The 144,179-nt window shown below is 43.9% G+C and overlaps 1 protein-coding gene across 3 annotated transcripts; it reads right to left on the bottom strand.

Annotated features, from left to right (window-relative positions):
* Positions 1–57,537: 57,537 nt before the first annotated feature.
* Positions 57,538–135,192, bottom strand: LOC120919292 (interleukin-15-like). 3 transcript variants are annotated; one of them, XM_040331374.1, is made up of 8 exons: positions 134,899–135,190; positions 94,322–94,486; positions 83,632–83,710; positions 82,139–82,168; positions 67,226–67,267; positions 63,891–64,043; positions 60,293–60,408; positions 57,538–57,895 (listed from the first exon to the last, which is right to left on the bottom strand). In XM_040331374.1, exons 2-8 carry the CDS (start codon positions 94,366–94,368, stop codon positions 57,865–57,867), a joined length of 498 nt encoding a protein of 165 aa, XP_040187308.1. In that variant the 5' UTR covers positions 94,369–94,486; positions 134,899–135,190; the 3' UTR covers positions 57,538–57,864. The 3 variants fall into 3 exon arrangements, with proteins under 3 accessions (XP_040187308.1, XP_040187316.1, XP_040187326.1); XM_040331382.1 differs by lacking the exon at positions 134,899–135,190 and adding an exon at positions 113,752–113,932; XM_040331392.1 differs by lacking the exon at positions 67,226–67,267 and having other exon boundaries at positions 134,899–135,192.
* Positions 135,193–144,179: the final 8,987 nt, after the last annotated feature.

Raw genomic sequence — 144,179 nt, 5'->3', positions numbered from 1 at the left:
CCAGCCCCTGTCACCTATCCCAATGTCACCAGTGCTCATAGTAACACCACCATATACCATACCAATGTTATGATAACGCCATAAGGCATAGCAATGCCCTGATTACCACCATTTACCATACCAATGACCTGATCACCTCCATTAACTATACCAGCATCCTGATCACCACCACGTCATACCAGCATCCTGATCACCGTCACGCACCATACCAGCATTCTGATCACGCCCGTACCCCATACCAGCATCCTAGTAACCGACATATGCCAAACCAGCGTTCTGATCACCACCATATGCCATACCAGCATCATGATCACTGCTAAACCATAGTTTATATACTCTTTAACTTTCACACAGACTAAATAATATTCACTGTAATAAGAGAATAAAACATCCACATGAAAGTCTTGCAAGAGGAATCAATGTAGTCAAAGGCAGGCCTAGCAGCTGCTCACATCACACACACACGCATTCTATGAGATGATATGGATATCCCCATTGCCGAATAATAAGTGCATGAAGTCAGATTTCCATAATCATGTCTCTCTATTGATTCCTGTTCCCCTAATGGATATGTATTGTACACACAGATAGTCACTGTAACGTGGGATCTCTAGTCCCTGTCCTTAGTTCCCAGGTTGTGTGTGAGATACAGAAAGTTCCAGATGGCTCTGAAGAAGTTCCATCTGATTGGCGAGCGAAAACACATCATCACGTCCGACCGATGCGAGCATGTGCACCTGAACCAGGAGGTTGCTGTCTGACCTGGGCACAATGGCGGGCTGTTTGAATAGATGAATGCGGCTGATGAATGCCGTGGTCATTTGGAAAACATCACCTGTGACTGCATTGAGCGCTGCTGAGGAATGGTGAGCTGTATCAACATATTAAGATAATATCTACCATACATGTCCCTTCCTTGTATGCAGCAGGGCACATACAGTAATCTTTTTTTTTCAGCCTAACCTATATCCTGCTTACCCACACTGACCCATCCGGAACTTTCTGTATCTCACACACAACCCAGGAACTAAGGACAGGTACTAGAGATCCCACATTACAGTGACTTTTTGCTGTGCACAAGACATGGCCAATATAACGAACGGGAATCAATATCGAGACCTGATTTTGGAAGTCTGACTTCATGCACTTATTACTTGGGATATCCCAAATAGTCTCAATACAGCTTACCATTACTCAGCAGCGCTCAATGCAGTCAGAGGTGATGTTTTCCAAATGACCGCCGTTGTGCCCATATCCAATGGCAACTTCCTGGTTCAGGTGTGCATGCTCACAGCAGCCGGCCTGGAGGATGATGCAAGGGATGTGATGGCGTCACGCTTATGCGTTTCCCTAGCCAATCAGATTAAGCTTCTTCAGAGCTATCAGGAACTTTCTGTATCTCACACACAACCTGGGAACTAAGGACAGGGACTAGAGATTCCACGTTACAGTGATTATTTCTGTGTACAAGTCATGTCAATTATAGTGAACGGGAATCAATAGAGGCCCAATTATGGAAATCTGACTTTGTGAACTTATTACTTGGGATAGTCAATATATCTATTAGCAAAGAAAAGCGATACCGGAGGTGAGTATAACGCTGCACACCCCAGATTAATGTAGAATGAGAAAAGGAAATTTACCCTGTGGGAATTTGTGTTGCAGCAAAAAATAATAATAGTAATGAAAATTGTTTTAATTGAAACAAGGTTTAATTGGTGTTATAGTACGTCTCATAGAGAACATATCTATTGTATTTAAACCAAAAATGATATACAAGTAGTCACAGTAAAAACATGTATACATGAAATAACAGCATATTCATTAGACCGTAAGGGCAAACCAACAAGAACATGGCATAATCTTATAAAAATACAAACATGATGAGCATGATAAATGATAAAACCCCGACGCGTTTCGACCTTGTAGATGGCGGTCATCTTCAGGGGGTAAGGTGGAGATGCTCTAAAACTAAAAATATGTTGTATAGGTGAGGTTGTTAAAGAACAAAAAACTCTCTGCAAAGAGACATCAACCGTATTGACAATAATGAAAATATTTTGAAAATATTTACCCTTAAACGGCTAGGGAAAGAGAAAAAAGCAGCTTTCCCATGTGCTGGGTCTGTGATCTAACCGTGTACCCTGTAGTTGCAGCCAATGCACAGTGAGGTCCACGTGGAGGCAGGCAGAGCTGGGTGGAAAAGGCTCGGCTGGGTTTAAGGACCAAAAAACTCCAGGCCTACGAGAGGCCGCACTGGTAGCCCGCATGTAGAATCGAAGGCGAGGGGGCAGGCCCCCGGAGAAGACCCAAAGGACCGGACTGAAAGCCACAAAGGACTCGAACCAAGAAACGCGCACCCCATGCTGTAAAAATAATATGCAATGGAAAATAGTATGAGAGAAGGGGTTAATTGGAAAGAAGGTATAATATTGAGTGTCGTTAATAATAAAATGTATAGAAAATGCGATCCAAAATATGGAATGTGATATAGAAGTAGTGGCAAGAAATCAAATAAATGAATAAAGATGCCAGTGGGAGGTATGAGTAAAATAAAAGTGCCTGAGTGAGGTAACAATATAAATAAATAGTGTGTTGTGTAAGAAAAGATGAGATGTAAAGTGATGCATGTAGGAATATGACAGTGATGGTGAGTGAAGTAGCAAGAGAAAATGTGAGGTGAATAAGAAGTGCTGACTGAAAATCTACATAGTGTAGTGAAAAAGTGTTGAGTGTGCAAAAACGTATGATGAAGCAAAGTGCAGAAAAGGAAAAACATGTGTATGATCATGTATGAATGATGAAAGAAAAATATGTGAAAGTGAGATAATAAAGAACCTACTAGGCTGTTGGGTAAAGGAGTAGCGAATTGTCTGGGAGAGGTCCCAATGAGGAGAGAAATCCAAAATGAGTGAAGATATAAATCAATGAATGAATCAAAGAAATGCCCAGAACCGAAGGTTCTGAGAAGAAGTAGCAAAATAACAAAGAGTAAACCTATATCCAGGGGAACAGAGCTCCAGTGAAAAAAGCCCTATAGCATGTCGGGCATTACTTACTTTCATCTGGATACCAATTAGGGTCTGTTCGCTGTGGTGGCTATCAGGGATCTGGAAGAAATCACCGTAAGTCCATCTATTAATATGTATGTGTTGCTATAATTGGGCATGCCTGATAGGTAATGAGACCAATGACCCCCAGAGTCCCCATGTGGGCTCCTCCTCCCCCGGAAACAGACCCGCCCCCCGACACGCATCAGCAGAGGAGAAGGCCGCAGAATCGCAGCCCTTGTGCAGCCTCCCCGGCATTTCAGAGGGACAGAGCCCCGACACAGTCGTCACTTCCACCGCCAAGTGGCGTGACGTCACGACGTGCATGACGCTGATCATGCATGCGCGGCAGATAAATGACCCCCGGAAAGATCGCGGGATGCCGCCGGCGGGTGAGAGCTCCCTCAAGCGGCAATTCAAAAGATAGCCGCTGTGGAACATGTAGGGGATACCAGGGTATTACCACCAATAGTCCCCTTCACCCGCCGTGAGGCCCAGAGGAAAAGGGGTCCCCACAAAGCCTCACTATACCGTGGGCCCACGTGCATGGCAACAAATAGAGGGGTCACGGCGGGGACAGAGACAGCACAAAATGGGTAGAAAAAGGTATGAACATAACTGTATTATTGTGTGGTAAACAAAAGATCAATCAAAGAGATGTCACATGACACAGTAGTAGTTAATATTAAAGTAACTAACATGACCATTGCTATGTACTACAACAAAATATGAACACCTTTTTTTTTCTCTTTCCCTAGCCGTTTAAGGGTAAATATTTTCAAAATATTTCCATTATTGTCAATACAGTTAATGTCTCTTTGCTGAGAGTGTTTTTGTTCTTTAACAACCTCACCTTCACAACATATTTAGTTTTAGAGCATCTCCACCTTACCCCCTGAAGATGACCACCCCTACAAGGTCGAAACGTGTCAGAGTTGTATCATTTATCATGCTCATCATGTTTGTATTTTTTTAAGATTATGCCATGTTCTTGTTGGTTTGCCCTTACGGTCTAATAAATATGCTGTTATTTCAAGTATACATGTTTTTACTGTGACTACTTATATAATATAATTTTTGGTTTAAATACAATAGATATGTTCTCTATGAGACGTACTATAACACCAATTAAACCGTGTGTGTGTGTGTGTGTGTATATATGTGTGATGTGAGCAGCTCCTAGGCCTGCCTTTGACTACATTGTCAGTTTTTATTTTTGAAGTGGTGGAGTCTTTTTCACATTGGATTGTTTAATGAATAATAAAGCTGTGAATTTTATACTATAATTGGTTCCTCTTGCAAGACTTTCTTGTGCCTCTTTAATCCTCTTATCACAATTGCTGCCCCAATCTGGAAGATCATACCCAGTAACTAATTGAGGGTGTATCTGTACACACAGATTACGGTGTACATTTATTATTATTATTATTATACAGGATTTATATAGCACCTACAGTTTGCTTAAAGCGGATGTGCCACTAAACAAATATATTAAAAGCCAGCAGCTACAAATACTGCAGCTGCTGACTTTTAATATAAGGACACTTACCTGTCCTGGAGTCCAGCGGTGATCGCAGCAGATGACGAGCCGATCGCTCGTCACCCTGCTGCTCCCCCCTCCATCCACGGTGAGGGAACCAGGAAGTGAAGCGCTCCGGCTTCACTGCCCGGTTCCCTACGTCGCATGCGCGAGTCGCGCTGCGCCCGCCGATTGGCTCCCGCTGTGTGCTGGGAGCCGAGTGTTCCCAGCATACAACGGGGGACGGACGGGAAGCGGAGAAAAAACCCGTCCTTTGCCCGTATCGTAGGGCCGGAAGTGGGTGCAGATACCTGTCTGTAGACAGGTATCTGCACCCCCCTCCCCCCTGAAAGGTGTCAAATGTGACACCGGAGGGGGGAGGGTGCCGATCAGCGGGACTCCACTTTAGAGTGGAGATCCGCTTTAACAAATAAAGGCAGAGATACAGAAAGTTCCAGATGGCTCTGAAGAAGAACAATTACAAGAGGAATCAGAGGACCCTGCTCATTAGAGTTTGCGAAACAATCATTTATGTATATTTTCACCCTTACTTTATGTAAAGTGAATGAGTGCCAAGAGACTGTTTATTCTTTTTGTTTATTCATAAATAATATACTTTTTACAAACAAAAATGTAGCAAAATACATATTTGCCTAATTTTATGATAAGCAATTATTTTTATGCAAAATTTTCTAATAAAAACTACAGTAAGAAAAAAGTGAGTTTTAAAAAAATATATATATATTTTTTGTTTGTATAGCAAAAAAAAAAAAAAAAAAAACCCAGTGGTAATTAAATACCTCCGAAAGAAAGCTCTACCTGTCTCAAAAAATCATAAAAATGTCATATGGGTACAGTCTTGCATGCCAAGTAATTGTCACTCAAGGTGTGACTGCACTGAAAGCTGAAAATTGGACTGGACTAAAAGGAGGTTAAAGCATCCAGATTTGAAGTGGTTAATACCAGCTCCAGCCTTTTGTAGATGGAGTAGGGAAGGGTTAGCGTCTGTTTTTTTTATTAGTTTTGTCTGTCACTGCAAATCTCCCCAAAAGTGATACTAACAAAAATGTTATTAAGTAGAGTTGGTTGGGTTAAGTTTAGGGATGAGCCGAACACCCCCCGGTTTGGTTCGCAGCAGAACATGCGAACAGGCAAAAAATTTGTTCGAACGCGCGAACACCGTTAAAGTCTATGGGACACGAACCTGAAAAATCAAAAGTGATAATTTTAAAGGCTACTGTGCAAGTTATTGTCATAAAAAGTGTTTAGGGACCCGGGGCAGTGATTTTAATAATGCTTAAAGTGAAACAATAAAAGTGAAATATTCCTTTACATTTCGTACCTGGGGGGGGGGGGGTCTATAGTATGCCTGTAAAGAAGTGCATGTTTACCATGCTTAGAAAAGTCTCTGCACAAAATTACATTTTTAAAGGAAAAAAGTAATTTAAAAGTACTCAGGGCTATAATGAATTGCCAGGTCCCAGGAACACAGATAAATGTAATTGAAAAAAAAAACAGCATGGGTTCCCCCCTTAGTCCATTACAAGGCCTTTTTGGGTCCGGTATGAATATTAAGGGGAACCCCCGAACCAAAATAAAAAAAAAGTGCGGGGGTCCCGCCCAAATTCCATATCAGGCCCTTCAGGTCTGGTATGGATATTAAGGGGAACCCTGCACCATTTTTAAAAAAAATAACATGGGGTTCCCCCAAAAATCCATACCAGACTCTTCAGGTCTGGTATGGATTTTAAAGGGAACCCTGCACCAAAATAAAAAAAATGGCGTGGGGTTCACCCCAAAAATCTATACCAGACCCTTATCCTAGCACACAACCTGGCAGGCCGCAGGGGAGAGCCCCCCCCTCCTGAACCATACCAGGCCAAATGCCCTCAACATGTTGATGGGGACAAGGGCCTCATCCCCACAACCCTTGTCCGGTGGTTGTGGGGGTCTGCGGGGGGGGCTTATCAGAATCTGGAAGCCCCCTTTAACAAAGGGCACCCCCAGATGCCAGCCCCCCCCCACTATGTGAATTGATAACAGGGGACAATGTACCCCTACCATTTCACAAACAAAAAAGTGTCAACATTTTAAAAATCACAGGAGACAGTTTGGGACAAGTCCTTTATTAAAAAAAAAGTAAAATAAAAAAAGGTTCCAACGATGTAATCCACTCTCGAGCGATCTGGTAAAAAAAAAAAACCTACGCTAGGAACAATACCGCCTCATAGGAGGTGCCCGGCTGAATGGCGCTCTCTCGGTGTGACAGTTCTTTTATAGCTGAGGGTGGGGCCACCCGTCACATGTGCGCGTGTCCCTGCCACCAGCCCGGGGTTACCCATTGACGTGTACGGGGGACCCGGCCCCCTCTTACGCGTCACAGGAACCCCCCCCCCCGGTACGAAATTTAAAAGGAATATTTCACTTTTATTGTTTCACTTTAAGCATTACTGCCGTTTTAAAAACGTTATTTTGCATTGATACATGTCCCCTGGGGCAGAACCCAGGTCCCCAAACACTTTTTATGACAATAACTTGCATATTAACCATTAAAACTAGCACTTTTGATTTCTCCCATAGACTTAAAAGGGTGTTCGCAGCTTTCCCAAATTGTTCACTGTTCGGCGAATGGGCGAACAGCCAATGTTCGAGTAGAACTCATGTTTGACTCGAACAGATAGCCCATCCCTAGTTTAGTAGACTTATGCCCTGTACACACGATCGGTCAATCCGATGAGAAAGGTCTGATGGATCTTTCCATCAGTAACCGATGAAGCTGACTGATGGTCAGTCGTGCCTACACACCATCAGTTAAAAAACCGATCGTGTCCGAACGCGGTGACGTAAAGCACAACGACGTGCTGAAAAAAACGAAGTCCAATGCTTCCACGCATGCGTCGACTTGATTCTGAGCATGTGTGAATGTTTCAGCAATTGCACAAATGTCACAAATTATATCTGCAAAGTTTGTAAAATTTGTGAAATGTCAGTTTGTATTTGTTGCCTTTCACAGGGGGAATGTAACATTCCCCAACTTTCGATTCTAAGGGAAAAAAAAGCATTAAAAACATTTAACCAATGCAGAAAATAGCCTATCACTATACTGTATGCTAAAAACATTCTACCAGAAGTAACATGCGATTTTCCTGCAGCTGAGCTTTGAAAATGGTATAGGCACCTTTTTTTTGCAGGAACTGCAGACACAGCAGCCCATTCAAATGAATGGGCTGCCGTGCCCTCACAAACACAGGCTGCAAACTTGCTACAGTGTGAGCCTGGCTTTAGTGAAGAATTACTGCACATATTGACAAGCATAATAGCAAGGAGATCATGTAAAGTCCATATCCATAACAGGGCTGGACTGGGACAAAAATTTGGCCCTGGACTTCATCCAGACTGGCCCACTTTGACAGGTCTCTCCCACAGCGGCCGGACAACTCCCGCACCCCCCCCCCCCAGGCCACCCAAGCCCCCTCTCCCCCTTCACTAGCCACTAGCCGTTTTACTTTATTAGAGTAGAATGGCTGGTACTGGTACTCTTATAGGCAGTACCAGTGGGGAAGCTAGACATTATTTCTCCCGGGGCAAAGAATCAGTTTGGTGCCCCCCCCCCTTATGGGACAAGATTAGGCAGAAGTGAGAAACTCCCAGGCCGCTGTCACTGAAGCCGGCCCACTGAGCCATCCATGGCCAGTCCATCCCTGATCCATAAGCTTGCACTGCTAAAGGGGAGCCACACTGCAGCCAAGTTGCACAGCAACCCCAGCATTCTTGAAGAAGTGCCCGGGCTGCAGGCTAAACTCTGTTGGGACTGCGGGTTGGCAGTGGCGTCATTAGAGTTGGTGTCACCTGGTGCGGTAAAACATGGCGTCACCCCATTTCCCCCCCAACAATAAAAAAAATTCTCCCATATAACACTGCCCTGGGGACAGCAGACAGTGGCATATTTGGCAATGATGATTTGATTTGGATTTTGGAACTGACCTGCTGACACACTGTGTTGCTTGCTGGATGGGATCTGAAGGCCGCAAGGAAGATGGCAAGATGCTGTGACCTGCGGACAACAAGGTGAGTTGTTTGCTGGACTGTGGGCTTGGTAGATGGTATCTGATGGCTGCAGTCAGGGAAGACGGCAAGATGCTGCTGTGACCTTCTGCTCACTGGACAGATCTGATGTGGGTGTGGGATCACTGTCCATCTACAAAGCAGCGGCTGGTGCTCACATTTTTTTTCGGGGGGGCGCAAAACAAACTGAAAAAAAAAAAACATCAATTGCAGCCACTGTGACCATCAAACACAGCCACTGTGCTTATCAATTGCCGCCACTGTGCCCATCAAGCTCAGCCACTGTGCCCATCAAGCGCAGCCACTGTGCCCATATATTTCTGCCACTGTGCCATCAAACGCAGCTACTGTACTCATCAATTGCCCTTAAATTGCTGCCATTGTGCCCATCAATTGCTGCCAATGTGCCCATCAATTGCTGCCACTGTGCATCCCCCGCCCGCCCAGCACTTACCTTATCTTGGTGGGGCAGCGGGTCATGGCGGTGTCCTCCAGGCTCCTCGATTTCTTCTCCTGTCCTCTGCTATGATTGAACGCCTGATAGGCATCCAATCACAGTGCCTGTCGTTTCAGCCAATCAGGTGACAGGTAACAGACCCGAGCACCTGATTGGCGGTTCAGTGTTAGGAAAGCAAATGAATATTCGCTTTCCTAACACAAAGCTGAGTGAACTGTTCATGGCACCCGCTGTTCCCCTTTTTGGATGCTTATTAGAGCCTACGGCTCTAATCAGGTGCTTCCAAAAAGTACCCTGCCATTGTAATTTAGGCTCCTGGCACCCGAAAAGGGGCCAGACACCTGAATAGGGGGTGGCAGTGGTGACCATAGATAGAGGGGTGGCAGGAGAGAGGGGGCGGTGCCCGTTCGACCCCTTATGGACACACCTTCACTGTATCTACACCTGGGCTGTGGACACCCCACCCACACCACCCCTCCTTAACAGACCAGCTTGGGGTGGTGGACGCAGCAGTACCCCCCATTCCCCTGGTCCAACTCAGGGTGGGCAGCTCATAGATATATATATAGATATATATATATATATGTGTGTATAGTAGCTGACTGACCCGCCCACCCTGAGTTGGACTGATAACCAGGAATTGGGGGGGTGATGCTGTACAGCTATATTCATTTTATATATATATATATATATATATATATATATATATATATATATATATATATATATATATATATATATATATATATAAATAATATAGCTGTACAGAACCAGCATCTCATCATCAAGCCACCAGCAGTCACACTAACAACCCAGAACGAACAGGGCACCGGAGTTGGACACAAACACTCCTCTTATCCCACCAACTCTGAGTGGCTCAACCTACCCACCCATCAAAACACCTTGGCTTGGGCGTCGGAGGACAGGACACACCACCCATCGCAAACCCGTCCACTCCCCCCCCCCCGACCCGCATGTTACCATACCAGGCCAGCTCGGGGGCAGGTAGACTAGACAGAACACCCGGGCAGCATCTGGAGAGGAGACACAGTGCGAAGCCGCGCTGTCCGGGCGGAGAATAGATAGTGAAACAGGCTCAGGCATTGGCACACTGAAGAGAGGAGGAGGAGGACACAGGCTGCGCTGAAGGTGTGTTACGGGCCAGCTTAAAAAAAAAACTGCTTAAGGGAGCCTGGGCTTTCGTCAGACTGCTGCCTCGGGATGGTCTGGTGTCACTCCTCTATGGTGTCACCCGGGTGCAAACCGCACCCCCCTAACAACGCCTCTGCGGGTTGGACACCCCTGACTCAGGCCACGTACACACGGTCGGTCCAAACTGATGAAAACGGACTGAAGTTCAGTTTCATCGGTCTAAACCGAACGTGTGTACGCCCCATCGGTCTGTTGTCCTTCGGTCCAGAAACAGAGAACTTGCTTTAAAATTGGACCAATGGACGCCTGACCGATAGGTCAAAAACGATGGTTAATACGCAAAAGCATTGGTTCCAAAACCGGCATGCTCAGAATCAAGTCGATGCATGCTTGGAAGCATTGAACTTCATTTTTTTCAGCACGTCGTTGTGTTTTACGTCACCGCGTTGGACTCGATCGGTTTTTGAACTGATGGTGTGTAGGCACATCAGACCATCAGTCAGCTTCATCGGTGAACCGATGAAACTGAACTTCAGTCCGTTTTCATCGGTTTGGACTGATCGTGTGTACAGGGCCTCAAGGTAAACAACAGGGTTCTGTCTCTGCAACATCAATTCAGGGTAGCAGTTCACTTTCCACCGTCAGCTGTGAGCAAAAGAATCTATAAACACAGAGGGGGGGAAACGCCCTCTCTCTGGAATCTCTTTTATATCTGGTAAAATAACAATAATACTAACTAGTTAAATTTGGATTTTTTCCCAAAAAGCATGTCACTCAGCAAATCAGGAAATCAGCATGTTATTGTTCTCTAACTTATAACCTCTTAGCAAATGTGGTTGTCATTCTTGTTATACTTGAAATTTATATACAATGTAAAGGATGGAACAGCCAAATACTATCAGCGCAGTGGATGTGGTGGATGGCAGACGACATTCCATACTGATTGGTAGACATGTGCAATTCGTTCTGTTTCTAATTCGTTTTTTTACGAAAATTCGGAAATTCGTGAATTACGAATTTTCGTATTTACGAATTTTTTATTTACGAATTTTCGGACTTCCGAAAATTTTGAATTTACGAATTTACGAATTTTCGTATTTCCGAAAATTCGAATTTACGAATTTTCGTATTTCTGTTTTTTTTACGAATTTCGGAAATTCGGATTTTCGGAAATTCGGAAATCCGAAATTTTTTCGAATTTTCCAATTTTCGAATTTTTTCAATTTTTCAATTTCCGAATTTTCGAATTTTTCAATTTTTCAATTTTCGAATTTTTCAATCTTCGAATTTTTCAATTTTCGAATTTTTCAATTTTCGAATTTTTCAATTTTCGAATTTTTCAATTTTCGAATTTTTCAATTTCCGAATTTTCGAATTTTTCAATTTTCGAATTTTTCAATTTTTCAATTTTCGAATTTTTCAATTTTCGAATTTTTCAATTTTCGAATTTTTCAATTTTCGAATTTTTCAATTTTCGAATTTTCGAATTTTTCAATTTTCGAATTTTTCAATTTTCGAATTTTTCAATTTTCGAATTTTTCAATTTTCGAATTTTTCAATTTTCGAATTTTCGAATTTTTCAATTTTCGAATTTTTCAATTTTCGAATTTTTCAATTTTCGAATTTTCGAATTTTCGAATTTTCGAATTTTTCAATTTTCGAATTTTTCAATTTTCGAATTTTCGAATTTTCGAATTTTTCAATTTTCGAATTTTTCAATTTTTGAATTTTCGAATTTTTCAATTTTTCAATTTTCGAATTTTTCAATTTTCGAATTTTTCAATTTTCGAATTTTTCAATTTTCGAATTTTCGAATTTTTCAATTTTCGAATTTTTCAGATTTGGAATTTTTCAAATTTCGAATTTTTCAATTTTCGAATTCGGAAATACGAAAATTCGAAATTGGAAAAATTCGAAATTGGAAAAATTCGAAATTGGAAAAATGTAAAATTTGAAAAAATTTTCAATTTTCGAATTTCGCATTTTTCGGAAATACGAAAATTCTAAATTCGGAAATTGAAAAATTCGAAATTTGAAACATTTTTAAATTTTCGAAATTTCGAATTTTCGAAATTCGGAAATACGAAAATTCGAAATTGGAAAAATTCGAAATTGGAAAAATTCGAAATTGGAAAAATTCGAAATTTGAAAAATTTAAAATTTGAATTTTTTTTTCAAATTTCGAATTTTTTCAATTTCGAATTTTTCAAATTTCGAATTTTCGTATTTCCGAATTTCGAAAATTCGAAAATTGAAAAATGTTTCAAATTTAGAATTTTTCAATTTCGAATTTTCGAGATTCGTAAATACGAAAATTCGAAATTTGAATATTGAAAAAAATCGAAGTTCGAAATTCGAAAATTGAAATTTCGAAAATCGAAATTTCGAGAATTGAAATGTCGAAAATTGAAAAATTCGAAAATCGAAATTTCGAAAATTTTAGATTTTTACAAATTTCCAATTTTTCAGAAATTTCGAATTTCGAATTTTTGAAATTTTTCATTTTCGTATTTCCGAATATTTTCGTATTTCCGATTTTTCGTATTTCGAAAATTGAAAAATTTGAAATTGAAAAATTCAAAGATTAGAAATTTCGAAAAATTTGAAATTCGAAATTTCGAAAAATTCGAAATTCGAAATTTCAAAAATTGGAAATTGAAAAATTGAAAAATTCGAAAACTGAAAAATTCGAAATACGAAATTACGAAAATACGAAATTTCGAAAAAAAATTCTCCATTTTCGAATTTTAACAATTAAAATCCAAAAATACAAAATGTCGAAAAATTCGAAATTCGAAATTTCAAAAATTCGAAATTCGAAATTTCGAAAATGGAAAAAATTCGAAATTTGAAAATGGAAAAATTCTAAAATTTCGAAAAATTCAAAAATTCGTAAATTTCAGAATTTCCGAAAATTCTTTTTTTTTTTCGTTTTTTTCGTTTCATTCGTTTTTTCCGTTTTTTTGCTTTTTCGGAAATCCGAAAATTTCCCGAATTTACGAAAAAAGCAAAAAAACTATTTTTTTTTTATTTTTTTTCTAAATTCACGAATTTCCGAAAAAATTAAAAAAACGAATGAAACAAAAACGGAAACATTTTTTTTTCGAATTTCCAGAATTTACGAATTTACGAAAAAATAAAAAAAACGAAAATAACATAAACGAAAAAAACGATTTTTTTGGCAGTGCACATGTCTACCAGTGATTGGTGATAACTAGGGCTGTTACTGATCAACATTTTTCTGTTCGATTAATCATTTTTTTTTTTAATCGATTAATCGACTCATTTTGATTAATTATAACGCACATACAGATCCAACTACTTTTAGCTGATCTCCTTGCAGGCTGATTCCCAGTGCAGCTACCAACAACTGGAAAATGGATAGCAGGATACAAAAAAAACACACAAAGGCAGCGCTCGATGGGAATAGCATTAAAACTTTTATAAGAGAGTGGGTAACCGCTCAAAGAGAACCAGGTAATCTGATTCCTGTGGTCCGAGCCAAGGGTGCAGGCAGTGCAATCAAAATGCAGATTAGGATGAAGGAAAAAAGCTGGGACAGCCGCACTCCAAAAAAAACTCCTCCTTTAATTAAAAATCACAAAATACATGCCACAGCAAAAAACAGCACAACAAAAGAAAAGCTGACGTTTCGCACTATGCCTTAGTGCTTCTTCATAGCTCATGAAGAAGCACTAAGGCATAGTGCGAAACGTCAGCTTTTCTTTTGTTGTGCTGTTTTTTGCTGTGGCATGTATTTTGTGATTTTTAATTAAAGGAGGAGTTTTTTTGAAAGGCGGCTGTCCTAGCTTTTTTCCTTCATCCTAACCTGCATTAAAACTTTTATAGTCTTCAAGTAGGTAACAAAATAAATATTGCACTGGAGATAAAATCGATGTAGCTACATAAACTGTAAAAATGGTGCGAGTAATACCAAACGGTACCAAAAGCAGTCATAAAAACATGTAGCCAAGTATGATACTGGTATAAAAATGTGTACAACGATACCACTGTTGAATCCAGATGAGGAGAGGTTAACATCAGTCCGTCGGCATGTAGATGTCACATGAAGGGAACTATCACAACTCCCAGTGGATGGTTGTAGAATCCCAGGTTGATAGAGGGAAGTGATAGAGGGAAGTGTAACAGCCCTTGCGTGTGGCAGATAGTAAGGTCCCGCCGGCATGTAGATATGAAGGCACAGCAAAGGAGCCCTTCAGATGGACACGGCAAGCCCCGCCGGTGTCCGTGACGTTACTGAATCTCCGACGGAACTCTCTGAAGGCCCAGAAGCCGGCAGAGAGGTGGGTACCAATCAAAATAATTTTAATCGATCAAAAAGATTTTGATCGATCAAAAAAATTAAAGATTAATCGATTAATTAAATGTTAATTTGCACAGCCCTAGTGATAACACACAATTATTATTATTTTTTTCAACAAAATGCCTGTTACGATTTAGTGGGCTGCAGCAACAGCCAATTTTCGTGCAGCCATCGAATTTGAGTAATTGGACATGTTGGAAATTTTTTGAAAGACAAACGATTTTCTAATTAATGATGGGAGAATTGTACGAGAAATGTAATCGAAAAAGTAATGCGCATGTGCAAGAAAAGAAAATTCCAGGAAAGAAAAGAAAAGAAGATTCCCAACTACGAAAGTTATTTTCTGTAGCAACATGAGGCGAAATTGAAGGCTTGGTTGGTCGAATTTTGAAATCAATGGTGACACCATCGGATCACAAAACGCACAAATTTTTTGATTTTCAAAATATATATTTTTTCGAAATTTGACCATGAATGACCAGCCTAAGTAGAATCCTTCCCTATCAATTGAACTGTGTCATCCCCTATCAACATACTATTGATTTCTCATATGTCTTTACATGTGCATGCTGGTAATATGTAATTTATTTGATTGGAGCGCTGCTTTGAGTAAGGAGAACTTTGTCTTTATGGACGAAGGACTTTTTTTTACTTAGGTGTATATTTATGTTTTATTTATGCGGCTACTTTTATGTACATAGACTTACGTCATATACATCATACACATTATATACACTGGCCCAGATTCAAGAAGCACTTGCGCGGGAGCAAGTGTGATTTGCGCCGCGCAAGTACTGATTTGCTCCCAGGCAAATTTGCGGCTGATTCTGTAAACCAGCTAAGCCTGAAATTCTGCCTTTTTCCCGCGCACGCAGCCTCGCTGCTCCGGCGCAATTATTGCGCAATTTTGCGCGGGGTGTAACTTGCGCATTCATGTTATTCCCTCAGCTAATATGCAAATTAGGTACTGCCGATGATTCTGAAACATGCGCGTGTGATGCGCATCTTGCGCTGGAAGCGCGCAAGCTTTTTTCCCCGCGCAAACTTGCTCCTTCTAAAAGCAGGGGCAAGTTAGCAAAAGATGGCCACATGTCAGCTGCAGGAGCGCGCAACTTCAGCAGCACCTAGACAGAAGAGCTGAACAAGCAGAGCACCCACATTTTCGGGACCTCACATCTGTGCACCAACATGCCAGGGGCAGCTATGGTTCTTGATATTCTATTGACTGAGCCGACTCGTAGGAGGGCACGGGAGAGGATTTACAGAGGGCGCTACAACCTTTTTGATATGAGTGATAATGAGGTGTATCGCATGTTTCGCTTCAGCCCTGAAGTCATCCTTGAGTTGGTAACAATCCTGCAGGATGACATCAGCAGCCCGACCCATCGGGGACAGGCAGTGCAGCCACTGGTGAAGGTAGTGGCAACCCTTCATTTTTTGGCAAGTGGCTCATTTCAGCACACAGGTGGAATGGTGGCGGGGATGTCCCAATCCAGCATGAGCAGGTGTGTGCACCAAGTGATCCCTGCAATACTCAGACGCATGGGCACACAATTTATCAAACCAACCACGGCTGACCTGCGGCAGAAGGCAATCAGTGATTTTTATGAAATAGCCAGATTCCCACGCACTGTGGGTGCAATAGATTGTACCCATGTGGCACTACGCCCCCCCCGGCACCTCGAGCATATCTACTGCAACAGGAAGCATTGGCATTCGATAAATGTGCAGGTGATTGTGGATGCACATGGCCTCATATGGCATGTCCGTGCCAAACACCCAGGGTCAAGCCATGACAGTTTTATTTACGACACAGCCCCATCCCAACCGAGTTTGACCAGAACATGTATGGAGACAGCTGGCTGATTGGTGAGTGACATGGGTGTCAGGTATGACTGCCCCCCCCCATGATGCAGACATCACAAGGGGCACATGCACGACTAACATCCTCCTGTCTTTTCCCTTCCAGGTGACGCAGCATATGCCCTGCCCCTCACATGATGACCCCATTTCGTAACCCTCAAACACCAGGAGAGGAAAGATTTAACGAAGCCCATGCACGTACCCGTGCGGTGGTGGAGCGCACATTTGGCATCCTTAAATCTCGATTCAGATGTCTGGATAAATCAGGGGGGACCCTGTTGTATTCACCCAACTTTGTGTGCCAAATCATCGGGGCATGTTGTATTCTCCACAATTTTGCTGAGAGAAGGGGCATGCACATTGAGCTACGCAATGACCTTACCCCCGAACCACGCAACCCCCCCCCCCCAATAAACACTACCGGATCTTCTGAGGGAAGAGCAATCCGGAATGGTCTTGTGGAACGTCTCTATGCACATTAAACACACCCTGATCTTGTCACAAGTATAATGCATGTATGCACACCACTGTAGTCCCTAGCACACACACGACACATGCACCCCAAATTGGATTAGACCCAACAATACCCCATGGTATTAGGGAGCAGCAACGCCGCGTCAAGGCTCCAATTATGTTGCTGTCCATTCATACACCTTTCACATGGCAGAGGGTGACACCCCTTTTCCAGCAGGAGTGCCACCCCCCCCCCCCCATTCACACACCAGTCACACTGTAGTATACACTCCTCACCGTGTGTAGGGACTACAAATAAATATACAAGCTCATATTCTGAGCATATATAATAAAAAAATAGCTCATATTCTGAGCATATAATATTTGTTCAAATTATATTAATTTTTTTATTTCTTCTTTGGGCCAAGGGTGCCCCGGCCCTGGCTCCTCAATCTCCGTGGTGCGGAGGAGGCATGGGGTGGGGACGGAGGGGGGGGGAGGAACATCAACCCCTACTTCCAGACTCCTCGCAGGTGGTGGCTGCATGCCCTCCATGGCGTTGGCCAGGCGGGCGAGGATGGTGTTGGTCTGGGCCAACATCCGCATTTGGCGGGTGGTGGTGTTCCGCTGATGACGGCGGGTAACTCTCCCCTCCTCCCGCACTGCAGCGGTGTTGGCCTGCACAGCAGCGGTGTTGGCCTCCACCGCAGCTGCCATCCTGCTGACCTCAGCGGTTAATAAAGCGGGGGCGTTCTGCTGAGCCACCAAGCAGGTGACTATGGCCTTGGAGTTGCCACTTATTTCATCCAGGCTCTGTGAGACATGTTTGTCCCGGTCTGCATGCAGGGTGAGGGCATGCTGCACAGAGGTGGAGGTGGATGCCATGCTGTCCGCCAGACGTCTTACATCTCCCACCATGGCCCCTATATGGCGGCTCTGCAGGGCCTGCTCCTCCAGCAGACCATGACGGAGGCTGGAGGGTATATGCCTGGTTTTGGACAGAGCCTTCCTGGGAGGAGAGGCTCGGGCACGGACAGAGGGAGAAGGGGAGGGGTCCACAATGGAGGGGCTTGCCCTGGAGGGGGATGACGTGCTGACCGGGGGGGTGGTGGGTTGATCAGGGATGGTGGTATCCTCCTGGAGGGAGCCAGAGTCCTCCTGGATGAGGAAAAAGGAATCCTCCTCCAAAACCACTTCCTCCACCATACTTGTCCCCGGTAGGATCTCCTCCTGTACAAGCATTGCCATAATGTCCATGGGGCCTGACTGGACCCCTGGCTCAGGTATGGATGGTGTGGGTCGCCCCGCAGCCGAAGACGGCCCAGCTTCATCATCCTCATCACCACCTGTGGATGACACCAAAACGAAAAATTTTGCTGGTGCAACACACTGCTCACATGTTCACTTCTACCCCCTCCCATGATGCACAGCAGATATGAAACAAAAATAATTGTTCCATCTTCACTTCTACCCACAAATATGTTCACTTCTACCCCCTCCCATGATGCACAGCAGATATGAAACAAAAATAATAGTTCCATCTTCACTTCTACCCACAAATATGTTCACTTCTACCCCCTCCCATGATGCACAGCAGATATGAAACAAAAATAATAGTTCCATCTTCACTTCTACCCACAAATATGTTCACTTCTACCCCCTCCCATGATGCACAGCAGATATGAAACAAAAATAATAGTTCCATCTTCACTTCTACCCACAAATATGTTCACTTCTACCCCCTCCCATGATGCACAGCAGATATGAAACAAAAATAATAGTTCCATCTTCACTTCTACCCACAAATATGTTCACTTCTACCCCCTCCCATGATGCACAGCAGATATGAAACAAAAAAACTTACCAGTCCCCAAGTTCCCAACAGTGGAGTCGTACCCTGCAAGTCCCTCCACCTGCTCCTGCACTAAACTTTGGGCAATAAGCTCCTACTCCTGATTTAGTGGGATCTTACATCGTGGTCCACCTCCCGTGCCACCGGTATGTTTGCGGATAAGAGCCAGTTTCTCCCAGACCCTGCGCCTCATATCATTTAGTTTTTTCTGGATGTCATCCCAGGAACGCTCTTGATTACCCAGGGCATTGATGTCCAGGGTTATGGCTTCATAGATAGCCCTCCTTTGGGCAACGGTGGTGTTTGGCCGCTGGGCACCATATAGGACTTCTTTATGGCGCTGGAGTGCAGCAATTAGGATGTCCATCTCCGCAGCCACGAAGTTGGCCTTTCTTTTTTTAGTTCCTTTGGGAGGTGCCATCTCTTCAAAATGGGCTGAATTTCCTTGCTCAGGGGGGGTTGGAAAAAGCAGGATGAAATTCAGCAAAGAACCTGCGCAAGTCTGCTCCTATTTATTTGCTCAGTGCAAGCAGCTGAGCAGGATTTGCCCTGAAAGTATGCTAGGCGCAGTTTGACGCATGCGCAGACGGAAGCGCCATAACTGCGCATGCGCGCGCCCGGCGCAAACCTCTGCTGAGCCGAAAAATGCTCATTTACATAGGGGCACACCCACTTTCACTTGCGCGGCCTTGCGCCCTCAGCTTTGCCTTAAACAGGAGCAAATTAACTGAACAAACGATTCCTGAATCAGGTGGCAATTTGGCTAAATTGCCCCAGCGCAGAGAAATTCAGCTGAGCAGCTCATGTGTAAGTAATGGGCAAATCTACCTGAATCTGGGCCACTGTATATGCTTTCTACATATATGTTTTGGGAACTTAATTTTCCTGAGCAGTGCAATTAGGCCTTTTAAGACACTGAAATTATTAATGTTGTTGCTCTACATGGAAAGGAATAATAGAAATTATTTATTTAAACTGTATCATGGTAATAGCAGGAAGTTTTAATTTTACAGCACAATTTTGTTGGACAGTTTATAAAATATAGATAGTGAATATAGTTGTTTTTTCTGCTTAAAATATTTAGTTACCTGTTAAATAACTATGCTATTTCTCCACTTTCTCGTTCCCTCTCTTGAGTCTCTCCTCAACCTCCGGGTTTTGGAGCGCGTTTACTAAAGCTATGTCACGGCCATCAAAGGAACTACATTTACCTTGAGGCTTAGCGGCACCACACATGCGCAGTGTCGCTTTTTCGCCGTGCCACATAACGAGAACGAGCATAGTTCTCGTTTCTCTTTATGGCTTGGATGAGTACGTGCCAGCCATTTAACACGCCCATTCCTTCTTCCCTAGCACGCCCATAGCATAAAGAAACTCCAATTGTGGACCCGCTGAGCACGGACATCCAGGGTTACACCGAAACGTGCCAATATTTCCTCTTTTAATCGATCATAGTTTTTTGCGTCTTCCAGCTCCAAATCGAAATATGCCTTTTGGGCTTCTCCAGATAATAGGGGGGCCACTAATCCAGCCCACTGGTCTTTAGGCCAACTCTCTCTTTCCGCTGCTCTCTCAAACGTGGTCAGAAACATCTCAGGGTCCTCATCTGCAGTCATCTTTGGCAATAAGTGTCGTACCTGAAAAGTCGGTATGTTACTGGCCTGACTCCCAGCCTCGGTCTGCTGTCTCTAAAGCTGTTTCACGATGGCCTCCATTTGCTGTTGGTATCTCTGTTCCAAGCCTGCAATGCTCTCTCGGTGAGCTGCAAGGCTCTCTAGGTGAACCTGTTGTTGAGCTGCCATGCTCTCTTGGTAAACCTTTTGTTGAGCTGCCATGTTCTCTTGGTGAGCCTGTTGTTGAGCTGCAAGGCTCCACTGCAAACCTGCATTCGTCTGCTGTTGATTTGCATTTGCTATAGCCAGCTGTTTTAGTATCTCCTCCATTTTGGGTTTACTTTAACTGCCCGCGGCACTCCACCATGTGTAAGGGGTTGGCTCGGTAGCGGGGTGTGTGACCCCTTGGATGGGTTCACTACGCACTGAATTTATACAGACAGGCAGTCGAAGACGGTTGAAAACAAAGATTTTGGTTTATTCTTCCATCTTGCTGGAAACAAGTGCAAGCATCCAAACAGCATAAACAAAATCAAACATAAAATAAACCCTGGCCATTTGGGGCGTCTATCTTCACCACACAGGAACCTATCTATGGAGTCTGGCACAGCCTAGTGCTGGGCAGACACTGCTGGTCATACAGCAGAATTTTTTTTTTTTTTTATCACACAGAAAAATCAATCCTCACCTCCTCAGAAGACTTTCAGTACACTGCTCTCCTTCCTCACAAAGCCTCAGGGTGCAGCAAAACAGTGGTAATCCTTTACTTAATTACTTATATAGGCCTTAATTGCCTCATTCTGAACAGCTGAAGTCTTCCAAACCCCCTAGACCTTTCCTGGCTATTTTTGCAGCCGACGCCTAATAACAATTGGTGTATTGTCTAAACAAGGCAGAAATGTATGTCCCGTCTGTGACAGATTTACCTGACTTCCTGTCACAATATATATAGAACAATTTTATAGTTGGCCCCCCCTACCTTTGTCCCTGTCCCCCCATGTGCCCCACCTAAATATGAAAGCTAGAATGCCACTGTGCAGAGGTGCAGAAATGCAGTTATTTTAAAAAGGTAACTTGGCAACATAGCACAACTGGACTCGTGAACTGGGAAATGATAGAGCTTTAGTGATGTGCTGGAGGCAATAGTTGAAATGTGCCAGAACTTTAGCATTACTGTTGGTTCAAGAGGGGATAATATTTAATACTAGAAATTAAAAAGGCATGCATATGTTCTTCAACTTTTACCTTTCCCTGATCCTGAGGAAATCTTCTTCCCACAGACAATACGGCACTTTTTTCTCTCACTGGCGCCAGGGAATTTCTTTTTTTCCCATATAAGAAGAATAGAGGTCACAAAACGTGTTAGTAAAAAAGTTGTTTAAGCCCTGGTTCACACTGGGCTGTGGGAGTGAAGCCGTGCGAGTTCAGCTGAACTCGCACAATTTCACTCCTGCCGGCAGTTCCGATTTCGGCCGCGATTTAAGAGACATCTGTGCAGGTTTCTGCACAGATGTCTATGTAAATCGCGGCCCGAAATCGCAAAAAGTAGTACAGGAACTACTTTTTGAAATCGGTGCAGTGCCGCAGAAGCGGCGTCGCACCGATTAGGACGGTGTCATTGCCGCCGATTTGAGATGCGATTTCACATGTGAAATCGCATCTCAAATCGAAGGAAATCGTACCCAGTGTGAACCTGGGCTAATAGATCTAAAATCAAAGTGCCCACTCATTTGAAATATGGTAGTGCAGCCTCAAAACATGCAATTGCTCCTAGGGAGATGACACCAAGAACAATTGCATGTTTTGAAGTCACCTATGCCACCCAGCCATTAATACTGTGACTTGGTACTTTATTTTTAGCTGTAATAAACTACCATTTTTACTTACACAGTTTGCACCCTCTCTTATCAGGCTCAGAAGGTTTGTATACAATTGCAGTTTCTTATGAACTGCCGGTTTCAGTTCTGGACCGGAAGTGACGTCACCCAGCTCTGCCCAATGCATTGCGTCATAGATTTTGTGACTTCTTCTGGGGATTTGCCTGATACTTATCCTTTTGATGTGAGTGCAGTTTTTTTTTTTAAATGAAAATGTTTTTTTTTTAAATTAAAGTGATACTAAAGTCTGTTTTTCTTTACTTTAAAAATGACATTACTTACCTGCTCTGTGCAGTGGTTTTGCACAGAGCAGCCCAGATCCTCCTCTTCTCGGGTCCCTCACTGGTGCTCCTGGCCCCTCCCTCCTGGCGAGTGCCCCCACAGCACCCCAGCTGAGCCATGCCACTGCTCTATGTGTAACAGAGCTGAGGCTCAGACCCACCCCATCTCTCTCCTCATTGGCTCACTGACTTTGATTTACAGAATGGCGCCTGCTGCTGTGTCTCAGCTGTGCCATTTTTCGGGTCCATGGGGCAGCGAGATTGACAGTCGATATATACATTGCGGGATACTTTTTTTTTTTTAATAAAGGATTTGTCAAAAACTGTCTCTTGTGGTTTTTACTTTGACACTTTTTTGGTGAATGGGTAGGGGTACGATGTACTCGATACCCATTCACATAGGGGAGGGCCAGGATCTTGGGGCTAAAGAGGGCTTCCAGATACTGATAAGTCCCCTGCCCGCAGACCCCAACAACCCTCGGCAAGGGTTGTTGGGAAGAGGCCCTTGTCCCCATCAACATGGGGACCAAAGCACCCTCCCCATGTTGAGGGCAAGCAGCCTGGCATGGTTCGGGGGGGTGCTCCCTCTTCCCCCCCGCTTGCTTGGATAAGGGTCTGGTATGGATTTTGGGGGAGACCCCACAGATTTTTTTTTAAAAATGTTGGCATGGATTTCCCCTTAAAACCTATACAAGACCCAAAGGGCCTGGTATGGATTTTGGGGATAACCATGTAGTTTTTTCTTTATTCTGTTATAGGGTTTCCCTTAACCACTTCAATACACTGTATTTTATTTGCTGCACTGTACTGCACTGTATTACATACTCTGCTCTGTGTTATATACACTACACTGGCTGCACTGCGTTATATACACTATACTGACTGTACTATATACTCTAAACTGCATTATATACACTACACTGACAGCACTATATACTCTGCACTGCGTTTTATACACTACACTGACTGCACTATATACTCTGTACTGTATTATATACACCACCCTGACTGCACTATATACTCTACACTGACTGCATTGTATTATATATTCTTCACTGACTGCATGCTCAATCCACTAACTAACCTGCCTAATATCTCTCAATTCTTAAACTGTATACACGGTCGCCGTGTAAGCAGCCTTATATAGTGTGGGGCATGGACTTAGCCCATGAGCCATGGTTGGCCAAAGGCACGCTGCCTTTGCCCAATCATTGTCCTTACTGTACATTGCGCTATGATTGGCCAAAGCATACAGGTCAGGTGCATGCTTTGGACAATCAGCAGCCTTCAATGCACTGTTCTACATTTGTACGAACTTGTGTTTCGACTCGAACATTGGGCCCATCACTACTGCATAATGCAATGTGTAGAAATAACTTAAATAAAGTGTATATAATATCGTGTAGGCATCTGCATCAATTTGGTGTAAAAGCAATTACTGTTACAGATGTGTTATTCTAAATCAATAGTAACGGTCACCACCGTTTACGATATTCCCATTCCATCGCCCACGACATCTGACACTCCAAGCATCCAACAGACACGATCAGATGGGCTAATTACTAAACATCCTGTCTCCGCATTAGAGGAGGTAATTACTACAGCTTGACAAGTCACATTCCACACACAAAACAGTATTATTAGCATACATAATGAAAGGTCTTTAGGAGCCAGGCTGAATTAACACCTAAAAGCTAGACATCTGACCTTTACGACTTAATTAGCATCTTACAATGGACAATGGAATGTCTTTCAGGAGTAGCCCCCAATTAACACCTCAAAAGCATGTGTCCTCACATTGAATGAAAACACTCCACTGACCTGGTGTGGGTCAGCATGAACCAAACTGTAATATTCCAAGATATCCTGCAATATGAATTATCAGTTATCAGTCACATCTCATGTAATTTATAATTAATATTTCTCAGTCACCCTGGGCCATATTCTTAAACAAGTTACGTAGGCGTATCAGCAGATACGCCTACGTAAGTCAGTTTCCTATGTTTAAGTGTATTCTCAAACTGAGATACACTTAAACATGCCTAAGATACGACGGCTTGTGCCGTTGTATCTTAGGCTGCAATATTTACGCTGACCGCTAGGTGGCGGTCAGCGTAGAATATGCAAATGACTAGTCACGCCGATTCTCTAACGTACGCTTGCCCGCCGTAGTGTTTTAACGTCGTTTCCGTAAGCGATACGCGGCGTAAAGATAAAGATGCCCCCTAGGTGGCGTACTCAATGTTAAGTATGGCTGTCGATCCTGCGTCGAAATTTCAAAATTTAACGTCGTTTGCGTAAGTCGTCAGTGAATGGCGTTGGACGCCATTTACGTTACAGTCAAAACAAATGACGTCCGTGAGACGTCATTTAGCGCAATGCACGTCGGGTAATTTACCCGACGGAGCATGCGCATTACGATCGGCGCGGGAGCGCGCCTAATTTAAATGATCCACGCCCTCTGCCAGGATCATTTGAATTAGGATGGCTTACGCGGGTGGACTTTACGCGACGCCGCCGCAAGTTTACAGGTAAGTGGTTTGTGACTCAGGCACTTGCCACTTAAACTTGCGGCGGAGTAACGTAAAGTACATACGTTCCGCCGCCTTAGATGTATAAGAATATGGCCCCCTATGCCCAAAAGGGGCACAGGGTGAACCTAGACCCAAGAGTTATTAGTGACGCTGGCACAGGAGTACCCCTCATCCTTTAAAAGTCTCTGGGTGTCATGGGTCATTCCGTTACAACATCCTTGTATTTTGGAATGCCTTTGCCCTAGAGATTGGAGAGCACATAGGCCCTTTAATTTGTAACTACAGTAACTTGGACTTTAAATGTGATGCACAGCATGTCAGGTCTTACAGGAGTTTATTGCGATTTGTATTGTTAAATTTTAAGATATACTTCAGACTGGAATAGGTGTCCTGTAGACACTTCTCTTACAGTCTAAAACCTTCAAATGGCAGTTATAATTGTAGACTAATGATATATGAGGAGTATTTAAACCGATCTTTGACTTCAGCACAAAATCCAGTAAATTATGGACCTATTTCTAATGATAAAATAAAGGTAGCTTCAATTGTCAAGGGAAATACATTAATCCTGGGTGTGCACACCAATCATTTTTATTTCCAGTTATGTTGAAGGGGATTCAATCATCTGAACATAAACACAACAGCAAAACCTGAAAGTATTATCTATCAGCTTTCTAGTTGCAGGTTTATTGGCTACGATTTTGCTCTTTTTCAAGTTTAATTACTCAGGAGGGTGAATGCAATTTGCAGATTTTCCCTGATGAGTCTCATAATAAAATCATAATATATTTAGCAAGTGAATAATAAATATAAATGATCAATTAAGGCAGTAAGTTTTTCTTTACTTTCTTCACTTTATGCTCATTACAGTTACAGGGCCAGATCCACATACATTTACACTTGCGCCGTGTATCAGAGATACGCTACGCCTCCGTACCTTACCTGGCGTACTTTCAAATCCACAAAGATTTTGCGCCGTAAGTTACGGCGGCGTAGTGTATTTCTGGCGGTGGAATTCAAATCGGCAAACAGGGGGCGGGTTTCATTTAAATGAATCGCGTCCCCGCGCCGAATGAACTGCCCATGCGTCGTCCAGAAATTTCCCGCCGTGCTTTGCGCGAAATGACGTCGCAACGACGTCATTTGTTTTTAATTTAGACGTGCGTTACGTCCATCCCTATTCACGGACGACTTACGCAAAAAAAAAAATTAATAATTTGGACGCGGGAACGACGGCCATATTTAACATGGCAAGTCTATCTATACGCCACAAAATACCAGCTTTAACTATACGCCGGAAAAAGCCGACTACAGACGACGTTAGAAAATGCGACGGCCGCGCGTACGTTCGTGGATCGTCGTAAATCGCTAATTTGCATTCCCGACGCAGAAAACGTCGCAAACTCCACCCAGCGGGCGCCGAAGTATTGCACCTACGATCCGAAGGCGTACGAAGCCGTACGCCTGTCGGAGCGAACCCAGAAGCCGTCGTATCTTGGTTTGAGGATTCAAACGAAAGATACGACGCTGGAAATTTGAAAGTACACCGATACGTCGGCGTACTTGCTCTGTGGATCTGGTCCACAGTATTAATTTCAGGACTTGTGGACGGACACTAGGCATGAGTGAACTAGGCAAAGTTTGGTTAGCTAAACGTTCGGCAAACCAGACGGTAAGCCTGTGAACCTCAAAAATAGCTCCGAAGTCTAGTGAAGGAAAATGTTGTAACTTTACCTGGCCTTTTTCAAGACTAATCTGCAAGCTTTTCTTAAAATAGCGAATGGGTAGCTAGCCACTTCCATGAGAGACATTTACCAATGCCAAAAAAGTTAAAAAAAAAATACCATTTAGCTGGAAGCGGTTATTTTATTGCAGCATAAAGGGCAACGTTGGAAATACATAAATCTTTTAAATAACATGCTTGGGGATGCCTTAAATCTACACATGAAGTTATTGAACAGTATGAGTTAACCATTTAAAAATTTACATAAAAATACTGTACATTGTGTTTTCCTTAAAATTCACCTTTATGGAATTATGCAGCCTGTATGTCCATGAAAGGGGAGGGAAGCTAAACGCACCCACATGCGAATTGAACCAAGCTGCACGCCTTTCAATGTTGGAAGGCTAACTTGCAGGGGGGGGGGGCAGAAAAACCTTATCCCCATGTTGATGGGTTATAGGCCCTGTCACTAAATCCTGTCCTAAAGCAAGTGGGCGTTTGTGGGGGCTTATCAGAAGCTGTAAACCCCATTTAGACTAGGGGGGCTCCCAGATATCCACCCCCAAGGAATAAGTATGGGGTATATGAGTACCCCATATTACTTGTTTCCTAAAAAAAAAGGTAAAACAAAAACATAGACACACAGACAGTTGTTTGTTTGCAAAAAAAAATAAACAATGTGCTCTGGTACATGCAGACCGGCTGGCCAGGGAAGGAGGACAGCGAGCATGTGGTCCCCCTCATCATGAAAATATACCAAGCCATTTGTCTGTCAACACTGGGAGATTACCTTGCAGGGAGGAAGGCGGCAAAGGCTCCTGTACTACTTTTGGTGACTTTGGGAGGCGATTTGTAAAGACATCTGTGCAAGAACCAGAACAGATGTCTGTCAAATCACCCATTGACTGCATTGCTGGGTTGAAATCATGCAAGCAATGTGAACCAGGGCTTAAGGCTAGGTTCACATGATCTATGCGGTTGCGGTTGATGCAGTTGCAAAGCAGAGTAGGACTGGCTAAAGAGGGATTACTTTGACACAGTTGGCCAACTTAAACATGTATTGCAACTCAATACAGGTGATACTCGAAAAATTCGAATATCGTTAATTTCACTAATGCAACTTAAAAGGTGAAACTAATATATGAGATAGACTCATAGAGGGTTCATACAGTATTTTTGTGTTTTTTCCAGCACGTTTTGCATTTTTTTAAAACACACATTTCTCATGCATTTTTCATGTGTTTTGCACGTTTGGGGGTCCCCCCAATCCATACAAAGCCCTTCATGTCTGGTATTGATTTTAAGGGGAACCTCATGCCAATTATTTTTTTTAAAACAATGTGTCTCCCCTCAAAATCAATACCAGACCCTTATCCGAGCATGCAGCCTGACAGGCCAAGAAAGGGGGGGGCGAGCGCCACCCCCCATCCTGAACCATGCCAGGCCACATACCCGCAACATACTCTGCCCCCAAAGCACCTTGTCCCCATATTGATGAGGACATGGGCCTATTTCCCACAATCCTGAACTGGTGGTTGTGGCGGTGCAGGGGGGTGACTTATCAGAATCTTGAAGTCCTCTTTACCCAAGGGAGGCCCCCAGATCCTGGCCCCACTCATGTGAATAAGTATGGGGGTACATAGTACCCCTGCTCATTCACCAATAAAAAAAATGTAGTGTTAAAAAAAAGGAGGCCATTTAAAAAAAAAAAAATTAATAAAATGTCCCCGGTGTAGATTCATTGTCAATCAGTTCCACACCCAATGAAGGCTCCCACCATCTGACAGCTCTGCCTTCTGGAAGTTCTTAAATAACTAAGGAGCAGGGCCTCTTGATGACTCCGGCCCTTGTGACATTATCTACTGGGGGGCATGCTGGGTTAATGACATTGCAAGGGGGCGGACACTTTTTCTGTAATAAAGAACTTGTCAAACTGCTTCTTTTTGTAGTGTATTTTTTACACTACACTTTTTTGGGGATGAATAAATAGGGGTAATATGTAGATTGGGGGCAGGATCTTGAGGCCCCCTTGTTTCCCCCCAGATTCCGATAAGTCACCTCCCGCACCACCACAACCAATAGACCATGGTCGTGGAGGAGAGGCCATTGTCCTCATTAACAAGGTGGTGCTCGCTTGTTCTCATCCCCCCTTTCCTGGCCTGCATGCCTTTTTTTTTGGGCGTGGGGTTCCCCTTAAAACCCGTACTGAATCTGAAGGGCCTGGTATAGATTAGGGGGGCCCTCATGCAGTTTCTTATTGTTTTTTTAATGTCGGCATTCTTTTTGTTACAATCAGCTGTCAGCGGGGGATCCCGCTGACAGCTGATGAGTCATCAGTTGTTAAGGACTGGCACCCGCCCCCTACTTAACAACCAGCTATTCCCAGTTTGTTTGGGAGCCCTACCTATTAGAAAAAAAACGCATGCAAAAATGAAACACTTGCATTTTTGGTGCGGGTCCATTGAAGTCTATTACACGCAAAACACAATCTTGCTGCAGGAAAAATGTCACTGACCATTTTCAAAGACGCCATGGCTGCTGAAAAACACATAAATGTGAACGTGTCCCGAGGGGAAATCATGTTAAATAGACAGTGGTACGTTTCTGCAAAATGCATAGGTGTGAGCCTAGCATAAGAGGAGATCTTTTTAAGAAAGGGGATATCTCCTCCCAGACAGCTGTCAGCAGAACAGGGCTCCTAATTAAAGGATTTCTACTTTCCTCCTGTTCATTTGACCTATCAAACCATTTTCTGTACCAGAAATTATCATGAGGAAAAAAATGCTGCACATGCAGACTGCTTGTCACCTACATACACATTTATAGGAGTAGTGGTTCATGAGCCAAATGATAATTGTGCTCAGTTCATGACACTCTGGCTTCAGGTTAAACTCTAATGAACCATAAGATGGTTTGGCTCACAATTTTCACACATAGAACAGTTGAATTAATATTGTCTCTGTTAGAAGAGTTTCCTGATGGTTTGTAGCTGTGAAATCTCAGTATACATAGAATATGTTTAGAGTTGTAAAAATGCTGGGCAGCAAAATGTACTATTTCCAAAATGAATTGTGTAGGACAAATTAAAGAAAATAGTTTTGTTTTTACTTTTTTTCTAAATGCTTTCAAATTGTACTATTTGAAAACATACTTAAAAAAAAAAAAAAAAATTTGCCTCCAAAATAAAAAAAATTTTGTTGATACTGTATACTTCCCCTGGATACACAATTCAAGGTAAAACATAAACTGTGATGCAATGGGTTGTGGTATAATTTTAAAGGGGTGCTCCACTCATTTTTAATGTTTATTAAAAGTCAGCAGCTACAAAAAGTGTAGCTGCTGGCTTTTAATAAACATACACTTACCTGCTCCACATTCCAGCGACGCGCCGGCCGGGGCTCCGCTTCTCCCCCCCCTCTCCGGCCGGCGTCTTCATTCTAAGTGTGGGCACCCGGCCGTGACAGCTTTCGGCTTCATGGCCAGGCACCCACCGCACATGCGCGAGCGGCGCTGCGCCATTTGATTGGACAGGCGATCTCCTGGGACCTGTCATGTGTCCCAGGCGATCGCCTACAGGGAGGGGCTGCCAAAAGGCGATTAGACTATTCGCCTTTGCAGCCCCTTGGCGGAAGGAGGAAGTGGGACAGGAATTCCCACTCCTCCTGAAGCCCCCCCCAAAAAAAAAAATTACATGCCAAATGTGGCATGTAAGGGGTCGAGGAGTGGATTAAGGCGGAAGTTCCACTTTTGGACTTTAGTGTGCCATAAACACAGGTGTGAGCCATCTTGTGGTGATGCACTGGAAAAAAGAAGTAGGTATGTAAAACAGTACCATAGCTCCCAACTTTCTGAGATGGGAATGAAGGACACCTATAAGCAAAAGTTTGTATTAATAACACGTGCCCCCTGCCAAGCCCCTTACAAGCAGAATACGCAAAAAAAGGGCTTTTTTTTTTTTTACCAATACTATTCCTTTATACTGGCTTTTGAAATTTACAAATGCAGCAATTTAGAAATGGGATGAAAGGTTTAACACGGTAAAACACTTTTTCATAGACAAATAGTGCATTTTTAATACAGGTATATACATCAGACCAAAAATGAGGGACAAATGAGGAGGAAAGAGGGACATTGTTCCTAATCAGGGACAGTCCCTCAAAATCAGGTCAGTCCCTCAAAATCAGGGACAGTTGGGAGGTATGCAGTACACAGTGGTGATTTGGCAGCCCAATTATGGGCAGATCTACTATAACGTAATTTAACATTCAGCATAACACAGGTTAAAGCGGGAGTTCACCCATTTATTTATTTTTAGATCTTTTCCCCTTAGATGGATGCTCGTTTTGTCTAGGGGAATCGGCTAGTTGTTTTAAAATATGATCCGTACTTACCCGTTTTCGAGATGCATCTTCTCCGTCGCTTCCGGGTATGGGTCTTCGGGGAGCGGGCGTTCCTTCTTGATTGACAGTCTTCCGAGAGGCTTCCGACGGTCGCATCCATCGCGTCACTAGTAGCCGAAAGAAGCCGAACGTCGGTGCGGCTCTATACTGCGCCTGCGCACCGACGTTCGGCTTCTTTCGGAAAATCGTGACGCGATGGATGCGACCGTCGGAAGCCTCTCGGAAGACTGTCAATCAAAATAGGAACGCCCAGTCCCGCAGCCCATACCCGGAAGCGACGGAGAGGGTGCATCTCGTAAACGGTAAGTACAGCTCATATTTTAAAACAACTAGCCGATTCCCCTAGACAAAATGAGCATTCATCTAAGGGGAAAATGTGTAATCTATGGGTGAACCTCCGCTTTAATGTGCATGTGAAATTGCTCAGGCCTGAATTTGGCTAAAGCATTTATAAAATTGAATTTGAATCAATAACAATGTCATGGTAAAATGATTGCCAGAAAAACGAATCCTGAGCTAGTATGTTTTACAATGCTTCAGCCGCCAACTCTGTAGTTCTCTGTTGCCTTTTAAACTTAAAGGCTAAGTGCACCTTTCTTTTTTTTTTCTTTTAATCCAGCTCCCCTATGTACTATAATACCATTAATGTACCTTGGTTGCAAAAAAATTAAAGCTTTCTTTGATTTTGAGAGCAAGGCCTTACCTTAGCCAATGTTGTATTTCTTAGAAAACGTCATCACTTGCTGGTATATACTGTAGATTTGGGATGGAAAAATCAGTCAGACACAGGAAGAATTTAACCAGCTGACCACATTAGTGCGCACACACCCTTAACCAATCATCTTAGTTTTCACAGCATCCCTGGCATCTCTCCATGTGTGCAATTGCCTAGCTTCCCCAGCGTCAGTCCAGACAGACCAAGGCCGCATGCTAAACTCCCTGGGGCTGCATGCAATCCACTGGTTGGACACTCCTGATGTAGTGCAAGGGCCTGCCTGATTTGGTACAGAGTGATTGGATAGATGATGTGTCCTCCTAATATATACTTTTGGTAAATCTAAAGAAGATTGTGCAATCAGATTGTATAGTATATGACCACCTTTATACACCTAAAATGACCTAGGGCCATATTCTCATACATTTCAGGCGGCGGAACGTATGTACTTTACGTTACGCCGCCGCAAGTTTAAGTGGCAAGTGCCGGATTCCCAAACCACTTACCTATGAACTTGCGGCGGCATCGCGTAAAGTCCACCCGTGTAAGCCATCCTAATTCAAATGATCCAGGCAGGGGGCGTGGATCATTTAAATTAGGCGCGCTCCCGCGCCGATCGTAATGCGCATGCTCCGTCGGGTAAATTACCCGACTTGCATTGCGCTAAATGACGTCTCACGGACGTCATTTGTTTTGACTGTAACGTAAATGGCGTCCAGCGCCATTCACGGACGACTTACGTAAACGACGTTCAATTTTGAAATTTCGACGCGGGATCGACGGCCATACTTAACATTGAGTACGCCACCTAGGGGGCATCTTTATCTTTACGCCGCGTATCGCTTACGGAAACGACGTTAAAACACTACGGCGGGCAAGCGTACGTTCGAGAATCGGCGTGAGTAGTCATTTGCATATTCTACGCTGACCGCCACCTAGCGGTCAGTGTAAATATTGCAGCCTAAGATACAACGGCGCAGGCTGGTGTATCTTAGGCATGTTTAAGTGTATCTCAGTTTGAGAATACACTTAAACATAGGAAAGGGACTTACGTAGGCGTATCTGTTGATACGCCTACGTAACTTGTTTAAGAATATGGCCCCTAGTTGTGCTTTCAGTGCCATTAAGACCCCTTTCACTCTGGGGTGGTTTTCAGGTGCTTTAGAGCTAGAAATAGCTTCTGCAAAGCACCTTAAAACCACCTCCTATTCATTGCCTTGTGTCTTTTCACACTCAGGCGGTATGCTTGTGTAGCGCTACCCCCAGAGGAGCCGCTAAATGATTTGGGACCAGCCTACTAAGTTACCCTGGCAGTGTCTAAGGGTGCAACTGTGAGAATCGCAACAGTGAGTGGAGGTCCAGACATCCAATAAAGAGTTTTCAGTGCTTTATTGTCCAGGCCAAACACGGCCAACATCAACATACATTAGGAAGGTCAAGGTTGATGAAGGAATAAATAGAACCATGCGGTATCAGGCCTGGATATAGAACTGAGCAATACACTGCTCTGCATTAAACCGAATGTATACACGTCACCACTCTGCTCGGAGTGGGTAAAGTGCCCCCGTACAGACCCCTATGATAGGCCCGGCAGCCGGAGCGTCACTCCCAATAATACTGGGAGGAACAGGTCTCTCACACAGACCTGTCTCTAGGGCCCCCTGCCACGGGCCAATTTCTATAGAGGACTTAAGTAAATAAGGACAGAGAATCTTCCCAGTAGACTTCTTTTGCAAATGGTCCCCGGATGACAGCAAGCATACCTGTCAGTGGTCCGGACACCCGATCCCAAACTAGGATCCTTTGAGTAGGCCTCGGAACCCAGTGGAGCACTGGGGTCCCTTCTCTCATCAGGAAGAGGTTCGCTGCAAAGTTTAGCTCTGGCCAGGTGGGCCACGTAGGCGGGGTCCATGGATGCGCGTACCCTGAAGGTGGGTACCGCACCTGGAACGGGGACCCCGTGAAAAGTTTTCGACACATGACCTCCCTCACAGATATACCCTCCCCAGCATGCCCCGCAAGGGAAAACATCCTCTAATTGGCTGCTGGGAGAAGATCTGTTTTGCCAGAACCCCTCTAGCGCCAGCTGCCGGCCAAGGGTGGCACTGTACTCCCTGACCACAGTCCGACCCAGTGGAACTTCCAGAATGACAGAGATCATCAAATTTAGACAAACATTGAATGGGAGCAAGGTAACTCTCCCGTTCCCCACTAAATTAAAGCGTAGCGCCCATGCTGAAAGCAAGGGGGTGCTACACTTGCGAGATGTTCTCAAAAATTCCTGCAAGCAGCACCTTTGGGGCGGGTTGGGAGCGATGTACTATAACGTTCCCAAAATGCCCTGCCCATTGGAATGAAATGGAATGAGCGCATTAGAGGAATTAAACCCTGATGGGTTTTACTTCCTCTTTGTTCCCTGCAAAGTAAAAGCATAATGGGTTAGTATGCATCGCATACTAGCCCATTATGTGCCACTTACCTGCAGAAGAACCAGAAGAAGCCTGCAATGTTAGCGATGTCCCCTCTCTCTCATTGTGTCCATCTTAAACCCCTCTTCCTTCCAGGGCTGTGGACTCTGGCTCTACTATTGGCCGGAGTTGCACGGGGGAGCCCACAGTCACGGCACGGATCGTGCCCTTTCTTTAGTGCGCATGCGCCGATTATGTCGGCGTGGGCTTCTAAAGCGAATATCTCCTAAACCGTAGAGGTTTAAGAGATATTTCTAGTACCTACAGGTAAGCCTTATTATACGCTTACCTGTAGGGAAAAGTGGTTGTACAGGGTGTACAACCACTTTAAAAGCGATTTGAAAGTTTTTAACCCTTTTTTGTGGTTAAAAGCACCCCACTAGGGGCCGAAAAGTAGACCAAAAGCGCCGCTTAAACAGCATTTAAGTGCCGCTAAAGCTAGCTGCGCTTTAGCGCTAGTGAATGGGCAGCTCAGTGTAAAAGGGGTCTAATTGTTAATGACACAGAAGGTCTAAGGGTCTAATTGTTAACGACACAAACACAGAAGCAAACACACATTTTGCCACATGAAAAAAACTGTGACAAATGCAGCAAAATGCACAGTAAAAACTGTGCAACTCACACCAGCAAAAATGTCCCATGAGCTACTTTGCCATCTGTAGCACAGCCCATTGGAATCCAGGGGTTGCACTGTGTGGGTCACTGGAAAAACAAGCCAAAAAACATGCACTCCCACTACTCTAGGTGTGAATGGGGCCTGAAATTGATGCATTTACACAAAAACAATGAGGCTCCATTCACATCTGTGTGTTTCCAAATGCATGGCAAACTGCACAGAAAATGCATGGTTTGCTGTGTGTTTCAGAAACACCAAAAAGCACAATAAAAAATGCACTACATTCCACTCTAGGAAAAAAAGAAAAAAGTTCTGGAGCTCCTTTGGGGCGATTTTTGCGAATAGGACAGACCATTCAAGTGAATGGACTGCCCTATGGGTAAAGAGTGTAAATGCTCCAAAACGCCCTAAAAAAAAAATGTGCAGGAACGTTGAAGACAAGGCCTGACAGTGTCACCATCCACTCCCTCCTATGTATGTTTACGCTTTTCTTTATATTTACCAGAACCATGGAATAGGAAGACCCACCTAAACAATATATTCAATTTGCATTAAATCAAGCAGGCCATTGCACTACATAGCTGATGTAGATCTAAAGGAGATTGTCCAGTCAGATTGTATTTTGTATGGTCACCTTAATTTAAGAAATAGGTTGTAGCATAGTAATAAGGGAGGTGTGGTTCAGACTGGTATTACACGCACTCTCACACCCTTTTCTGTGATGTAAAAACACAGAGAATGATGGGAGAAACATGAAATTTCAAACTCTTTGTGGATGAGGTAAGTGAGAGATAAGAACATTGGGATGGCTGGACCAGAAATTATATTACAGAAGGATTCTGCCCAAAAAGGTGAACCTATCCTTTAAAACCTCCTTTGAGGTTAAAATCTGGAGCAGCCATGTATGGCCACCAGCCAGCTGCCAGCTTTCATTTTCAAAGTTTAAGTGAACAAACTGAAGATGGAAGATGATTGGTTGCCCTGCACAGCTGCTCCAGATTCTGCCTGTGTTTCGTCAGATTCGATGACCCATCTGAAATGGTAATGGAAGTGACGTTCCGTCGCCGCCATCTTGCTATACCCCGCACTTCTCCATAGTAAGGCCCCTTTCACATTGAGGCGTTTTTCATGCGGTACAGCCAGTGCCGGCCCAAGACATTGTGCTGCCAGGGACCAAGAATGAAATGCTGCCCCTCCCCCCCAAAAAATAATGTCATGGCTCTATAAATGTATAAAGAGGACCTGTCATGGCTCTATACATGTATAAAGAAGAATAAAGAGGACCTGTCATGGCTCTATTCATGTGATGAAGACAAAATTGCTTAAGGAAAGCAACCAATGGTCGGACTTTATATGCAACACAGACAGGAATAGCAAAAAATATATAATTTTATTACAAAGTAGTTACATGAAACAACATTAAAAAGAAAACCATACAAGATGTCAGGTATGAAAAATGTCCCCTGTGCGTCTACGCGTTTTGCCGTGAGGGTTCTTTAGGACGGACAAGAGAGGAAAATAGTCAAAGTCATCCGAACCACATAGGCATAGATATATCCTGTACACAGTCTGTCTCCCGGGGGCAAACGCTACTATACAATCTGCCATAATGAGTAATAACATTGTACCGGGGACGGGCACGGGGACAGGGCGGTATTAGGATCATAAGAATTTGTGGGTAGAGTAGGAGGGAGCGGCAATGCAGAGGGCTGGAGAGGCGGAGTTTCGATCAGAGCCGAGAGCTAGGGGGAACAGATTCCGACAGGCAACCATTCTCGGCACAATAGGTTCCTCAGAGGGAGCGGTGCCTGCCTTTCCCACTCGCAGACTGCTCCCCTCCAGCTGTGAGTGTCCTCACAGGCAGCGGAGTGGGCTGCCTGGCGGGCAGCAGAATGCTGCCCCCCTAAAAGTGCTGCCTGGTACCCATGGTACCACCCGGTCCCATCATAGGGCCGGCCCTGGGTACAGCACTAAAAATAGCGCTGCTATACCGCATGAAAAAATCATGCCCTGCAGGCTTCAATGTGAAAGCCCGAAGGCTTTCACACTGAAGCGATGCGGTAGCAGGACCGCTTCAAAAGTCCTGCTAGCCGCATCTTTGGAGCCGTATAGGAGCGGTGTGTTTACCGCTCCTATACCGCGCCTTCCCATTGAAATCAATGGGAAACCGCGGTAATACCGCCCGCAACGGTGAGTTAAAACCGCTAGCGCCCGAATATCGCGGTAAATACGACAGTATAGCGGCGCTACAAATAGCGTGGCTATACCGTCACCGCGGCTCCACCGCCCAATGTGAAAGCAGCCTAAGGATACACTGAGAAGGGTGAGCGGACATCTGGTTACACCCACCGGACTTTTGCATTTTACACTTATTTTTAACAGGAAAGTGAGTTTATATAGTGATATACAATACTTAGAACTCCGTGTGACTGGTTAGATGGTGAATTTGCCCACTTCTCAATTCGTGGCAGCCCCCCCCCCTTCTCAATTTCAGGCGGCACCACCCCCCGCCCTCCCCCCGTTCTCTGCTCCAGGGGGCCCATGCCTGAAGCTGTGTAAGGGGCCCCATAATTTCTGATGACGGCCCTGAACTCACTTTACTGTTAAATATAAGTATCAAATGCAAAAGTCCGGGGGGTGTAACAACATGTCCGATTTCCCCCTTCTATGTGTATCCTTACTCTGGAGGAGTGCGGGTTATAGCAAGATGGCGGCGACGGAACGTCACTTCCGTTACCAATTCTGACAGGTCGTCATATCTGACGAAACACCTGCTCCAATTCCCTGTAGCAAGACGTCTTATTCCAAACGGTGCATTATAAAACAAAAGCAGTAAAGTATATTAATATTTATGCGTCATATAGAGATGTGTGTGTTTTGTCTAAAATTCTCTTTTAAAACTTACAGGCACATACTGTATTTTACATATTTTTTCTCAAGCTATTATTATATTTGCCATTATCAGGCACAAAAGTCTGTAAGCATGTTGTGTTCAATTTTATTCACAGCAGCTACTTCTGTACACCACTGTTCATACAACTGTTCTGTAGATAAGGCGCAGTCACCCCCTATGTGAAATGGTAAACATATTAGGTATCCACAACTCCCAACCACAAATGACTTGCCCTCTTTGGCTTATTAGAAAGAGAATCTTTTAACAGGAATTTCAAATCTGTTTGCGGCAGATGGCGATAATGCGAAAAAAAATCAACTAATGGATTAAGAAAATAATAATGGTTTTATTTACATCTTGTCTCCTGCTGAAAAGACAAGTATAATTAAAAACAAATACAGTTGCCATTATTGCTAAGTCACCCATTCATCAGTGAAGACAAACAGCTGTGCATATTACAAAATACATTACTTTTGTTTTTACTTATTGCCAGCTCTAAAGGTAAATGAGCCATTAACAAACCTTGGCACACCAAGAACATTTATCGAAATAGTAATAATTAATATAGCAAACTGTTAAAATGGAAATAGGGAAAATATCCATAACAATAAAAAATATAACAGATTAACTGCAATACTTTAAAAAGTAAAACTTTTTTTAAATATGTATATAAAAACAAAGTTGTAATAGTGGGCATATGAGGATTAGCGTCATAAAAATTGTAATGTACTACTGACTTTTTGCGAATGGACAGCTCAAAACTTCAGCAGCATAGCAAGACATACTGTAGGTTGAGTAATGTGACCATTGGTATATTGGTCCTAGGTCTAAGATTATAAACAGACAAGACTAATGCCGCGTACACGCGACCATTTTTCACGATGTGAATTTTTTTTTTTTTTATGTCATTAACCACTTGCCCACCGGGCTAATTTTGGCACTTCTCTCCTTCGTGTAAAAATCACATTTTTTTTGCTAGAAAATTTATCAGAACCCCCAATCATTATATATTTTTTTTAGCAGACACCCTAGGGAATAAAATGGCGGTCATTGCAACTTTTTTTCTCGCACGGTATTTGCGCAATCATTTTTCAAACGCCTTTGTTTGGGAAAAAAAAACGGGTTCATGAATTAAAAAATAACAAAACAGTAAAGTTAGCCCAATTTTTTTTTAGATGTGAAACATTTTGTTACGCCGAGTAAATAGATACCTAACATGTCACGCTTTATAATTGCGCACATTCATGGAATGGCGCCAAACTTCGGTACTTAAAAATCTCCATAGGTGACGCTTTAACATTTTTTTCAGGTTACTATTTTCGAGTTTCAGAGTAGGTCTAGTGCTAGAAATGTTGCACACGCTCTAATGCACGCAACGATACCTCACATGTGGGGTTTGAACGGTGTTTACATATGTGGGCGGGACCTGCATGCGTGTTCGCTTCTGCGCGCAAGATAACGGGGACAAGGGCGTTTTGAATTTATTTTTTACATTTATTTGTTTTTACTTAATTTTTTTTACATTTTTTTTATCACTTTTATTCCTATTACAAGGAATGTAAACATCCCTTGTAATAGGAATCAGTGTGACAGGTCCTCTTTATGGAGAGATGTGGGGTCAATAAGCATGAAATTGCGTGAAAAAAAAATCACTGATCGCATGCCGACAGCCACGATTGCGGCTTTGTTTACTTCCGGGTATCGGGCGTGACGTCATAACATCGCGCCTGGTCCTCCGACGGTCATAGAGATGACTGTGACCGTCTGGTCACCAGTCATCTCTATGGTTCTGCAGCGAGCGCCGGCCGATTCGCTCTCCGGGCCCCTGATGGCACGGGAGAGCCCGGAGAAGCACCGGATGGCGGCGGGAGGGGGAAGGTGTCCCCTCCCGCTGCCTATAAGAACGATCAAGCAGGGGAACCGCCGTTTTGATCGTTCTTATGGTGCAGAGAATCGGCGGCTGACGACGGCGATATCTGAATGATGCCTGTAGCTGCAGGCATCATTCAGATATCACCGCTCAAAGTGGAGGACGTCCCAGGGACGTCCTCGGTGGTAAAGAGGTTAAAAGCTATTGTGTGTGGGCTCCAGAGCATTTTTCGCGACGTTAAAAATGGCCATTAAAAATTTAGAACATCCTTTACATTTTTGCATCGTTTTTCACGTTGTCGTTTTTAATGTCGTAAAAAATGGTCGTGTGTAGGCTTTAACGACGTGAAAAAAAAAGTGCGTGTTGTACGTCACCTCGATTTGCTCGAGCATTTTTTTTTTCACGATCGTGTGTAGGCAAGGCAGGCTTAACAAGAATCGGGTTGAAAAAAAAGTTGTTTTTTCTAGACCATTAAAAATGGTCGTGTGTACGCGGCATGAGAGTTATATGAACGTTGAGGGACATCCATAAACAAAGCCATCAATCTGATATGTTAAATCTATACAGGTCTTAACACAAAGTAAAAACATAAATGTTGACTTTAGGGTAGAAGTTCAGTCCCTTGTTAATAACAGATTGTTTGCGTACAATCAAACGTAACGAAAAGATGTAATATATATTGTTAATTGTCTTCTTATGTTGGAGACAGCTTTGTTTACATTTGGTAGCATTATGCTCTCATAGTTAAATGATGGCAGTGGCCACCCACCTTTGTTGAACTTGGCTTGCTGAGTATAGTAAAAAAAAAAAAATGTATATCCTGCCTAAAGTCCACAAAGTCCCTCTCAATCCTCCTGACGGGCCTATTTTGGTGGGGATAGACTCTTTAAGCTCTGAAAACACTATCTTATATCAGAGTCTTCTCTGACTTCTTTGGAGAAAATTAAGACCCTTTCGGTACCCACAGTGTCACATGGGATATGGGGAGTCAATATGCCTCTATAGATCATACTATAAGTATTCAGACATGCCAAACAACGACTAGGGGTATCTAAATAGTTTACACAAATTGAATTTTTGATTGCTCTTTTACACCTTACAGTAGAGAATAGTTTGTCTATTTTTAAAGAAGGATATTTTCTTCAACTCAGAGGATTGGCTATAGGCTTCTATGTGTTTCCCCATACATTTCCCTATGTGTTTCCCCGTGCATTTCAGGCCTCGTACAGACGAGCGGACTTGCTCGATGAAAACGGTCCGCGGACCGTTTTCATCGGACATGTCTGCTAGCAGATTTTGGTCTGATGGTTGTACACACCATCAAACCAAAATCCCCGCGGACAGAATACGCGGTGACGTGGCGGCGACGTGCGCGAACCCGGAAGTTCAATGCTTCCACGCATGCATCGAATCACTACGACGTCATGCGCGGGTTCTCGGGCCAGCGGACATGTCCGATGAGTCGTACTGACCATAGGACATGCTAAGAAACATTTGTCCGCTGGAAACCTGTCCGGTCGGCCGGAAAATTGTCCGGTCGGCCCTACACACGACCGAACATGTCTGCTGAAACTGGTCCGACGGACCAGTTTCAGCGGACATGTTCGGTCGTGTGTACGAGGCCTAAGGCCCCATACACACGGGAGGATTAATCCGCGGATACGGTCCAGCGGACCGTTTCCACGGATAAATCCTCTCGAGGATTTCCGCGGATTTCTATGCGATGGCGTGTACACACCATCGCATTGAAATCCGCGCCGAAATCCTCTGGCGATGACGTGTCGCGCCGTCGCCGCGATTATGACGCAGCGACGTGCGCGATGCTGTCATATAAGGAATTCCACGCATGCGTCGAATCATTACGACGCATGCGGGGGATCCCTTCGGACGGATGGATCCGGTGAGTCTATACAGACCAGCGGATCCATCCGTTGGGATGGATTCCAGCAGATGGATTTGTTTGGCATGTCAGCAAATATTCGATCTGCTGGAATCCATCCCAGGGGAGAAATATCCGCGGAAACAGATCCGCTGGCGTGTACACACCATAGGATCTATCCGCTGAAACCCATGAAATTGTGGTTTAGGGGTCATTGTGTGTGTTGGTACCGCTGTATGGATGATATATTTTCGTTATGGGAGAAAAAACATAGAGACACTATACAATTTTCATTGACCCCTTAATGGAAGGGTCTCCGGTCCAAAATTCAATATGACCTGCAGTGTAGATGTGGTCCTTTTCTTGAATATATATGCATTTTCCCAAAATAAGGGTATTTTGTGCAGTGATATATACCAAACTTACTGATTGCAATGAATTGTTGCGCTATAGCAGCTTCAATCCCCCTAGTGTTTTTAAATCTGTACTCTGCAGCCAGTTCCTGCAAGTTGAGAGAATTGCAACAGATGTTGACCTATGGCTATATGTATGAAAGAGATTTAAAGAAAGCTACGTGACCAGGGTTCCTCACTTAAAACTTTAAGACATGCACATACTCATAATACTAACAGAAATTCTCAACACCTAACTCTCAGGCCCCGTACACACGAGGAGACATGTCCGATGGAATCGGTCCGCGGACCGTTTTCATCGGACATGTCTCCTGGGATATTTTGGTCTGATGTGTGTACACACCATCAGACCAAAATCCCTGTGGACAGAGAACGCGTGACGTGGCGGTGATGGTGACGCGGCGACGTGCGCAAACCAGGAAGTTCAATGCTTCCACGCATGCGTCGAATCAATTTGACGCATGCGCGGGATTTTGGTCCGCTGGTTAGACGTAATAACCAGCGGACATGTCCGATTAGGCGTACTAACCATCGGACATGTCCGACGGACATGTTTCCAGCGGACAAGTTTCTAAGCATGCTTAGAAACTTTTGTCCGCTGGAAACCTGTCCGCTAGGCCGTACACACGGTCGGACATGTCCACGGAAACTGGTCTGCGGACCAGTTTCAGCGGACATGTCTCCTCGTGTGTACGGGGCCTAAGAGTAGACCTCAGTTTGTGTTTCAGTTGCACATTTATTATGCTGCGGTCAAAACATTGATCTATTTTACAACAGAATTATCTGAGGATGGCAGAATTTAATCTGCATCCTTTTTTTGTACTTTATTACAAGTGTACAAAGTTACACTCCATTCGTGTGTCCGAACTGCAGCTACACTGAAATGAGAACTGGTTTACATGATGCATTGAGCTGCAACACATGCTTTTGAAGTTTGTTGCATTAGGCAGCCTTTTGAATTTTAAAGAACTTTAACGGATCTCAACACCCAAAATTGAATGCAAGCAGCACTTTTTAAGTGTAGGTGTTATAGTGGCATTAAAAATGCACAGCACAGCAATGCACCAATGTGTGCATGGTGTATGTTACCACTCAGTGTAATAATGTGCTTATTACCATAATGCACTGTTATGTATGAGCCCTGAAAGTTCTGTTCATTGATATAGTTGCTGTCAAGTTGTTATAGGGCAAGACCAGTTTTGCTTTGATTGTATGTAATGCCATCACTTTATCATATATAAAGTTACACTAATCACCTGCTGGTATGTCTGCATATCTTTACTCTTAGAAATCTATGCTGGATGTTTTAGTACTACTGATGTCAGTTATTTTGGGTGAGTTACTAGTTATTGTCCTAGAAAGGGATCATCTCTACATACGCTGGAGCTCTGTTCTAGGCGGAGGCACTGGCAATTATATATTCACAGTCCACTCTTCCTTTAGTAAAGGCTCTGGCTCATTTGGTTACCTGCAGGTTAGCGCCATAGCATGTGGAGAGGGCAACTTCATATGACCCCCTTTGTATATTGTGTTGGAAGTCTTTCCACAACCAGCAACCTTCTACTGGTTGTTATCACCTGATGTTTATGTGTTTATCCCTTGAATTATCTGTTATCTACACATATATGGGTGGAACAAGCCATCCATATATATAACCACAAAAACAGGTCCTGCAAGGAACCAGACTTTTATGGTCTTAACAGGCAACATATCCAGGACTGTGTATACTGCTGGCTTTACCTAGGCAACTTAGGCTTTTGTTTCTGCCATCATCTTTTATGAAGCTCAGTAACATATCACATTGCATTTAATGAAAACCTGTACGATTTTATTTTTAGGTGTGGTCTGCTGAGCCCTGTTGAGTAAATGCATCAGTACACTTGTCTATGCAATTAATGAAAGGGTTCCTTTATTTCTCAAAAAGACAAACACTTTCAAAATACTGTTTGGGTGAGTTAGAGGTGCCCTAAATAAGGCACTTCACTGCATGTAAGGCACCTCAGGCTGCTTCATTTAGAGATTTGATAATTGCACATAAGTACTGGGTCTTTTTTATAAAAAGTACTGTATTCAATTCAAAAACTGTCGTTATGTAGACTGATGAGCAAAACCACTAAATTTGATTGAGATATAAATTCGATTATAACAGGTTTTTTTCTACTGCGGTGTGCAGCATTTGTGTATGACCTTAATGAAATCATTGCAGGATCTCAAAAAGGTTTGAAGAAAACCTTGTGTAGCATAAACGGTTTAACTGGTAGCTTAAAAAAATGCAAGAACCTAGTGGTGCAAGCACATTACCTATATATTTCTTCCCAATTGTCCAAAACCAGAGCGCTCGTATATGCAAAATCTAAACACAGTTCATGAAACCAGTGATTTGGTCAGTGGAGATGCACATCACATTAAATGGTAAGGTGTGGGTGGGAAAAGGCCAAAGCACTTACTTCATCAGCATAAGTCAGAATTTGTGTAACGGGCTCATGGTCAGAAATCTAGAAATAGATGTACCTCTGCTTGCATTCATTTGCCACCAATTTGGATAATTTCTGACAATGACAAGCTTATTTTAAAACCTTTTTGGAATAACCTCAATGGTTATTATCGTTATAGAGTTAGCCAGTGCCCCTTGTGTTTGTGCAGGATTCCTCAACATTCCAAAGTTATACTAGTATGTAATTGGAGTCTAAAGGGGCCACGCTGTGGGGGGAGATTTACTAAAAGTGGTGCAATCAGCTTATTCAATTAAGCTTTGACAATAGAACCTGGAAGCTGATTTTGCATGCTCTAGTTTTTGTAAATGACACCCCATGTGACATTAATTTATATGTAGGTTGTGCTGTCAAGGGGTACTAAAAAGCGCCACACCCCCTATATACTATGCAACTACAAATACCCAGAAGAATGTTTTGGTGGTGCTTTAAAAGTAATTATAAGTTTTAATGACTTTCACAAAATCTAAGAGACAAAATATTACATTTAATTATATATCATTAAAAAAATGACAGCTCTATCCTCCTTTTATCAAGGTACAATACAAACACATTTACCAATATTCTCCTTCCTTCAGGAGACTGGCAGAAAAAGTGGTTGAACCCTTTATTTACTTTATACAAAGTGTGTATCACTTAATCCAGGGGTTCAATTTATTACATTTTTACAGAAGTCTCCTTTTTCTCAACACATTTCACTTATAAAGCTTAATCCAGAAAATAGGGATAGGACGATTATCAGTATATAATAATGTACCTAGTGATGACTGGAATGTTGTGGAGGCCTATCTTGCACCTCCTGCCCAACACTCCTGAAGGTGGAGACAAAGTGTGTGAGGGCACGGAGCGGCACGAGTGCCAGAGTAGCTGGCTGGTGACGTCTGTACTTAGGTGGATGAAGTTGTGGGTCACAGTCCTAAAAACAGGATACTGAAGCAGCTTGGCACCAGAACAGGAAATGGTAGCAGAGCCATTATGCAGGCAGTAACCAGCGGCAGCCAGTTATCAAGGGACCGAATCAGCAGGCAGAGCAAATACAGGATGCAGGCCAAGGTTGGTAACAGCCAGGTAGTGCAGTACAGAATCAGCAAGCAAAGGCAAATCCAGTAAACAGGCCAACGTCAGATAGATTAAGTGAACAAGGTTAATGAAGGTGTAGGCAAAGTCCAGGAGGTCATACACAGGTACAGTATCTTACAAAAGTGAGTACACCCCTCACATTTTTGTAACTTTATTATTATGTCTTTTCATGTGACAACACTGACGAAATTACACTTTGCTACAATGTAAAGCAGTGAGCGTACAGCTTGTATAACTGTGTAAATTTGCTGTCCCTTCAAAATGACCAAATGTTCATAAAACAATTTGAATATATGCTTCAAAATGTACCCCATATCCCCTTCATGTTTACTTACAGGAAGGACAGGATGGAAAGGCTCTCTGGGATAACTAAAATTGAATGCTGCAATTGGAGTAAGGTTCTTATATTAAATGTTCCATGATGTTATCGGTATGTTGACCAAATGTCCACATCAATAGTTGAATACATGGGTCAAAATGTACTTCACATCCCTTTGATATTTGCATACAGGGAGGGGAAAAAACGGTATGCTGCAATTGGTGTCGGGTTCTTTTGTTAATTGTTATGTGATCTTACAAAGCGACAATGTTGTTTAGCATCCATAGCACTCCAGTAAGAAACGACAACCCTACCCTACATAGGGGCAGTTATTCCTTTCCCCTGGTCCTTGCTGGAGTGCTGCAGTTGCTGTACAACATTGGCGCTTTGTAACATTACATAACAATTAATATAAGAACCTGACGCAATTCACACTATCCAATTTTCGATATTCCAAAGGGACTTTCCTTCCCTCCCTTTCTGTATGCAAATATCAAGGGGATATGAGGTACATTTTGAACTATGTATCCAACTATTGATGTGGACAGTTGGTCATAATACCGATAACATCACATAACAGTTCATATTTTCATCTCTTGGATTTTGTGAAAGTGCCTTTAAAGCCCCACCAAACCTTTCTTTTGGGTATTTGTAGTTGCATACTGTGTGACAGTTGTATTACAATAGATAGTAACCTATTTTTGAGAAGGGGTTCATATGAATTTCTTCAATAATTCTCAGTCTCTAATGTTCTGTGAAATATGATGGTGTTACACAAATTAATTAAATTACTAAATGCATGCACAGCTAAGTGTTTTTGTATCTCCCACTTGCTTTCACCCATATTTTTTTTTTCAATTAAATATGTAGCATTGAATGACCAAATAGCTCTACATGGAAGATGTTTTTTCTATAGTAGTTTCCATTTCTAAGAGCATTCCTTTTAGGTTTATTGCTTTTCACACTTTGAATATAGTTCCACATAATTGTATTTAAATGCTCAACATTTGAAAGCTGACCCTTGAGAACATCTTTTGTCAAAGTTACAAGAATTTATTTTTAATTTAGCAATCAAATTATGGAAACACTTCAGAGATGCGTATTGCTGATCCCAATGTAGCAAACACAGATGGTAGGCAAGCTGATCTTACGATGTAAATCAAACAATCAGAAAAAAAACAAGCAAATTCTTTAGAGGATTGTGCAGGAATAATCAAACCTAGTCAAAATATCTTTTACACAAGTTTGGTTGCTTGTTTTGCACACAAAAATTCATAAAAGTGCAACACGGCCAGTAAAATAAGCTCTCAGAGGACTACCGCAGACATTGGTAAAGCTTACGAGTTGGAAGAGATTTCAGCCCACAGAGATGCAGATAGTTTAATAGTTAAATGCAAGAAATGCAGTAGTCAATAAAAAGAAGCATCCTGCAAGGTTTAGTGTCAGGGCACTCTGTACTATCCTCAAACAGGTAGCAAAGAACCCTGATGTGACAGCTAATAATCACAGGTATGTTTTCTACTGCTTAACATCTGTGTTCATAAATACACCAGAGTGCCCTGAGCTAGTGATGCATATTAAGCTGCTTTAGTAGTAGCTTTACACTGTCAATTGTGAGTTAAAAGCTAAGTTTACCATTTTGAACGTGTTACACCTGTAACCTGTATTTAGTGTGTAATTGTATAACCCCTAAGTGTAAAAAAATAAGGTATAAATAGAACAACAGTGTACCATCATCCAAATCGATTGAAATAGACAAATAAAGAGGCCAGTCCCCAACTGGTCCCTCAGGACAAAAAGGGAGTATGGACTATTGTTCGTGAATTTACATCAATTATATCTGTACCGCAATAGTCCTTACTCCCTTTTTGTCCTGAGGGACCAGTTGGGGACTGGCCCCTTTATTTGTCTATTTAGTATGTAACATGTTCAGCATGCATCCCCTCTGCCCACACGGCTGCATAATTCATTGACAGTTTCCCGTAAGAGAATAAACTACACGTACCTTCAGCCATTGCATCTGACAGCTTGTAGTTCTCAATGAACTCTAGAGGTGCTGGTGAGCACTCATGTAGTGCATTGATCTTCCTGCTCTCAAGTAAATGGCTGCTTGAATAGGAGGTACGGGCAGTCAGCTAATCTGGAAGTCTGCAGGAGCCTGGCATTGCACCTGTTTTCTATTGATTGTGGTACAATGTTCTGCAGGCTGGTTAGAAGAAAAATAATAAATGCACATTTTTTTACTTGTGCATTCATATTTTTTTTCAAAATGTGAACTTATCCTTTTAAGTAGAGGCTTACCTGTTACCAGGAAGTCCAGACTTCCTGATGACGCTTTTCAGAGAAATGTATAGAGGTCAGGTCGCTGCTTGTTGTCTTGGATAGCAAGTGACGTCACATTCCAGTGAGGTGGAGTGCACGCCGGGGTCTAGAAGGTAACAACGTTGCTGTTGAACTACTCACCCAATTCTGAGCATTTAATTGTGTATACGAGCGGATCAAGCTGGTGCCGGTTGGAGCACTCTTTGATTTAAGCACAATTGACTGGGGATGGTCTTGAGTAAAACGGTATTGCATGATCATTCTGTAACTTCTCTTTTGGTGAGTGATGCTAGCCATTTGAAGAAGGTTGAAGAAAGAGGATCGACTACTACATCTGGTCCCACTGGTTTAAATACTAAGGCCGTATCGGTCCCTGTGACCATGGGGCTCTGGTGAGTACATCTGCATTATCGCAAGGTGAAGCACTGGTTTATTTTTCAAGACTATTTATACAAAAGCACGGTGCATTATTTAATATTTTTTGCATTTTTTGTATATGTTGCAACACTATATTCAATTTTGTCACAGGATTTTCTTGTATCCTAGTAAGGAATGAATTCAAGTGTTTAGAGGTTTGACACAATAGAGCACATCATACAAAATTCACTATACACACATTTATTAGTTGAAGGGGATAGCCCCTTACTTTATTATTGATTTTTTTATTTTAGTGTATTTTACACTTTAAGGAGCAGCTGTTTCACAATACACAAGTACGTTTTTATGGTTGGTGCGTTTATATTTTAAAATTGTTTTGATCAAAATAAGCATTCCACCATAATTCTGGATTGGTAACTGCTTAGCCACTTTGTTTGGAATACAGCTGTTTTTGAACAATGCTGCCAGAGGCGACTGGAGCTCCTAACTACCCTGGGATTACATTCATTACCACTTGCGAATAAGTGCACCAACATTAGCAGAGCTATACAGTATTTAGTGTCCTATTGACCAGTAGACAGGGTCTATGATTTAGTAGTTAGAATACACAGAATTAGTGACAGTATCAACAAAAGTGTATTATACACTTTTGTTGATACTGTCACTAATTCTGTGGTTACCGCTGAAATAGCCTCAGTCCTTTACTACAGACTGGTGTTTTCTGTCTAGAGGGGAAAAAAGTCAAGAGAATGGGTCACATGTAAACCTGTATTGGTACTATTGTCATTCAACGAAACCTTTCCTTTCCAAGACTGTCATTTGTTAATAAAAGTCCATTTAAAAGGTAATACAGGTGAGTCAGTGTCCTCGGGTCCAGGTAAGTCTAGTCATCACAAGTGCAGGGCAGAAGGGACCTAAAACTATTTAGCAGCTCCTTCAGGGGTTAGCTCTACACATGCACATGGTATACACTGTTACACATAAAGTAAATTTATACACACTGGGCTTGATTCAGATAGCCCGCCGTAAGTTTGTGCGGGCGTAGCGTATCTTAGATACGCTACGCCGCAACTTAGTGAGGCTGGGTCTGGATTCACAAAGAACCTGCGCCCTAAGTTACGGCGGCGTAGCGTAAATCTGCCGGCGTAAGCCCGCCGAATTCAAATTCTAAAGAGGTGGGCGTGTTTTATGTAAATAAAATATGACCCTACGTATATGATGTCACTAACAAACGGCGCATGCTCCGTCCGTGAACGTATCCCAGTGCGCATGCTCCTAATCACGTCGCAAATAGTCAATGCTTTTGACGTGAACATAATTAATGCAAAACCCTATTCGCAAACGACGCAAAATTTTACGCTGTCCCGATGTCCATACTTAACATTGGATACTCCTCATATAGCAGGAGTAAACTTACGCCGGAAAAAGCCTTACGTAAACGACGTAAAAAAATCCGCCGTGCGCACGTACGTTTCTGAATCGGCATATCTAGCTCATTTGCATATTCTACGCCGAAATCAACGGAAGCGCCACCTAGCGGTCAGCGTAAATATGCACCTTAAGATACGACGGCGTAGGAGACTTACGCCGCTCGTATCTTAGCCTAATTTAAGCGTATCTGGTTTCCAGAATACGCTTACATTTACGATGGCGTAGATTCAGAGTTACGACGGCGTATCTACTGATACACCGGCGTAACTCTCTCTGAATCTAGCCCACTGTATACAACATGCATATACATAGTTAGTCTGGTTGAAAAAAGACACAAGTCCATCTAGTTCAACCAATAAACCAATAAAAGGGACAAAAATATATACTCTGTACTGCACTGGACATGCATACAGCACACATACACATACATGCATAGAAAATACATACTACATACATGCATTGCATACACTAAGAGCCGGTTCACACTGGGGCGACTTGCGATTCAGACTTCATGTCGCCTCAAGTCGTCCCAAGTCGTGCTGTAGAGAAAAACAATGGAAGTGAATGGGAGCGGTGTTAATACACACGACTCAAGGCGATCCGACTTCAGAAAAGGTTCCTGTACTACTCCAATCCGACTTGTAGGCGATTTGTACCCATTGATTTCAATGGAAGTCGCCTCAGAAGTCGGATCACTGTCTTATCTGAAGCTACTTTCCAGGAAGATAACATACATTTCTCAGGGAAACATCTCCTGCACCTCTCCCTCCCCCTCCCTCTCCCAGAGCTGATTGTTGTTTTATTGGCCACTGGAAAGTCTCCTGTCCTGGAGACGACTTCAAGTCGTGTTGTAAATCGCCCCAGATCGCCCTGTGGTTCATGTTCAAGTCGTGTCGGAGTCGCCTCTGAAAGTCGTGCTGGAAGTCGTGTCGCCCTAGTGTGAACCGGCTCTTACATGCAACATATGCACATCATACACATACACACTGCTCAGGTTTTTGAAGTACAACTTTTGTTGCAATGTTCACCTTTGATCACGCACTGTTCCATCCACTTCCAACCACTCCGCTCCCAGACTAAATAACAATTAGCAACATCCTAAAGCCTTCATGTAAGTCCAGGCCTTCCATGACACCCCCCAGGAGCACATCATCATCACACAGCCTTGGCTCACAGTGTACTGCTGGACAGAAAAACACTAAGACATTACTATGTTTTGTAGTTTTTTTTATTTCTGTTTATGAAATTCTAAGATGTACACAGCCCTGCTAGACAGCACAGCCCTGTCTGGCAAGACAAAAGACCTGATGTTTCTCTGATGTGTGTTAAGTAAGAATTTTAGGCATCCTATACCCATCCTGCATGTGACTGAGCAAAGAAAGGAGGAACAGAAGACTGTAGAGCTCATCTCCTCAGTCTCTCCACCTATCAGCATGCCTCAACAGCACAGCAGCTGTTTGGCTTCTTTTGCTGCTTTTCCTCATCCAAGTTTAATCTCTGTTGTACAATAAATTGCAAGAGGCCAATAATATAAGGTGCACTGCTTGCATTAAAACATTTTTTTTTGAGATGTATGAATTAAAAAAGAGATGCATTTTATATGTTCTTATATCTGTCTGGAGTTCAGTGTTAAAGTGGACTTAATATCAGATATACAGTATACTTTCATGTTAAGAGCACACATGCTAAGTAAAGTTAGAAATGGCAGTACTCCCCTTGTTTGTTTGTTTTTTGTTTGTCTTTTAGATTGTCTAGAGCAGTGGTTCTCAACCTGGGGGTCGGGACCCCCTCGGGGGTCAAATGATGATTTGCCAGGGGTCACCAAATCCTGGGCCGTTCCTGAAGCCCACACCGCTCTCCTAGTCTTTTGCAGCCCCCCAGCAGGGCTGTCCTTAGAGTCTGTGGCCGCCCAGCTGGGCTGTTCCTGTGGGCCCCCACCAAGGAGTAAATGAAGGAATAAAAACAGAAAATACATGGAAGGGAGAGGAAAAGGGTGGAGGAACCAAGAGAAAGGGAGAGAAAGAATACGAGAAGTAACAAGAAAGATGGCTAGAGAGAGGGATGGGGGAAAAAAAATAAAAAATAAATTAGGATAGAGAGAGATACAAGGGAATGAAAAGAGAACAAAGAGAAAGAGTGGTACATCCTAAAATGTACCATACAGGGTTTTAACACTGTATGAGTGGAAGGGACTCAGGGAGAGATAAATGTCTGTGAGTTAGGGGCGCAAATTACTTGTCTCGCCACGCAAATAATTTTAGTGTTAGGGGTCCCCACAACTTGGGAAATTTTATCAAGGGGTCACGGCGCTAGTAGGTTGCGAACCACTGGTCTAGAGAGATGGCATCTTTGTTTAGGCAATATCTTGGGTTGGCATCCAGGCAGCAGACTGATGATGATATCGATAAATCCTATAGTCTGTACAGATTTTTTTTTCTTCGATTTTCTCTCCAGAGAGATCCCTGTACTGTTTTGATCAGCCTAATGTTGGAGCTTTCACCTTGTGTTTTGCTTACTACAATATTATAATTTTGCATTGTAATCACTACGAGAATTACAGTTTAGGTATAATTACTTGACCGGACCTCAAGGACCCCTTTTTAATGATAAGATAGTCAGTTTAAAAAAAAAAATATTCTTTTGATGTACTGAAATATGTGATCTCAGGTCTACTTTAACCTTTCATTACTCTAGCTCTTTAATCTTCAGGGTACTGAGCAACTGTAATAATTTACCAATGGCTCAGCCATTTCCATCATAGTAATGCATTCAATATACTCAAGATATACACCTTATGGTTACATGAATTCACTTTATATGTTGCATGTATATGGCTAGGGTGTAGCTTTTAATCAAATCTCACCAGATTTATTCACAGCTATTAAAAAACACCATCTCTGCAAGAGAGGATGGCTATTTTTTTTAAACAACGTTATTACTTATTATCAAAGCGTATAGAAGCAGTCACGTGACTGCATTCTGGTTGCTCTGGGAAGACAATGGCTGCAGCAGAAGTTGTGGACTAGTGGTACCTGCAGGCCGTCCTCTTATCTTCAATTTACATCACTTCTTGCAATCAAAAATGAAAAGGTGTAGCTCTGGGTGTGACAACGATGAAACAAATCTATAAATCATTTCCATCTATAGGTACACATGGACACCACATCCCAACAATAACAAATCATCCCACAAAGATTTTTAAGGTGTCATCTCACTCTATATAAATACTTCATACAAATGCATGTATAAAAAGTATACAATTTTTATTGTTTACAATCCCATAAAACTATCTAATTAAATCATCCCAATAATATTGTGCAAGTTGTACAATATAATATCAAGTTCATATTATATGCGGACGTGTTGTGTTGGATAATCCGACCGTGTGTATGCTCCATCAGACAATTATTGGCTGAATTTTCGACAACAAAAGTTGGCTGTTCATGCTCACCAACTGTTGGGCAATAAATCTGTTATGTCAGCTTATCCGATCGTGTGTACGCAAGTCCATCCAACTAAAATCCAAAGTACAAGCACGCATGCTCGGAACCAATGCTAAACATCAGACAACAATAGCAGAAGTTACCCAAAGGGTGGCGGTAAAGAGCTGAAAAACCATGTGGTTTGGTGAATGTTGGCTGAAAATGTTGTGCCGTCTGTATGTAAAACAAGTTCACGGACAACGCCCTTCGTACCAAAATCCACGTAAAGAGGAATATGTATGGCCATATTGAGATGAAGGTTATAAAGTGTATCGCTTAATATTATGTGCAGTCTTAACAGGTGGCCAGAAATCATACCATCAAACTTCATAGAGGGACATGAGTCTATTGCAGGTAAAGGTGCGGATTGAACAGGCATTTTAACCTTCTGTGAAGTTTGATGGTACAAGTTATTCCTCATATGATCCACACACTGTGGGGCAGATCCAGAAAGATCTGCCCCGGCGCAGCGTATCTGAGATACGCTACGCCGCCGTAACTTACTTTTTTTGGTTTGAATCCTGAAAGAATTTGCGCCGTAAGTTACGGTGGCGTAGTGTATCTCTCGCGGCAAAACGGCGCATAATTCAAATCGCCGAGTAGGGGGGCGTGTTTCATTTAAATGAAGCGCGTCCCCGCGCCGAACAAACTGCGCATTCGCCGTCCCTAAATTTCCCGCTGTGCATTGCGCTAAATGACGTCGCAAGGATGTCATTGTTTTGAAGTGGACATAAATTACGTCCAGCCCGATTCACGGACGACTTACGCGAACGAAAAACCTTTTTTTAAATTATACGCGGGAACGACGGCCATACTTAACATTGAGTACGCCAGCAAACATCAGCTTTAACTATACGCCAAAAAAAGCTGACTAGAGACGATGTAAAAGAATGCGACGGCCGCTCGTACTTTCGTGGATCGTCGGAAATAGCTAATTTGCATACCCGACGCGGAAAACATCAGGAACGCCACCCAGCGGACGCCGAAGAATTGCATCTTAGATCCGAAGGCGTACAAAGACGTACGCCTGTCGGATCTAACCCAGATGCCGTCGTATCTTGTTTTGAGGATTCAAAACAAAGATACGCCGCGGGAAATTTGAAAGTATGCCGGCGTATCAGTAGATACGCCGGCGTACTCTCTTTGTGGATCTGCCCCTGTGTTTTCTGGCCACCTGTTATCATTTGAGCCCTCAGGGTGATGGTAAACCTATGAAAATATTATACCACATATCTGTGGTAGTACTAATGATTGTATTTTCCCAGTATTATGTTTTATGTATAGTTTTAGGCCATGTTCTGGAATTGTTTTATTAGACTTGAAAATAAATAAATAAATGAATACTTTAATATATGCAGCTATATGAAGTGTGAGATGACACCCTAAAAATCCCATTCTGTAGGATAATGCTAACAAAAAAAACTGCATGCCAACAAAGTCTTTCTTGGAGGTTGAGCAATATAGGAATATAACAATTATTGGACAATTGTATTATACTGTTGCCTTCAAGAGGTTTAGAAACTGGCAAACAAAAAATGTTAAGCTACCCCTCCCCCCACATTAAAGATCCTACAGCTATACTAGCAGAAGACTGGGACTCTCTGCTCCACCAGCAGGACCCCAGCATTCAAATGTATCAGGAGATACAAATAAAGTATGCCAATGTTAAGAAGTTGACCAAAGATATAATATAACATATATCCTCTATGCTGAAGGCATGTAGCCAAAGTGCCCTACGCATACCAACAGAAGTTACTGCCATGTGAGACACTAACTTAGATGCGGATATGAGGTGTGAGCACAGTTAAAATGTAAGGCATTGTGTAATTGATAAAGGAGTTGTAAAACTGGAGGGTCATGATGTGTGTGAGGCCCCGTACACACGTCCGAGGAACTCGACGGGCAAAACACATCGTTTTGCTCGTCGAGTTCATTGTGAAGCCGCCGAGGATCTCGGCGAGCCAAGTTTCCCCTTTGACTAACGAGGAAATAGAGAACATGTTCTCTATTTGGCCCGACGAGATCCTCGTCGGTTTCCTCGGCCGAAAGTGTACACACGGCCGGGTTTCTCGGCAGAATACAGCTCCGATCGAGTTTCTGGCTGAATTCTGCCGAGAAACTCGGTCGTGTGTATGGGGCCTCAGAGAATTACCTTAAAGAAAAGATGAGATCCATTGAAACATGCTTTCACAAATAAAAGTTCCAACCAGAAGAGGGTGGAGAATTGTTTCAGTTAACGCAAACTGGGATGTAAGACAGGATACCTATCAAACATCAGTGAAGTCCCTAAAGGTAAAGACATTGTTCACTGAAATGTAGAGCTTTGCACTGAAGTGAAGTACTAGACAGTCCATATAAGGGCCATTAGTGAAGGAATTCCCTCTGAAAGGGGAAAAAATTTCAGGAGGAGGCTATGACAGCAACGGAAGTTCCTAGTCTTCATATAGAAAGTTTCCATAAAAGAGGGTACAGGGGAGGTCTTGCTTCATCACAAGCATTAGAGACCCCTGGTACATTTACATCTTCTGGCACACCATCATCCTAGCTGTGATCAATGCATGGCTGCTGTACAAATTTTTTTTTTGCAAATCTAGATTCTGTTCTTTTCGGTTTTATATGAAATGGTTGTCACCCTCGTATAGCCAGGTCTTCCCTGCAGGCGGCCAAGGCCGTGGGCGGCCTAGCCTGCCTGAACCTGTGACACAATTTTCTCGCCTCCCAGCTCACCTATGTCCATGACAGGCTGCACTCTGACCCCCAGACTCTGGCTACTGCTCTCTTGTTGTCCTTGTTTGAACCTCCTACTTCCCTGCGGGATGAATTGCATAGGTTCCAGAGGTCTGGAGGTTCCAGGCTCTCTCCCTTCGAGGTCTGTTTTATGGCCTGGGGGGAAGAGTGGGAGACTGCTGTCACAGGCCACATCTGGCTAGTCACTGCAGACTCCTCTATGGCGGAACCAGAATATTCCGGAGCTCTTTGGTCACCCGGATTTGGCATATAACATATATTTACACATTTCACATTGAAAAAGCGCAAAATTAAAAAACAAACAAACAAACAATTTATTTCATTTGTAAATAACTTTTCAATTCTTTGTACCATTGCTGCAGCTGAAGTGAAAACAAAACAATTGCGGTATGTATCGGTAATTGGTATCGGCAAGTACTAAAAAAAAAAGTATCGGTACACATACTCGTAAAAAAAATGCTATCGGTGCATCCCTAATCATTATTATTTTGTGATAATTAGCTTATAGATATATAGGCTACTGTTGAAGGACTTAATAAGCAGTAAGCCCTTAGAATAAACCCTTTGATGGTCTCTACATTTGTTCTGAAAGTATGAATAAAATTACTGAAATTCTGCTACCATACAGGCCCAATGTTGCAAAATTACAATGTTTTCCTAAAAACATTCAAACATTTTAAAATCCATTGATTTCTACATTAGAGGCCTCCTACAACAATATCTAAAAGGTGTATTGTATTGTATTGTTCTATATTTGGGTCTTCTGGGGTTAATCCTCCGCACATAGGTCGCGGGCAGCTTCGGCTCCTTCCTGTGTCTCCTCCCGCTCCATGCCTCAGGCTTCACGGCTGCTTCCTCCTCGGCAGCTTCCCTCCTCTTTTCCTCAGGGCGACGGCCAATACAATCGCTTCTCCTCTCGGCCAATCGGGTATCAGCTACCTGATTGGCTGAGAGGCGAAGCAGGGAGACAATAGTGAATAATATTTTGCTATTGTCACACAACTGAGTGGGCTCAGGGTGCAGTGCCTTTTTTGAAGCCAATTAGAGCCTCAGGCTCTAATCAAGTGCTTCTAAAAAAAATAAAAAATAAACTTGGAATCCATGCGTCCAGTGCCCTGCATTTAGCTTAGGGGCCAGGCTCATGGATTAGGGGGGCGGCACTCCTAATGGACAGGCCGTCACTGGTCCAGACCTCCTAAAGTCAGCAGTATACCCCAACTGTCCAAGAGTTATTATATTTCTGTGTTCATAAATACATGATAAAGATATAAAATTATCTGTGTTTATTTTATACAGTGTGTATTTGCAAAATAAATAAATACAAATATCATACATCTTTAGGTATTAAAATGCAGTGACCGTGTATGCAATTCTACATCAATGTATCAGAGCATGTTTGTTATGTCATAACACCTTCCTATGTTAGAACATGTCATCTATCATTATTGAGTAGTTTTGCGAGCGGTCATTATCAAAGTCAGTCATACTCATTTGTGCCTGGATTGGATGGATTGCATTTTCTGCTGACAATTGCAAGGATAAACTGGACTGCTAAATTGGTATACTTCTATATCATATGCTCTCCATTTCCTTGGTCAAGTCATCATGGTTGCTGTTTTTTTGGACCTAAACAAGAAAATGGAAGTCAGCATAAGGGCAGAAGGGCTAGTGCACAATCTGCATGCAATAAGCAAACTGGTTAAGATATAAATTTTTTAGATTGGTCGGGAAAACCGGTCGTGTGTATGCTCCATAGCAGTTTTCCCGACGATAAAACTATCCGCAAAAGAATTTGAGCCTGCTCTATCTTTTCCCGTCGTGTTACCCTTCAGTCTTTTTCTCGTTGCGAAAACCGCAAAAAAACATGCATGCTCAGAACCAAGTATGAGACATGAGCGCTCATTCTGGTAAAACTAGCGTTTGTAATGGATATAGCACATTCATCACGCTATAACGGACTGAAAAGCACAAAGACTGAAAAGCCTGAATCGTCTCTCACCAAACCTTTACTAACACGAGGATCAGCAAAAGAAGTCCAAAGGGTGGTGCCATTTAAAAGGAACGTCCCCTTTATAGTGCCGACGTACGTGTTGGACGTCACTGCGCTTTGATCAAGTGTTTTTTTGACTGAATGTGTATATACAAGGCAGGCTTGAGAGGAATCATGTCGGGCAAAACGTTGGGTTTTGGCATGTCAGGAAAACCGGTCGTGTGTACAGGGCATAAGGATTGATCACTGCAAATCCGCCACATTCACTAAAAACCACATCTGGTTACGCTGGCTCTCTCACTAATCAGGAGTCTAGGACAGCCACCTTTAAGTGTTTGTCAGTCAGGTAACAGTTACAGAAAAAAAAATAACAGTCAGAGGTTCTAAGCTTTGCCTATTTCGTCCAAAATAAAATGTCTTACCTGGCATTCCACTTTTAACAATTGTGTTTTGGCATAGCTTCCATACACTTGCCAGGGGTGACAGGGATGGCACTCGTGTTATTTCTACAAAGTATGGAACTTTGGAGTGTGGTGGGAGTTTCCTCTTAGGCCTTGTACACACGGTCGTTCCAAACCGATGAGAATGGTCCGACGGACCGTTTTCATCGGTTCACCGCTGAAGTGGCCTGATGGTCTGATGTGCGTACACACCACCGTTCCAAAAACCGATCGGGTCAGAACGCGGTGACGTCAAACACAAGACGTGCTGAATAAAACGAAGTTCAAAGCTTCCAAGCATGCGTCGACTTGATTCTGAGCCGATGCTTTTCTGAACTAACCATCGGTTTGGACCGATCGGGCAGCGGTCCATCGGTTCGGTTTTGAAGCATGTTTTTTTAAATTTTGGACCGAAGGACAATAGACCGATGGGCTATACACACGGTCGGTTTGGACCGATGAAACTGAACCTCGGTCCATTCTAATCGGTTTTGTCCGACCGTGTGTACAGGGCCTAAGAGATGTAGTTAATAGGAACTTTTCCTTTTATAGATCATGACTCGTGGGTGACTTTTCGTTTTTCCCAGGACTCTTTATGATCATTTACTCTTCTCAGACATAGTTTACCTATAGTGTCCCACAATTATTCCAATATATCATATTTTAATATCATATTTGTAGTATTATCATATTCATTGTTATATGATATCACCACCTGTCATCATAGGAATGAGACCAAGTCAATACTGATGGGTACTTAATGGTTTGATTGGTTATCTATCTGTGAAATAATAGGGTGAGGTTTGCTGGTCCTTTTCACACTGTTGTAAGTACCGTATTTTTCTGCGTATAACACACACCCTAACTTTAAAAAACTTTCCGCAGCCCCCCTGCGTATAACACGCAGGCACAGTTTACCCTCTATTTTCAGGGTAAAAAAGTGAGTGTTATACGCCAATAAATACAGTATTTAAACAATGTAATGGCTTTTTGGTTTATTTTTCCCAGTCTGTGTTTGTAGCACTCATAAAGTCTTATCCCAAAAGGTTTTTCAGCAATTAAATATATGTATTAATTTTTACAATATACCCATCAAAATCTTAAAACAGTTCATTCTCAGACTTTCAGAACCCAAGAATAGCTTGAATCATCAGATTCAAAAAGGCAGCCAACATGGGGTACAACCTTCTATATCCTATCTGGAATGTAAGTTCTCTAATGCCCTGTACACACGATAGGTTAGTCTGATGAAAACGGTCTGATGGATTTTTCCATCAGTTATCCGATGAAACTGACTGATGATCAGTCTTGCCTACACACCATCAGTTTAAAAACCGATCGTGTCAGAACGCAGTGACGTAAAACACAACGACGTGCTGAAAAAAATGCTTCCAAGAATGCCTCGACTTTATTCTGAGCATGCATGGATTTTTAACCGATGGACGAACCTACAGACGATAGTTTTTTTCTATAGGTTTTTTATCCATCAGATAATTTTAAAACAAGTTCCTATTTTTTTAACCTATGGATAAATAACCGATGGGGCCCACACACGATCGGTTTGGTCTATCAGACCGTTTTCATTAGACTTACCTATCGTGTGTACGCAGCAATAGAGAGAGCATTTGTTGAGTAAGCGTTTCAAAGCCTTTTATAAACTCTTCCAAATCCTTTTCTTCATACTCTTCACAAGTTTTGCAGCTATCTTCCTGTAAGACAAGATTAATATTTAAGTTAGAAATGTATGGAGCTAAAAGTGAAAATGAGACAACTGGTTCTTTAATATAAATGAAACAAAAGGTCACTAGTGTAAATTATCATGATCATTTTAGAGAGTTAAATTTACATTTTTTTAACAATATCTTTAGGATGATCCAACACGGGATGCTTTTCAGAGGTGCAGCAGTGACAACCCCATGTGTAAAATGTTCCTAAGAGTCACCGGAGTTGTAGCTTACACAGGACTATGGACTCTCAAGGTGACGCTTCCGAATGACCCAATATTCTAATATGGAGTGAGTCACATACCTGGAGTTATAACCAATGAAACCAATGACGTCCTTGCTATGTCATTTAGCGCAATGCACGTCGGGAAATTTTTGGGACGGCGCATGCACATTACGTTCCCGGCTCATTTGAATTAGGCGGGCTTGCGCGGGGGGATTTAAGCTACGCCGCCGCAATTTTACAGGCAAGTTCTTTGTGAATAAAGCACTTGCCTGTAAAACTTGCGGCGGCGTAACGTAAATGACATACGTTACGCCGCCACAGTTTTACGCCCAGATACGAGAATCTGGGCCCAAGTGTTTTCTTTTGCCTCCTGGTACTGAAAGGGGCAGTGGGAGAGCAAAGGGAAGTTGTGAATGGGGAGATTAAAGCAAATCTGTGACTTTGCCTGAATGGAAAAAGCAACAGGTTCAAGAAAGCTAAACTCCAACCTATCAAATATAAATAATCACACGACTCCATAGTATTCTGCCTTTTTTGATAATATTTATACCTAAGGTGGAACTGTAGCCCACCAATAACCATGAAAGCCTGTCCAGTTTAAAATGCGCTTTGCCAAAATATATACAAACCCCAAATAAATCCTCATTGAGCTCCATACTCTCAGCAAGCAGCAGTGACTTATTTCCCCCTTCAATAGTGTGAGCACCTTTTTTTAGTTTAGGTAGATTTCTCTTTCAATCTTTGACCAGCTTATGCCCATACATGTGCACACAGCACAAGGGGAACACAAATGGGAACAGGTCAATGCAGCATCTCAAAGATGCCAAATAGTTGGGGGGCATAGCAGCCAGAAGGAACAACAAAATACAGCTAATATTTAAAAGATTTGAACAGGAAGGCCACTGAGCAGCAAAATATCAATATGCATGTGGTTCATTTATGCAAAGATGTTTTTAAAACATAATTTCGGCTTTAATGAGACATGTCAGTTTACTAGTTTGGGGCAAAGTGATAATTTCTGCATAAAGGTTTCCCTCCCTGTCCCAGTGATACTCTCCAGCAATCCTCCCCAGATCATTCTTCCATTTTAGCTGCCTCCATAAAACCCAGTGTCTGTTAAGCTGAACATAAAATATGTGACCAGCTGAAATCCACTACGTGGGTGACCCCGTTGGCCTTCTACTGCCTGGCATTCTTCTATTAAAAAAATCGAAGGAGCTGGACATATCAGCTGGTTGGCAGCAGTCAGAATAAAATAGGCACAGCCTATTCAACCATCTGTGCTCTATAGTTCGGATAATGGAATCTATTTTTTTTTTGTTCAACCCAACTGGTGAACAAAATAAAATCTAACAGTGTCCATGCAGCTCAATTAGCCCAGATTACGCTTTATTATTCAACTACTGAGAAGCCATTGTGAGTGGGCCTAGAGGCAGTGGATCTATACCTTCTGTCAGTTACTAATTTGCTTTGGCTGACTCGTTCTGACCGTGGGCATATAGTTAACCCGATAACACATCATTCCCTTGTAGTGTGGGATAAACTTCACAGTCCCTTCAAATGAATGTCTCCTCAAATTCCCTTCAGGGGTGGACTGACCATTCGGGCACTTGGGCACTGCCCGAGGGCCCCATGCCACTAGGGGGCCCCATCAGGGTTGCCAGCCTCAGTAAAACCAGAGACAGTATGTAAAAATCTGTGTTTTTTTTTTAAATCCCAAGATTATAGCTGCCCCGCCTCTCCAGTACATTTTCAGTGTGTGTATGTGTATTCTGTGTGTATGTATACTGTGTGTATACTGTATGTGTGTATTCTGTGTGTATATGCTGTGTATGTATACTGTATGTGTGTGTGTGTATACTGTGTGGCACCATAATCTCATGCCCGGGGGCCTCATAATCTCCTATTGCCTGGGGGCCCCATAACCTCCTATTGCCTGGGGGCCCCATAATCTCTTATTGCCCGGGGGCCCAATGAGTTGTCAGTCCGCCCCTGATTCCCTTAAAAGGCACTAAAAAATGTATAGGTGTAAACCAGGCCTTATTCCAATATAGGTGAGTGGGGCAATCGCTCCTTCATCTTGGTCCTTCTGGTGTGATTACAAGCACATGTCTTGTCGACAGATTCAATATATATTTTTGTTATTGTAGCAAGGGTTTACTACCAAAAGTATCCTTAAAGACTGAGTGATGTTAAAAATATCCCCTGGGATCTTCGTCAGCTGGGAAACCAGGAAGTCCAGGCAATGTGTGCACCAAGAGTAAGGCTTGAGACACAGACACAAACAGCATGGGAGCGCGATGATGTCACGGGCAGCGACAGAGCGACGACATGTCGGAGAATGCACCATAGGCTGCTAGGCGCACTCCTTTTTCAAGCATTTTTCAAGCTTGAAAAAGGAGCGTGCCTAGCAGCCTACGGTGCATGCTCCGAAACGTCGTCGCTCTGTCACTGCCCGTGACATCATCGCACTCCCATGCTGTTTGTGTCTGTGTCTCAAGCCTTACTCTTGGTGCACGCATTGCCTGGACTTCCTGGTTTCCCAGCTGACGAAGATCCCAGGGGATATCTTTAACATCACAGCCTACATCTGCAGCGGATGATCGCCACCTATGGGCCAGCAAGGACTTGCATGCCGATTTCTCTTATTATAAATGTAAGTGGACAATGCACCTATTGTAAAATTAAAATCACATTGTTCCTGACCTGGTGGCGCCTTCTTTCTTTAATTTTGTTTGTGTAACAACTGTTCTATTCTTTTCAAGTAAACATTTTGCAACTGGTTAAGTTACATCTTGTGTGGGACTCTATCTCTTGCATCTGCTGGTGAGGTGACGAGTACCAAGGTGACAGTAAATATATATTACAGTTTGGTGTTGTGGGTCTCTTTACTATTGAGTTCTATATTCATACTGCTATACAGTTGTGCTAAGGGGGGTTTGAGCAAATTTTCTGGGGTTGACAGGTATAGTGCAGACCCAATCAATTCTCAGCAGTACCTACGGGGGTAATGCTACATTATATTACACTGCAAGCCAAGAAGACTGTGGAGATCCACTGGGGTGTAGAAGCCGCTTGCATCAACATATTACATACATTTTATTTATTTCATTTTTGCCTAGCTATTTATCTCTGCAATTTTTGACCCACATTCAAAGTGCATCAGTTGAAAACAAAGGTTGTCTTTGGCTCCAGCAGACCTTGTAATATGTAGTAAATAAACAGTCTTTGTAATACATACCTCCATAAAAGTAATATTCCCATTGGTTTCAATATTATAGATTTTTTGAGTTATCTCCTCGGCTGCATCCTCATCTCCTATTAGAGTAACTTCTTCTACAACTGCTTTAAGTTCCTGAACATAGCAATGCAGAATTGATTTTCTACATGTATCCTGTAAACAGTACAATATAAACCTTCAATGTTAAAAAAGGATTCATACACCAATAAATAGCACTAACACTGTGATAAAACACTAAGGCTAGGTCTCCACTATTGCGACCCCAAAGTCATGTGATTTACACAGCAACTTTGCAATGCGATTTTTGACGCGATGCCATGCAACCGATGAGATCCATGAGAGAAAACGTTGCACCGAATTTAGAAAAAAGTAGTGCAAAAAACTTTTTTGGAGTCGCACCAATTAGAACGGGGACCAATGAAATACATGGATTTAGACTTGTCATGCAACTTCACATGTGTCAAGTCGCACAACAACTCGCAGTAGTGGAAACAGAGCCTTAATCCATAAATACCACATTATTTACTTTTCAGTTTGATCAGTACTACAAATTTGTTTAACAATGTAAATTAATGAATAGAAATGCCCTACTTTAAGTGCTCTACACATAAACCAAAAGTGTATTTTAATGGAGTGTCTTGGTGAAAAGAAATCCTTAAAATTAAACAACTACTGTTCAAGTTATAGTCTCTGGTTGGCTTTGATTTATAGGCTTGTAAGGACTCATTCACACCATCAAAATTTAGCATGCAAAGGTTTGTGCATTGCAGTGCCTTTCAATTTCAAACAGCACCCTAAGCACCATCAAAACACAACTGTGCTGCAACACACAATAATACACTACAATACATAATGGCCCAGATTCACATAGAACTGCGGCGGCGTAACGTATCGTAGATACGTTACACCGCCGCAAGGCAAGGCGGGCCAATTCAAATGGGTGTGTGCCATTTAAATTCGGCGCACTCCCGCGCCGGACCTGATGCGCATGCTCCGTTTCCTAACTCCTGCCGTGCTTTGCGCGCCGTGACGTAATTTTTTGGAACGGCGACGCGCGTAGCGTACTTCCGTTTTCTCGGACGGCTTACGCAAACAACGTTAAATTTTGAATTTCGACGCGGGAACGACGGCCATACTTTAGACAGCAATACACTTGCTGTGTAAAGTTAGGGCACCAAAAAAACGACTAACTTTAACTAGACTAGCGGCGACGTATCGAACGCGAAAAACCGTCGTGGATCGCCGTAACTCCTAATTTGCATACCCGACGCTGGTTTACGACGCGAACTCCCCCCAGCGGCGGCCGCGGTACTGCATCCTAAGATCCGACAGTGTAAAACTATTACACCTGTCGGATCTTAGGGATATCTATGCGTAACTGATTCTATGAATCAGTCGCATAGATAGAAACAGAGATACGACGGCGTATCAGGGGAAACGCCGTCGTATCTCATTTGTGAATCTGGCCCTATGTGTACTAGTGTGGATTGCTGCAAAAATACAACATTCCCTATCTTTTCGAGTTACAGCCCATTGCATGCTGCAGCACATTTCAGTGCACGGAAATGCATAACCTGCAGCCCACTAGGATCAGGCCCTTAGGATTGGCCCTTAGGATGGGCCCTTAGGAATGCCTATACAGAAAATAATGTTTGAGTAATGTGAATAATTAATTGGTTAATTAGGCAGTATATGAAGTTACGGAATGAGCACACATAAGTGCCAAAAGTGCTTGATGTTGTTTACAGAGTTTAATTTATTTGGTTGAAATAAATCTGCAACTGATGATGATCTATTTAATATGAGTGCCTACATCTAAAACAGTTTCCAAATCAGGAAGAAAAGGCAGGGGGCCAGATTCAGGTAGGAGAGCGGATCTTTAAATCGGCGTAACGTATGTCATTTATGTTACGCCGCCGCAAGTTTTTCAGGCAAGTGCTTTATTCACAAAGCACTTGCCTGTAAAGTTTCAGCGGCGTAGCGTAAATCACCCGGCGGAATTCAAATTCGGCGGGTAGGGGGCGTGTATCATTTAAATGAAGCGCGTCCCCGCACCGAACGAACTGCGCATGCGCCCTCCGTAAAATATCCCAGTGTGCATTGCTCCAAATGATGTCGCAAGGACGTCATTGCTTTCGACGTGAACGTAAATAACGTCCAGCCCTATTCATGGACGACTTACGCAAACGACGTAAAATTTTGACGCGGGAACGATGGCCATACTTAACATTGGCTACGCCACCTAGGGGGCAGCTTTATCTTTACGCCGGCATACCTATTACGGAAACGGCGTATCTTTACTGCGACGGGCAAGCGTACGTTCGTGAATCGGCGTATCTACTAATTTGCATATTCTACGCCAAACTCAATGGAAACGCCACCTAGCGGCCAGCGGAAATATTGCACTCTAAGATACGACCGCGCAGGCCATCGTATCTTAGGTAGGTTTAAGTGTATCTCAGTTTGAGCATACACTTAAACATGCGACGGGCTTAGATTGCGAGTTACGTCGGTGTATCTACTGATACGCCGGCTGAACTCTTTGTGAATCTGGCCCATGGACTGCAATTTGTATCAAAACAGGCAGGTATAATAAGGATACCAAATTTGCAAAATTAAATCCAGAGACACCCACATTTAACCATGTCCACAAAACCACACCCCTTATTTTTAGTAAAGTATAAGGTTGCTTTCACACTGGGGCGGACGGGTCCATTAGCAGTAAAGCATGACTAGTTTTAGCAGCGCTTTATTCCTGTTTTATGGCGATTTTAGGCCGATAACGGGGCGCTTTTAACCCCCGCTACCAGCCGAAGAAGGGGTTAATAGCGCCTGTGTTGTGGCGCTTCGGAAGCACTGCCCATTTATTCCAATGGGCAGTGGGGGTGTAGGAGCGATGTATACACCTATACAAAAACATGCAGAATAAGGCCTCATGCACACTGGGCATTAAATTAAATGCCACTTTTAGAGGCATCTTGCTTTTTTTTTTTTTTTCACCTCCAGAGGCACATTCACAAATGCGCACATAGGCGTTTACAGGCATTTAGAAACAGTGTCAACGCATCCAGGAGCAGCAGCGCTTTGACACAAAAGACACCTGACGTGCCTAAAACATGTGTACATTTGTCTAAAAACGCTTAAGAGCTAGGTGCTCATTCATTTCAATGGCCAGAATAAATTAATATTTTGGCCAATGAAATCAATAAACATCCAAGTGTTTGACATGCTTGAACACTGCTTTTCTCCTGCCAGGAGAAAGTTGTTGCTGGGCAAATTGCCCAGTGTGCACGAGGCCTGAGGGTAACAGCTGTGGTAGACAGTAGTTTACTTACAGCACGGGATGCACTAGCAGTGTAAAGCTTTAATCCTTTATGCTGCAGTTGGAATAAAAATATACAAAATGCAAAATATAAATAACTTGAAAGAGAAAAATACAAAAACACACAATGCAATAATACTGTGCATAATAAACCATATGCCTGAGAAATACATTTCTAAACTGGTTAATAACAAACTACTTTGTATTTTTAGGAAATACGGTATATTCTTAAAAATACAAAGCTAGATAGATAGAAATATTACTTAACATACAACACCAATTCCAAAAAAGTTGGGACGCTGTGTAAAATCTACATGAAATAGGGGTGCGCGCTATACGCCCGCGCGCGGTATATGCCGATAAATACAGTACATAATGTTTTTTTCCAGCTCTTCCTTATTAGTACCACTTACTTTTTCCAGCTTTTTGTTGCCCTTTTTCTAACTTTTTTGAGACATGTTGCTGCCATCAATTTCAAAACAACCTTATTTTTTTCTTAAAAACATAAATTTTCTCAATTTAAACATTTAATATGTTTTTTGTTTTCTATTGTGAAAAAATATGGATTCATTAAAATTGCAAATCATTACATTCTGTTTTTCATGTAGTTTTTAAACCGCATCCCAACTATTTGGAATTGGGGTTGTATTGTGATATTTGGGGTTCCAAATCACTAGCCAGCTATGCCTTTTGTAAAAGCAAACAGTCTTTATTTCTTCAAGAAGGACAGAAAAACTGCTTACTTTTAGCAGAAACAAACTAAACAGTCTATACACTCTTGTACCACGCAAATCTTTCACTCACCGCCAGCTTGCTGACCGCCCTATAGCAGTTTTACTGCAACAGGGCAGCAGCCGTGTACTGGATCACATACATTTCCATTTGGCATTTCCGCCTGCAGGGGGAGCGCACGCTGCTTCTGCTGTGAATATTTAGTTTCGGACACTCTTAGCTGGATTCAAATAGACCGCTGCATCTTTGCGGCGGCGTAGCGTATTTACACTACGCCGCCGTAAGTTAGCTAGGCAAGTACTGTGGGCCAGATTCACGTAGCCCGGGCGCAACGTAACGTAACCAATTTACGTTACACCGCCGCAAATTTTCTGTCTAAGTGCCCGATCCACAAAGCACTTACCTGGAAATTTGCGGCGGTGTATCGTAAATCCGTCCGGCGCAAGGCGGGCCTATTCAAATGGGGCGGGTACCATTTAAATTAGGCGCGCTCCCGCGCCGGACGTACTGCGCATGCTCCCATCGCAGATTTCCCAACGTGCTTTGCGCGAAATTACGACGCGCCAACGTTTTGTGAATCACGACGTGAAAAAAACGTGCGCCGGGAAAAAGAATTTTTTTTTAAAAAATTCAAAAGCGACGTGGGAAAGACGGGTATACTTTTACATGGTGGAGTCATTTTCCACTTTGTAAAAGGTGCCCTATCTTTGCGACGGCAAACTAACACTCGCGGCGACGTAACAACGGGAAAAATCTTAGTGGATCGCCGTAACTCCTAATTTGCATACCCGACGCTGGTTTACGACGCAAACTCCCCCCAGCGGCGGCCGCGGTACTGCATCCTAACATCCGACAGTGTAAAACTATTACACCTGTCGGATTTTATGGCTATCTATGCGTAACTGATTCTATGAATCAGTCGCATAGATAGAGTAATCGACTGCACACTCGATATAGTTCCAACAAAAGTTACATGACTCACAGTCCCAAGAATCTTTCAGCTGGACCGGTGTATTGTCACATTCTGTTGCCTATCGTAGAATGCTGCGGAAGTCACGTGGCGGCCAACTGCGCATGCGCGATGCGTTCCAAACGCAAGTGCGATGCGTTCCAATGGATTCACGACAGTACACACCAGTGAAACCTTGGTCGGCATCCAGGCTCTTTCCTTAACATCCCCGTGGATTGGAGGATGTTAAAAAAAGAGCCAGGGGGCCGAGCGAAGCGAGGAAGTGAGGCCGATTGGCCACTTTCCTCTGAATCCACGTCGCCCTGAATGCCGGGTTCGCTGATGTGTACTGTCGTAAATCTATTGGAACGCATCGCACTTGCGTTTGGAACGCATTGCGCATGCGCAGTTGGACGCCATGTGACTTCTGCAGCATTCTACGATAGGCAGCAGACTGTGACACTACACCGGCAGCACAGTAAGGTAAATTCGCCAGGGTACGTCCATCAATTGAATCCCACTGGTTCACCTTCCTTCCATAGATAAGGTAGCGAAGGACCATTCATGGTTCAGTAGGCCCCAGAAACTCCTGGGTCTTCTTGCAGTTGATAGGCCTCGGGCCGGCCGGCCCCGAGGCTGCAAAACAGCTCAACATCCCTGAGGCCAGGAGGGCCCTCAGGTCGGGATCGGAAGACGAACTCTGCTAAGCGGCGTCTGTCTCTTAAGTACCCCTCCTTTAGAATGCACAGCTGGTTGACCACGCCCCCTGAGCCTCCTCTGAGAGAGAGATACCCAATACCTCCAGCGTGTTGCCTTTCCAACCATGACCTGCAGTGACAGCGACACCCACCATCAAGGGGAAACCTCTGCAACCCAGCTTAACTGAACAGAGCCAATAATTTAGAATAATCATTCTAAGCCAAAACTACTGCTCAGGCAACAAACATTTAATAAATAGCACCCACTCGATGGGAGCAGGGCGCTACATGTGCTTTTAAATCCCCTAATGTAGTGGCTGCTACTGCCTGTACCTCTTCCAAAAATGAACTTAAAGCGGAGTTCCGGCCACAAATTGAAAAAAAAAAACTTTTTAAATATAAATACCCCTGTAATACACAAGCTGAATGTATTCTACTACAGTTAGTCTGTAAACTAAGGTCCGTTTTGTTAGGTTGTTACAGCATTTAGACACTTTATAAAACAGAAATTGACTGGGGCCATCTTAAGTGTGGGCATCATGAAGCCAGACTGTATGACTTCCTGGATTTCAGCCTCGCACATGCTCAGTGCTGTACAAGCAGTGTAATGGTTTCAGATCAGTTTTCAATAGCAATGGGAGTGTCAGAGGAAGTTACCGCCCCTTATCTATGCAAACCTCTCCTCCCCTCCTCCCCTCCCCTCTCCCCCCTCCTCCTTCCAGGAACCAGTAAATATAATAAATAATTTGTTCCTGTGCAGATCTATCTACATAACAAGATGATATATATCTCTTGTTATATATGTGGTGTGTATACATATACCAGACATGTGCACCGTCAATAAATTCATTTTGTTAGTGCGGTGATGTTAGTGCGGTGATGTTAGTGTGGTGATGTTAGTGCGGTGATGTTAGTGCTGCGATGTTAGTGCCGCGATGTTAGTGCTGCGATGTTAGTGCGGTGATGTTATTGCTGTGATGTTAGTGCTGTGATGTTAGTGCTGTGACATTAGTGCTGCGATGTTAGTGCTGCGATGTTAGTGCGGTGATGTTAGTGCTGTGATGTTAATGCTGTGATGGTAATGCTGTGATGTTAGTGCGGTGACAGTGCGGTGATGTTAGTGCGGTGACAGTGCGGTGATGTTAGTGCGGTGACAGTGCGGTGATGTTAGTGCGGTGACAGTGCGGTGATGTTAGTGCGGTGACAGTGCGGTGACAGTGCGGTGATGTTTGTGCGGTGACAGTGCGGTGATGTTAGTGCGGTGACAGTGCGGTGACAGTGCGGTGATGTTAGTGCGGTGACAGTGCGGTGATGTTAGTGCGGTGACAGTGCGGTGACAGTGCGGTGACAGTGCGGTGACAGTGCGGTGATAGTGCGGTGACAGTGCGGTGATGTTAGTGCGGTGACAGTGCGGTGACAGTGCGGTGATGTTAGTGCGGTGACAGTGCGGTGACAGTGCGGTGATGTTAGTGCGGTGACAGTGCGGTGACAGTGCGGTGACAGTGCGGTGACAGTGCGGGGATGTTAGTGCGGTGACAGTGCGGTGACAGTGCGGTGACAGTGCGGTGACAGTGCGGTGATGTTAGTGCGGTGACAGTGCGGTGACAGTGCGGTGACAGTGCGGTGACAGTGCGGTGATGTTAGTGCGGTGACAGTGCGGTGACAGTGCGGTGATGTTAGTGTGGTGACAGTGCGGTGACAGTGCGGTGACAGTGCGGTGATGTTAGTGCGGTGACAGTGCGGTGACAGTGCGGTGATGTTAGTGCGGTGACAGTGCGGTGACAGTGCGGTGATGTTAGTGCGGTGACAGTGCGGTGACAGTGCGGTGACAGTGCGGTGACAGTGCGGTGATGTTAGTGCGGTGACAGTGCGGTGACAGTGCGGTGACAGTGCGGTGATGTTAGTGCGGTGACAGTGCGGTGACAGTGCGGTGACAGTGCGGTGACAGTGCGGTGACAGTGCGGTGATGTTAGTGCGGTGACAGTGCGGTGACAGTGCGGTGACAGTGCGGTGATGTTAGTGCGGTGACAGTGCGGTGACAGTGCGGTGACAGTGCGGTGACAGTGCGGTGACAGTGCGGTGATGTTAGTGCGGTGACAGTGCGGTGACAGTGCGGTGATGTTAGTGCGGTGACAGTGCGGTGACAGTGCGGTGATGTTAGTGCGGTGACAGTGCGGTGACAGTGCGGTGACAGTGCGGTGACAGTGCGGTGATGTTAGTGCGGTGACAGTGCGGTGACAGTGCGGTGACAGTGCGGTGACAGTGCGGTGATGTTAGTGCGGTGACAGTGCGGTGACAGTGCGGTGACAGTGCGGTGACAGTGCGGTGACAGTGCGGTGATGTTAGTGCGGTGACAGTGCGGTGATGTTAGTGTGGTGACAGTGCGGTGACAGTGCGGTGATGTTAGTGTGGTGACAGTGCGGTGACAGTGCGGTGATGTTAGTGCGGTGACAGTGCGGTGACAGTGCGGTGATGTTAGTGCGGTGACAGTGCGGTGACAGTGCGGTGATGTTAGTGCGGTGACAGTGCGGTGACAGTGCGGTGACAGTGCGGTGATGTTAGTGCGGTGACAGTGCGGTGATGTTAGTGCGGTGACAGTGCGGTGACAGTGCGGTGATGTTAGTGCGGTAACAGTGCGGTGACAGTGCGGTGATGTTAGTGCGGTGACAGTGCGGTGATGTCAGTGCGGTGACAGTGCGGTGACAGTGCGGTGATGTTAGTGCGGTGACAGTGCGGTGACAGTGTGGTGATGTTAGTGCGGTGACAGTGCGGTGACAGTGCGGTGACAGTGCGGTGATGTTAGTGCGGTGACAGTGCGGTGACAGTGCGGTGACAGTGCGGTGATGTTAGTGCGGTGATGTTAGTGCGGTGACAGTGCGGTGACAGTGCGGTGATGTTAGTGCGGTGACGGTGCGGTGACGGTGCGGTGACGGTGCGGTGACTGTGCGGTGACAGTGCGGTGACGGTGCGGTGACGGTGCGGTGATGTTAGTGCGGTGACAGTGCGGTGACAGTGCGGTGATGTTAGTGCGGTGATGTTAGTGCGGTGACAGTGCGGTGACAGTGCGGTGATGTTAGTGCGGTGACGGTGCGGTGACGGTGCGGTGACGGTGCGGTGACGGTGCGGTGATGTTAGTGCGGTGATGTTAGTGCGGTGACAGTGCGGTGACAGTGCGGTGATGTTAGTGCGGTGACGGTGCGGTGACGGTGCGGTGACGGTGCGGTGACAGTGCGGTGACGGTGCGGTGACAGTGCGGTGACGGTGCGGTGACAGTGCGGTGACGGTGCGGTGACGGTGCGGTGACGGTGCGGTGACATTATGTGCAGAGTGGGGGGAGGTACAGATGATCAGGCATACAGAGCACATCTCGGTCTGTGTAGATCTGTATGTGAGTACAGTGATCATAGTACAGCCCCGCCTCCCTGCACTAGAATTGTAACACACAGTGCAGAGCTCTGTTGCAATGTACAGGGAGGCGGGGCTGTACTATGCTCAGTTCTCTCACATACAGATCTATCAGACAGAGTGAGATTCGCTCTCTCTGCCTGATGATCTGTATCTCCGTGCATCGGAGACAGATGGCAGGTGGGCGGGTGGTGGAGGGAGGAGGACGGGGGCGGCGGTGACGGACGGGTGGAGAAGCTAGGACGGGGGCGGAGCTAGGACGGGGGCGGAGCTAGGACGGGTGGAGGAGCTAGGACGGGGGAGGAGTTGGAGAGGGAGAAGAGGAAGGACACCACCTCTATCGGCGGCACTGCCCTCCCTCCCTCCCGCCCCCCGAGATGTTCATCCACGGCTGCGATGTTCAGCCCAGCCTCCTGGGATTGAAGAGACACATATCCCAGGAGGCATAGCAGCGCTGGATGCGGCGGGGGGGGCCATTCCGCCGCGGCGGGGGAATAAGAGACTCACAGATAAAAACGTGAGTTTTTAAAAGACAAAAATAAAACATCCCAAATGTATTTAAGGGGGCAGTGTAAAAACGAATGCAAAAAAGTTGTAAAATAGGGTGGAACTCCGCTTTAAGAAATCTGCATAGGTGTGAATAGGATCCATAGAAAACAACGTTAACTTGATTAACATATATACAATAAAAAATTGTACAGGTGTGAAGGTAGGCTACTTTAAGTAGCATGCAGTTATGTTCTGAGCACAGACTACTGATGTCCATTGCCTGCTGGGGGGCAGGTCCAGGGGCGTGCTGGGCTGTGGGGCAGGCATGCATTTTCCCCCTGGGCTGCTCTAATATGCTCTACAAAGGCTGCCAGCTCAGACCCGCACATGAGCAGTTTTTGAGCTGGCCGAGTGTAGCAGCTAAATCCAGTATAGTGAGCCAGGGTCTCTGTCTCAGTGCCGACAGTCTTACACAGAGCCCAGCCCCTCCCTCCTCCACACGATTGGCTGGCAAAGGCTGGACAAGGCTGGACCTGCTCTCTCTCTTTCCCCACCCACACTCCAGGCAGCCTGTGTGTTGTCTGTGAAGGATGTGTGGGCGTGAAAGTTAAACGTTTTTTTGTTTTTCTAACATGCCATTGACTAACGAGAAAATAGAGAACATGTTCTCTATTTGGCCCGACGAGTTCCTCGTCGGCTTCCTCGCTGAAAAGTGTACACACGACCGAGTTTCTCGGCAGAATACGGCTCGGACCGAGTTTCTGGCTGAATTCTGCCGAGAAACTTGGTCGTGTGTACGGGGCCTAAGCCTTACCTATTAAATCTGTTGGGAAAAGAAAGCCCTGGCTATAACTAGATTTAAAGGAGCATACAATAATTTGCCTGCTTTTTAGGACCAATTTACACTTTTGAATTGTAATGCACATGAGCTAAAATGCATGTGTTGTGGTTCCCCATAATTAAGATAGTGTCTAATCCCACCTCAATGCTGCAGCAAGTTCTGAAAAATACAACCTGTCCTTTTCTGTGTTTTGGCATGTTGAGAGGCCTATATTGTAGGTGTCAATGACAGTGCCCTAAAATACACATAACATGCATTTTGATGCATTGGCAACACACACTCACAAGACTTGGTCAGTCTATTAAGCATTTTCACTGCAAAAACAAGTGTCAAAACATAGGTAAGTGCACATTGACAAACCCTACAAGAAAATGCACTTTTTTTTTATAGAGGAAATGCTGCGCTATCTGGATGTTAGCATGAGTACTAGGGTTGTCCCGATACCGATACTAGTATCGGTTTCGGGACCGATACAGAGCATTTGCGCGAGTACTTGTACTCGCGCAAATGCTCTCGAAGCTTCCCCGATTACTTTTTTTTTATGTGGCCAGAGAGGAGTCAGTGTCTGGGGAAGGCAGGAGAGGGCGGGGGAGTGCAGGCAGAGTTTGGCTGTAGAGGGGACGGGCAGCACACGCTGGGGGGGGGTGTCGGGCCGGTGCTCCCTTTCCGAGACTGAAGAGGACAGCGTGGAGACAACGGGCGGCATGGCGGCGACAGGGAGGCAGTGACACACAGGCTGAAGCCTGGCTTTGCGGAGGGGGGTCCTTCATCACACCCGGGACCCACCCGCGGCTCTGACAAATCTCAGCTGTGACTGTCTCACGGTCACACAGCCAAGCAGACCGCAGCCCCCTCCCCCTCTTCTGTATATACTATAAGTGCTGTGCGCCGTGCAATTAGTGCCATCTATCAGTGCCCACAAGTGCCACCTATCAGTGCCAGCCACCTATTAGTGCCCATCAGCGCCAGTCACCAGTCAGTGCCCATAAGTGCCGCCTATCAGTGCCAGCCACCTGTCAGTGCCACCTATCAGTCCCCATCTGTCAAACTGCCACATGACATTGAAAAAAAGTATCGGTATTCGGTATCTGCGAGTACTTGGAAAAAAGTATCGGTACTTGTACTCGGTCTTAAAAAAGTGGTATCGGGAAAAACCCTAATGAGTACCTTATAATCCACATATGTGTTAAAATGTATAAAGTGCTTAGGTGCTGGTAAATAAATACATAAAGTATTTTAATGCAAACTCCAAAAAGTTCATACAAAATAAAATAAAAAACTTCATGTATCAAATTTAGTGATCTAAATGCATGCAAAAAATATATATATTTAAAGTGATCGAGTGATTAAAAGTGCTGAGTGCACACATAATAAGTGTCAAATTTGAATTTAAATAGTAACATCAGCCCTCAAAATTTGTACTCGCCTGCTCGCATTTGGCGAGGGAATTTATCAGCAGTGCAAGTATGGACAGGGCTTCCCCTCACGCCGCTCACACACTCACAGTGCGGCCAGTACAATAATTGTATTCTACAGCTGACCTGCCAGCGCCGCTCCACATTGACGCTTGGGACCACCCCTCTCCACCTCCCACAGAGGCTAGCAGCTAGCAGATTTGTAAAAAATAATGGACACCAGCGCCGCCCGGGACCGCCCCTCTCCACCGCCCACACATCTCCTTCCCGCACAGTCTATCTGCTAGCAGCTAGGGGACACATGGCTGCACTGGGGACACGTTATGGCTGCACTGGGAACACAGGCTGCAATTGGGACACAAATCTGCACTGAGGACACATGGCTGCATTGGTAGACATGGACAGGCTTCATTTTTGGGCACGGATAAAGTTGTTGTTAATATTTATTTTTATAACTTAATTCTGCATAAAACATTTAAGTGTCATTTCCTGAGATAATTTATGAGGGCGTGATTAGGGGCGGGACATGGTAGGGGTTGTGTGGGGCAACTTATGGCGAGTAACCCTTGAGGCCTGGCTAGTAGCTCAGGACTTGAAATTTTGAGCCCTGGTAACATCATTGAATATTGCAGTCCATTCCAAAATGAATCACAGCTTGTACTGGCGATGAAACTCATGTTCTCAATTCAGCTGTCTCCTGCTTCGTCCTGTCCCCTCCCCAACATGTGTCGATACAGGGATGAATCGTATCTTCCTCAGGGGGATAAACACCCTGAGGAAGATACGATTTATCCCTGTATTGACACATGTTGTGGAGGGGACAGGACGGAGCAGGAGACAGCTGAATTGTCTCAGAAAGGATAGACACACTATTTCGGCTTTTTTGGCATTTTGTTTGGCTTTCTATAGAGTGGTGCACTAAAGCACCCAGCACATGTGAGTACCATGTCAGAGGGATTATGGTTTATTAATAAAATTATTTTATAAAATGGTATCTCACTATCAAGTCCCTTTATGTTTTGCACGAGTCTGGAAGCAGCAAAACTGAGCAGCCCAGGACTCCATTACTGACCCTGAACTAGGGTTGCCACCTCATCCCTTTAAAACAGAACACATATGAATTACACAGGTTCTGTGGCTGATTAAGGTGGTAATTTAACTCAAGTGGAGCCTTATCTAAATTAAATCAGCCACAGAACCTGTGTAATTCATATGTGTTCTGTTTTAAAGGGATGAGGTGGCAACCCTACCCTGAACCCAGGGGTGGTTCACAAGCGTGTTCTGACTGAACTTTATTGTGAGGTCACACGCTCTAAGGTGAGCCTTCACACATAGGGGGGGAGCACCCGAGTGAACACAATAACACAAGTTTTATCACAGTACAGTACAAGCTGTGATTAATTTTGGAATGGACTGCAATACTCAATGATGTTACTATTTATATGAAATGTTGACACTTATTGTGTGTGCACTCAGCACAGTGGATCACTATAAATATATTTTTTGCATGTATTTGGATCACTATATTTGATACATGAAGTTTTTTATTTTATTTTGTATGAACTTTTTGGAGTTTGCATGAAAATACTTTATATATTTATTTATCAGCACAGAGGCACTTTATACATTTCAACACATATGTGGATTATATGGTAAAAAAAACTTTTCACATCAACACATTTTTTATTTAGTGTCATTGCATCAAGGCACTCATGCTAATTTTCCTCTATAAATATTGCATTTGCACGGTCGTATGGGACATGATCCGTGCTAGCAGCTGTCCTGATAAGAGGTGTTACATTTTTACAGATTTTGGGTAGCTTGCAAGATTTCTTGGTTTTAGAAAGAAAAAGCACTTCTAAGCACATGAAAAGATCTAAATGAGCCCTAAAGGTTTAAATAATTGATAGAACATTTGGAAGAGACAGGTTTGCTTTCGGTATATTATTTATTTTAACGTTATCCATTCTTGGTACAAAGCCAAAGCTGCTCCCTCTACCCCCAGGCCACAGGCATAGTAATGATTACTGGACCCTTTTCACATGTTCCCATATTGTTTTATTAGAAAAGGTTGTTTAAAAGTACAGGGTATGTCTGGTTACCTCTTCTTGCTGAACAAAACATGCAGTAACATCCCAAATAATTCCGTAGCATGTTAAGCTGGCTAGCCAGGAACTAAGGCACATAGATTTTTACTAAAATGTATGTCTCTGTAAAGAAAGCTTCACTCCACCTACACCTGGCTTTGTTTTTATCAATTATGATCCACATCAGGAAGATATCTGGGGACAAAGAGACAAAGAGAAGGCTAATTTATTAAATACTTTCTTCAGCTCTGTGTATACAATGGAGCATGGGGAAGCTCATGTCCATAATGGGGGTGGGAGTGACACAGCCCCAAATCCACAATGGCTCAAAGGTTAGAAATATTTAGACAGAATAAAGGTGGATAAAGCACCTGGACCTGATGGCAACCATTCACGGATCCCAAAAGAATTGAGCTCTGTAATTTCAAAGCCACTGTATCTAATTTTTAGGGACTCATTAATGGGTGCCCATATTTAAAAAGGGAACAAAGTCTTTACCAAGTAACTATAGACCTGTTTGTTTAACTTCTATAGTTGGGAAGATACTGGAACGAATAATAAAAGACCATATAGATGAGTTCTTGCCGGAAAAAAAACTATCTAAGCAACAGACAACATGGATTCATGAAAGACAGAAGTTGTCAGACAAACCTGATTTCCTTTTATGAAGAGATAACTAAAACCCTGGACAGAGGCGTGGCTGTGGATGTGGTATACTTGGATTTTGCAAAAGCGTTCGATACAGTTCCCCACACACGGCTCATGTGTAAGGTAAGGTCTGCAGGATTGGATATATCAGTTTGTAAATGGATAGAAAACTGGCTAAAAGACAGAATTCAGAGAGTAGTGGTTAATGATTCTTACTCTGAATGGTCTAAGGTTATCAGTGGTGTACCCCAAGGTTCAGTGCTGGGACCCTTACTTTTTAATATCTTTATAAATGATATAGGGTCTGGGATCAAAAGTAAAATTTCTGTCTTTGCAGATGACACCATGCTATGCAGTGGAATAACGTCCTTGCAGGATGTCTCCAATTTACAAGCCGACCTCAATATGCTGTCCAATTGGGCAACTATGTGGCAGATGAGGTTTAATGTTAACCACTTAAGACCCGGACCAATATGCAGGTAAAGGATCAGGACCTTTTTTGCGATTCGGCACTGCGTCGCTTTAACTGACAATTGCGCGGTTGTGCGACGTGGCTCTCAAACAAAATTGGCATCCTTTTTTTCCCACAAATAGAGCTTTCTTTTGGTGGTATTTAGTCACCTCTGCGGTTTTTAATTTTTGCGCTATAAATAAAAATAGAGCGACAATTTTGAAAAAAAAAAAACAATATTTTTTACTTTTTGCTATAATAAATATCCCCCAAAAATATATCAAATCTTTTTTTTCCTCAGTTTAGGCCGATACGTATTCTTCTACATATTTTTGGTAAAAAAAATCGCAATAAGCGTTTATCGGTTGGTTTGCGCAACATTTATAGCGTTTACAAAATAGGGGATAGTTTTATTGCATTTTTATTAATAATTTTTTTTTTACTACTAATGGCGGCGATCAGCGATTTTTTTTCGTGACTGCGACATTGTGGCGGACACATCGGTCAATTTTGACACATTTTTGGGACCATTGTCATTTCACAGCAAAAAGTGCTATAAAAATGCATTGTTTACTGTGAAAATGACAATTGCAGTTTGGGAGTTAACCACTAGAGGGCGCTGAAGGGGTTAAGTGTGACCTCATATGTGTTTCTAACTGTAGGGGGGCGGGGCTGGACGTGTGACGTCATTGATCGCCTTTCCCTATATCAGGGAACAGACGATCAATGACAGCGCCACTGTGAAGAACGGGGAAGGTGTGTTTACACACCTCTCCCCGTTCTTCAGCTCCTGTGACCAATCGCGGGACTTCGGCGGAGATGGGGTCTGCAGGTCCCACGGTCACGGAGCTTCGGACCCTCGGCTGGGCATTTAACAATCACGTACAGGTTCGTGATTGTGCCCAGCCGTGCCATTCTGCTGACGTATATCGGCGTTAGGCGGTCCTTAAGTGGCTAATAAATGTAAAGTTATGCACTTGGGGGGCTAAGAATATGCATGCATTATACATACTAGGGGGAGTACAACTGTGGGAATCCATAGTGGAGAAGCATCCGGGGGTTTTGGTAGATCATAAGCTCAATAATGGCATGCAATGCCAAGCTGTGGTTTCCAAAGCGAGCAAAGTCCTTTCTTGTATTAAGAGAGGTATGGACTCCAGAGAGAGAGATATAATTTTTCCCCTGTACAAATCATTAGTAAGACCTAATATGGAATATGCAGTACAGTTTTGGGCACCAGTTCTCAAAAGGGATATCAGGGAACTGGAGAAAGTGCAGAGAAGGGCAACCAAACTGATAAGAGGCATAGAAGAGCTCAGCTATGAGGAAAGATTAGAGGAACTGAATGTATTCCCACGGAGCTCTCTGATGTGGCCCGCGACCTCCTGCTTTGGCAGGTAATATATTATGAGATTGTAAGCTCTTCTGAGCAGGGCCCTCCTAATCCTCTTGTATTTTATTGTATTGTAACTGTATTGTCTCCCTTTTATATATATAAAGTGCTGCATAAACGGTTGGTGCTATATAAATCCTCTATAATAAAAATAATAATAATTCACTCTTGAGAAGAGGAGATTAAGGGGGGATATGATCAACATGTACAAATATATAAGGGGTCCATATAGTGAACTTGGTGTTGAGTTATCCACTTTACGGTCATCACAAAAGACAAGGGGGCACTCTTTACATCCAAATACGGAAAGGTTTATTCACAGTAAGAACTGTGAAAATGTGGAACAGACTCCCTCCAGATGTGGTTCTGTCCAACTCAGTAGATTGCTTTAAGAAAAGCCTGGATACTTTCCTAAATGTACACAATATAACCGAGTACTGACATTCAGTGGCGGCTGGTGCTCAAATTTTTTGGGGGGGAGCAAACAATCGAAGAAAAAAAGAAGACAATTGCAGCTTCACTGTGCCCATCAAATGCAGCCACTGTGCCCATCAAATGCAGCCACTGTGCCATGCCATCAATTGTCGCCACTGTGCCATCAATTGTCACCACTGTGCCATGCCAAATGCAGCCACTGTGCCATGCCATCAAACGCAGCCACTTTGCCATCAATTGTCACCAATGTACCCATCAATTTTCATCACTGTGCCCATCAATTGTCACCACTGTGCCATGCCAAACGCAGCCACTGTGACATGTCATCAATTGTTACCACTGTGCCCACATCAATTGTCGCCACTGTGCCCACATCAATTGTCGCCACTGTGCCCACATCAATTGTAGCCACTGTGCCCACATCAATTGTAGCCACTGTGCCCACATCAATTGTAGCCACTGTGCCCACATCAATTGTCCCCACTGTGCCCACATCAATTGTAGCCACTGTGCCCACATCAATTGTCCCCACCGTGCCCTGTAAAATGCTGCCAGTCAGATTGCCCCCCCCCCTGGCTAACTATTTGGAAGCCGATTACAGCCTGATACAGCCACTGGCTCTGATAGGCACTTCCAAAGCCAACCAGCTGCCGTTATTCAGATGGCCAGTGCTCACCAGGGGGCCGGCCATCTGAATAGTGGGCGGCAGCAACAACACATAAATTAATGCAGTGCATGAAACTGTGTATTGTATTCAGTGGCGGTGCAGGAGAGAGAGGGGGCGGCGCTCCTGCGCCCTCTATGGACGCACCGCCACTGCTGACATTTATAGGTAAAGTTGATCCGGGGAAAATCTGTTTGCCTCTCGGGGGATCAGGAAAGATTTTTTTCCTCTGCTGTAGCAAATTGTAGCATGCTTTGCTGGGGTTTTTGTCTTCCTCTTCCTCCACTGTGGGTATAGAATTGGGTATATGGGATTGTACGATATTTTTTATTTTATTTTTATTTATTTTTTATGGTTGAACTGGATGGATTTGTGTCTTTTTTCAACCTGACTAACTATGTAACTATGTAACTATCTGAGTGTGACCTTTGCCATAGAGTTTCACTGCCTCCATAATGTAAAATAAATATAAAATAAATAATGATTGTGAAAATCATCATAGAAGGTATGTGGACTTTATAAACCAGCTTTGCATATCTCACTGCTGGAATTCCTCCACATAAAAATTATGGATAATTGAAATTTAAGCTTCTAACAGAAATTGAAAGATAACTTGTGGGTGGCAACAATATTACCTATCAATGCTGTATTAAAATTAAACAGATAATTGCAAAATATAGTACTTAGACTAGAACATATTACAAACATGTATTACTTACATAGTTCCAGTATTTACTTTTCTGAAGAATCTAAAAAAGTACAAAGACATCAGCATGACCATGTGCCTGTAGGTCACAAAAACTAAAAAAAAAACAATTATCTATAACGATTTCCCTCACAAAATATATTCAACTATCTATTACTATTTCCCTCATACGTTATTACAAATATATGTATTTATTCATCGCTACATGATTAAAGCAGCATATAAAAGAGAACTCCCATAAGTCTATTAGAGGTACAAGGTAAGGTCACTGTTTTTTTGAAGTTACACTGATCTTACATGGCACCACCAATGCCAAATCATCATTAAAGTTCCCAATGATGATATTTTGAATAGATCAGGCAAAGATGTTCCAATCTGTGGGTGCTGTGTAGCAGAGGATGCCCCTAATCTGGCGCACAGCATGGGGCACTCAGCATGGGGCACTCAAGATCCTGATTCTTGTCACTTGAACACCCTGCTTAGTGACCCAGCCTGGCCTAACCGGCACCAGAACACATAAGACTACTACTACTACAGCTCCTAGCTACTGGCCAAGCTAGATAACTCTCATCATGTCCCCGGTGTGGGCATTACAACTGTGGGCACCCAGCTGTGACAGTGTGCAGTTTTACAGCCAGGTGCACAATGCGCATGTGCGAGTTGCGCTGCGCCTCCCTAATGGTTGGGCATTACTCTGGGACCTGTGGCATGTCCCAGAATATTGCAGGGAGGAAGGAGGAGAGGAGAACTTCTGGTTGAATCGCCTAGGAGGTGCAAACCGGAAGCTTGAGCTGTCAAAACAAGGTACCCCCCCAAAAATGTACTAGACCAGGTTTGTTGTTGTTGTTGCTCAGCTGTGACTGTTGCTATAGTGATTTAGGCTGGTGCCTCAAACGTATGCTTTCTGACTTTCCTCTTGTACATTCATAGAAATGTCTGATAAGATAATTTAGTATTCACATTTTGCAATCAAATCAGATAATAATTAGCAACTATATAGGGAAAATATGGCAGCAATAATATTGGAACAGATCTTGCATTGCAAGGCCCAAAGGCGGATAAAGTGGAGTGGAATCAAAATGTAGCCCCTCTAGTGTGTGCTACTAGAAGTGAGTATAGGAAAACCCTTTTTTTGTTCTGGCCCAGGGATAAACCTGAGTCATTGAATCTGGGTCAGGGTTATTAGAGGCCAGAGTTGGATGACTCATCCTGGCAGCTCTCTGGTGCCTCCCTGAAGAGTTGGAGAACATTCTGGAACTAGTGGGTGGGGGTAAGGAGGAGCTGCCTTGAATATTTAAGAGCTCTCAGCCAATCCCCAGGAGAAGCCCTGGCAGGGAACAGGGATAACATATATTTTTTCCAACTGGATCAAATCTATATAGTTTTTTTTTGCCTTCTTCCTGATCAACTGTGGGTATAGGGTTCTGTATATGGAGTTTTTTTTATCTAACACATAATAAATACTGTATGTGCATAACATCTTATTAAACAAGAAAATATACTTGCATCATAGACATGTTTCAGATCGTCTCCAATTGCCATCCATCGCCTCCGGATTCCGTTACACCACCCAGGAATAGCATAGCTGAAGAAATAAGCAGGAGACTTTAAAGGTTGAACAGTAAACATTTATGTCCTCCTCTGAAGATAATTCCTATAATCCAGTTTCAATACATTTTTTGTTGTTGTTTTATATTCAGGTCTGGGTCAGGGCCGTCTTAATAGCATCTTGGGCCCCTGGGCAAAGTAATGCTCTGGGACCCCTACAATGATGACAGTGCAGGTAAACAGACATCAAGTAGGTAAGAGGCAGACTGCCTCCCCTGTGTATCTATCACTCTCAGTGCTATCATGAGGGCTCCCAATTTCGGGGCAGCGTGGGCTCAAGGACCAGCTGCTGTGGGCAAAGTGCAGGGGCCACCCATACAGCTGGGGCCCCTGGGCAGTGCCCAGGTGTGCCCTCTCATTAAGACAGCCCTGCTAGGGATTTCACATAAATGAAGCAATACAAAGAGAGCATGATACTTTTTCATACAAGTATATGTACAGCAGGCATATATCAGGATAATTAGGTGTTGGGTGTACATACTCTTACAAACCTCCCTTATTGCAAGCTAGTGCTCCTACTAGCTCTATTAGTGTTCAAATTATCTTAATACTTATACATTTTGATGGTGTCACAATGACTTACATTTTTGGGACAGGACTGCCAACAATTTGTCACAATAGGCATAAATAAACATATATGATGCAAAAAAGGCCCAAGTGAATCCGCCTCTTTACCTTTTCCTTTGTACCACTCAATGTGTTTCGTCACCTGGACACATGACTTCCATATGCATGATATATAGTATGTTTATTTATGATTATTGCTACACCATTTTTCTTTTTAACTTTGGTCGTTGATACAATAATAACAACAAAATGTTTAGGAATGATACTGTGGACACTTATACCCCATTCACCCTAGTGTGATGTCTCCTGCATCTGCCATTGTGCTGCAAGGTGTGACAATGGAAAGCACATTATTATGGTGCCTGTTTAGATCAATTTAATAGGGTGCAGTACAATTTTTAAAAAGGTGCAGGTGCTTCTTTTGGTGCAGCATTTGTGGCCCCATAGACTTTAAAGGGAGCGCATGAAAAGTGCATGTACATGTGTTTTTTTTATGCATTTTGGCAGGGTTTTATGCTTGCCAACCAGTCATAAATATGTGTGGGAAAAAAACATGCTACAAAAACACACTGAAAAATGCATGATTATGTAGCAGCAGTTGCGTGAACCTAGGCTACATGTATATGCAAAATACAGTAAACAGTTTTAGGGCAGACACCTTTGTTCGAGGATGTGTTCACTAAAGTAAGGGTCTTTGTTGATGCACAAAGCTTGCTTTTGATATCAATTTGAGATGCCTATGAGATTATCCAGAATTCATTTCAGATACAATTTACTTGAATTTGACCTACTCCAGCTGCTTTTGCATTCCTATGTATGGAGAGAGAAGCCGTTTTAAACAGTCCATAGCCTTACAACACTGGCCCAAACACAGTAGTCTGCATTAATTTGATATAATTTGATGTGGTTGGCTGATTCAATATTAGAATAAAATATATAAATCAATGTTTTTATGGATGTTCAGTATGTTATTATTACCAATAAACTTAAAAAAAGTTTAAGTCTAGGAAAAAATAGTCCATCTCTGCAACACGTGCCAATTTCTGCAATGTTTTATCTCTAAGAATGCTGCAATTACATAAAAATACCAGTTGACCCTGGTAGAAATGCTTCTCAAGCTGATGCATTTTTCCCAGCAAACCATTTGTTGAGTCTTAGCTTCTGTAGCCCATTTATTACTAAATGCTCAAGGGCTTCCAGCCAACTGATCACCTACCTGCACACTCAAGACTCACTTTTCATCCTTCTAGCAATGCCTACATTATTTGGCTACCAGGGCCAAATAACAGTTACATAAAGTAGGTTTTGGGGTAGCTTTCAAGCCCTTTGACTGCCATGCCACACACTGTACTCTGCATAAAGTAGCATGCCACCCAGAGTTCTCGTTTTATCTTATATACCTTTCTACATACACCGGTAGAACTTACAATGGATCATATTGAGGCTTGATCCACAGGGATTCTAATGCTGTTTAACCTCAGAAGGAGGTGTGGAAAGCCAGCCGGAAGTTGTATGGAGGTGGTTGTGCAATTGATTGACATCTGGAGCTCTAGCCAAGCCTCGCTGTGGTCTAGTACTTATCACCATTAGTGGCCACATTGAGGCTTGGATACTATGGCCCGGATTCACATACATCGGCGCATATTTATGTCGCTGTAGCGTATCTCTTTTACGCTACGCCGGCGCAACGCACAGAGGCAAGCACTGGATTCACAAAGCACTTGCTCCCACTCGCTGTTAAAGATACGCTGGGTTTCCTCGGCGTAAGCCAGTGTAGGTGGAAGTGGGCGTGAGCCATACTAATGAGGCGTGACCCCATGCAAATGATGGGCCAAGTGCCATAGAAGTACTTAAAATGAACGGCGCATGCGCCGTCCCGTGGCCGCATCCCAGTGCGCATGCTCAGAATCCAGGGCCGTCTTTACCACAGGGCAAACGGGGCAGCTGCCCAGGGCCCTGTCACTGTTGGGGGCCCAAAGCAACCCCCCCTTTTTTTTTTTTAGGGACAATTTTTTTTAGGGGCCTAGAGGCCCCCAGGGCCCAGGATGGCAACCCCCCTTTTTTTATTTATTTTTAAATAAAAAAAACATTTTTTTTTATATATTTTTATTTAATTTTTTATTAAAGGGCCAATTTTTTTATATATTTCTTTATTTCTTTTATTATATATATATATATATATATATATATATATATATATATATATATATATATATATATATATATATATATTAATGTTATTATTGTTATTATTATTATTATTATTATTATTATTATTATTAAAGGACCCAGAGGTCCCCAGGTGGCAACCCCCCTTTTTTTTATAAAAAAAACTTTTTTTTATATTATTTTATTTCTTTTTTTTCTTTTTATTTCTTTTTTTATATATATATATATATTTTTATTAAAGGGCTCAGAGGTCCCCAGGGCCCTGGATGGCAACACCCCCTTTTTTTTCATAAATGTTTATTTTTTATATATATTTTTTTATTTTTTATTAAAGGGCCCAGAGGTCCCGGATGGCAACCCCCTTTTTTTTGTAATTTATTTGTATTAAAAAAAAAATTATTAAAGGGCCCAGAGGTCCCCAGGGCCCCAGATGACAACCCCCTTTTTAAAATATATTTTTTATATATATTTTTTATTTCTTTTTTTCTTTTTATTAAAGGGCCCAGAGGTCCCCAGGGCCCCCGGATGGCTACACCCCTTTTGTTATATATATTTTTCTTTATTTCTTTCTTTATTTCTTTTTTTGTAAAGGGCCCCCTGCTTCTAAATTTGCGGCAGCCCCCCTCCTGCTTCTCAATTTCAGGCGGCAGCACCCCCCATACCAGTTCTCTGCTCCAGGGGGCCCATGCCTGAAGCTGTGTAAGTGGCCCCATAATTCCTGATGGCGGCCTTGCCGCCCGTTAAGCCCCTGTGCTGCCCACAAATCAGGCTGAAAATCATCAGCGGCACGCAGCCAGTGACAGTACTGCTTCCCTTCCCAGTGTTTTAAAATGTACAGCACCCCTAGCTTCCCTTTAGACGTGCACTTCTCCCTTCCTGCCACTGGGTGCTGCTTGTATATAAAAGTGAATTAGAATGTGATTTTATAACATCCCCAGTTTGCTCTTCCAGAGGCTGACTTCTTCATGTCCTGCTCCTCAAGGTATGTCACTGTTTGCTAATCTATATTGTAAATAGAAGTTTTCTGTAGAGTGTGCCCAAAGTCTTTATAATATTTGATGATTCACTGCAGGTCTGGTCAGTGTTTTAAAAAGTTCCTCTATTTTACACATGGCATGGTATGGGGTCACAGCACCGTCTGTCCTTTCTGCTTTAGCACCATGGGACCCCATGCCATGCCATGTGTAAAATAGAGGAACTCTTTAAATCACAGACCAGACCTGCAGTCCAGGCTGAGCAAGGCCTCAGAGCACATGGCATTACTGTCTGTATTTAACTGCTTGATGGGCTTATTTTGGGCCTGGCTGGTTCACATGTATGTGTTTTGGCGGCCCACATTTGCGCAGGCACAGCAGCCCATTCATTTGAATGGGCCACCATGCCTGCGTTTCCTGCAAAGAAAAGCGCATGCCTCATGTAATAGGCTGCGCACACAGCACGCCTATGCCCATCAAGCACTGTAATACAGCACTGTCTGTCCATTCTGCTGTCTGCTGTGACTTATCTGCAGTTCCCGCACTGTCAAACTTGCTGCATTTTAGACGTTTAGGTCACGCTTTTAAAAACACAGTGCGTTTGTGTGTGCAAGAACTGCAGGTAAGTAGCATGGTGCAAAAGCAGAATGGATTTCAAGGCAACTGTATTTTTAAAATGCTGAATGCACATTTTTTCTGCAGGAAACAAAGGCATGGCAGCCCATTCAAATCAATGGGCTGCTGTACCTGCACAAATGAGGACCGCCAAAACATACATGTGAACCAGCCAGGCCCAAAATAAGCTGGAGGGGGGCCCAAAAAAAATGTTTGCCCAGGGCCCAAACCATATTAAGGATGGCCCTGTCAGAATCACGTCGAGACAACTGCCTAAGATACGTCGAATCACTGCCTACGACGTGAACGTAACCTACGCCTAGTCATATTCACGTACAACGTAAACGACAAAAGATAGGATGGCTTGTGTTCCCTGGTCCATACCTTTGCATGAGTTGCGCGCCAATTGCAGGTTCTAAGTCAGTGTGGCTATTTGCGTGTCCCTGATGAGAGGGGGAACTTCTCTCTTTCCCCTCACTTCTTGTCTATACCTCGGTATTGACGTAGTGCATGTGTGCCGTGCGTTCCACGCAGTGCGCACGTGCATATCCAGGGACACCCGGACCGGAAGTGATGTCAGGGGTCAACTGACCCTTCACTTCCGGTGAGATCGGCTGCTCTTAAGACGGCGCTGACGGCTCCTCTGTCAGACGCCATCCATAGGGCGGAAGCACCAGTTCCTGTTAGGCACCCCATTGGAGACCTCACGCTTTTTGGACTGCCTAATTTACTTGCGGTTTGCAAGCTACTACGCTATTTAATTTACAGGTACTTATACTTGCTTTCAATAGTCTGCTTTATCCAAGGCTTTGCACTCCTGGCCCTGTCCAATCACGGACCATTTAGGACTAGTTTGCTTGATTATTTTGAGTTATAACATTAATTAGCCCAGCCGTTAGCTCTTTAGTTTTTTGGCTTTGGTATTGCTGTTATATATTATATGTATCCTCTGGGGGGTTCCAACTAGTATATATGGGATCTTTCTACGAGGTCAAATCCCCTCTATACAGTGAGGAAAATAAGTATTTGAACACCCTGCTATTTTGCAAGTTCTCCCACTTGGAAATCATGGAGGGGTCTGAAATTGTCATCGTAGGTGCATGTCCACTGTGAGACACATAATCAAAAAAAAAATCCAGAAATCACAATTTATGATTTTTTAACTATTTATTTGTATGATACAGCTACAAATAAGTATTTGAACACCTGTCTATCAGCTAGAATTCTGACCCTCAAAGACCTGTTAGTCTGCCTTTAAAATGTCCACCTCCACTCCATTTATTATCCTAAATTAGATGCACCTGTTTGAGGTCATTAGCTGCATAAAGACACCTGTCCACCCCATACAATCAGTAAGAATCCAACTACTAACATGGCCAAGACCAAAGAGCTGTCCAAAGACACTAGAGACAAAATTGTACACCTCCACAAGGCTGCAAAGGGCTACGGGGAAATTGCCAAGCAGCTTGGTGAAAAAAGGTCCACTGTTGGAGCAATCATTAGAAAATGGAAGAAGCTAAACATGACTGTCAATCTCCCTCGGACTGGGGCTCCATGCAAAATCTCACCTCGTGGGGTCTCAATGATCCTAAGAAAGGTGAGAAATCAGCCCAGGACTACACAGGAGGAGCTGGTCAATGACCTGAAAAGAGCTGGGACCACCGTTTCCAAGGTTACTGTTGGTAATACACTAAGACGTCATGGTTTGAAATCATGCATGGCACGGAAGGTTCCCCTGCTTAAACCAGCACATGTCAAGGCCCGTCTTAAGTTTGCCAATGACCATTTGGATGATCCAGAGGAGTCATGGGAGAAAGTCATGTGGTCAGATGAGACCAAAATAGAACTTTTTGGTCATAATTCCACTAACCGTGTTTGGAGGAAGAAGAATGATGAGTACCATCCCAAGAACACCATCCCTACTGTGAAGCATGGGGGTGGTAGCATCATGCTTTGGGGGTGTTTTTCTGCACATGGGACAGGGCGACTGCACTGTATTAAGGAGAGGATGACCGGGGCCATGTATTGCAAGATTTTGGGCAACAACCTCCTTCCCTCAGTTAGAGCTTTGAAGATGGGTCGAGGCTGGGTCTTCCAACATGACAATGACCCGAAGCACACAGCCAGGATAACCAAGGAGTGGCTCTGTAAGAAGCATATCAAGGTTCTGGCGTGGCCTAGCCAGTCTCCAGACCTAAACCCAATAGAGAATCTTTGGAGGGAGCTCAAACTCCGTGTTTCTCAGCGACAGCCCAGAAACCTGACTGATCTAGAGAAGATCTGTGTGGAGGAGTGGGCCAAAATCCCTCCCCCAGTGTGTGCAAACCTGGTGAAAAACTACAAGAAACGTTTGACCTCTGTAATTGCAAACAAAGGCTACTGTACCAAATATTAACATTGATTTTCTCAGGTGTTCAAATACTTATTTGCAGCTGTATCATACAAATAAATAGTTAAAAAAAATCATAAATTGTGATTTCTGGATTTTTTATTTTTTTGATTATGTCTCTCACAGTGGACATGCACCTACGATAACAATTTCAGACCCCTCCATGATTTCCAAGTTGGAGAACTTGCAAAATAGCAGGGTGTTCAAATACTTATTTTCATCACTGTATATATATATATATATATATATATATATATATATATATACTGTATATATATATACTGTATATACATATCTCCACAGCTTTGGGATGTCTATTTAAGTAATCCTCTTCTAGTAGTCACGTATGTCCACATCTATCCATATGCGTGTCGACCCTGGGGTATTTATAGGAACAGCAATATTATTCTTTGACCCTAATCTGGATAGCATGGCTCATTAAGCTGATTTCAGCTTGAGCCAGTATTACTGTGCTATTATGCTGTTTCTTACCAATTTACAGATTCTGATCTGTCGATGGTTGCTTTAATGATCTAATATCTATCTAATATCTGCACTTCGGTGGATCTGGCTACCACTGGGATTGCTGAATTGGTTGCTCCTCCCAGTATCAGGACTTATGGGCCGCGCTCGGTTTATTCAGTTTTTAGTAGATTAGGTAAGCACGTAGCAGTTTCTCTGCCAATATTTGTTATCATGCAATAAAGTTGTCATGTATTGTATATTAATTACTTATTTTTTTATACCCTATACAGACCACACAACACTAAAGATGGGTGCAAGGCCAAAAACGTTTTTTTATATATTTTTTTATTTCTTTTATTTTTATATATATATATATATATATATATATATATATATATATATATATATATATTTATTAAAGGGCTCAGAGGTCCCCAGAGCCCCATGTGGCAAACCCCCTTTTTTTAATATATAAATGTTTATTTTCTTATTTTTGTTTATCTATTTTTTTTATTTTTATTTTTCTTTTAAAGGGCCCAGAGGTCCCCAGGGCCCTGGATGGCAACCCCCCTTTTTTTTTTTTTTTTTTATAAATGTTTGTTTATTTTTATTAATTTTTTTTATATATTTTTTTTTTTTTTTTTTTTTATTAACTGCTTGCCGACCAGCCGCCGTCATTCTACAGGGGCAGGTCGGCTCTCCTGGGCGAGAGCACGTCATACTACGTCAGGTCTTTGAGCCGCCACTAGGGGCGCGTGCGCGCCACCGGAGGCGGGCGCGTGCGCGCCCTGCTCGCCCCCGACTCCCGTGCGTGTGCCCGGCGGGCACGATCGCCGCCGGGCACACGCGATCGCTCGTTACAGAGCGGGGACCGGGAGCTGTGTGTGTAAACACACAGCTCCCGGTCCTGTCAGCGGGGGAAATGCTGATCTTCTGTTCATACAATGTATGAACAGAGGATCAGTGTTTCCCCTAGTGAGTCCACCCCCCCCCACAGTAAGAACACACAAGGGACATACTTAACCCCTTCCCCGCCCCCTAGTGTTAACCCCTTCACTGCCAGTGGCATTTTTATAGTAATCCAATGCATTTTTATAGCACTGATCGCTATAAAAATGCCAATGGTCCCAAAAATGTGTCAAAAGTGTCCGAAGTGTCCGCCATAATGTCGCAGTACCGAAAAAAAATCGCTGATCGCCGCCATTACTAGTAAAAAAAAATATTAATAAAAATGCCATAAAAATACCCCCTATTTTGAAAACGCTATAACTTTTGCGCAAACCAATCAATTAACGCTTATTGCGATTTTTTTTTACGAAAAATATATAGAAGAATACGTATCGGCCTAAACTGAGGAAAAAAAATGTTTTTTATATATTTTTGGGGGATATTTATTATGGCAAAAAGTAAAAAATATTATTTTTTTTCGAAATTGTCGCTATATTTTTGTTTATAGCGCAAAAACTAAAAACCGCAGAGGTGATCAAATACCACCAAAAGAAAGCTCTATTTGTGGGAAAAAAAGGACGCCAATTTTGTTTGGGAGCCACGGCGCACGACCGCGCAATTGTCTGTTAAAGCGACGCAGTCCCGAATCGCAAAAAGGTCTCTGGTCTTTGGGCAGCAAAAAAATGTTTTTTATATATTTTTGGGGGATATTTATTATGGCAAAAAGTAAAAAATATTATTTTTTTTCGAAATTGTCGCTATATTTTTGTTTATAGCGCAAAAACTAAAAACCGCAGAGGTGATCAAATACCACCAAAAGAAAGCTCTATTTGTGGGAAAAAAAGGACGCCAATTTTGTTTGGGAGCCACGGCGCACGACCGCGCAATTGTCTGTTAAAGCGACGCAGTCCCGAATCGCAAAAAGGTCTCTGGTCTTTGGGCAGCAATATGGTCCGGGGGGTAAGTGGTTAAAGGGCCCAGGGGTTTCTTTTTTTTGTATTTTTATTAAAGGGCCCAGAGGTCCCGGATGGCAACCCACCTTTTTTGTAATTTCTTTTTATAAAAACCCCCCTTTTTTTTATATATATTTATATATATATATTTTACTTTATTTCTTCGGCTCCAGGGGGCCAAGCTGTGTAAGGGGCCCCATAATTCCTGATGACGGCCCTGCATGTTTGTTATTTACTTTTCAATCAATCACTTTAAGTCCACAAACAACACATAATAAAACATTTAATATACAGTGCCTCATAAAAGTATTCCTAACCCTTTACATTTTCCACATTTTGTGATGTTGCAACCAAAAATGTAAATGTATTGTATTGGGATGTTATGTGATAGACCAACACAAAGTGGCACATAATTGTGATAAATAGTTTTCAAAAATGTTTACAAATAAATATCTGAAAAGTGTGGTGTGCATTTGTATTCCGCCCCATTACTCTGATACCCCTAACTAAAATATAGTGGAACCAATTGCCTTCAGAAGTCACCTAATTAGTAATTAGAGTACACCCATGTGTAATTTAATCTCTGTATAAGTATAGCTGTTCTGAGAAGCCCTTATAGGCTTGTTAGAGAACCTTAGTGAACAAACAGCATCAATACAAAATACAAAATACAGGTCAATCTTAGAATAAAACCTGTTAGAGTCTGCAAAAGACTTGAGACTGGGCAGAGGTTCACCTTCCAACAACCCTAAGGGTACTTATAGCCGACATTGGGCCACGCGCTCCCGATGCTCGTGCAAGTCTATAAGGGGCGGATTTGTTCATGATGGGTGCGCATGAGGGTTGGATGCCTACATGAAGGGGGCGTATTTTGTAATGATGGGCAGTGCTGCTAAGATGGGGCGGAATTTTTCACGGAACTCAAACACATCTCCTAAACAAATATATTACTGCTATTCTTCCTACACGTGTTTTCGGGGAGGGGGGGTTAGCCAACTGAAGGGTGGGTTTTTCAATGTTAGCATGCGCTGCGCTTGCCGGGCATTTCTCGATAGAGGGCATTTCTCAACAGAACACCGGCATTATCGTTAAAGCGCTGCTAGTTTTAGCTGCACTTTACCGCTGTTATAGTGGGGCTTTTCGGCCACTACTGGGGCGATTTTAACATCTGCTAGCGACTTGCAGACACTTTGGCAGTGCTGCCCATTTATTTCAATAGGCAGAGCATTTTAGGAGCGATATATACTGCTCCCGCACCGCCCCAAAGATGCTGCTTGCAGGACTTTTTTTCCCGTCCTGACAAAATGTGGAAAATGTCAAGGGGTATGAATACTTTTTCAAGGTACTGTACAACTTACCTTTATTACAGAGAAAGAAAACGTAGGTTCAAAATAGGGTTAGATGCAAAGTTATCATGATATATTTGTATAAAATGACAGCTTTAGCGTTAAACATTGAGAACGAGTAACTAAAATAAGTCTAAACTCATTTTTAATAGTGACACTTACCTGAAAATTAAAATGATGCTGATTGTAGGCACAGTCCAGTGATACATTTATTGACACAAAGCTAGGGTAAGATTAGGCCATGATCTATGGTATTCATCTTGAAGGAGACAGAAGAGGTCTTGCAGATTTTCATCCAGTAAGGAAGTGTTTATTCGAGCCAACAGGCTGAGTAAAAAAAGATAATAGCATGACTTAGTAAATATTATGATCACACAGAAGCGGATTATTTTCACGAATTGGAATCTGCCAACACGTCATTGCCTTTGATACATATTTCAAAATAAATGCCTTTGTGTAAACTCTATGTAACTCTTTATTATTGTTGAAACAATCAATGTTATGCAATGACTTTCTTTGGAAGGAAAGCAAAATGTACTTTGGCAGAGCAATATTAAAGACTGTTGTCTATATTTACTGGCACATTGTAGAGTACTACAGGGATAGGAAGGGTAGGTGTAGGGATATTTACAATGACAAGTCTACGAATGAAGGAGTCGGACCTTTCGTTCATCTGGCCGACCTCCCTTCATAGAGCGCTTTTCAATGTGGAAAGAAATAATATGGCTTTTATGAATGGAACACAGTGACGGTGGGGAGGGCATTGACATCACTTGATGAGTATCTGTCACAGCTGCAGATACTCATAATAACCCCCACAGCACCAGAAGAATACAGCACCGAGGGTATCCTGGGGCAGAGGACTTTAGATTTCAACCTAACACAGCAACCACCAACACACAGGACATGTTCATTCATGGTTAGGGATGAGCCCGATATTGGAGTCAACGTGACTCCAACATCGGGTGTTCGCCTCTTCACGGAATAGCAAACAATTTGCGTTTTTCTCTGCAAATTCGAAAGCCGTGGAACACCTTTTCAAAGTCTATGGGATATTAACATGCTCATTTTAAAGGTTTATATGCACGTTATTGTCATAAAAAGTGTTTGGGGACCCGGGTCCTGCCCCAGGGGACATGTATCAATGCAAACAAAAAAAAGTTTAAAAAACGGCCTTTATTTCGGGAGCAGTTATTTTAATAATGCTTAAAGTGAAACAATAAAAGTGAAATATTCCTTTAAATTTCGTACCTGGGGGGTGTCTATAGTATGCCTGTAAAGTGGCACATTTTTCCTGTGTTTAGAACAGTCCCGCAGCAAAATTACATTTCTAAAAGAAAAAAAGGCATTTAAAACTACTCATGTCTGTAATGAATTGTCGGGGCTCGGCAAAACACATAAATTTAATAATAAAAAAAAAACAGCATGGGTTCACCCCCCCCCCCCCCCCCCCAATACATTACCAGTTCTTTAATGCTGGGTTTAGTTTTTAACCACTTGGGATCCGCGCTATGGACAAAAGACGTCCACAGTGCGGCTCTCAAGTGGCGAGTGGATGTCTTTAGACGTCCTGTTGTTGTCATTCCCCGTGCGCGCCGCTGGGGGGCGCGCAGCGGGGAAACAACGTGCCCGGCGGAAGCCGATGCGTGTGCCTGGCGGTCGCGATGTCCGTCGGGTACACACGATCGTTGGTAACACAGCAGGGACGTGGAGCTCTGTGTGTAAACACAGAGCTCCACGTGCTGTCAGAGAGTGAGGACCGATCTGTGTCCCTTGTACATAGGGACACAGCATCGGTCACCTCCCCCAGTCACCCCCCTTCCGCCACACAGTTAGAACACACCCAGGCCACACATTTAACCCCTTCCTCACCCCCTAGCGTTAACCCCTTTACTGCCAGTCACATTTATACAGTAATTAGTGCATTTTTATAACACTGATCGCTGTATAAATGTGAATGGTCCCAAAATTGTGTCAAAAGTGTCCGATATGTCAGCCACAATATCGCAGGTCTCACAAAAAAATCGCAGATCGCCGCCATTACTAGTTAAAAAAAAAATACATAAATCTATCCCCTATTTTGTAGGCGCTATAACTTTTGCGCAAACCAATCGATAAACGCTTATTCCGATTTTTTTTTACAAAAATATGTAGAAGAATACGTATCGGCCTAAACTGAGGGAAATTTTAATTTTTAAAAAAAAAAAATTGGGATATTATTATAACAAAAAGTAAAAAATATTGTGTTTTTTTTCAAAATTTTCTGTCTTTTTATGTTTATAGCGCAAAAAATAAAAATCGCAGAGATGATCAAATACGACCAAAAGAAAGCTCTATTTGTGGGGAAAAAATGATAAAAATATAATTTGGGTACCGTGTTGTATGACCGCGCAATTGTCATTCAAAATGCGTCAGCGCTGAAAGCTGAAAATTGGTCTGGGCACGAAGGGGGTTTAAGTGCCCAGTAATAAAGTGGTTAATGTATGCAAGGAGACTGATGATAAAGAAACAATAAAGCACCTTTCACGCATTTGCAACATCCATGTCCTTTTAGTTATGGCTGGTGAAGATTTATGGACCCATTTTAGATCTGTGGTCAGTCGGATGGACTTGCGCACATTTTTACCAGACTACCACCTATCTGTCTCATTTTAAAAATGGCAAAGGATGCAGGCATTTTCCTATTTTTTTATCCGGACCTGGATGAACTTGGAGGTAATTGTATATAAACAGTCTCACATCTCTTTTCATCTACCTGCACATAGATGCTTCTTCTGTTCAGGTCTACCTTTGTAAAAAGGACCTCAGTTTTTTGGTGTAATGCTTGCATTATTGCCTTTAGTAAACCCATTCTAAAGATTTCAATAGTCACAGGATCTACCCAGATAGGGACCCCCGTTGCTCTCGCTGCCTGACTCAGCCGCGTACTCTAATACACATGCTTTGGGAGTGCCACAAGGTACAGGTCTTTTGGAGGGAGGTATTTGACCTGGTTAATCTTAAAGGGGTTGTAAAGGTTTGTCTTTTATTTTCTAAAAAGGTTCCTTTAAGCTAGTGCATTGTTGGGTCACTAACCTTTTCCTTCAATTTCCCTTCTAAATGTTTTTTTTTTCTTTGTTTGAATTTCTCACTTCCTGTTTCTCCTCAGTAAGCTTTCCACCATCATCCGAGCGGTGGAAAGTCATTTAGAACAGCTTACTGAACACCTTACTGTGGAGGAACAGGAAGTGAGAAATTCAGACAAAGAAAACAAAGAAAAAAAACATTAAAAAGGGAAATTGAAGGAAAAGGTAAGTGAACCAACAATGCACTAGCTTAAAGTAACCTATTTAGAAAATAAAAAAACAACTTTACAACCCCTTTAAACTAGATGCGTCACTCCCCCTGTCACCAGAGCTGGCCCTTCTGGGAATACCGGATGATGAACAAAGGTCCCATCACTGCAAACTGCTTATTGCATATTTGCTGTATTATGCAAAAAAGGCAGTTGTCTGTAAGTGGCCTTCTCCTGATCCGCCATCTGTGTCCTCCTGGCTAGCTATGATTAATGCTGCACTGCCACTATACAAGATGACGTATATAAGCATAGGTTGATCCTGGAAATTTGATAAGGTGTGGCAACTGTGGACTTCGCCTTAGGTGGGCTCCTCTCTCCCCTCTTGTTTTTGGACTTCCATGGGTTTTGGTTTGTCCTTATTGTTTCCATGCTGCCTGTACTCTGATATTGTGTATGTTATAAATGTCAGTTGTTTGTAATGTTATGTCAGTCTACTGATTATTATCTGCTTAAAGCGGGAGTTCACCTGAAAAAAAAATGTTAACCTTAGATTGATGCTCATTTTGTCAAGGGGAATCAGGTAGTTTTTTTAAAATCAAAGCCGTACTTACCATTTTAGAGAGCGATCTTCTCCGCCGTTTCCGGGTATGGTCTTCGGGACTGGGCGTTCCTATTTGATTGACAGGCTTCCGACAGGCTTCCGACGGTCGCATACATCGCGTCACGAGTAGCCGAAAGAAGCCGAACGTCGGTGTGGCTCTATACGGCGCCTGCGCACTGACGTTTGGCTACTTTTGGAAAATCGTGACACGATAGATGCGACCGTCGGAAGCCTGTCGGAAGCCTGTCAATCAAATAGGAACGCCCAGTCCCGCAGCTCATACCCGGAAGCGGCGGAGAAGATCGCTCTCTAAAACGGTAAGTACGGCTTTGATTTTAAAAAAAACTACCCGATTCCCCTAGACAAAATGAGCCTCAATCTAAGGTTAAAAATTAACTTTTCGGGTGAACCTCCACTTTAATAAAGAAAAATCTGATTGATTTCAATAGTGATTGCAACAATGTAGAGAATGTTCACTTATAAAATGTTCAGTTAAAGGGTTAGTTCACCTTTACCAAAAAAAACTGCCTATACAGGTAAGGGGTCTCTGTAGATATAAACAAATTGTGCAGCTTTGAACAAAGTTAAATAATGATTTAAACCCCCAGTCGATTGAAACCCCCTCACATGTTTTCTCTCCTATGTCACAGAAGCTCTGGGAGCTCTGGGAGAAGTAACACTAGAGCATGTCTTAGCAATGTCCTAGCAACAAGGCAGGGCGGGATTATGCCAGCTCTGGGAGTTTTTCAGCCAGGCTTCATTATATATACAAATGGCTTGAACCCATAGCAAGGGCATTATTTAACTTTAGTATAGTTGGCCCAAACCTACAGCAAGGGCAGTATTTAAAGTGGAAGTAAACCCTTCTATCATTTTCTGCCAAGGAAGCTGCCATCTTAGCCTTTGTTTGACCCATTATGTCACCAGCCATTGGATGGTTTGACAGTTTGGTTGAGAGCACAACTAATGTGACAGCAAGCATTTCCGGCATGCCGGAAATGTTAACTGTTTTTTGAAACGATCAAATTGATTGGTTTACTTCCGCTTTAACTTTAGTCAAAGCTGCACCATTTGTTTTTACCTACATGTAGGCAGGTGCAGTCTACTGTCTCCACTGCAGGTGGTGCTATCTGCAGCGACACTGCAGATGGGAGGAAGTTATGAGAAACATGTCTCCTCTATGGCTTCCTTGGTCACTGGGGAAGCGATCTGATAGGATGCTGCCACCCTATGTGACTCTGGTGACCATCTTGGGTAAGGCAGAGCCTTTTTAAGATTTGGCGCACTTTTTGGCGAGTTGGTAGAGTAGGGACAGGTAACCCGCCTATGAGGAACAGTACTAGCTCTAGGGCAAGTTTCCTGATGACACCTTTTGGACACCTTCTAGACTGGGCACAAGATGGCCAGGCTGCATTCTGCCCCCTCTCAACAGAAGCTGTCAGTCCAGCTGAAATCTGCTCCTTCACATTGTTGGAAACTGTGAGTACACCCAGCTGGGTAGCTTTCCTACTTGTTTTTTTGTAAACCGTTGCTACATTGCCTCAATGCAAGTTTTACGTTGCACCCAACTGTGTGAATTATTGCTGCCACACACATTGCACTCCATATACACACAGGTGCCCCTTACCTGCATAGGCAGTTTTTTTTTTTTGGAAAGGTGGACTAACCCTTTAAAGGACATCTGATCCCAAAAACAAAATATATTGCAGCTTAGCAGCTCTGAATAGTGTAGTGCAGGGATATGCATTTAGCGGACCTGCAGCTGCTACAAAACTACAAGTCCCATCATGCCTCTGCCTCTGGGTGTCATGATTGTTTGTGGCTGTGAGTCCTACAGAGTCTGCAGCTGTTGCAGACTTGTAGTTCTGCAACAGCTGGAGGTCCACTAATTGCATATCCCTGGTGTAGTGGCTGCATTGGTTTTCTTAAATATTTACTGCATCTTAATTAATTCGTTTTTCAGGCTACATTTTCTCTCCCCCCCCGTGAAGCAGTCTCCACTTCCAGCTATTGTATTCACCAGGAATTGGCCAAAACCCAAGCTGTCAATGGCAGCTTTACGTAATAAACAAATGATCACATTTCTCACTGGCCATTTTTATCTGCTTATTTGCTCAGTGGCCCACCAAGAACCCTTTTTCACAAAAAGTGCTCCAAATGAACTGAATGTTGCATAAAATATAAATAATCAAATATGCCAAATATTACAAAATGTGCTTAAATTGTATACTACAGTTTACAGATTACTACAACTACAACAATACATTCAATACCCTTTATTAGTTGTCAAATTTAAAAGTACTTAAAAAAATTCAATTAATAAATTAGGATCAGGTAATTTTGTACAAAACCTTAGCCCACTAATTATTAGACATGTGCATTCGTTTTCGTCTGAATGCACTTTCGTCCGAATTTCAGGTATTTTCGTTATCGTTTTAACAAACGATAACGAAAGCACAGACAACGAAAACCGAAAGATCCGACATAAAAAAATGCTTGTTTTCGTTGCAGTCGAATGTGCCTAACCTTAACTCTGTTTGTCCAATATTATTCTACATAAAGAGAAAAGATTCGACATTATAGAGACATGAAGAAGAGTCGACATAGAAAGAAAAGATTCGACATAGAGAGAAAAGATTCGATATAGAGAGAAAAGATTCGACATAGAGAGACATTAATGGCTAGATTCAAAGAGATGGCCGCAACTTTGCGGCGGCGTAGCTTAGCGTGTTTAGGCTACGCCGCCGTAAGTTAGCGAGGCAAGTACTTGATTCTCAAAGTACTTGCCTGCTAAGTTACGGCGGCGTAGCCTAAAGCGGGCGGGCGTAAGGGCGCCTAATTCAAATTTGTCTGAGGGGGCGTGTTTTATGATAATGAGGCTTGACCCGACGTGATTGACATTTTTTTTTTTAACTGCGCATGCGGCGGGCGCCTACATTTCCCAGTGTGCATTGCGGCCAAGTCCGCCGCACAGGCCTATTAATTTCGACGTGGACGTAAACGACGTAAATCCCTATTCACGGACGACTTACGCAAACGACGTTAAATTTTCGAAGCGGGAACGGCGGCCATACTTTAACATTACTATTCCATCTATTAGATGGAATAACTTTAGGCTTGATAATGCGTTACGGAAACGGCGTAAATGTACTGCGGTTGGCAGGGCGTACGTTCGTGAATAGGCGTAGCTACTGATTTACATACTGTATTCTACGCCGACCGCAATGGAAGCGCCACCTAGCGGCCAGCCTAAATATTGCAACCTAAGATAGGACGGCGCAAGCCGTCGTATCTTAGATATGTTTAAGCGTATCTCTGTTTGAGAATACACTTAAACATAGGTCGGCGCAGATTCTACTGATACGCCGACCGAACTCTTACTGAATCTAGCTATAAGATTCAACATAGAGAGACATGAAGATTCGACATAGAGAGACATGAAGAGTCAAAATAATTATTTTTTTTAAGATTCTGTTGAATCATCTTTTTTTTTTCTTAGAACATTCGACAGACACAAAGGGCCTAATCCTCAAAAACCCGGTGCAACGTAACTTTTTCCATTTAAGTTACACCGCCGCAAAATCTCTAACCAAGTGCCCGATCCACAAAGCACTTACCTAGAAATTTTGAGCGGTGTAACTTAAATCGGGCCGGCGCAAGGCGTTCCTCTTCTCCAGGGGGCGATTACCATTTAAATGAGGCGCGCTCCCGCGCCGGCTGTACTGCGCATGCTCGTGACGTCATTTTCCCGACGTGCATAGCGCGAAATTACGTTACGTCGGGCTTTGTGGATTGCGACGGGACAATAAAGTTGCGTCGGGTAAAAAAAAAGATACGGCGCCAAAAAAAAAATTTAAATTTCAAAAAAATCGCGTCGCGAGCAAGAAAGGTCTGTTTTTACAAGGTGTAAACAGTTTACACCTTGTAAAAGCAGCCCTAATTTTGCGTTTGCAAAATAAAACTTACGGAGAAAAAACGAAGCTGAAAAGCTTTGTGGATCTCCGTAAGTCCTAATTTGCATACCCAGCGGCGGATGCGGTACTGCATCCTAAGATCCGACAGTGTAATTCAATTACACATGTCGGATCTTTGTCCTAACTATGGGAAACTGATTCTGTGGATCAGTTCCATAGTTAGGACCAGGGATACGACCGGAGTAACAGTAGTTACTCCGTCGTATCTCTTTTGAGGATTTGGCCCCATAAGCCTGCAATGACAGATTCAACCTTAATTTGGATTTTCGGACGAATGCATTTTTTTAACGAAAAACTAAATAAATAAAAACGAATTTCGGGATTAACTAAATACATTTATTTTTTGGACGAAAGCGAAATCACGAAACAAAATATTTCAGTGTGCACATGTCTACTAATTATAACACTGAGAAGTTACTGTATTTTTTACTCTATAGCTGTATAAAGAACAGTGTCCCCAGATAACCATCTTGTTGCTATGGTTTTCGTATGCAGCGTGTGTGCGGTTTACACTTGTTTTTAATCATAGTGTGCATGCTTATCTATTGCGCTCAGGAGACACTGATGACTTAGGAAGAAATAGCAGAAAATAGCCTGAAGAGACACTACCCACCAAAGGCAAAAAAAAAAGAAGCATTTTGTTTTTAAATTAGTAACGAACCCACTGATGTAACCGTTTAAAAAGAAAATAATGTTTCCAGAAGACAGCAAGGATCAATTTAGTAGCAGCGACTACTACAGTGATTCTCTTCTTCCATAGCAGTCCCACAGGCATGGCATAGTATACTTACATTACACCAAGCTGGACCAATGTAACTATATCATAAAATCCATACCTTCAGTTCAGCCTTTAAACGGCTTACACGGCTCAAATTTCATCAGAAATTGAACAAAATTCAAGCCAAGGGTGTCCTTGTCAACAACACCTCCTAGATCGATCAAAGTTGACTGTTCAATTGACTTTTGACCAAGAAGACAAGTGGAAAGTTGTCAGCTGAACAGTGTCCAATCAGATGCAGTCACCGCCGGGTATTCTGACAGATGCGGGTGCCGCTGTCAGATTACAATAGCTGGCAGGGAAAATTCCTATATCCATGCTGTTTACAATCTTTCAGGTTTCTTTCAATCAGCCCGCAGGCTGTAAGTGTATGGCCATAAATGTATGCAGGCTGTAAGTGTATGGTATATATATGTGACCCTTCCTTGTAGCGGACACAATTGTGCACCACCGTTGGCTTGCTCCCGCTGTGATTACACACTCATAGCTGGATTCAGGTAGGGCGGCTCACTTTTGAGGCGGCGTAGCGTATCGCAAAGCACTTGCCTCCTAAGTTACGGCGGCGTAGCATAAATGGGCCGGCGTAAGCGCGCCTAATTCAGATGAGGATGAGGGGGCGTGTTTTATGTAAATTACTCATGACCCAACGTGATTGACGTTTTTTACGAACGGCGCATGCGCCGTCCGTGAACATATCCCAGTGTACATTGCTCCAAAGTACGCCGCAAGGACGTATTGGTTTTGACGTGAACGTAAATTACGTTCAGCCCCATTCATGGACGACATACGTAAACGACGTACATTTTTTTCACATTTCGACGCGGGAACGACGGCCATACTTAACATTGACTAGGCCAGCTATTTGTTCGAATAACTTTACGCCGGAAAACGCCTTACGTAAACGGCGTATCTTTACTGCGACGGGCAAGCGTACGTTCGTGAATCTGCGTATCTCGCTGATTTACGCATTCTAGGCGTAAATCAGCGTTCACGCCCCTAGCGGCCGGCGGAACTAGACAGCTAAGATACGACGGCGCAGGCTAGGTTTAAGTGTATCTCAGTTTGAGAATACACTTAAACATACGACGGATTAGATTCCGAGTTACGACGGCGTATCTACTGATACGCCGGCGTAACTCTTTGTGAATCTAGCTATCAATGTCTGCTGGCACCTGCCGATCATCCTACAGAGAGACAGAATGGTGATCTGCCTATGTACGCTATAAATCCGCTCTCCCGTCCTGGATCGTGTATCTAGTAAGTGATCTGCCACTTTAGGGTAGGGGGCGCACACATGCGCCACCAGCCTACCGGCTGTGATTAGTCACACCCACTGATCAGAGAGGAGGAAGAGAGGACAGAGCTCTGTCAATGTAAACGGTCAGGACAGTGCTCAGGGCTTGCAATGCAAATGGGCAGATAGTGGTGTTCACTAATAATTAGTCTTGAATGCAAACAAAAAATTCTCCAGTGGACAAACAGTTAATGTAATTTATTCCAAACTAAAAGACCACAGAACAATTGAATCAATGTAAACGAATAAAAGCAAGCAGTGCCAAATATCATGTGTCTAGGCTGTGATTAATACACTCGCATTCCAATTGGAGGGCCATTTCTTGTGGAAGGAAGCCAGGGGCCAATTCCTGTGTCAACCATGGTGCACCGACTCACCCAGCCTAGACACATCATCCCACATGCCCCACCCATTGTTATGTGAGTGTGCGTTTTCATCACAGCCCAGACACAGTGATATTTGGCACTGCTTGCTGTTACTCATTTACATTGAATACATTGTTCTGTAGTCTTTTAGTTTGGAATAAATGACATTAACTGTTTATTTACCAAAGAATTATTTGTTTGCATTCAAGACTATCGGTAATTATTGGTAGACACCACTATCTGACCATTTTCATTGCAAGCCTTGAGCGCTGTCCTGACCTTTTAACTGTTTACATCACTACTCCCAGTAGCCTTGGGCTAGTCTTTAACCACTTGACCACCAGGCACGAAAACCCCCTTAATCACCAGACCAATTTTCAGCTTTCGGTGCTCTCACATTTTGAATGACAATAACTCAGTCATACAACACTGTAACCAAATGAAATTTTTTGTCCCTTTTTCCCGACAAATAGAGCTTTCTTTTGGTGGTATTTGATCACCTCTGTGGTTTTTATTTTTTTTCGCTATAAATGAAAAAATAAAGAACATTTTGTAAAAAAAAAATGAATTTTTCTTAATTTCTATTATAACATTTTGCAAAAAAGTAATTTTTCTTCATAAATTTGGCCTAAAATGTATACTGCTACTTATCTTTGGTAAAACAAATTTGGTTATTATTTAGTCTGGGTGAAAGTTATAGGGTCTACAAGCTATGGTACCAATTACTGAAAATTGATCAATTTGATCACACCTGAAGTACTGACGGCCTCTCTCGTTTCTTGAGACCCTAACATGCCAGAAAAGTACAAATACCCCCCAAATGACCCCTTTTTGGAAAGAAGACATTACAAGGTATTTAGAAAGAGGCATTGTGAGTTTTTTGAAGCTGTAATTTTTTCCCACAATTCTTTGAAAAATCAAGATTTTTTTTTTTTTTACAAAATGTTCATATTTGCAGGTTATTTCTCACACACAGCATATGCATACCACAAATTACACCCCAAAACACATTCTGCTATTCCTCCCGAGTATGGTGATACCACATGTGTGAGACTTTTACACAGCGTGGCCACATACAGAGGCCCAACATGCAGGGAGCACCATCAGGTGTTCTGGAACACCCAGACCAATTCTGACATTCCTCTCCTACATGTAAAAATCATCATTTATTTGCTAGAAAATTACATAGAACCCCAAAACATTATATATGCTTTTTTAGCAAAAACCCCAGAGAATACAATGGCATTCGTTGCAACTTTTTATCACGCGCGTTTTTTTTGGAAATAAAACGGTTTTGTGCTTTAAAAAAAAACAAACATTAAAGTTATCCCAATGTTTTTGCATAATATGAAAGATGAAGTTACGCTGAGTCAATAGATACCCAACATGTCACCCTTCAAAATTGCACACGCTTGTGGAATGGCGCCAAACTTCGCTACTTAAAAATCCCCATAGGTGACGCTTTAAATGTTTTCACTGGTTACATCTTTTTAGTTGGAGAAGAGGTCTAGGCCCAAAATTGATGCTCTCGCTCTAACGTTCGCAGCGATATCTCACATGTGTGGTTTTAACACCGTTTTCATATGTGGGCGGGACTTACGAATGCGGTCGCTTCTGTATACGAGTACACGGGAACAGGGGCGCTTTAAACATTTTTAAATTTTTGTTATTGTTCATTTTACTTTATTTATTTAAGTTTGACATGTTTTTCCCCAAAAATAAATGTTTTGATCACTTTTATTCCTATTACAAGGCATTTCTTCCTCTTAAGTGAGGGACACAGGCAGGAGCAGGAGCCATTGGTTCCTGCTGTTGTCAATTAAATGCAGAGAGGAGGAAGTGGTGATGGGGCTGTCCCATTGTGTGTGTATATGGTGCGCGACTCCATAGACACACACAGCTCGGAAGCATATACACACACGCATACAAGCAAAGAAATTAAGATGAAAAGATGAGAAAATATCAGGTAGTAAGTGATAAGGTGCAATGGGTTCATTTTCAAAATCAATTTTATCAGACTCTACATGGTTAGTAGATGCCATTGCACCATTATACATAAAACTGAAATAATACACATGAAAACAAACAATTCAATATACTGTAAAAGTAAATACGTCATTAATGCGCAGATGTCTACAAAACAAGACAAAAAACTCACAGGCTAAAAACAACAATAAAAAAAAAAAAAAAAACCCCTAAGAAAACAAGCAGCAAAAAAAAACTGTCCTGTGCCCTGGGTTGCACTGCTGTCAGGGGGGGAAGTGGGGGCAAGAGGGCCTGAAGCTTCTGGTAACACCAGGCTGGGTCACTCTCAGGGTGTCCCCCCTACAGATGAAATGCTGGGAACCCTGAGGAGTGCCATAATAAAAGACTACAGTGGGCCACGTGTGTCAAGCTATAATGGGTTAAAGGGCTGATGTCCTACCCCATTACACAACACTAGTAGTAATAAAAAATGTTTTATATTATGACTTAATTGTTAGTACTTCTGCAGGTAAATACTTTATAATCATAATAGAAAAAAGAAAGGCTAGGAAATCAAAAAGTATTGGCCTATTTATGCCTAATCACTTGTTAAGTGTTGCCATAATAACCAAAAAGATCTACCAAAGAGAAAGAAGCCACCCTAATCCAAGGGGTAAAACCCCAAGATAGGTTGAGAAAGCGGATTAACCAATGGCAAACAAAGCTTATTGGAAAATGTGGTCCTTTGCGCTATCAAGTGAATAAATCTAAATAGTAACGTAGAGAATTGCTGCTAGACCTAAAGTGTACACAGTGCACATAAATTGGTACTACTGAATAAAAAAGTGATCAGCGCAACTTTCTAATAGTAAAAGGGGAACCTGATGAAGTCACCTGTTGTGACATAATGCATAGGGAGTGGCCGGATACCAAACAAACTGCAAGTGAAGTAAGAGGCATCTGCAACGCCATAGTTTGTACTCCTCTGCTGTTTTTTTACTTTTTCCTTGCTTGACTCCTGCGAATAAATCAGGCTGGGGAGTTTGGAAGCAATCATCCTTATTTGGAACATATAACCTGGAGAGACACCACCTGCCATTACTGGAGTTAAAGATCGGGAGATCTACCCCCGTTCCCCCAGTTAAGAAAATGAATCAAGGCTATATATACTCCTTACTGGGATAAGAATCCAGAGAGCATTGAGTGGTAGTCACGAAGATTCCCTATAGAAGACACTGGGGTAGATTCAGGTACCTTTTGCGGCGGCGTATCTGGAGATACTGCGCCCGCGTAGCGTTATGCCGATTCACAAAGGCAGTTACGCTGAAAAAATAGGCTTCCTCCACCAACGTAACTTCATTGCGGCGGCGTAGAATTGTGTGCAATATAACTTTGGCCGCTAGGGGCGCTTCCGTTGTTGTCGGCGTAGAATATGCAAATTTTCTAGATACGCCGATTTACAAACGTACGTGCGCCCGGCGTTCGTTTTTTACGTCGTTTGCGTTAAGGCTTTTTTGGCGTAAGGCTGCTCCTGCTATTAGGAGGCGCAGCCAATGTTAAGTATGGATGTCGTTCCCGCGTCGCGATTTAAACATTTTACGTCGTTTGCGTAAGTCGTCCGTGAATGGCGCTGGACGCCATTTACGTTCACGTCAAAACCAATGACGTCAGGAAATTTTAGGGATGGCGCATGCGCAGTACGTTCGGCGCGGGAACGCGCCTAATTTAAATGATCCGCGCCCCCTACCGGATCATTTGAATTACGCGCGCTTACGCCGGCCCCTTTTACGATACGCCGCCGCAAATTACGGAGCAAGTGCTTCGTGAATACAGCGATTGCTCCTGTAATTTACGGCGGCGTAGCGTAAAGACGATACGCTGCGCCGCCGTATCAGTGCGCGCCCCTACCTGAATCTACCCCACTGTTTTTAAAGCGGTGGTTCACCCTCCTTCACATCATTAGAACATTACATTCGGCATCGTAGCGCGAGCTACGGTATGCCGGTCTTAAATTTTTAATCCCCGTACTCACTGTGCTATCGATGATTGAAGAATCCGACTCCCGCGGGGAATGGGCGTGCCTATGGAGAGGGAGGATGATTGACGGCCGGCTCTGGCACGTCACGCTCCCCGAAGACAGCCGGAGTAGGTCTCGGCTCTTCACGGCGCCTGCGCACAGGCTATGCACAGGCGCCGTGAATAGCCAAGCCTATTTCGGCTATTTCCGGAGAAGCGTGACGTGCCAGGGCCGGCCGTCAATCACCTTCTCTCACCATAGGAACGCCCATTCCCCGGAATCTTCAATCATCGATAGCACAGTAAGTACGGGGATAAAAAATGTAAGACCGGCATACCGTAGCTCGCGCTACGATGCCGAATGTAATGGTCTAATAAAAAAAAACATTTTTTTTTTTTTTAACAGGGTGAACCCCCGCTTTAACATCACATTCATCACAGTCACTTTAGCACTTTGTTTACAAAGGTATTGTGGACGTTATTTCAGCACTTTACTTATCCGAGTCATTTCGGATTTGTTATTGCTTATTTGCACAGTCATTTTGACATTTTGTTTATTTTGCACAGTTTGATATATTGCTTATTTTTCACAGCAGATATTTGCATATGATTTATTAGTCAGTTTAGCACATACATGTGATTTTTTAACTATTATAAAGTTGCACTGATCACTTTTTTATTCATAAACAAAGCTTATTATTGAGCAAAATTGAAAATTTTATTGAAAAAGCATGAAAAAAAAAGGAGTAAAACCAATAACTAATAGACCATGGAATCCATTAATTTACTTATTACTTACTGAATGTACGGTCCACCATCCACTGAGAAGATAGCAGAGAGTAATTGGCAACACAGCGGCCGGTGTATGTGCTGGTCTCTTACTACAGTCATTTATAAGTGGCTTTCATTGTTGAAATGCGAGATGGTTCAATTTATATTGCAGCAATTGCCATTTTATTCTCTAGGGTCTATGCTAAAATATATATATATATATATATAGATATATATATATATATATATATATATATATATATATATATATATATATAAAACTGTCTGTTTGATGCTTCTAAGTAATTTTCTAGCAAAAAATCCTAATTTAAACTTTTAAACCAAACGTTCCAGAAAAGGCTTCAAGTGGTTAAACGATGGGGTTATTTTGTAGAACTAGAAACAACTGTCGATTTTTAGCTAAGGAGACGCTCTGGGATTTTTTTGCAGCCTAAAAAAGGCTGGGTTAGGCATACAGAGGTCATTTCAGTGCTGGCCAGGATGACCAGCGACTCTGAGTTCAGGGGTGTACCCATGATGTTTGTAGTGTGTGGATGGAGCCCACTGTGCACTCATTGCCCGCCACTTACTGTAAAAAGTGGCAGTAGTCGGCTGTTTACTGGAACCCTTTCTGCCGTTCAGCACCAGGCACTGAAAAAAGCCTCTGTCCAATGTCCAAAAAAAGAGGAAGCAGCAGGTTGCTTTGTGCTGTGATGCAGCCTACTGAATTTCTCACAGCTGAATTATCAGAGATGCTGTAGTAGCCTTCTTTTTTTTTTATCTCATTTTTTTTTTTAAAGTGTATTTTGTGCGTGTACTCGAGAGAGGAGCCGGACTGCAGGAGTTGGGAGTAGGCAGGCCTCCCCCAGAGGCAATCTGCCACCTTTCTCCATGCCCCGGGTGGCAATGGTGGGTGTGTGAGGGGGTCCTCCCACACAGCCTGCCCTACCTGCTCCGCTTTGAAGCCCAACGGGGCAGAGGGACTCCCTATAAGGGCCAATTTCGAGTGCGTGTAAGTGTGGTGGTTTTTGTGGGAGGGGGGTGGGCGTACTAAGTGCAGGCTTACCTCGCCCACCGGGAGCCGGGCTGAGACCACCAAACTCAATTCACATGTAGCCGAGACCGGGATCCGAACCCCTAGCTGCAGAGGTGAATGGCTTGTCAGCGCAGTGCCAATCGCGTTGAGCCACCGCAGCTCCCTGTAGTAGCCTTCTGATACAGAGAAGAGACTTCCAGGTATCAGAGACAGAAGACAGTTGGCACTACTCAGCAACTATTTCTAACACGTGCATTCACTTTGTGAAGAGAGAGCTGCTTGGGAATGCAGGACAGGTATTCGGTAGAATTTTTCTACTTGCCACACAAGTTCATGGACTTTATTATGTCCCTCCTGCCCTTGGAAAACTGCTAGTATTCCAGCAATGTGCATAAAATGAAGGAAATATATCTCTGCTCAGATGCCATCTAGCCTTGGCCATACAGCCGACCAAGTAACAATGATGTCAGTGCACAGTCATTACAACAGTACTTAACTTAGAAGATGTAAATCTTTCAAATGAATGAACGCTGGAAGTACTTTTTTTTCCCCCATTACATCTGATATAGGTTATCGGGTATACAATTATTGACACTGAAGCTTGAATTTAAGGGAAGTAACTTCTATGAAGTCATAATCCCCACTTTCCATATGCAAGTTAAATATTAGTGACTATAAAGTGCCAGAGTTCGTAAGGCTGCCAAAACTGTGCACATACATATAATACAGCTGAAGGGTGTTCCCTGCAGGAAATTCCTCAGGGCATGTTTGAAAACTGACTGCATAACAAAAATCTATTAAGTTTTGTTTAGAGAAAATATTTGTCTCAGTGCTGGGGAAGTTTATATACACTCATATAATATAGATTTTATCTTGATCCTGTACATTCCTGTGGATTCCTTCACTAGTCTACAGTTTAGGTGCTTATAGGTGCTTTTTGCCTATGTCAGACCTTTTAAAAAATATTGACTCTTAAAAGGGTTGTAAAGGGAAAAAAAAATCCCTAAATAGCTTCCTTTACCTTAGTGCAGTCCTCCTTCACTTACCTCATCCTTCCATTTTGCTTTTAAATGTCCTTATTTCTTCTGAGAAATCCTCACTTTCTGTTCTTCTGTCTGTAGCTACACACAGTAATGTGAGGCTTTGTCTCTGGTGTGGAGAAAGCCTCTTGAGGGGGCGAGCAGGAGTGTCAGGATGCCCACTAACACACAGCTCCTTTCTCTATCTGCAAAGTAGAGAGTGTCCTGACACTCCTGCTCACCCCCTCCCCCCTCAAGAGGCTTTCTCCACACCAGGGAGAAAGCCTTGCATTACGGTGTGTAGGTACAGACAGAAGAACAGGAAGTGAGGATTTTTTTAGAAGAAATAAGGACATTTAAAAGCAAAATGGAAGGATGAGATAAGTGAAGGAGGACTGCACTAAGGTAAAGGAAGCTATTTAGGGGGAAAAAATGTACCTTTACAACCCCTTTAAGGTGGAATAGACCAGCCAGCTTGCACTTCACTAGCTGACTATTAACCCTCGTACACACGATCGGATTTTCCGACGGGAATTGTGTGATGACAGGCTGTTGTCAGAAAATCCGACCATTTGTATGCTCCATCGGACATTTGCTGTCCGATTTTCCTGTGGACAAATGTTGTTTACTTTGCTCAGGTAACACTGGCACGGGGAAGATGCAGTGACACTACTTTTATTCCTATTTTTCATTGTATTTATTATGTTTATGTCACTTACATATGATATGCTGTATAAAATGTTTCTTTTTTTTACATGCTTTATGACATAAATTTTACATGCTTTCTGGCATAAATTGCTTTGCATTTATGTGTCTGGGATTGTGTAGCCTACCCCGTTAATGAAAGATCGGGCTTCACTAGAACAAAAAGCTTATGTGAATGCCACACAAAAAGTACATACAGATGCAGTAAATATCAATATTAACCACTTCAGTTCCAGAAAGTTTTACCTAGTTTCATGACCATTTGGCACTGTACTAATTTAACTGGTAATTGCGTGGTCATGCAATGCTGTGCTTAAATAAAATTTACCGTATTTTCCGGCGTATAAGACGACCCGGCGTATAAGACGACCCCCTAACTTTCCAGGAAAAATGTTGGTTTTGGGATATACTCACTGTATAAGACTACCCCCTTTTTTTCAAGCCCCACTGTGCCATTACATGCCCCCACTTTGCCATTACATGCCCCCACTGTGCCATTACATGCCCCCACTGTGCCATTACATGCCCCCACTGTGCCATCACATTACATGCCCCCACAGTGCCATCACATTACTTTCCCCCACAGTGCCATCACATTGCATGCCCCCACAGTGCCATCACATTGCATGCCCCCACAGTGCCATCACATTGCATGCCCCCACAGTGCCATCACATTGCATGCCCCCACAGTGCCATCACATTGCATGCCCCCACTTTCCCCCCCCCACTGTGCCATCACTCACGTTTTGCAGGCCGGTGACAGTCTCCATCTGCTGCGAGCATCCATGATTTCAAAGCCGCGCGCCGTCTTCTCAGCGTGTCCTGTGATTGGCAGAACACACATTTTCCCAGTAGCGCCTCTGTTCTATGTTCCGCCAATCACGGATGCCTTCTCATCTCGTCTGAGGATGAGAAGGCATCCGTGATAGGCGGAAAACAGAACAGAGGCGCTGCTGGGAAGATTTCTGTTCCGCCTATCACAGGACAGCGAGGACGTGCTGAGAAGACGGCGCGCAGCTTTGAAATTATGATGATCGCAGCTGCACGGAAACCGTACCCGGCGTATAAGACGACCCCCGACTTTGGATGCATTTTTTTGCATCCAAAAAGTCGTCTTATATGCCGGAAAATACAGTATATAATTTTTTCCCCACAAATAGAGCTTCCTTTTGGTGGTATTTGATCACCACTGTTTTTTTCATTGTTTGTACTATAAACAAACAAAAAAAGAAACATTTTGAAAAAGAAACAATCCTTTTTTTACTTTCTAGTATAAAACATATCCAATAATAATGAAAAAAAAAACCTTGATAAATATAGGCCAAAATGTACAGTAATCTGCTACATATTTTTGGTAAAAAAAAACAAAAAAAAAAAAACATTAAGTGTATATTGATTGGTTTGTGTGGAAGTTATAGCACGTAGAATCTATGAGATACTGTATGTACATCATTTTTTTTTGTTTTATGTTATGTCTATTATGTCTAGTAAATATGTAAATACAGTATGTTTATGTCTAGTAAATATGATATGCTGTATAAAATAATGTTTATTCTTTTTACATGGTTTATGCTTTCTCCTTACCATCTGCAGTAAAAAAAAATCCTGTTTGCAGAGCTCAATAGTCACTTTGTAGCTACTAGCAGATGTTAAGCATGAAGATTTCGTGAATGCATAAAAATCTCCAAAATTTGAAAAACACCAAAAGTCATGTAAACAGTAAACATTACAATAACTCAAAAGGTTTGCATTATAAACATATAAATCCGGTATAACAATATTAAACTTTACCTTTAACAGAAGGTCCCTCTTTCTTCCCTGTTGTATATTTACAGTGTACCAACGTACAGAACCCACATTTTCTTCATGTCCCCTTCTCCCCTAAAGTCTTGGACACATGTATAGAAGAATTGAGCTTCATCAGTGTACTTCCAGAGCTAAAGCTAAATGCATTCAACATACCTCCCAACTTTCTGAGATGGGAGTGAGGGACACCTATTAGCAAAAGTATATAGGCATAGGACACGCCCCCTGCCATGCCCTCCTTAAAGGAGAATTGTACAAAAAAAAGTGCTTTTTTTTTTTACCACTACTATTCCTTTATATTGCCTTTTGACATTTATAAATGCAGCAATTTAGAAATTAGATAAAAGGTTTAGTACTGGGAAACTCCTTTTGAAAAATAAATAGTGCATTTTTCATAGCTCAGACCAAAATGAGGGAAAAATAACGGAGGAAAGAGGGACAGAGGGACTTTGTTCTGAATGAGGGGCAGTCCCTTGATATCAGGGACAGTTGGGAGCTATGATTCAAATTCACTGCCACTACTCAGAAAGCAGGAATAAGCCAATTCTTCCCATGCCAAATGGCTTTGCATTATTGTGTCTGGGATTGTATAGCCTACCCTGTCAATGAAAGATCGGGCTTCACTAGAACACAAAGCTTATGTGAATGCCACGTAAAAAGTAGAAACAGTCACACGACTGGTTTTAACACTACTGTTTGCCTGGTCTGGAGGATTTCATTAAATAAGTATTTTGGGGATAGGGCATATATTCTCCCGGCTCTGGTATGTTAGATGGACTTGACACATCTCTTGCATGTACCATTGTTCATTGTCATGTTGTTATTGGAAAAACATTCAATAAAAAGAAAACGGACTGAAGGTCAGTTTCATCCGTCCAAACCTTAAAAAATAAAAAAAGTAGATACAGATGCAGTAAATATCAATATTAACCACTTCATGACCATTTGGCACTGCACCACTTTAACTGGTAATTGCGTGGTCATGCAATGCTGCGCACAAACAAAACTTATATAATATTTCCCCATAAAATGGAGGTTTCTTTTGATGGTATTTGATCATTTTTTTTCATTGTTTGCTCTATGAGTGAAAAATAGGGCATATATTTTGAAAAATAAACAATATTTCTTTACTTTCTGTTATAAAACATCCAAAAATAAAAAAATCGAATTTCTTCATAAATATAGGCCAAAATAAATTCTGCTACATGTCTTTGGTAAAAAAAATCCCATTAAGTGTATATTGATTGGTTTGCATGGAAGTTATAGCACCTACAAACTATGAGATATATACAGAATTGTTATCATTTTTTTATTTTATTTTTTATACTAGTAATGGCGGTGATCAGTATATAGAGCAGGATGGCGGACTATCTGACACTGACACTTTGTGGGAACTGGCTAACTGACACTGTACAAATGACACTGGCTGGGAAGGGGTTAACGTCAGGGGCAATCAGAGGGTTAAACGTTTGCCTAGGTACAGTAGTATGTTTACTGTATGTACTGTGTGGTGTGTTTACTAAGGGATGTGCCGGTTTTTATTCCCTGCATTGCAGGGAAACAAAAACCGGCACATCGCTGATGTCAGAAAAGAGCTTTGTGTTGTTTACATACACAAAGCGCTCTCCTTTCCCTCTATCTAAAGATCGGTGGATCCTGCCCATAAATCATTGGCTGGAAACAGGTGATCGAAATGTGCTGGAGCAAGTCACAGCACAGCTGGGCCCGTACGCCTTCCTAACCGGAAATGCAAAACGCGCCACAACCTCGATCTCTGTAAAGAGCCGATGATGCAGCTTTTTAACCATGCGGTCGGCTGTGTCCAATCACAGCTGGTCACACCTCATCACCTCACACTGACAGAGTGTGTGGCGAGAAGAGCAGATCAGCGACATCCCCTCGCAGGGGACAGCAAGAGAGGTAATCAGGGCACTGATCATCAGTGCCCTGATTACAATAAAGCACCACCAGTGGTAGCAATCAGTGCCCACCAGTGCCAGTAATCAGTGCCCATTAGTGCCACCTATGAGTGCTGCCCATCATTGCCGCCCATCAGTGCCACCCACCAAGGCCCATCAGTGCCACCCATCAGTGCTGCCTATCCGTGCCCACCAGTGCCACCCATCAGTGCTGCCTATCAGTGCTTATCAATGCCCAAGTGCGGCATATTAGTGCCTCCTCATCAGTGCCACCTAATCAGTGCCCATAAGTGCCATCTCATCAGTGCCCCCTCATTAGCGCACATTAGTGAAGGAGAAAAAAATACTTATTTACAAAATGTACTGATAGAAACGAAGAAAAACATTATTTTTTTCAAAATTTTGGGTCTTTATATATATATATATATATATATATATATATATATATATATATATATATATATATATATATATATATATATATATAAATAACCCAGCAGTGATTAAATACCACCAAAAGAAAGCCCTATTTGTGTGAAGAAAATGATAACAATTTCACACGGTTACAGTGTAGCATGACCATGCAATTGTAATTCAAAGTGGGACAGCATTGAAAGCTGAACAAAGTGCCTGGGCAGGAAGGGGGTGAAAGTGCCCTGTATTGTATTGGTTAAGGTGGAACTAACCCCTCCAATCCTTTTCAGGCAAGGAAGCTGCTATCTTAGCCTCTGTTTGATTTTTAACTGCCATGATGCTGGACATGGGATCATTTATGACGCCAGCCATTAGGTGGTTTGACAGTTTGGCTGAGAACACAACCAATGGGGTTGGTTTACTAAAAGAGCGCAAAATATGGTGCAGCTGTGCATGGTAGCCAATCAGCTTCTAACTTCAGCTTGTTAAATAAAGCATTTACAAAAAAAAAAAAAGAAACGCTGATTGGTTTCTATGCAGACCTACACCAGATTTTGTACTCTCCAGTTTTAGTATATCAACCCCAATGTGACTGTTTCTTTACATTCCCGGCATGTACCAGGAGTATAACTTTTTTGTAACCATGTCATAATTCCAGCCCCCCCATTTAGACATAATCCCACTACTTCAGTCCTCATCTATGACTGGGACTCGAATTGATCAACTGGGACATCATAGAAGTGATCATGGAAAGATAATTCGACAGTACCCTGAACTTTTCATTATTCGGAGTGTTGAGCGCGACGGTGCGCAGAGCCGACCCCCTCCTTTTTCCCCCCCACCAACAGCAGGCTTCTGAACAGCCTCCTCCAGTCAACATGGTAGGGGGTCAGCTATGACTGAGTAGGAAGTCCCTTCTGGTTCCAGAAACCAAGATATCAATGCGGGACTGAAACAATGATGACTTCAGGGTATAGGAAGCCAGAACTCGACTTCTTGGACTGGTAAGTATGTGGTTTTTAAGTCAGGAGCTACAGTATTTATAGCTGCTGACTTTTACTTTTGAAGAACCATGGTCAAAATTCTCTTTCAATAGGCCTACAGTATGTGTGACAACAAGGTATAATTTGTAATGAACAGAACCATATCCATGCTACGTGTAAATATTACAATGACTTGAAATGTAAGCTGCCCTGGCCTTTGATCAGATGTGCTTGCTAGTGGTAGTAATATGTTACCATTATATAACTAAAGAATAATAATGGAATACTAGGGCCAGATCCACGTACAGCGGCGCATCTCTCCGCCGGGCGCAGCGTATCTAAGATACACTACGCCGCCGTAACTTATTTTTTTTTTTTCGAATCCTCAAAGAATTTGCGCCGTAAGTTACGGCGGCGTAGTGTATCTTTGGCAGCGTAATGGCGCGGCACTCAAATCTCTGTGATGGGAGCGTGTTTTATGTAAATACGTTGTGACCCAATGTAAACAGCGTTTTTTTTTAACTGCGCATGCGCCGTCCGTGGGGGTATTCCAGTGCGCATGCTCGAAATTAACCCGAAACAAGCCAATGCTCACGACGGTGACATCATTCTACGCAAATCCCTATTCGCGAACGACTTACGCAAACTACGTAAAAAAATTAAAAATGCGAGGCGGGAACGACGGCCATACTTAACATTGAGTACGCCACCATATAGCAGATTTAACTATACGCCGGAAAAAGCCGAACGCAAACGACGTAAAAAAATGCGCCGGCCAGACGTACGTTCGTGGATCGCCGTAACTAGCTAAGTTGCATACTCAACGCGGATTTCGACGGAAACGCCACCTAGCGGCCGCCGAAAACTTGCATCTAAGATCCGACGGCGTACTAAGATGTACGCCTGTCGGATCGATCCGAGATGCCGTCGTATCTTGTTTTGTAGATACAAAACAAAAATACGTTGCGCAAAATTTGAAATTACGCGGCGTATCAAGAGATACGCCGGCATAATTCTTTTGTGGATCTGCCCCCTACTATTTATGACTTAGGGCCGCATCCACAGATGAAGTACGCCGGCGTATCTACTGATACGCCGGCGTACTTTCAAATTTCCTGCGTCGTATCTTTAGTTTGAATCCTCAAACCAAGATACGACGGCATCTGGGTAAGATCCGACAGGCGTACGGCTTCGTACACCTTCGGATCTTAGATGCAATACTTCGGCGCCCGCTGGGTGGAGTTCGCGTCGTTTTCCACGTCGGGTATGCAAATTTGCGATTTACGACGATCCACGAACGTACACGCGGCCGCCGCATTTTCTAACGTCATCTTTAGTCGGCTTTTTCCGGCGTATAGTTAAAGCTGGTATTTTGCGGCGTATAGATAGACTTGCCATGTTAAGTATGGCCGTCGTTCCCGCATCGAATTTTTTTTGTTTTTTTGTGTAAGTCGTCCGTGAATAGGGATGGACGTAACTCACGTCTAAGTTCAAAAAATGACGTCATTGCGACGTCATTTTGCGCAAAGCACAGCGGGAATTTTCAAAACGGAGCATGCGCAGTTCAATCGGCGCGGGGACGCGCATCATTTAAATGAAACCCGCCCCCAACCCGCCCAATTCGAAATCCGCCGCCAGAAATACACTACGCCGCCGTAACTTAAGGCGCGAACTCGCTGAGGATTCGAATATACGCCAGGTAAGGTACGGCGGCGTAGTGTATCTCTGATCGAAATGTATGTGGATCTGGCCCATAACCTTTATCTTTGGATAATCATTTCAGACTCATATCGTATCATCCAGTCTGTACTGAACAAGAGTACAGCCACTTCCTTGAATGAACTATACATAAATAGCTTGTGTTGCAAGAGTCTACTAAGCAGGCTTAGCCAGTCAGTCCACCCTATTGGCAACTGTACAGATCTGATGTTTCTTGTCTTCAACATCCATGTATTCTTTATTCAGGGATTGTAGCATTTAGACAGTTTTCAACAGCTTTTTTGAAAGCCTTTAAAGCGCTCTTCAGCTCTCGTCTTGGTGTGCTGGATACAGATCCTCAATGAAATACTGGTTGTAGCTTTATAAAATAGTTTCACTAAAGGCAGTTGTATACAACCTTTCCCTTCCTTATCATAACCTCATATGCAAACAGATCTCATTGTTGTGACCTGCACAAGACCAAGCAATGTTTACAGCCTGTTGCTACTGGAGATATAATACATGTGTTAGTGCCAGCCATAGTATCCAATTATAAGTCAGAAATAAACCAACAGACAGTTTTCATGCACACTTTTATTGGCATGCCAATGTATTTTGCGTTGCATATGCCCATTCATTTTAATGGGTCTTGAGTGCATGTCCATTAGCTATAAATTGTTTCTGCCTAATTTTTTCCATTGCATCACAAGACAATGTATGTGTTCTATATTAGATGCACTGCTATGTGCTGAAGGGTATATATGTTTATTTTGCCAATGTATGCATGATGGTGAGTCATAGAAAATAAATGTTTTGCATATTAATGTGCATGATAAGGTAAATTAATATGCATTTAGCAGCATGAATGGAGCTTAAACTAAGCCTAGCCCTTTGCAGGTCAGAACATTTACCACTTAAGGACCGGACCAATATGCTGCTAAATGACCCAAGGGGTTTTTACAATTCGGCACTGCGTCGCTTTAACAGACAATCGCGCGGTCGTGCGACGTGGCTCCCAAACAAAATTGGCGTCCTTTTTTCCCCACAAATAGAGCTTTCTTTTGGTGGTATTTGATCACCTCTGCGGTTTTTATTTTTTGCGCTATAAACAAAAATAGAGCGTCAATTTTGAAAAAAATGCAATATTTTTTACTTTTTGCTATAATAAATATCCCCCAAAAACATATATAACGTGTTTTTTTTTCCTCAGTTTAGGCCGATACGTATTCTTCTACCTATTTTTGGTAAAAAAATCGCAATAAGCGTTTATCAATTGGTTTGCGCAAAATTTATAGCGTTTACAAAATAGGGGATAGTTTTTTTGTTTTGTTTTTTTTACTTCTAATGGCGGTGATCAGCGATTTTTTTCGTGACTGCGACAATATGGCGGACACTTCGGACAATTTTGACACATTTTTGGGACCATTGTCATTTTCACAGCAAAAAATGCATGGAACTGCAGGCCCCACCCGCCCGAACCTACCTTCCCGGATATAACTGAAATTAGTACACTTGACACAACTTTAAGTGGCAAAATATTTGGCCGCGACACCTTTATTGATTTACCAATAAATTTCCATAACTTTAATAAATCGTTCAAAACATAAATCATCATATACCATGTAGCTGAAAAAACCTGCTCAGTTCTGAAAACTCGAGCAGTACTCCAACAATTTTCTTTTATTTACAAATAACGTCCCCACCAGGCGGGCTTGCCCTCAAGCCCGGCCCCCCCCCCCCCAAGCGTCGCGGCCTTCTCAATCATATTCTGTAAACCTAAATTAAAAATGTCCAAACCAACCTCCGACAAGTGGATCCCATCCCTCCTGTACAAACCCGGGTAGCCACCCTCTAAATCCACATGACGGTAGGAGAAACCCCCTAACTGTGGCATGAACTTCTCCAACGCCCTGTTAACCCTCTTCCTCATTTTCTCCATGACCCTCCTCTGCTCAGAGGAGAGCCATGTGAGCCGAGGGACTATCTCAGAGAATACCACTATCGTATCCGGGAAGGCTGAGCTGAAACGCTGCAGATCACTTTTTATTGCAAAAATTAAATCTAACGTTTTGACTTTCCCTAAGTCATTTCCACCCAAATGGATTACTAACACCGATGGCTGTGGCCATAACTGACAAAGTTTAGATAGTTGAAAATTCAATTGGGCCCATTGCAGACCTCTTATACCTCTCCATGAAACACTGAAATTGTCCGGGTGTAACGACAAATTGGACGAGTACACACGCTGATTCGCTCTTTTCTGAGCCCAATATACAAAGGAGTGCCCCAGAATCCACACTGTGAGCTGGGTACCTAAAATTAAACGAACAAATTAGGGCGAACATATAACTGAAAACATTTTGATCTCCACCCACCTAGTGCTTTAATGTCACCTTCCGGGACGCCGGACCGTGCGGCCTCCGAGGCTGCCCCGATCCTAAAAGAATGGGATGAAAATTTGAAATCCTCCAAACCCAATTTAGCCAGACACCTTTTCAGGATTGAATCGAATTGATATTTGGTAAGGGGAAGAGAATCAACATGAGCCAGGAAATACTCCCCCCCGGGTGGTCTGAACCTTAGGAAATGTTTCACCACTGCTACTGGGCAAATAGACAACTCCTCCTGCATTTTTAAATTTACCCATCTACCTTTACCAACCTGGTCCGTCTTGGAGTGCTGTAGCCATATACGCACACCAACTTGTTCCACCAACACCTGTTCTGGCCGTAGACCAGAACCACCTTTTTTGCTGGCCGGTATCAGTTCCGAAACACGGAAGGCACCAAAAAAGGCCAGCACAAACACTGTCTTGAAGAGTAGTGCCTCGTATCTCGAAAAACACACCGCCTCTGTAGCCTTACACAGCCCTTTTAGGATTTCCAGCGAGATTGGTCTCCTCCCATCCGTCACCGGATTGGATCTTCTGTACCCCTTTAGGGCCTGTTTTACTGTAAAATAATAAGAACACGGCTTCAAACCTAATAAACGGAAATGAAAAGAAATGCCGGCCAACACCTTAGTAATGTGACTGCAGGACAACTGTTGCCGCATTAAACTTGACAAAAAAGCTAAGATCGCGCCCTCAGAAGGCTGACTAAACACATGACCCTCCTGGCCTGCAAAAGCTATCCAGCTGATCCAGGCTGCAGTGTAACAAGCCCATGTTTTGGGTGCCAGAGACCTCGTAATTGCCGCCGACACTTCCTCTAGATCATCTCCCACAGGTAGGCCGGGCAAGGGAAACCGAGCACATCCGCCTCCGGAAAAAGACTCCGAAAACGCTCCTCCTGCAGGCGAGACAGAGAATCGGCCAGATTATTCAACACCCCTGGGACATACTTAGCCTTCAGCCAGATGTTGAACTTGAGGCATCTGAAAACAACTTGCCGTAGGATCCTTATAACTGGCAACGACTTCGATGACAAGCAGTTGACAGCATAAAGTACCCCCTTGTTGTCTGTCTCAACTAGAATTCGCCTGTTTGCAAATTCAGTTCCCCATAGCTCCAAAGCCACTAATATTGGAAATAATTCCAAAAGGACCACGTTTTTGGTCGCTCCCGAAATCACCCAAGACTCTGGCCAAACTGCGCAACACCAGTGTGTTTTCCATATTGCACCGAAACCTTTCGAACCCGCCGCATCTGTAAACAAACGAAAATCGCTGGCTACGACAAAATCTGCTTGGAAGAAAGACCTGCCGTTGTAGCAGTCCAAAAATCTTGCCCACACTAGAAGGTCCTCTTTCAAAGGGGTGGTCACCCTAATATGATCAAATGGCGATTTCTTTCCTGCAATGGAGAGATGCAAGCGTCGAGAAAAAACTCTGCCGACCGGCATTATCCTGCACGCAAATGCCAGAACGCCTAGCAACGATTGCATCTCTTTCAGGCGCACTTTTCTCTTCCGGAGCACCGACGCAATTAAACCTTTCAACTTTTGTACTTTTGTAATTGGCAAACGGCACTCCATGCTTTCGGTGTCTAATTCGATGCCCAAAAAATAAAAACCGAGAGAGTCGAATGCTCTTGGCGAGACTGGCAATAACCTGAAGGCCGCCTTTATGTCCGCCTTTGCCAGTAGCGCCCCCGGACCATGCAACTTTATTCTTGAAATCGCATCTTCTAAAGTGGCGTAAGATACCCTACATACCTCATCCGCAATGTCGTCGTTTAACGATTCTCCTTTGGGAAAGGACAAATGATGGATTATCCTATATTTGTTAGGTTCCCGCTTCGGTACTACGCCTAACGGTGAGACCCTAAAATTCCGAAAGGGGGGTTGGTCAAAAGGCCCCGCTATTCTACCTTCTCTCAATTCTTTGCACAGCTTGTCCCTTACCACCTGAGGAAATCGCTCGACTGACTTCAAATTACCCGCTAGCCTGCAACCTTCCCCTGAAAAAGCAGGTAGCGGAAAACCCTGATCAAAACCCTCCTTAAGTAAACATGCCTTCTCCCTGTCTGGGTACCTGTCCAGCCACGGGCGCAGACTTTCCAGCCTCACAGGTGTGCAGGCTTTTTGGAAAAATATGCTGCGCCTGCGAAGGGACGGCCACAGCATTTCTCTTAAAGCATTTTATCGCTGGATGCCCGCCAGCGCATATAGAGCATTCGTGCCTATACTTGCAAGCACTGTTCCAACGGCATTGGCTCTCGTTAAAAGCAAAACAGCAGCCTTTTCTGAGAGCCGCTGCGGGAGTAGCTCCCGGGGGCTGCTTAGGAGCTGGCGGTTTCAGGGGTGCCATCAAATTTAACCACAGGCCTACATCTTTCATACCCCACCTAAGGGACGGGTGGATTGATAATTTCTGACGGTATGACTCATCATAGAAGAACCAACCCATGCCGCCAAAATTTTTGTAAGCTTCCAACACGTGGTCTAGATGCTGGAAAAGCCCACCGCACTGCTCCGGGTGTTTTTCTCCTAGCACACCTGCAAATATGCAAAAGGCCTGGAGCCAGTTGTTGAAAGACCTAGGTATTGACCTGCGCCTCTCATCCTCTCTTTCTTCCCGCTTGCTAACAGCCACTTCCTTATTTGCAGGTAGTAATGAAAGCAAGTCTACATAATCTCCATTCCAGATCTTTTCTTTCAAAGCCAGGCTCAGATGGTAACCCAAAGGAGACACCTCACAAGGCAATGCCTCCTTCATAAACCTCTCTGGTACGCAGACTTTAGGAGTCTCCTTGCAACTTTCAACAGAGCCTGAACCACTAGCAGTAGCTAACTGAGGAGTAAACACAGGGGCAACAATGGGGTTAACAGCAGCGTTACCTGATATGTTGTGAGGGGTTAAGATTTCACTCTGACTAACAGGCATTTTAGCATTTAAAGATTGGATCAGTACTGACAATGAACCCACAAGCCCAGATAATAAAGATAACTGGCTTAACTCACCCACTGCTGGGGGCTGGATGCCCTGCTGCTGAGCCGCTTGCTCCAGCAGCGCTGCAGGGCAAACCAGGTGCCTGTTGTGGCGCCCCTGGGTGCTGAGCGCTTGCCTGTGGTGGACCTTGTTGCTGCCTGAGGGCCTGCGCCGCCGGCTGTCTGCCTCTGCTGACCTGTGGAGTTGTCTTCTTTGCTTGACCCCGGCGACCCCCCTTCTTCGCGGGGGACTGTGAAGCCGCACGCTTCTTCTTTCTTCCACCCGAGCTCCTGGTCGCCACGCCCCCGGCCTCGTCCTCCGACTGCTGCGTTGACATCCCAGCTTCAGCCACTGGCGGGGCACTCGCTCTCTCCGGCGGGGAGCTGCGTCTTGAACGAGGGGATGGGGCGGGCGCTACCTGCACAGAGCCGTCCATCAAAATTAGCTCACCGCCCCATGGCACGCCTTCTTCTCCTTCCTCGCAAAGCCGCGCCTCCTTCTCCGTACCAGCCGACAGGCATTGGCGTAGCCACGCTTCGCCTCCGGCTCCGCCTGCCTTCTCGACGAGCTGCCTCAGCAAATCTTCCATTTGTGGCAGGTAAGACGTTCAAGCAGGAGTCCGTGCTGCTTGCTTCACACAGGGCCAGAGGAAGACCACCGGAAGCTGCTGGTCCTTAAATAGCCTCCAGGCTCTTCCAGCAGCTTCCACCGCACCCTATTGGCTGATCCCACCCGGCCTGCCGAGCTCCTTAGCAGGCCAGGTGCTGCCATTAACCACCTTAACCCTTACCTACCTAGCAGGGCTGAGGGAGCCGCAGTCCCAAGAAAGTGGGCTCATATTGTGCCCCCTTTATTCATTTAAATTGCATTGTTTATTGTGAAAATGACAGTTGCAGTTTGGGAGTTAACCACAGGGGGCGCTGTAGGAGTTAGGGTTCACCTAGTGTGTGTTTACAACTGTAGGGGATGTGGCTGTAGGTCTGACGTCATCGATCGTGTGTTCCTATAAAAGGGATCACACGATCGATGCAGCCGCCACAGTGAAGCACGGGGAAGCCGTGTTTACATATGGCTCTGCCCGTTCTTCAGCTCCGGGGAGCGATCGCGAGGGGGCGGCTATTCGTCCAGGATCGCTCCTGAAGCCACGGGAACCGCCGCATGTACGGCGGGGTCCCGTTTGGACCCCCGGTCCACGTCTAGGCAGGCACGTACCGGTACGTTGATGTGCCTGTCTGTGCCATTCTGCCAACGTAAATGTACATGCGGTGGTCCGGAAGTGGTTAAAGGGGTTGTGTGGGTTCAGTTTTTTTTTTAAAACAAACATGTTATACTTACCTTCACTATGCAGTTTGTTTTGCACAGAGTGGCCCTGATCGTCGTCTTCTGGGGTCCCACGGCAGCTCTCGCGGCTCCTCCCGGCAAGAGCTAACCCCCTCTGGGAAGCTCTCTTCCAAAGGGGGTTACCTTGCGGGCACGCTCCTGTGTGCTTCGGCCCCGCCCCCCTGGCACCGCGTCATTGATTTGATTGACAGCAGCGTGAGCCAAAGGCTGCGCTGCTATCAATCTAACCAATGAAGAGCAGACAAGCCGGTTGGGAACGAGCCCACGGAAGTTCAGGGCTCAGGTAAATAAAACAAGGGCACGGGGGTGGGGGGAACGGGGCAAGAGAGTGCAAGGTGTTTTTTCACCTTAATGCATAGGATGCATTAAGGTAAAAAAACACGAAGGTTTACAACCACTTTAAGATCTCCCTGCATTCACCTCAGACTAGAGCAGGTTTAAATAGCTTCATATAGATCTGTATTCACTATTTCCACACTAGAGCTGAAGAGTGCTTTAAAGGCAACCTGTTCTGAGGAAGGTAGAGGTTGCCATTACAGACCCCATCTTTTCTGAGTCACTCACCTAGAACAAGTATGGCTTTATTGCAGTGGTCTCAAAGTACCGGCCCGCGGGCCATTTGCGGCCCGCGGACCAGTTATAAATGGCCCAATGTTTTTTTTTTTTTTGTGAGCTGGCGCCATCTGGTGGTGAGCCGTTGGTATTACAAGTTATTACCACCAGATGTGAGCTGGCACCATCTGGTGGTGGCCGTTGGTATTACAAGTTAAGCATTACAAGTTAAACAGCAATTCTAATGTCATTTTACACTATTTTCACTGCCATATTCTTCCCTCTAATTAGAACCCCCAAACATTATATATATTTTTTATCCTAACACCCTAGAGAATAAAATAGCGATCGTTGCAATACTTTCTGTTACGCCGTATTTGCGCAGCGGTCTTACAAGCGCACTTTTTTGGGAAAAAAATACACTTTTTTTTAATTAAAAAATAAGACAACAGTAAAGTTATCCCCATTTTTTTTAATATTATGAAAGATAATGTTACGCCGAGTAAATTCATACCCAACATGTCACGCTTCAAAATTGTGTCCGCTTGTGGAATGCCGACAAACTTTTTTACCCTTTAAAATCTTCATAGGCGACGTTTAAAAAAATCTACAGGTTGCATGTTTTAAGTTACAGAGGAGCTAGAATTATTGCTCTCACTCTACCAATCGCGGCGATACCTCACATGTGTGGTTTGAACACCGTTTACATATGCGGGCGCTGCTCACGTATGTGTTCGCTTCTGCGCGCAAGCTCGTCGGGACGGGGTGCGTTTTCTGGCTCCTAACTTTTTTAGCTGGCTCCTAGATTCCAAGCAAATTTGTCAAACCCTGACTTACACCAGTGCTGGTGGTAATAATGCGCTCGCTGACACCAGTGCTGGGGGTTAATAATGTGTTCGCTGACACCAGTACTGTTGTTTTTGAAGTTTGAAAGTTTGCATGCGGCCCCCCATGGCATATGAAAACTTGTCTTGTGGCCCTCAGGTAATTTGAGTTTGAGACCCCTGCTTTATTGTAACTCCACAGGCTGCATACATATTTAAGGATCAACATTAATTCCTGACATCCAGGGGTCAAGTCCTGGGGAAAAAAGTGTGGGAACTCCCACCCAAGATCCACTCCCCCACCAAAAAAAGAAGCAAGTTCTTTCTAAATCCCGCAATAACTCACGGCAGACCTCCGCAATGTCTCCTGGGAACAATGACAAAAGCTCCCAGGAGACATTGCAGCATCGAGGAAGTGACGGAATACCCGCACACCACCCAATGAATCCATATACAGGAAGCGGCCAGTAACATAAAGGATTACTAAGGTTCGCCTTCCCCTGACAGTGACTCGAGCTGGGCATCGCCGCTTAGTGAAGGATTGGCTCGGGCGGCTCGGCTGCTCTAGTCCTGCAAAGGGAACTGAGTTCCTGCTGTGAAAAAAGTGCAGGAACTCCGTTCCCACGCGTTCCCGCAGGACTCGAGCCCTGCTGACATCAAGTATTTTCAGAAGGAAGTATTGGTGCCCCCCAAATTTGTCTCAACACAGATTTCCTTTAAAACCCAACCCCCCCACAAAAAAAGATGTCCTTTATCTTCTAGGTTTAATAACACCCAGTGCCACTCAACCCACAAGACTGAGGAAAGTGTGGCGGGTGTCATGAAACCCTTAACATGGGTCCCTGCAATTACAGTTTATTGAGACAGAGATGTGATCACATCAGGAAAATATCCCAGTTGGTCAAGTGACCATCCAAAATACATACAAAATGAAAAGAAAATGTATGACGTATAGCTAGCAAGGGCCTCAAAGGGAAAAAGGTCCTCAAAGTTAGGCTTTAACGAACATTCACAATTACGTGGCTATCTATGGTTTCAATACTTGAATCACTGCCCTGAGATAAGTATGTGGCAGATTAAAGTGTTAGTTCACCTTTTCATAACTAACACCCTACAACTTCCCCACCTCTCATCTGGTCCACGCTGCATTTACTTCTGTGGGTGATACAGTTTCACCATCCACACAGCCTATTGCTCCAGGTCAGGGGTATACAATGTACTGAAGCCCCTGGTTCAGCATGAAATCCAGGCAACTAGAATTTTTTGAAAAAAACGTCCATGATGGCCACCATTATATTTCATCTGTACAGGAAGCTATTATTGATGTGAAGAAAGCTCTTCAAAGTCTGTTAAATGCTTTGCCCTCAGTTATTCTTCTTATTGATCCGATGACCTCTAGTGTTGAGCAGAATACGCCATATTCGATTTCGCGATATATCACGAATATATAGCCGAATATTCGAGAAATATTCGCTAAATTCGAATATTCGTGATATTTTATCGAAATGAAATGTTTGCGAAATTTCGCTATTGCGAATGCGAAAATAATTGCGAAATTTCGACAACTGCGGTAGGAGCACTCTGATTGGCTCAGAATATTCGTGATATTTTATCGAAATTTCGCAAAATGCGAATGCGATATTTATTGCAGAATTTCGACAACTGCGGTAGGAGCCCTCTGATTGGCTCAGAATATTCGTGATATTTTATCGAAATTTCGCAAAATGCGAATGCGATATTTATTGCGGAATTTCGACAACTGCGGTAGGAGCCCTCTGATTGGCTCAGAATATTCGTGATATTTTATCGAAATTTCGCAAAATGCGAATGCGATATTTATTGCGGAATTTCGACAACTGCGGTAGGAGCCCGCTGATTGGCTCAGAATATTCGTGATATTTTATCGAAATTTCGCAAAATGCGAATGCGATATTTATTGCGGAATTTCGACAACTGCGGTAGGAGCCCTCTGATTGGCTCAGAATATTCGTGATATTTTATCGAAATTTCGCAAAATGCGAATGCGATATTTATTGAGGAATTTCGACAACTGCGGTAGGAGCCCTCTGATTGGCTCAGAATATTCGTGATATTTTATCAAAATTTCGCAAAATGCGAATGCGAAATTGATTGCGGAATTTCGACAACTGTGGTAGGAGAACTCTGATTGGCTCTGATGCAAAAGAAGGGCGGAGAAAATAATCGCGCAATATTCCTATTGCCGAATATTCGCATTGCGAATATTCGGCAATATAAAATGATCGCTTCAGCTACTCGGCCCAAGGTCTCTAATCATACCAGCAATGCTTTTAGACGTTGATGGAGATCACTAGGATGTGATCTGTTTTTAAAAATAAAATTGAAAAAATCCGAATATTCGGAATAGCGAATATTGACCGCGAAATTCGAGATATTCGCGAATACTCGAATATGCCATATTCGAGCCGAATATTCGCAATACGAATATTCGTGAGCAACACTAATGACCTCTATAAAAAATGGGTACTGTATAACTACCAAAAGTGTTATACTACACTAAGGGCCAGATTCAGGTACATTTACGGCGGCGTAACGTATCGCATTTACGTTACACCGCCGCAAGTTTTACGGGCAAGTGTTTGATTCACAAAGCACTTGCCTGTAAAGTTGTGGTGGCGTAACGTAAATCCCTCCGGCGCAAGCCCGCCTAATTCAAATGATCCGGGTAGGGGGCGTGGATCATTTAAATTAGGCGCGTTCCCGCGCCGAACGTACTGCGCATGCTCCGTTTTGAAATTTCCCGCCGTGCTTTGCGCGAAATGACGTCGCACCAACGTCTTTTTTTGAACGTCGACGTGAGTTACGTCCTTTCCTATTCACGAACGACTTACGCAAAAAAAAATATCAAAATTTGACGCGGGAACGACGGTAATACTTTAACATGGCAGGTCTAAATATAGGCCACAAAATAGCAGCTCTAACGATACGCCAGGAAAAGCCGACTAGCGACGACGTAAGAGAATGCGACGGCCGCGCGTACCTTTGTGGATCGCCGAAAAATGCTAATTAGCATAACCGACGCGGAAAACGACGCAAACTCCACCCAGCGGGCGCCAAAGTATTACACCTACGATCCGAAGGCGTACGAAGCTGTATGCCTGTTGGATCGAAGCCAAAAGCCGTTGATTCTTGGTTTGAGGATTCAAACTAAAGATACAAAGCGGCAAATTTGAAAGTACGCCGGAGTATCAGTAGATACTCCAGCGTACTTCTTCTGTGAATCTGGCCCTAATCATTTAATCCGCTCTTAAAATGACTGCACTTAGGGTTAGACTTTTGAAAGGCTTGGATAAAGGAAGTGGTAAAAAGAGTAATGCCGCGTACACAGGGCCGGCCTTTGCGGTGTGCGAGGTGTGCAGCTGCACAGGGCGCCATGGCCAACAGGGGGCGCCGTGCGGCCATCACATGTTGCAGAATGCTAGTCACCTCTTCCTCCTTATTGTTGCTCCCCAGGCTCCTGGCAGAGGATAGAGGGGCCCCGGACAGCAAGGCGCTCAGTGCGGGTGTTAAAGGGGAGTTCCACCCACAATTTCACTTTTTAAATATAAATACCCCTGTAATACACAAGCTTAATGTATTCTAGTAAAGTTAGTCTGTAAACTAAGGTCCGTTTTGTTAGGTTGTTACAGCATTTAAATAGTTTATAATCTAGAAATAGACCGTGGCCATTTTAAGTGTGGGCATCATGAAGCCAGACTGTATGACTTCCTGGATTTCAGCTTTGCATATCTCGCACATGCTCAGTGCACAAGCAATGTAATAGGTTTCAGTCAGGTTTGCAAGGACTACTGGAAAACATGATGCCTATCCCAGAAACCCTTGCAAATAGCCTAGGCAAATAAGGAGGAGGAAGTAATGAAGGACTACAAAATAAAGGTATTTACAAGCAACAAATTAAATAAAAATTGTCCATTCTGAACACTATGAGATTAGAGCATGCAGCACAGACAAACATAAAAAAATGGGTGGAACTCCACTTTAAGTGCAGAGCGGTGTACAGCTGAGCTTCCCCCCCCCCCCCTCTCCCTCTCCCCTCCTACGGCTTTCACTTCACATGCTGGAGGGAGAGGGACAGACCAGTGTGTGAGGCAGCCAATAGCGCTGCTCTTCTGAGTGGGAGGGCGTGACTTCTAAGTTGCTCCGCCTATCACCACCTCCCTAGCCAATCAGATTGCCCAGCCCGCCACATTTGACCAGGAGAAGATGATAGTGAGGGATGCAGAGGATCCGACATACCTGAGAATGTAGAAGGTATGAGCATCATGTCACTCTCACTGGTAATGCACAAGTCTAATGATCTGTGTGTTCTGTCCTGTGTGTAGATTAGACAATGATGGAGGGATGACTTCCCCTCCATGTCTTCTCACACTGCTTCTTATCTGTGTTTTTATTTACACTGCACACAGCACAGTGACTGAAGATTATACTTCTGCAAGACTCTTCAATGCTTCTGTTTCTATAGCTATGTGTGCTGGAGTTGGTGTCATTTATTTAACTTTCCTTGTTAATATTTGAAGTAATTAGCTGGTCAGGCTGGAGCTTCACAGACCTGTTAACCATTTACTGTCCTCCTGTGCTTGAGAAATGACTGTTAGAAAATATGTTTTTTTTTTTTGCACTTAAAGCAGAGCTCCCTGAAAAATAAAATTAAAAGCCAGCAGCTACAAATACTGCAGCTGCTGACTTTTAATATTAGGACACTTACCTGTCCTGGAGTCCAGCGCCGTCCGCAGCAGAGGACGAGCAATCGCTCGTCATTGCTGCCCCCACGTCATCCACGGTGAGGGAACCAGAAAGTGAAGCGCTCCGGCTTCACTGCCCGGTTCCCTACGGCGCATGCGCGAGTCGTGCTGTGCAATGCTGACTGGTTCCCACTGTGTTCTGGGAGCTGTGTGTTTCCCAGAACACAACGGGGGGACGGGATCTGAGAGTACAGGAGAGGGTCAGAGACTGCAGACATGGTACAGGAGATGGTCAGAAACTGCAGACATTGTACAGGAGAGGGTCAGAGACTGCAGACATTGTACAGGAGAGGGTCAGAGACTGCAGACATTGTACAGGAGAGGGTCAGAGATTGCAGACATTGTACAGAAGAGGGTCAGAGATTGCAGATATAACATAAGAGAAGGTCAGACTGTGGTCATAACACAGGAGATGGTCCGAGACTGCAGACATTATACAAGCGTGTCCTAGCAGTGACCAGTGTGGAAAAACATTGATCACTGCAAACAAAAGTTTAAAATCTATAACTTTAAAGCGGAGCTCCACCCTCCACCTCCGCTCATCGGAAGCCTCCCCCCCTCCGGTGTCACATTTGACACCTTTTAGGGGGGAGGGGGGTGCAGATACCTGGCTAAAGACAGCTATTTGCACCCACTTCCGGTCACACAGTCTGCGAGTAGACTGCGGGCAGGACGTCAGATCCCGTCCCCCCGTTGTGTTCTGGGAAACACACAGCTCCCAGAACACAGTGGGAACCAGTCAGCATTGCACAGCACGACTCGCGCATGCGCCGTAGGGAACTGGGCAGTGAAGCCGGAGCGCTTCACTTTCTGGTTCCCTCACCGTGGATGACGTGGGGGCAGCAATGACGAGCGATTGCTCGTCCTCTGCTGCGGACGGCGCTGGACTCCAGGACAGGTAAGTGTCCTAATATTAAAAGTCAGCAGCTGCAGTATTTGTAGCTGCTGGCTTTTAATTTTTTTTTTCAGGGAGCTCTGCTTTAAGTGCAAAAAAAAACATATTTTCTAACAGTCATTTCTCAAGCACAGGAGGACAGTAAATGGTTAACAGGTCTGTGAAGCTCCAGCCTGACCAGCTAATTACTTCAAAGATTAACAAGGAAAGTTAAATAAATGACACCAACTCCAGCACACATAGCTATAGAAACAGAAGCATTGAAGCGTCTTGCAGAAGTATAATCTTCAGTCACTGTGCTGTGTGCAGTGTAAATAAAAACACAGATAAGAAGCAGTGTGAGAAGACACAGAGGGGAAGTCATCCCTCCATCATTGTGTAATCTACACACAGGACAGAACACACAGATCATTAGACTTCTGCATTACCAGTGAGAGTGAGTGACATGATGATCATACCTTCTTCATTCTCAGGTATGTCAGATCCTCTCCCTCTGCATCCCTCACTATCATCTTCTCCTGGTCAAATGTGGCGGGCTGGGCAATCTGATTGGCTAAGGGGGTGGTGATAGGCGGAGCAACTTAGAAGTCACGCCCTCCCACTCAGAAGAGCAGCGCTATTGGCTGCCTGACACACTGGTCTGTCCCTCTCCCTCCAGCATGTGAAGTGAAAGCCGTAGGAGGGAGAGGGGGGGGGGGAGCTCAGCTGTACACCGCTCTGCACTTAACACCCGCACTGAGCGCCTTGCTGTCCGGGGCCCCTCTATCCTCTGCCAGGAGCCTGGGGAGAAACAATAAGGAGGAAGAGGTGACTAGCATTCTGCAACCTGTGATGGCCGCACGGCGCCCCCTGTTGGCCATGGCGCCCTGTGCAGCTGCACACCTCGCACACCGCAAAGGCCGGCCCTGTGTACGCGGCATTACTCTTTTTACCACTTCCTTTATCCAAGCCTTTCAAAAGCCTAACCCTAAGTGCAGTCATTTTAAGAGCGGATTAAATGATTAGGGCCAGATTCACAGAAGAAGTACGCTGGAGTATCTACTGATACTCCGGCGTACTTTCAAATTTGCCGCTTCGTATCTTTAGTTTGAATCCTCAAACCAAGAATCAACGGCTTTTGGCTTCGATCCAACAGGCATACAGCTTCGTACGCCTTCGGATCGTAGGTGTAATACTTCGGCGCCCGCGTCGGGTATGCTAATTAGCATTTTTCGTCGATCCACAAAGGTACGCGCGGCCGTCGCATTCGTTTTCCGCGTCGGGTATGCTAATTAGCATTTTTCGTCGATCCACAAAGGTACGCGCGGCCGTCGCATTCTCTTACGTCGTAGCTAGTCGGCTTTTCCCGGCGTATAGTTAGAGCTGCTATTTTGTGGCCTATATTTAGACCTGCCATGTTAAAGTCTGGCCGTCGTTCCCGCGTCGAATTTTGATTTTTTTTTTGCGTAAGTCGTCCGTGAATAGGAAAGGACGTAACTCACGTCGACGTTAAAAAAATGACGTCGGTGCGACGTCATTTCGCACAAAGCACGGCGGGAAATTTCAAAACGGAGCATGCGCAGTACGTTCCAGAGCAAGACTACGCATTGCTCACAAACAGAAGAACACATACAAAACAATTCAACACATTACGTTGGTTCTGAAGTTGAATTTGGTTGTATGAGAATTTTCGTATGTTGAACCTCTTTACTTTCGACATGAGACTAGCATGCAACAAAAAACGGACGAACGGTCGTCAGAAAATCTGAACGTGTGTACGAGGCTTTAGTCTTTAAAGACTAGTGGCACAATCCTTTGAACTAATCACTCTGTATCATATACAAAGGCACATGTGTACATAAAGTATACATCCACACAGCCTAGCCCTTACTGTAGCAATAAAGTTTTAACAACTTTAGTGGTGACGGTAATTGGATTTACACTAATGAAGCCCATTTTTTAAAGTGGATGCCATAAAACCTGGGTCATGTCCTACAGCAGCTGACCACATTCTCCTCTTTCCAGAACTGTGCAGGTTCGTCCTGGCTACTATAAAGCTATTCATATAATTTACGCTACTAAATAACGCCCAGTTCTGTTTAAGTGTTTTGCAATGTGACGCTTACTAGTTATGAATCAGATAAACACAAACCAAACAAAAAAAATTCATTCAAGGGTAATAACCAATCAGCTTAAAGCATCATTAAGTGACAAAGAAAGAAACGTAATCCCCCGAAGAAGTCTAAGTTATGGACAACTATAGAAATATTCTCCCTTAGGCACATTACTGGACAAACAGGACGTTCAGTTGCTTGCTGCAGTGAGCACGCTGCTAGACAGCACAGGCGATAGTGTAAAAGCTTTCCAGTAACTTACATCTCTGCACGTTCCATCTGGGCTGTAACATCGAGGTCAGGAGTTTTGTTCAAGATCAGGAACTGTAACCCACCATCAGGAGATCAAGCAAAGGTTATACTAAAGGCCATTGTCTTCGCTTCCTGCTTCTGTCAGTTGAGCTCGTCTGCAAATATGGAAGATTACTGGATATGCATATGTACGTCCACATTAAAATAAAACAGTACTTGCAGCAGTCCCTTCTCCCTGTGTACTGTCAGGGGAAGCTGATTCCTCGCCCCGCCTTTTACATAGTTCTTTGTGACTTGCCCTGTAACGCAGGGCTGCATATCAGCATGCTAAAGCTCTTGCATTTCCTTATTGCTGATATGTTCTATTAGTGAGAGTTCAAAATAAAAAGCTAGAAATTGTGCTGTGTGGTAAGCGTCTCATCAGCTGTATTCTTCATAGGGTCATTGCATCATCCATGATGACTGTAATCTCACATACAAACGGTCAGAGTTTCATAAATACAAAAAGTTCAGCATATTCCGTACAGCAAAAAAGACCCAGTTACTGCTATGGCCTTGATATAATGACGCTTTATGTTGGTGACATTAAAGTGTCCTGTCTGTTTATCTGAACTTGGTGTGCTGGTAATATCCTGGACTTGAGTAAGCAGCACGGCTTACTCATCCTTTTCATTGTTAATTTGTCTACAGCCCCAGTGCCCAACCTGCGACCTATGGGGCACATGCCCCTACAGCCCCAGTGTCCAACCTGCGGCCTAGGGGGCACATGCCCCTACAGCCCCAGTGCCCAACCTGCGGCCTAGGGGGCACATGCCCCTACATCCCCAGTGCCCAACCTGTGGCCTAGGGGGCACATGCCCCTACAGCCCCTGTGCCCAACCTGCGGCCTAGGGGGCACATGTCCCTACTGCCCCAGTGCCCAACCTGCGGCCTAGGGGAACATGCTGCCCATTGTAGCTCTGGCTGTATGTTTAGGGTCGTTGTCCTGCTAGAAGGTGAACCTTTGCCCCAGTCTCAAGTCTTTTGGAGACTCTAACAGGTTTTCTTCTAAAATTGCCCTGTATTTGTCTCTAACCATCTTCCCATCAACTTTGACCAGCTTCCCTGTCCCTGCTGAAGGAAAGCATCACCACAACATGATGCTGCCACCATGTTTCACAGTGGGTATGGTGTGTTCAGAGTGATGTGCAGCGTTATTTATATTTATACTGAGATTAAATTGCACACAGGTGGACTTTATTTACTAAATAGGTGACTTCTGAAGGCTATTGGTTCCACTAGATTTTAGTGAGGGGTATCAGAGTAAAGGGGGCTGCATACAAATGCACACCACACTTTTCAGATGTTTATTTGTTAAAAAAAAAATGAAAACCATTTATAATTTTCCTTCCACTTTACAATTATGTGCCACTTTGTGTTGGTCTATCACAAAAAAAATACCAATAAAATACATTTACGTTTTTGCTTGTAACAGGACAAAATGTGGAAAATTTCAAGGGATATGAATACTTTTTCCAAACACTTTATGTTTCCCTATTGCCCTGTTATGGCAGCGATTTTTAGTATTGTAATGTAATTGTCTTCGGTCAATCACTGTCTACTGAAGCATATCCTCATTCTCTAACAACACCTTCACAGTCTCTGACAATCCTGCAGCATGTCTGCAGTCTCTGGCCATCTTTTGTATCATGTCTTCAATGTCTGATCATCTCCTGTATCATGTTAGCAGTCTCTGACCATCTCTTGCACCGTGTCTGTGTAGCCATGTGCTGAGCTACAGCAATATGGAGAAGTCGATATTGCTTTTTATTCTTCTCTTCCTCTACTGAGATGCTGATGTTATGCTGCACAATTCTCCTCCGACCAGCAGGGAGAGAGCTAAAGCCAGGCAAGCTCATAGACTTCTATGCAGGGCGCTTGCGAATCCTGGGAGTTGAAGTTTGAGGCGGCAGCAATATAATGAGATGATGCAGTATGGGGAATGGAGATTATTTTTTTATTAAACTGTCCAGGAAAGTTTATCCTCTTAGCATTGAGGAAGTTAAAGAGAGGGGAGCTCTGTCTGGATATTCGCCTGCCAGCGGGAGACCATACCAGCGGAGATCCAAGCTTGAGGCTGGGAGTAAGGACACCCAGAGGCAGCGCAGCACTGTCCACACCACAGCACCTGCACCGATGCCACAAGGAGACTGGAGTGTACACTCATCGCCTGCTTAACACTGTTGATCCCTGGAGACTTTCAGAGATTGAGGGGGCCCCCCTTCTACAGCCAGAGGTCACTGCAGCATCCCAGGGACTAGCGAGAGGGCTATTCGGCCATTGCTGATACTGCTGGCAGGGACTGAGCCACTGAGAGCAGGACTTCAAGTGTACCCAATGGATACCGCACCTACACTGAACTCTATACTACACTTATTCCCAACCTAGGCTGCACCTATACCAGCCCTATACCATATTATACTGAACCTTTACCGCATCAGAGCCACATCTATCTTGCACCTGTGCTGAGAGTATACTGTTCCTATATTGCATGCAGACTTACTGGGACTGCCAATAAGTGCACCAAAGCTCTTAAAGGGCCTCAACGATAGCCAGCAGAAGAACATCTCAAAAGGCTGCCCCTCCCATAATAATTTATCTACAAGCTCCCTTTGTTTCTCTTCCCCCTCCACTACTATCCATCTTTTCTTTTGGACAGTTCATATTCAGTCAGTCTAAGACTAGCATCGCCTCCATAAATGTGCTCTGGCAGTATAGTTCCATCACATGGTAGATTAAACTTTACTACTGTCTACTGTTGCCCTTGAGGTGGTTTTGCTACTGTGCTATGATGATCTGGGTGCCAAATGCCTAGTCTTCACTGTTAATCACTTTGTATGCTAAATTGTGTTATTACCATTGTTAATCCATTTTGTACCTACCTAGTTACCAACCATATTGGATGACAATATATTAAGTTTCTCTTTATTACCTGTTTTTATGCCTGTTTTCTTCGATATAGCACTACTATTGGGTACTAAGTATTACTTTAGTGATTTTCTGTGATATTGTATGTTTGTATACTCAACCTGGTGTCAGAGGGGCTGATGTTCTTGAGAAGATCAAGGCAAAGAACAGAGGACCCATCCTACCCAGCAGCTCCATTGGGGTTAGTGGTGTGTGTACAGGTATATTTGTGATTTTGTAAGAAACAGCGGTCTGCAGTCAGCCTGGGGAGCTTTCTTATTCTGCCTCTTCAATTATGATCTTCTGCCCTGCCCCCCAGCAGTAAAATCAAACACAGCAAGTGGCCGCTCACCAGTTCCAGTAACATAGCAAACCTTGATCTGGTTACTTGACTATCAGCAATCCTTCTGGCTTTGCATTTAGGGCAAATCCCCGTCTTGGCGACTCGAGTCCACTATCTCAGGACTCAGGGTGCTGCTGGCAGGTGCACATAGTAGACAGCAATGTGCACCCCCCCAGTTCCTCACAGCAAAAGGAAGTCATCACTCTATCGCCTGGGAAAACTGCTTACTCTGTCCTCCTATTAAGAATCTCTCCCTGGGAATTCTAGTTCATAACTCTATTCACTTTCATAGCAAGATACTTCCACCAAACTACTTCTCCCACATTTCAATGCAGCCTGCACCAAACTCTCCAGTTCCTTTGGCTTTTTAGCTCCCTCTGCTGAGCAGTGTTATTTAATCCGGCAAGACAATCCAGTGAGAGTACATAGAGCAGCTGCAACACAGTGGGGTAGATTCAGGTAGCTACGCTATAAGTTACGGTGGCGCAGGGTAGTGTATTTACGCTACGCCTCCGCAACTTACAGGAGCAAGTGCAGTATTCACAAAGAACTGGCTCCGTAAGTCGCGGCGGCGTAGCGTAAATGGGGCCGGCGTAAGCGCGCGTAATTCAAATGGGGAAGGGGCGTGTTTTATGGTAATATGTGATGACCTGACGTGATTTACGAACGGCGCATGCGCCGTCCGTGTACATATCCCAGTGTGCATTGCTTCCAAGTACGGCGTAACGACGTATTGGTTTCAACGTGAACGTAAATTACGTCCAGCCCTATTCGCGAACGACTTACGCAAACAACGTAAATAATTCAAATTTCGAAGCGGGAACGACGTCCATACTTAACATTGGCTGCGCCTCCTAATAGCAGGAGCAGCCTTACGCCGAAAAAGCCTTAACGCAAACGACGTAAAAAATGAACGCCGGGCGCACGTACATTTGTGAATCGGCGTATCTAGGAAATTAGCATATTCTACGCTGACAACAACGGAAGCGCCCCTAGCGGCCAAAGTTATATTGCACACAATTCTACGCTGCCGCAATCAAGTTACGTCGGTGGAGAAAGCCTATTTTTTCAGCGTTACTGCCTTTGTGAATCGGCGTAACGCTACGCGGGCGCGGAATTCAAATTGCGGCGTATGTGAATCTACCCCAGTGTCCTTAATTGCTCCTTCTGCAAAGCCAAGTGCTGGTTACATATCCAAAACTAAGAAAAACTTTTTGGGTATAGATACTCCTTAAAAAGGGATTAGACCCTGGTCTGGTGTTTGAAACCATATATGGTTTGGGGATATCCTGGTATGCCCCTAGCCCTCCTTCACACATTACAATGTGTAATAAACTAGCTCCTGTGTTGAGCTCACTAAAATGACTGGTGGCCATCCTTTTTACACCCTGAAAAGAAAACCATACATGAGATTGAATGTTACTGAGAGCGTATTTCCATGTATGATTGCTTGAGACAATCACTTTGCATACCTCCCGAATTTCTGAGAAAAGGAGGGGCACCTTCTAGCACAATGTGTTTAGACAATAGAAGCACCCCTACCATGCCCTGAATTATGCAGACAATTAGGAATGTATATGCTAAAATTAATTGGTTACACTGAGAATAGTTTTCTCACCATTACGTTTTTGTCTTTTGCTTTTTCAAAATAGCATACAAGATAATTAAGAGATAGAGGGAAATCTTACTAAAGAATAATACTTTTAGTAGTTGAATAGTATTTTGCTTCTGGGGGTTGTAGGCCTGATGGCGCACCACCTGTTTGACGAATGCGTAGTAGGCATCCCTCTGTCCGCACTCGCTCGGTGACGTCAGAGCAAGCGGGAGATATATAATGCCGCCCATTTGCCAACTTATCTCGCTGGACTATGGGGGCGACCCTATGACATGTGCAGAGGCGGCTCTAGGCTTTGTGAGGCCTTAGGCAAAATTTTGACATGAGGCCCCACTCACGCCCATAATGGACAAAAGAATTCAAGCAAGTAAACATGGCTACAGAAAGATGTATGATCTAGCGCACATGAAATCCGCACCACTTCCAGGGCACCCATCAGACATATGCAGCCAACACAACATCTGGGACCCAGCAAAGTGACAACCCCTCTAGGATTTTCCCCTGTGCCCTGGGAGAATTGGAATGGGGTGTCACTGAATCAATCCACATACACAGAGGAATGAGAGTGGGGGGGATCCCACTGCAGAGAGAGGGAGGGTGAGAGGGAGAGAGAGGAAGAGCGAGTGATTGAGGGAGAGAGGGCGGGGGAGAGGAAGAGAGGGCGGGGAAGAGAGAGGGCGGGGAGAGAGAGAGCGGGGGGAGAGAGAGCAGGGGCGGGGGGAGAGAGAGTGAGGGTGGGGGGAGAGAGAGCAGGGGCAGGGGGGGAGAGAGAGAAAGAGAGGGGAGATAGGGAGGAGAGATGATGGGGAGAGAGGGAAGGGGAGAAAGGGGAGGGGAGAGAGGGATCTCTAGCCCCGTCCATGTCTGCAGCCCCTCCTGTGTACCATGTACCAGTCTGCAGTGCCTGTCTGTGGGAAAATGTGTGTGATGCTTGGTACGTTACCTTTCATGACAGCCAGTAGCAGGCAGGGTCCATTCTCATTCTGGGTGGGGACAGCATCCTGCTCCTTCTAGAGGACCTGTTTGCTGTGAGATGGAGTGGTCCCCAGTCATCTTTACCTTTCACTTGTCAACTTTTTCCAGTCCCAGTCAGCCTGTCCTCCAGTCCTGGGAGGTCTTTAGAGCTCTTCTCCCTCCAGAACTATGGATCCTTGCAAGCCTCGCTGCTCAATTTGCCCGCCAGGCCCAGACTGGGGCAAAAAATAGACCGAACAGCCCATGATAGCTGTGCCTTCCCCGCTCCCCAGCCTGAGACCCCCTAGCAGCCGGAGGGAAAAGAGGGGGGAACCTAGCTGAGCTGCCAGGGCTGAGGGGGCCAGAAAAGAGAACAGGGTGGCGAAGAGCACAGGAGTGAGGCTCAGAGCAGCAGAGGGGGGGACGAGAGTGTGGAGGGCAAGGGCACTGGGGGAGTGGAGAGCAGGGGGGTGGAGAGCACTGGGGGATGCACTGGCGGGAGTGGAGAGCCTGGCGGGTGCAGAGAGAACGGGGAAGTGATGGAGAGCATAGGGGCCAGAGAGCACTGGGGGAGCTGGATAGCACAATGTGGTGGAGAGCATGGGGGGAGCCAGGGAGCACAGGGGGGTGGGGGTTGTTGTAAAGCACTAGGGGAGCTGGATAGCATTGTGGGGGGGAGAGCATGGGGGGGAGCCAGGGAGAAAAGTGGGGGCTGGATAGCACAAGGGGGAGCTGGAGAGCACTGTGGGGGGAAGCTGGAGAGTAAGGATGAGCTCCGGCGTGTTCGCATAGAACACGTGCGGAGCCCGCCAGGAAGTCGGCACCCGCGCTGCGCTAATCACAGTTAGGCAGACATTTCCCGATCTCTGCAGCCGAGCATCGGGAAATGTCTGCCTGGCTGTGATTAGCGCAGCGCGGGTGCCGACTTCCTGGCAGGCTCCGCACGTGTTCTATGCGAACACGCCGGAGCTCATCCTTACTGGAGAGCATAGCGCAAGTTGAAAGCACAGGGGGGAGACAGGGAGTGCCAAAGGGTGGGGGGGCAGAAAGCACCTGGGGAGAACTGGACAGCATAGGGGGCAGAGAGCACTGGGGGTGCAGGTAGAACTGGGAGGGATTAGGGAGCATGTGGGGAGCAGAGAGCTCTGGGGGACTGGAGAACAATGTTGGGGGAGCCAGGGAGCAGGGGGTTGGAGAACACTGGGAGGGAGTATGGGGGGGAGACAGGGAGGACCAGAGAGCACTGTGGCGGGGATATCAGTGTGGGGGGCCAGGGAGCACAGAGCACTGGGGGGGAGGTGAAGAGCTATTGGGGGGGTGACGATTGGACAGCACAGTGAGGGGGGAGAGCCGGGGAGCACCAGAGAGCACTGCGGGGGAGCTAAGGAGCAGTGGGGGGGGGACTGGACAGCACAGTGGGGATAGCATGGGGGAGCACAGAGAGCACTGTGGGGGGCACAGGAGGACTGGAAAGCACAGTGCGGGGGGGGACAGGGCATCACAGTGGGAAAGCCAGGGAGCACAGGGGCCAGAGAGCACTGGGGGGAGCCAGGGAGCAGAGGGGGTATGCAGGGAGAACTGGGAGCACGTTGGCTGTAAAACGTTGGATAGGAGGAGCTCCAGTGGATGGATCACATCCCGGCACCTGCTGCAGCCTGACCGACCCCCCAGAAAGAAAGTGAGCCCCCGGCCGTGCCGCCCCCCTGTGTGCCTGGGTAGGAGGAGCGGCAGGGACAGCTGCACATGGAGGAATTGATCTTTCCAGGTAATGTCCTTCCAGCGCATATCAATCATTATAAGTCCATCCAGCTGTCCTTGATACTTATCGTATTTACCTTCTATACTGGCTATGTAATGATATGCTTTAATACATTTAGTGCTTGTGCACCACCTCTTTTTATCTTTCTTTGAAGCTGGCATGCTCACCTAGAATTTCTCCTCAGTTATCAGTAAATTCTATCCATTTTTCTTTCTCTATCTCTGATTAACTCCACGCTCTCTACAGAGTAGCATGGGTTTAGTTCAGTGTTGGGAGCTACATTTGTAAAATGCCGACTTTCATTCCCTGTAGCATCCCTTTCTTTTGTTTGTCTTTTTACCTCTTTTTTAGTCTGGATACAACTATATTTCCCCTTTTTCATTATTTATCTTTGCATTTTTTCAGAGACCATTTGCTCTGATAGATCATTTCTTTGATCATCTGGGACTCTTGGCCCTGCTCTTTTTTAGGACAATTCCTTGGCCACCCCCCCCCCCCCCCCCCAAATCTACATCTTGTACATTTAGCAGAGTAAGTCATTATATTTGAGCCTTTTGGCCTCCAATTTTTTAATTACAATGTATCTTCATTTTTGGAAATCAGCATTTATTATGTCTTTCGTTCCCTATAGCTGGGTCTTTTTGTATCCCCTGTGACTGAACACGGCGCTCTTGTCACTTGACCCCTCTTCTAGACGGTTGTACACACTCCATGTGGGGCCCCACATGTGAATGTCCTTTGTCCTGACCGGGTGTCAGGTCACCTGTGGCCAGATGACAAGAGCACCCCGTTGGAGTCAGGGGTGCACCACAAGGTAGTGAACCCTATAACAGACTGCTGCGGATGGACCACAGAGAGGATATGGAGGGTCACAGGCAAACAGGAGTTGTCGGAGACATGCCAAAATCGGTACACAGAAATAAGGTAGCACACGGCAAGCAGGAACAAACAACGTTGATCAGCAAAGCAGACCTGCAGTGAACTGGTTAATATAGAGTTCCTGTGATGGCCTGGGGTGGAGCCATACAGGGAGGAGAGATGATAAAAGCAGCCAGATAAGAGAGTTTGGCCTCTAATGAACACATGGAGAGAAAGGAAAGCTGCCAGACATACTACATAGCCATGACAGTACCCTCCATCTTACGAGGCCTCCCCCTTCCCCGCTTGGGCCTGGGTTTAGAGCAGAACTTCAGATGAAACTTTTTTAACAGACGAGGTGCATAGACCTCAGATGCAGTGATCCAAGACCTCTCCTCAGGGCCGACCCCTTTCCAATGAACAAGGTACTGAAGAGCGCCTCTACAAAGTCGGGAATCCAGAATTTGACTGACCTTGTACTCCTGATTATCCTCAGAGACCGGCGCCATGGTAGGGAGGGGACGAGTAGTGACGACTGATGAGTAAGAAGGACCGGAGGAATCCAGAGTGGCCCGCCACCTTGGAATCATGTCCTGAAGAAGGATCTCTTAGTTCAGTGGGGACAAAGGTCTTACCAGGAGGAATTTTTGAGTCCAGGGTGGTAGAATGGGCAACAATGCATGAGGTTAGGATGATTGGCTCAGGTTCAGGAGTGGACTTCTCGTCCAAAGTGTCAAAGGACCTAGAGAGCGCATCAGCCCGACCATTGCAGGAACCAGGTTTGAACGTAATCGAGAAATTGAAACGGGAAAAGAA

This window comes from Rana temporaria, chromosome 1 (genome assembly GCF_905171775.1).
Source record: "Rana temporaria chromosome 1, aRanTem1.1, whole genome shotgun sequence".
Taxonomy (NCBI): domain Eukaryota; kingdom Metazoa; phylum Chordata; class Amphibia; order Anura; family Ranidae; genus Rana; species Rana temporaria.
The sequence above is the reverse complement of the archived record's forward strand: the minus strand, read 5'-3'. Positions and strand labels throughout refer to the sequence as shown.

What these genes read in the sequence shown, in the direction of transcription:
- LOC120919292 (XM_040331374.1), bottom strand. Translation starts at nt 94,368, where the DNA reads ATGTATCACTGGACTGTGCCTACAATCAGCATCATTTTAATTTTCAG. An exon ending in ATCTGAAACATGTCTATGAT is followed by an intron (nt 82,169 to 83,631) that starts GCAAGTATATTT and finishes GTACTTTTTTAG; the next exon opens with ATTCTTCAGAAAAGTAAATA. An exon ending in AAAGTAAATACTGGAACTAT is followed by an intron (nt 67,268 to 82,138) that starts GTAAGTAATACA and finishes TTCCAACTGCAG; the next exon opens with CATAAAGGATTAAAGCTTTA.